This window comes from Gambusia affinis, linkage group LG05 (assembly GCF_019740435.1).
Source record: "Gambusia affinis linkage group LG05, SWU_Gaff_1.0, whole genome shotgun sequence".
Lineage (NCBI taxonomy): Eukaryota > Metazoa > Chordata > Actinopteri > Cyprinodontiformes > Poeciliidae > Gambusia > Gambusia affinis.
The window spans coordinates 2,790,948-2,895,824 of NC_057872.1; the positions used below are offsets into that span (position 1 = coordinate 2,790,948).

Sequence of the window (104,877 nt, forward strand, 5' to 3'; positions counted from 1 at the left end):
TTGAGCGGATGACCCAATCTGACAAACTCCAGCTCCAGTAATCAGGCCTGTGATTCATTAGTGGGTGCTGAAGTCAGACGAATGACTCACAGGTCTGGAGCGGCCCAACCCTGCCATGTAGTTCTTAAGGGTGTCATGTCAGAGGAAGGATGGCATCACTGTCTTCTTGCTGTGTATGTGTGTGTCCTGAGGTGTGCCTAAGGGTAATAGCTAGTTAATGCCACAGATCAGCCATCCAGCAAAGCCTCAGTGGGAGTGGAACATGTTCATGTCTAAACTGTCAACTGAGGGTTCCAGTATCAGAAAAAAATCCCGACTAAAAGTCTCTAAGGCTTCCTAGCATTTAGAAAAGCTTTTTACAGCCTACAGTCATCACTCTGAGTGGGGAAAGATGAGAAATACCTGCTGTATCCATTAACCTGCAAGCAGGAATGAAATAGGAAGATCTAAGCATCAGTGTTTGTGTTAACGTGGATATTTGGGTCCAAATAATGGAGCCTGTCAGATGTTTGTAGAGTTTTGAGACTGTTTCTCTGCTAACGAAACAAAAGCACAGGAGGATGACTGGACATTTATACTAGGACCTCTATATCTGAGCGTCCTCTAGTGGACATGTGGGGAATTAAAAATATCCTGGGCTGAACCCACCCATGAATAATTTATCTGGTACAGGATGGGAAAGTGAAAAGAAAAATGTTGAGAAAAGTTGGGATAAAAATTTTATTACATTTCAAAAATACTTTATGGATCCCAAAGAGAAAATGAATGTTGTTGTAACTCATATTAATTCAAAATTCTTCAAAGAGTTGTTGTAGATGGTAATGGCTGTGGGCAGGTAGATCTCCTAATCATCTGCTACTCTGTTAAAATAAAAACCTTAACTAGACAGCCATGAGAGAATAAAGAGTCTGTCAGTTTTCCATACAGTAAGTATGTAATAAAAACAATTCATCATGTTATCTATTAAATACAGATGGTGGAGTCTCTTTGCTCTTCTCAAAACAAAAATGGAGGACAACCTCAATGCAGAAAGCCTGATGTTACCTGAACAAATGCTTCAAACTGAAAGGATATGTCTTATAAGAACCAGCAGTAAACTTGTGGTTAGAGAGCTAAGAGTTCTGTTAGGAACATCTGAACCAATCAGGTCTCTTATGCATGATGGAGTTGATTATTACAGGCTTTAAATGTGCGAATGAGAATTTTAAATTCTACTCTGGATTTCACAGGGAGCCGATGAAGGAAAGCTAAAATATTCTACAACCGGATAGTAAAGATTTACACTAGTCCAGCCTTAAATGCATGGACTAGTTTTGCAGTCTCACTCTTGGACTGAATATTTCAAATTTTAGCAATATACCAGAAGTAAAAAAAGTAAATAATAGAAACTTGTTTAGTATGGGAATGAAATGACACACCATGGTCAGAAATAATAAGTTTTTTACTTTATTACTGGAGACTAATTTAATGCCATCCAGGTTATGACTCTGACTAAGCAGTTTCTTTTTCAATAACTCTGGTCCAAAAATCTGTTGTTTCTATTTAAAAGACAAAAATTTTGTCATCCAATTTTTTATGTTGTCAAGACATCCTTAAGATTTATCTAACTGATTGTATTTATCAAGATTTAGGAATAAATAATAATAATGTATCTTTCTAATGTGTTTTCAGTTCCTTTTTCGTATGACAAACACCCAGAGATTAACAGAAATAAAGCAGACAAAGCTGAGTCAAGCATTCAATTTATTCATATAAACCGAATAGAGAAAATAAAACAGCACAGTCCTTGCAGTATTGTCTAGAAAAAAATCTGTTTAGACTTATTTTATATTTAAAGTCTAAAGGCAGTATAGTATGTTACCTTCTGAAAGTGTTAAATTCTGGTTTCAAACAATCTTATGAAAAAGGAAAATCCAAGTTTTGAAACAAAAGGCCTAGAATACATATAGCTGGGTCTTTATAAAAACAAAGATTTCTGCCACATCTTTTTAAAAAATAAGTTTCCATTCACATAAACCTGCACTAATACGCCCATAAGCATTGTTTTAAACATGCCAAACCTATAGGGGGCAGTGTAGCGCAAAACTCAAACCTGTGTCAACCAATCACAATCCTTCAAATCGACCACGACTTCCTATTAGGAATTAAATATGCCGCCATTAAGTTAATTTGTGTGGACATAAATGGAGGTTGAACTACTTTTAAATGGCGTATTAGAATATAAAGTTAATAAAACAAAGACATTGTCGATTGAGAATCATGTGAAAGCAAGTGTGTAGACATACTGTCGCAAACCCTACATCTACAGTTATCCATCAACACACTCAAACACAAATATTAAGTTTTCTCAAAACTCTACTTCGGTCGGTGTTTTCATAATTGTTTTTAGTTGCATAAAACAGTTTTTGTGTGGATAAAAGCCAGAACGCATTGAGATATGTTGTTTTCCCAGATTTCTGGCTGTCTGTGTACTAAGCCAAATAAAGAAAATGACAAGATAGATCATTTCCTAATTGTGACGACCTTTATTAGACCTGTGAGAGATAGCTTATCCCAGGTTGTGCTCTGAAAACTGCTTTTTAATGTTAATTAGGCTGCAATAAAACAGCAGGAAGAACACAAGTACATTGCACTTTTTAAAATAGACCATTCCAAACATAAAAATTCAATATTTACAATACTCTCAGAAAAACATAAATGAGATGTGTTTTTAGAAAACACTAATTTCATCAAATATATGTAGTTATTCTACTAACAAAAAATTGTTATTCAACAGTTTTCCACTTTTTTAAATGTTTTATCAGCGTGACTGTTCATTCTGAACAGATTCAGACATTTCAGCTTAACTTGAGAATCTTTGAATTACAGAAAACCTTTGCTCCAGGAATTCCAGCTTCTCTGGACTTCAGCTTAATTCTGGATCAGAGGAGGAAGAAGAGGCCACTGAAAAGGCTCAGCACAGAAACATCAGTCAGAGCTGGAGTAAACATGTGAGTGTGACAGAAACAAACAAAAGCTGAGCACAAAAACAATGTTGTAGTGGAAGTAACTTCTTCACTCAACATCCCAGATGTATGCACATGTAGGATTTATGAATAAATGCTGAGTTAGAACAAAAATAAAAGAAAATGGAGTAATTTTCCCATTCTTATAAGACTTTAGAAGGTTGAGTGTGAAGATGTACGTGGACTTCAGTCAGATGATATGTTTGGAACAGATCCTTCTGCTCTCCAACCCGAAATGTATAGTGACACATTTCCATGTGGCGTTCACACCTAATTCAAATGAACCACCCAGTTCGGGTCTAATGGGATAATTGGGTCATACTGGGAATGCTGCAAAATAGCACCGATCAGATGAATGGCATCAGCTGGACTTTTTAGGGTTCTAAGAATACCACTGAGTCACTGGTCTGATGATTCTAATCATGTCTTTATATCTGAGTCATGCTCCTTTTTTTCCCTCTCTAAGACACTTGTTCCTTTTTTCTTAAGGAGGTCCCACAGCAGATCAAATTGAGATGTTAATGAGTCATGCTCTCCTTTTGCTCGGCAGTTTCACATCTAGAACCTCCCTGTTCTCAGTCCACTTTTTCACACACCTGCAAGACTTTGTTATTGAAGTCATCCGGCTGGTCGGCGAAGACATAGTGTCCAGCTCCACGCATGGTCTGCAGGAACAGAAAGGAAGCAGGCAGATAGAGACTGGTCAAAAAACAACGTGTTGAGGAAGACTGGTAGCCAAATACAGCAACTCGACATGCAGTCACGGAAAAAAAACAACTACGATTCCAGAACTTGGTGTAACAGGAGGGCACATATTGAAGTTTTCTGGCTGATAACCGATTCTGATTTTAGCTGACACAAATTATTTTAATAACGTAATAAGTTCACAACACACCATCAATGTTCTAATATCTAAGGGAGATCATAAAAAAATGCTAAATATAGTGACCAAGTTGCTCAGTTGGGAACAGTGATGTGAATATTGTTAATAGAAGAAACAAAAGATAAAACGAACATATAAAAAAACTAACCTACATACAAGAAATACATTAAATTTAAGTATATAAATAGATAAATTGTCATTCATACTGAAATGGTGCACATTGATCCTGTTCTGTGTTGCAGCAATGCTCCTGTGTTGTGGTACAATGTACACTTTTCACACTCCTTATACCAAGATACTGCCACCAGTGTACTGGAGGACAATGTACATTAACTCACAATAACCTCCACGTGAGAGTTTGTCCTCATCTCTTTGATGGAGGCGGCTGAGCTGCTGTCTATGCTGGAGCGGGAGCCGTAGATGATGGAGATGGGGATGTCAAGATGCAGCTGGTCTAACCTCTGCAGCATGGGCCTCTTAGCCCAACCGTACAAACCCGTCATGCTCTTAAAAGCAGTCTCTCCGCTGTGGGTGTACAAAAGTTTGGATAAGTGATGTGGGTTGGTGTAGGTGGTGTTAGGCAGGAGCAGGGGGAGGCAGACCTGGGAGACTGGACATTCAGGTGGTAGATGTACTCTGACACGGTGTTGTCTGAGAACATGGAGGAGAACTTCTTCTTGAAGTCGGGTCTCAGTGTCTGAACCAGAGTAGGACCTACAGAGACACCATCAGCCTCAGCTATAACATCACTGCTGTAACCTCATCTCTTCATTCCCTTTGCAGTTAATGCCAGAGTTGGAATCCCAGCATAACGTGCATTGGACTCTTACCGAGGGGTCCGACCAGCCTCAGGCCGGCCAGTGGGTTGAAGGGACTGAACATCGCTCCGAGAGCTTTGATCCAAACCGGAATGGGGCGGTCTGCTTCCACCATCTCCTGAACTTCAGGAAAACCCCACGGCTCCACCAGTACCAGGTGTTTCACCCTGTATTGGGCGGAAATGATCAGCTTAACATGGACTCGGGCCGTCAATTCCATTCAAACAAGTAAAGAGGTGGCATTCTGCTAACACATTGATGCTCAACATTATGCTAACAAACAACCTGTCAATGTAATTCTGTGCATGGAGTGAAAACAGGCTTGGTGCATATTTGACACCAACATGTTCACTGAGGTGTGTAGAGAGGTGTGTCGCTACCAGCTTTAAAGGAACAGTATTTTATTTTATTTTTTTCCATTTTTTTCTCCGGAGAGTTTTTGCGGCGCTAGTGACTCGTATTTTTGTGACAGTAGGTAGACAGGAAAGCGGGCGAGGAGAGGGGGGAAGACATGTGGCAAAGGTCGCCGGGAACGGAAGTCGAACCCGTGACGTCCGCGTCGAGGACTAAGGCCTCCAAACGTGGGGGGTGCTAACCCCCTGCACCACCACAGCATGCCCCTAAAGGAAGAGTATCATGCGTTTTCCAGCCAAATAGTTTAATTTAATGACACAATCAAGTGACTATGCTACCTTTAGCTGATGTAAAAATTATATGTATCCAAAAGTTAACTTGTTAAGTTCATGTTTGGACACACTTTCAATTAGAAAGTGTGTCCAAACTTTTGGTCTGTACTGTATATATATATATCAAATACAACTTAAAAAAATTGACATTGTAATATAATGCCTTGATATTGGGCCTTTCTGAAACTCCACCCTCAGGGACATATCACAACATGGCCTCTCTATTAACCCTTTAACAAAGTTTCTGAGAAGTAGCTTCTATAATGAGCTTGGCAGGTGCACAGTTCAACCAAGTGTTTGCTAATTGCTGCCTGCTAGTCTGAAGGATCTGAGTGTGGGAGGGCTGGAAGAGGGGTGCTCTGTGCAAAGATTGGCGCAATGTCTTGAAGGCGGGGCTAGGTCCACCCAAGCGTTTTGCACAGCTGAATGGTTGCCATGGAAAATTAGTTGTAACTTTGTATTTGATGATGAAATAACATAATAGCATAATGTGAAACTCCAAAAAGTCAATTTTATTTCATACTGTCCCTTTAACATCTACTCTGAAATGTTTTCATGTCTCTCCAAAGCATCCAGAACTCAGATAGGATGGAGAATGTCTGTCATTATCAGCTTTCAAGTCTTACTACAAATTCTCAGTTGGATTTATTTGTAAGTTTTTCCTTCCAGTTCAGAATTAGAAAATACTCAGTGTTTGTTTTATACAGTAAAGCACATTATCACTTAGGATTGAATCAGGACAGAACATGGAAGAGTATGAAACCTTTCAGAATGTTAGCTCAGAAACTAAAACACTTCAGGAAGATAACAGAACAGATTTCATCTGAACTCACCTGCCTGGATATTTAATAGCATAGGACACAGCCAGGAATCCTCCCAGATTGTGACCCAGGATTATCATGGACTCCACACCCACTTTGGCCCTCCACTGTTCAACAGACTCTACAAACTGAGCTTCTGCTTCCAGAGGGTCGGTGGAGAAGACAGGCCTTGTGCTCTGGCCAAAGCCCAGCAGGTCCACAGCGTAGACCGGCCGATCCTGTGAGAGAGCTTCCATGTTCTGAGCCCACAGACCCACACCACCTCCAAACCCGTGCAGCAGGACCATGGGGGTTTTATTCTTTACACCGTCACTGCAAAAAGCCAGCGTCCACAACATGTTGCCACAGGAGACGGGGACGAACTGCTTGGTAAATGCAGTTCTGATACCTGACAAGAACAAAAGGAGCCATGCGACAGAGAAGGAAAAATGATTAGAGGATCAAATGTAGAATAATCCCAACAACGATGGACTAGACTTCTTGGTAGAGTGGGTGAGTAATTCGACATGCAAATAGGAGCTCTGATGCTCCTTAGCCTGTTGCAATAAGCAATTAATCACTTCGTTGCATGATAAGTAAAAGAGAGCTTGATCAATTCCATTGTGACTTCATATCTTTTGAAAGGCAATTTTGCTTGTACTTTTATTTTATTCATGTTTCAGGTCTGTAGAGTTTTTTCTCCCTTTTTATTAATTATTTTTGGTTGCCATGTTTTACTTTGGATATTGAAAATGTCTTCCAGTTGTAATGTGGCGTGTTTTGTACAAAATCAAAGTCTATTAGACTTTAAGAGGGTGATCTTGCATTATTATGACTTGAAAATAGTCTCAAAACAACATTGTTATCAGTTATCGCAATAATTCCTGTTACAATTTATCGTCCAGTAAAATTTGTGATCATGGCAGGCCTAGATGCTACAGATAGAGGTCTTATGAGAGGAAGGTATAAAAACACCGTCTGTTTCTATGGTCAGATTCTAACAGGAACAGTCTTTAATCAGCTTTAGGTCCATAAGGATCAACTCTGCACAGATATCTGGCACACAGACATAAAGCTGGAGTTTAGCGAAGAGAAAGAAAACGAAAGTGCCATCCTTGTTATGTGTTCATGTTCCCAGGGCAGTGATTGGCTAAGAAAACAAAGACAGCTCTGATCCTTACAGCTCAGCATCCTGTCCTCTGCAGCCTTCAGCTGGCTCTGAGAGGTGGGACACCATGATGGCAGCCAGCCAGGGATCCAGCACCACCTGCAAACACATAGAGGAAAACTTTACTATATGTGTAATATCCTGTTTTTATGACTCAATATCAGTTTTAGTGAAATGACATTAAGTTGTTCTGCTGGTGCCTGGGTGAAAGGGTTTTCTGATGCAGACCTTTGTTCAGTCTTGAATTCATGCAGCAGGAGAATCAACAATCTGACTGAACTAAACAGATTTCTAAGAGGAACAAGTTTGAAATTCCCTCTGTCACAATATGCAAAGATGTGAAGCAAAAACATCTAACAGAGAAGGGAAATGTAGAAAGTACTGCACTGTTCCTTTTTAAGACAGTTTCACATCCTCATCAGTGTATTGTACTTTGTATGATTGGATGTTTTCATGAAAACGGTTTTAATGACCACTGTGTAACACCTGTTCAATTGTTAAGTCAAGTCAGGTTTATTAGTATAGCTCAAGTCAATTCAAAGTGCTTTCCACAATAAAAACACAAACAAACAAAAAACCTATTGAATTGCATTGGCAAAATAAAGACATGTTATGAAGAGTTGGAATTAAGACTAAAACGAATGATGTTGCAGTTGCTATTAATCAAAGGCAAATATAAACAAATGGGGTCGTGGTCTTGATTTAAAGGAACTCGAGGGAACTTTATCTGGAAGTTTGTTCCAGATTTGTGGTGCATAGAGGCTGAATGCTGCTTCCCCATGTTTGGTTCTGGTTCTGAGGATGCAGAGCAGAGCCAGAACCAGAACCAGAACCAGAAGACCTGAGAGGTCTGAAAGGATGATAAGACACCAGCAGATCTTTAATATATTGTGGTACTAAGCTGTTCAGTGATTTATAAACTAACAACAGTATTTTAAAATCTATTCTCTCAGGGGAAAAACTCTAGAACTGGGTGATGTGCTTTTTCTTCCTGGTTTTAGTCAGAGCGCCAGCAGCAGCATTCTGGATCAGCTGCAGCTGGAGGTTTGATTTCTTTAGGCAGACCTGTGAAGACACTGTTAATGTGGCTAAAGATAAACACATGGATGAGTTTCTGTAGATCTTGCTGAGACATTAGTCCTTTCATCCTGGAAATGTTCTTCAGGTGATAGAAGGCCAACTTTGTAACTGTCTTTATGAGGCTCTGAAGGTTCAGGTCTGACTCCATTACTACACCCAAAAGCATGATTAATATAGACCTGCACCAATTCCAGTGGCTGTGGAAGGAGCCTGTGGCAGCTGCAGAAATTAGGAATTACCTTATGGTGGTATCCACGTAGCTCCAAACGCTGCTGGCCAGACTGGGAAGTCCAGTTACAGATAACGCTCTCTGCACAATCCTGCAGAGAAGAAGAGGTGGAGAAGGGGAGAGATCACTGAGCAGGTACAGGAACACTGGGAACAACATGAGTTAAGATCAGGTTCCTACTATAAATGAGTTCTTAAAGATAAGAAGGGGTGCACCGATAAATCAGCTAGTCCATAAATATGCCCAGATTTTTACAATTTTGGAAGATCTGTGATCACCAAAACTTACATGACTAAGTTATCTACCTCTGCAAAAGTCAGAAAATCAGCCGCTGTCCCCATTTGCTCTGCTGTGAGAGAGAACTGACTGACAGACTCACTCACCAGATCACGTCTGAACAAGAGCAAGTAGCAACAGTCAATACTGTGGACTTTCCAGCAAAATGACTCTCTGTGTCACGAGGCTGGCGTGATAAAGTGGCTAAAAGATCAGAACATTACTCAGAAAATGTGGGACCAACTCCAAGATCTAAAGAAAACAAGAATGGGTCTGTGGCTATCTTACAGGATTGGTTCCACAAGTTCATATCTAGCATGCTGGAGAGAATTCTGAAAATCAGAAAGAGCAAGGAACAATAGTAGAAATATTCACTTTTTATGTAAGTTATATAGGACAGTTATTAATTAGTAATTAAGTTAATTGCATGAAATCAGCAGCTATCACTTTAATTTGCCAACGATAATGGTTTTCTTTGTGCATGTTCTGGAGACTGGATTTGCTCACCAGAAACAACTGATAGAAAAAACACAATAGACTTTTTTTTACTCTAAAACAAAACAAAAGGATTAAAAGCAAAGTACCACCTGTTTTTCAGATGAGTCAAAATGTACAATTTTGGCCGTTGGATTATTATTATTATTATTATTATTATTATTATTATTATTATTATTTTATGTTTAAACTAAAAATAAGAATCACCTGCATGCATGTAGCCTGTTCTCTTCAGAGTAACAGTCAAACCACCTCAGGTTATTTTGAATAGTTTCTCTACATATCTAATATAGCTAAATGAATACCGCTAAAATTATGATTGGCTCTGACAAGAGCTTAAAGTAAAAATGTTATGCCTGTCGATAACACCATTACTATTTACGCTCAGTGACGTCAGGGTTAACCACAAAGGGAGCGCGCAAGTTGTATGTTGATAGAATCTAAGGGAACGAGCCGATTTATTCTGGTTTTAAATACAAAAACTAAATATAATTTTAGTTTGATGGTGTTTGTTTTCCACCGTTAAAAAATCGTCTTTTCAATTTCATGTTTTGTATTTTAACCAAAAAATAACATATTTTTTTGTAGTTATTCTTTACTGGTTTATTATAATATTTATAACAGTAACAAAAACAGGCAAATGCATTGCATGAACCGGACCCGGTGGCCGACAACCTGTGAAGTAAACCTTCAGAGGTGGACTGAGAGTTCTGGTCCATGATAAACAGGTCAATGACCGCCAGAGGGGGGGGGGGGGGCGACTGAGGGCTCCAGCTGGAACTCTTCACCTGAACTCTTCAGGTTTAATTTGTGTGGTTTTTTTTTTGATTTTTTTATCGCAACAAGCAGAACTTTAAAACAGAACCGCACGGAAACTTTCAGAGCGGTTCGGAAAAACATGTTAATCAAATTAGAACATTCTGCACTGACAGCAGGAACTTACCCACTTCTAGCCGTCTCCTCCAGCTCAGCCATACTGTAGTTGCTGTCACGTGACTCTCACCGACACTGACGTACCTTAGTCAGACTGTGGCCGTTAGATTTGTCGGTCGGAATAACTCCGCCGGGCGGCCATACAGCCTCCTCTTCTCTTTGTAATTAGCCCTAGTGGTGGTTTTCATCTGGGCGGATAAAGGAATACATCCTTAACTGACAGCTGAGTTTTGCGGAAGTGGACATTTATGCTTCCAACCCTGCAAACTACCGAGGAGGAATAAGGACTGTGGTGAGTGTTTCAGTGGTATCATCTGATTCAATTAAGAAGAATTCTGGGAATATAAGTGACGCTTTCAATGCCCCATTTAAAAGAGCACTTCTGAAGTGACGGTGAGAAGTCGGTAGCATTAACCCGTCCCCGTCCCTGTCCCTGTCCACGTCTATGTCCTGCCTCCAGCTGCAGTTTCCTCTGTTGTCAGTAAATATAGCTTTTAAAAACTGCACCTAACTAAATTATCTAGACGGGCAAAACATTGTACCACAGAGCTGGAGTTTGTTGTTTTCCTGCTCTTTACCTTCACTTGGTTACTTTTGAAATTAGCGACTTCTTCTATCCTCAGTTCACTTTTATTTGTCAACCCTGGTAAAATACGAAATCACTGCAATCAAAAGACGTGGAAGGAATTGTTTTACTATAAGGCAAATAAATTAATTACTTGTTTTAATAAATATATATATTCATTTAAAAACATCTTTGTTTACAAATACAAAGATAGAAGAAATGGAACACAGAATATGTAACTTTGCACGACTTTACAGAGTAAGTAGAGATGTGAGGTCAAAAGAATTTAACCTTCATATTTAGGGTTCATGACCAGATTTTCTTAAGATCAGCTGTAAATTGTGTGGAAACTTTCAGAAGAAACCCAATCCTTTCCCTCTCTGAGTGGAAACTCATGCTCTTCTCAGACTTTATTTGCCTCAACATTTCATCCTACATTTTATTCATTAATTTTATTTGAGCTCTGCTTCCCAAATATTTGAAAGAAATAATTTTTCAGCATTTAAACATGTACATACTGTACTTTTATATCATTTATGTGATTTTTCTAATCTTACTTTACTCAACCTTCTCCAAGAGATCTGCTTCCATATTTTTCCAGATGAATAATAGTAGTAGTAGTGATGATGATACTACTACTACTACTACTACTACTAATAATAATAATAATAATAATAATAATAATTTACAAATTATCTTGTGACGAAAACAGTAGTAGAAATATAAAAGTAATACATGTATTAATAATAAATTCTTATAACAGTAAAACAATAATAATAAATGATAGTACAAAATATTATACAACTACAGCTGGTTATTATTATAATATTGATCATTGTTGTTATTAAACAAAATATCTTAATAGTAATAAACAATAATATCAATAGTAAATAATAATAATAATATAACAATATTAGTAATGAAAAAATAACAATGACCATAAGAATACCATAATAGTAATAATACCCCCATTCTTCCCTTATATGTATTTTAATCTTAGTTTTATGTTATCAAATGTATTCCAGTTTTAGTTGTTTTTGAAATAGTTTTCCACACAGCCTCTGTCCACAATACAGAGGAAAACATAGGAAAAGTGAGATCATAGATTAATTCTTTAAATTCTGTTATATTAAATCAAGAATAGCAAATGTTATTTGCAATAGAAGGAAATAGACAATATCAATGAGTACTTGAGTGATTTTGCTTTTTTTAAGTGTGAGTGAATGTGAAGCACCATTTCTAAAAAATATATTTTATTTTCCGGTATTAGTTGGCTTCATTAATAGTAATCAGACAGGAAGTGTGCAGAAGGAGACGGAAGAAGGACGTGCATCAGGTCGGTTATCGATCTGCATACTGCTGCACTGATGGCTAGTAGACTCTGGATATAGAGCAGCTGCTCAACAGCTACATCAAAAACACTTTCATGGTCAGCTGATTCCAGCAGGGGGCAGCATAATGACTGGAACCTTCTGTATTTCTTTTTTTTTTTTTTTTTTAACTCGGGGAGCCACCAGCTGATCTAATCTTATAGTCACACACCAGGTTGTGGTGACAGTTGAAATCCACACAGCGTATACACACACCCCTACACACACACATAGCTCCTTGTCTTCCTGACCAGGCTTTTCACAGGTCAGCTGGACTCCGGCTCTGAGATCTACTACACAGTAAGGTTTGTGTGTTTACAGAGAAGCTGAGGTAGGACCGAAACAGCTTGTAGAGCCACAGCTATTAATATCTTGCTGTTAAGAGGCTCCGCCCTCCAACTGTCTGTCTGTATGTCTGTATGTCTGTCTGTCTGCTTCTGTCAGGGTCAGTCTGCTCTGCTGGACTCTTTCTTCTCAGTTTCTGCTGAATGAGGCCTGTTCAGCACTACATATCTGGAATAACATGTAGAAGTTCCTCCAGAGACTAAAAGATCACTATATTCCTGAAAGTTCTCCGTGAACAGTGTCCACCTGACACACCTTAAGTAGGAATGCCAGAGAGATTTTCTGAACATTTTCCTTTGTCTACCCTGGATTAACATCCAGCAGCAACTGGTCTGGACAAGCAAAAGATTTTTTCTTTCTTTTACATTTCTGAATGTTATAGCTTGTCGTGGTCTGCTACAATTGAGAAATGTTTTGGTTCATTCACACCAGTTGTCCGGTCGACTCGACTGGGGACCAAGATTGCAATATTTGTTCCATTTTCAGCTGCTGTGGTTCTGTTTCACAAAAGCTCTTTCAGTACGCTTTAGTCCAACTCTGGTGTGGTTGCTTAGGAAGTCCGGTTTATTTATGGAGGTGTGAATGCGTAATCCAACTCTGACTTGGATCAAAAAGTGAACTCTGGTGCGGTTTGAATGTGAATGTGAATGCCAAGCAAACCGAAAACTGCTCCAAAGGCAGGAAGCACACTACAGCGCAAAGCGTTCTGGGTAAATACAACCAAAACAAACCTGCGAGCCTAGCACTAGCAGAAAAAATGCCTTGTGGTCTTTTACCAAAGACAAAAGAGAAATCTTCCAACTGCTAAAATCTGATGCCATGCCATTTTTGTTTAGAAAGTTGTTCCTAAAGTCTTATTAAGAGGATTTTGTGTAGTTTCCCTCAGTGGTTCTTGGTACAGCGGCCCATGGATGAGGAGGTGAACAGGTTTTTCAAAGGTTTTGTTTTGTTTGACTGGAGCAGCTGAAAATGGAACAAAGGTTGGAGTTTTGGTCCTCAGTTGAACCGAGGCTACCGGACTATCACCTGTGAAAAGATCCTTAATTTCAAACTCTTGATTCATCCCAGTTCAGTGCAATGCTTTGTGAAATAACTAACCTCATTGCTGTTTCTGCTGCAGGAGCTCCAGCTGATGGGACAATGCAGCAGTTAGGTGATAGCAGCTCCCCCTCCTTCAACCCCCTAGTGGTGCTGGAGTTTGTGTCTGGCACCAAGGAGGAGGCCATCGCCTGGCTGCTGAGCAGGATCAGAGCCCCACAGGAGGCTGGAGGTGTGACAGTCGGGTAATAGTTGCTCTCCATTAGATTCCACATTGTCACTAACATTCTGCCTCCTGATCAGGTTCTGGGTTACTGGTGGAGCAGCTGGGACCAGGAGTCGGCGCTGAGCAGAAGGACAACCCCAACCTGTTTCTGGTGGGGGCATCCTGGGAGAGGCTGCTGTCTGGAGCTGAGGATGTGGGCCTCTTCAAGGAGTACAGCGACGGCTCCATGAGAGGCTTCACCTACGTCAACAGGCACAATTTTAAAGACTTTCAAGGTCTTTAAAGTACAAAAAATAAGCAACGTTTCCATTCAAAAACATGTTGTGAATTATTGAATGAATAGAGATATAAGCTTTACAACAAATATACATTTTTTGCTGTCAAAAATGTAACTTTATGGAAAAAACCCTTCTTTAGAAGGGCGGACTGTGGGTGTTGAGATTATTGGGGACATCTGCATTTAGCATTGAGATGCTATTTTAATCGTAAATAGCTTCGCTGATAGGCTAACTGCTTTTAGCACAACTTGAACGCAACTCTAGTGCTTTTCAGCATCCAATCAGATCGTTTTTTGAAGCAGAAGTTAACCCCTACAGGGCCAAGAGAAGCGGCTTCCTCGTCCATCACTGTTGTTTGTGGATGATGCTTGTGTGTCAGATTTACAGATGAACCAGAAACACACAAGTCTGAAACTTTTGTATGTAAAAAAAATAAAATCAGATAATGTGGTTACACTTTGTTAAAAATGTTTAACTCCTTAAAGTCAATCAAATGAATTAATTGAAATGAAAGCGTTAAAGTCTCAACCCTAGTGTCTTGTTTCAAACAAGCAGCTCTCCTGTTGCCACAGTTACAGCAGCGTTATGACAGACGCAGTCAGACAACTGGAAGTTTATCAGATGCTCTGCTTCAGTAGGACGAATTCAGATGACCACAAGATCCCTCCAAAAACATACACCCAATGTGTTTTATTGTAGTTTTAATTGTAGTGCATTATACTGAAGTGGAAAGAAAATGATCTTTAATTGGCTGCAGGACTTTTGGAGTCTATCTCTACCATCTGCATACTGGTACTACTGCCCATGTTTGTGAAACTGCTCAAAAATCAGTTAGAGTAGATAGAAAGCATCTGTACAGTTACTTTCTATCCCTACAGATTCTCAGTACATTTAGGTCTGGACTTTGATTAGGCCATTGTAACTAATGCTTCGGTGTAACAAAATCCGTAGTAGCTCTGGCTTTGTGTTTAGGGTTGTGGAAGATAACCCTTCTCTCCAGTTTCAACCTCTCTGTAGCCTCTACTGAGAAACGCGTCCCCACTCACCCGTCACAAGCTGCTGCAGAACTTCTGGTCCACACAAAGGAAACCATCTATGATATTGTTTTTACCTCCAGGGGACGGAAACGGCTTCCTGAGCATGGCTGAGTGTCAGTACATCATCAAACATGAGCTGGAGACTCTGAGAGCCAAAGATGAGACTCACGTACCCGGATACAGCAACGCCAAGCTTTATCCAGGGAAATCTATCAGTGAGTGTCTGACTGCTTCCTTCAGCTTCTGTTTCACTCAAACACCAGACATTCATATTAATCTATTAATTATTATTAACAAGTTGCTGTCTTGGATTTCCAAGAGTTTTCTCATCTAACTGTAGGACTTGTCTACTTTAGTAGATTTTCAGTCTTTTTAAATGACTTTATACACAAATTAGTCAGTCTCACTGCATGTCAGAAACTAGACTAGCCTTAGTTTATCAGTCAAATTAATGTCACCTGAAGTTGAATATTTAACCTTCCTATTTTGTTTAAATAGTCGCAAAGTTTAAACAAAACATAGCGACTGTCTTTGACAATTTAAACTGTCAATTATGCTCAACGTCTGTTTGAGCATAATTGTGATACTGAAGCAGAAAGGACCATTATTAAAAAATGGCCTGTTTGTTAATCTACTAAACTGAAGCTCAAATTAACCAACATCCAGACCTTTTCAAGTAAGAAACAATCATGATGGCAGATAAACAGTTGTCCTGTTTTGGCGTGATGAAAACAATGAATATGCAAACATGCTGCAACAACCTCAGAGGGAGACACTAAGCAGTCTGTTTGACAAATAGTCCATTAGCAGAATGCCATCATTTTCTATAAATGACTCATTATTTGAGCACAACAGCAATTAGTGGTTTGGGCGATGAATTGAGCTGTTGAGTTTAAGCTCCATTTTGTGTAGTCATGAGGGAAAGAAAAGCAGGACTATTTGTCACTTTTAAAATTATTTTAAATTCTCAGTACGCAGATTGCTGTCCAAAGGAATCCTGATCCAGATGTTTCCACTACACCACAAAGAAGAACTGAAAAGACTCTCCTTTTCTTGGTATAAAAAAATCAAGCTGTCCCTTCAGCCTCTAGGTACGTAAAGCTGATTTCATCATGTCCAGTTCAGTTAAGTTCATTTCTATAGCACATATATTGGCACAACACAGGTCATCTGGAGTCCATCCATACACACACACACACACACACACACGCACACACACGCACACACACGAAGTCAGTCAAGCACACTCACAGTGGGAGAAAATTACAGAAAATTAAAACATTTAAATCCAGTTTGTCATTCAGTTTGACGCAAGAATCAACAAAAAAATACGGACGTTTGGTCACCCTAATCTATATATATATATATATATATATATATATATATATATATATATATATATATATATATATATATATATAGTTAAATACAAAAATTCCAGAAATTATTCTTTTCTTTTCTTTCATCCATGATGGATAACCTGGCCTGGAAACAGAAGTTTGAGACCCTCTCCACAGGCTTTCCGCAGATGTTTAGTGGTTCAATGTCTCTTTTTCTTCTCCTAAAATCCACTACCATTTCCTTGGTGGTGGCTGTGCACCATGCTGTCAGTCGATCCACCTCGTTCCTGTAGGCAGACTTATCGTTTATGAAATGCAGAACCTGCCGTTTGTGAATGTGTTTATAGACTGAATGAAGTTTAAGCTTTCAGTTTAATGCAAATTACGAACAAAAAAAGTGCTGATCACCATCAGAGGAACATTGGTTGATTTCAATCACTATCAGATTGATTGATGCATCAATATATGACTGAGCATTATTGTGAAGCTAGTAGATATCCAGAGACTGTGATGTAATGTGATGGATTCCATTTTCTTCTGCCATGTAATATTAATCAAAAATCAAATCAAATCAAACTTTATTTGTATAGCACATTTCAGCAGCAAGGCATTTGAAAGTGCTTTACATCAAATCAAACTCAGAAACACAATGCAACATAGAATCAACAATAAAAACAGAACATTAAGTCAGATTCCATCAATAAATTTGTAATTGATTACGTTTCAAATACAACTCTAAACAGGTGGGTTTTTAGTTGAGATTTAAAGGAAGTCAGTGTTTCAGCTGTTTGACAGTTTTCTGGAAGTTTGTTCCAGATTTGTGGTGCATAGATGCTAAATGCTGCTTCTCCTCGTTTGGTTCTGGTTCTGGGGATGCAGAACAGACCAGAACCAGAACCAGAAGACCTGAGAGGTCTGGAAGGTTGATACAACAGCAGCAAATCTTTAATGTATTGTGGTGCTAAACCATTCAGTGATTTATAAACTAACAACAGTATTTTAAAGTCTATTCTTTGATATTAATGTTTGAACGTGTCATTTTTCTTACTGAAACACTGTCAGTACTCCTGCTCCGGTCTTTATTTTGCTCTTTCTCTTTCCAGATGAAATCAGACACTACTATGGTGAGGGCCAGGCGCTGTACTTTGGCTTCCTAGAGTACTTCACCTTTGCCCTGGTGCCTATGGCTCTGTTAGGAGTGCCTTACTACATGTTTGACTGGGAGGATTATGATAAATATGTAGCCTTTGCTGTTTTCAACGTGGTCTGGTGCACAATTATTCTGGAGGTATGAAAACTGATTTTACTGACTAAAGAACAAATTCATTCCAGCTCTGTACCGTAGTTAAGGTCTTCAAGAAGATCAAAATACTTGTCGATTAACATAAACACATTAGGTTTTACATAGCAAAAAATTTTTACAGTAGTAAGCAGTTTTGTATGTGTCAACACAACGACAGAGAGGAAAGATTGTAGCAATGATCCATCAGAAGCAACCATTGCTTCCCATCAATCTGGGAGGACTTATCATGTAGTGAACAGATGAAATTCACTGTCTAACACTGAGACGTCATGAGAGGTTATGTCCATAAGGAGGACAAGACAGCTAGGCAACAAATCTACCTCAAATCAGTGTGTGAAATAACAGAAACAGGAGCTCCATGTTAGTTATAGCTAAATGTTCAAGGTCATTAATGTCAGAAGAAAGCCTCTTGTTTCCCAGCCTAGCATACAGAACATGTTAGATTTGAGTTTAGGAAAACTATTATTAGGACAGGGCGGCTGTGGCTCGTAGGCAGTGCAGTCATTTGCAATCAGAGGTTAAATTGTTGTAGGTTAAGTTCTAACTCACATGTCAATGTGCCCCTGGGCAAGGCACTTAATCCCAAATTTCCTACCAGTCTGCGTATTGGTGCACAAATGTGTGTTTGTGAGTGTGGCTATGTGAATGTGGCTCTAACATCTAACATACCCTAGTTAGCTAACTAGTTGGCTAGCTTTTTTGCATCTATCATGGGTAAGTGCAAATTTATTTCCTGTTGGCTGGATGATGTTCATACATTTCTGTGGAGGTATAGATCTTAAATTCCATTTATAGTGGTCTTACGAAGTCTTGATTTTGAGTTGGTGAAGTCTGCAGACAAAACCTGCTTTAGTGTAAAGCTCCTTAAATGTAAAAGCTTCGAACTTGTTAGAAGGTTTTATAAATACTGAACCTTAGGTTTCTGCAAACCTCTGTTAAAGTGTTCCTATTTTGTGGGTGTGAAATATGAAACCATGATAAAGTATTTACAAACTTTCCCCACATTTAATGAAACATTTTATCTTGTACATCTCGGCTAGGAATCAAACATGTATTTGGGGCGGGGTGGTGTGGAATTTGTGTAACTGCTCACACCTTGAAACTAATAACTCTTGTTTCAGCTTTAGCATTCAGTTTTCTTGGGTTCACACTTTTCATCAGTTGCAGTGAACCAGACTAACTTTAGAGTTCAGCAAGTCCTTGCTGGGTATCTCTGACTCTTCCGTATGTGAAGCCTTTTGCTAAAGCCAAAGTTATCAGAGAGATTAGAATGGATCAAAATATTCTGAGAGACATTCTGGGAACTTTGTAAGTTCCTGAGAGCAGCTGATTGTTCATTTAGGAGAGAATAATTTGGCAGCTAGTTTGTGTAAAACTGACAAGTAACACATAGTATTATATGTTCAGAACCATAGAAGCATGTTGATAACAGCTAGCAGGTTTATCAGACCCTCTCTCCTCCTCGTCCTCCAGCTGTGGAAGCGATCCAGTGCCACACTGGCCTACCACTGGGGCACGCTAAGCAGGAAGAAGGCCTTCGAAGAACCTCGCCCTGGGTTCCACGGCGTCCTCGGGTACAACCCCGTGACAGCTCGGGAGGAGCCTCTGTACCCCAACTCCAAGCGCCTGCTGAGAATCTACCTGGTGTCGCTGCCCTTCGTCCTGCTCTGTCTCTACCTCTCTCTGTACGTCATGATGATCTACTTCCAGATGGAAGGCTGGGCGCTGTACGTCCATGACCAGCACCCTTCGTTCTGGACAGGAGTGCTCCTTTACATCCCCAGTATTATCTACGCCGTGGTGATAGAGGCCATGAACCTCGTTTATAGATACGCTGCTGAGTTCCTCACAGAATGGGGTGAGAAGATCTAAACACTCTAAATCTACACAAACACAACTGATCAGTAATTTATTCTGTACGGAAGCATTTCGCTGCCAGAGGTTGGAAATAAATTCAGGAGCCGTATCTTGTCATAATGAGAAAGTTTCAAATTAAACTTAAAATTATTGGCAACACTTTATTTGTCTCCTCTGACAAATTCTGACTTTTTAAAAAGGCATTAAAGCAGTTTGCTTTGACTCTCCTTCTCACCCCGTTTCCTCTAGACCAGGGGTCTCAAACTCCAGTCCTCACGGGCCGCAGTCCTGCAACTTTTAGATGTCCCTCTGCTGCAGGTTCTGCATTTCATAAACGATAAGCCTGTCTACAGGAACGAGATGGAGCGACTGACAGCATGAATAGAATAATTAGGTCATTAAGGCTCTGGAGAACTGATCTACACAAGGAGGAGGTAATTAAGCCAGTTCATTCCAGTGTTTTGTTCCTATGGCACATGTAAAAACTGCAGGACAGCGGCCCTTAAAGACTGGAGTTTGAAACCTGTGTTCTAGACGACATCTAAAAATCCTCCCTAGATGCGACGCTCTTTTACTGTTGCAACCTTTCTTATTTAGACAAGAAGATATTTTGGTGTTAATGTGACATAAATTGTGTTACAAGGTTTTTGAAAATCTCCTTAAAATTGGAAAGTTTTCTTGTTTAAGCCAGATACTGCTCCTGAATTTTTTTTTCCAGTCTATGGCAGTCAAACCCTTCTGAGGTTAAATTACACTTTCTTGATTATACTGGTCAGCACACTTATGAGGGCAGTTGCATTCTCTGGGTTTTATTCATGGGATCGAAATAGAAATTGTTCTGATTTTTATTTGCATGAAGCACTGAGCAATTCTGAACTGTGTTATTTTTTCATATGAAAAGGTTTAATGCTGACACACTGAAAGTTTTTGTTGATATGCGTTTAGAAAATCACCGCCTGGAGTCTTCATATCAGAACCACTTGGTCCTTAAAGTTCTTGTTGTGAGTATGAATGACGGTGTGCTGTCTGACCACTAACAGCAATCAGTCTGCAGGTTTATGGGGTTATTATATTCACACAGGGTCAGGTTGGTGTGGACAGAATTATCACCCTTAATAAATAAAATTATCATTTGAGAAATGTTTTTCTTTCTCTTTATATGAAATTCAAATTAATTTGGGGATCTGGAATCTAAGTGCCACAATAGCAGAAGCAATCAGTTAAGGTATTTATTCAAGTAAAGATTATTTGTGTGGCGTATTTCAGCAGTTCAAAATGCTTTACATAAAAACATCACCCAGTCATCAATTATGAAACAAGCAGTAAACGTTACATTTTGTCAAATGATGCCATCATCAAAATGATCAAGCAAAATTTGCATAAAAAAATATTGATCAATATGCCAGTTGTTATGAATCAAAGGGAGCTGTAAACAAATGGGCCTGAATTTAAAGAACTCAGTGTTTCAGCTGTTGTGACGTTTTCTGGAAGTTTGTTGTAGATTTGTGGTGCATAGATGCTGAATGGTGCTTCTCCGTGACATTTAGTCCTTTAATCTAGGAAATGTTCTTCAAGCTGTCTTTGTAATGTCTTCATGTGTCTCTGAAGGTTCCGTTTCCAGCTGTGATGAGGCTAGAAACTAGTTCTGCTCTGTTCTGCTCCCACATTCAAACTCTTATTGATCTAATCTCCTCATCTTGTCGTTTAGTTTAACTTCTTCAACTGTTTCGCCTCGCTGTTCTACATCGCATTTGCAATGCAGGACATGGTGCTGCTCAGTCAGGTGTGTTCCCTCCTTTCCGGTTTATTTGCTTCTCCCTGTACACCCGTGTTTAGAACCATCTCACATCTTTTCCTCCTCTCCTGCTGTTAGAGTCTGGCCACCTTACTGATCACCAGTCAGATCTTGAATCAGTTCATGGAGGCCTTCTTGCCTTACTGGCTGCAGAGGAGACGCAACAAGAAGATGATTCGCAAAGTTCAGAAGAGAAAAATTCCTGGGGACAAAGAGCTCCCTCTAGCGGAGCAGGTCCGCCTGGAGGCCGATATGAGCGCGTACTTGGTGAGCGCACGTCTTCCAATGAAAGCTACAGCAATCATTCCAGCAGAGTCTGATCTCTGAGGTCTACTTCTCCCAGGGAACATTTGACGACTACCTGGAGCTCTTTCTGCTCTTCGGCTACGTCAGCCTGTTCTCCTGCGTCTACCCGCTGGCTGCCGTCCTGGTGGTGTTGAACAACGTCACAGAGGTTTACTCCGACGCCTTCAAGATGTGTCACGTGTTCAAAAGACCCTTCGCTGACCCGGCTGCAGACATCGGAGTCTGGCAGGTTGGTATCTGTCAGCTTTTTCTGCACAAAGGAACATGGTGTTTATTCATAAACTGAGGGAACAGCAAAGGTTTAGAAGACAGAGGAGAACTGGTCTCATGTTGGCCATCTAACTTCATTTAAAGAGAATGTTTTAGGTTGTTGGTTGGAATCTGAGGTGTACTAGATGGATTTCTGTAGACCCTAGAATTCAGTTTGCTCTTATTTATTAATTCCTGTCAATAATTCTAAATATTAAGATCTAAGAAAACTAAAGTCAAATCACTTAGAGTAAATAAATCTGTTTCACTGTTTAATGTGAGCATGTTCAGGTTCCTCAAAGAGATGTAAACATTATAACATGATGTAACGTTAAAAGAACAGACATTTTCCATAAAGTCTTATTCCCCCTTTAAAACGTTCTGACTTTACTTCAGGTCTGGTTGATGTTGATTCTGAATGACTTCATAAAACCCAGTGCATCATCTTAGCTCCAGCCTCAGACCTGTTGTCCTTAAACGGTCAGCCGGTCTGATCCGATGTGATGAGGCTGATTCAAAGCAGCTGCTGCTGCTCCCTGTGTGTCTCTGACTCTCTGCAGCTCGCCTTTGAGACCATGAGTGTGATTGCTGTTGTGACCAACTGTGCGCTCATTGGCATGTCTCCACAAGTCAAAGCATACTTCCCTGAGTCCGAGACCCAGCTCATCCTCTGGACGGTGGCCATCGAGGTAAATGCACACGACTCATGCCAACCTCAGGTTCTGTGTTCTGGAACATCACTAACATTGCACTCGTTTTACTGTGACTTAGTTCAGAACAAAGAGAAGCTTGTCCTAACAGAGGATGCATGAAGCACAGAATAAGTCACTGACATGCAATGAGAAAAGTTTTGTACACCTTGATGATGAGCTGCTCTTATTTCTTTGTGCAGCTTAAATACTGAAACTACACAGAAAACATGAACTGAACCCGATGGTTTGAGTGAACGGGTAGAAAAACATTCACAATGATTTCAAACTGGCGAACTCAGTTCATTTTTAGGGAGTAACGCAGTGCTGTGTTGTATAATGAGGCCATTCTAGGAATTGAATTGTTCAAAGGAATAATTAAAAGCCCCAAATTATTCTGAAAATCCCACGCCGTACCATCAGAAGCAGAACACGCCTCACTGTGTAGCTGTGGATATCCAGCAGCAATACCTTGAGCTGATGGAGTTTCCCTCACTAGATGGAGCTACAGTCCAAGTTGGCTCAGATGAGAGGAGGTTCTGTGGGAGCGTGTTGGCTGTATGTAATATAATGTTTTAAAATAATAAAAAATGGTATTTAGCTTTGCTTTCTGGGCAAAAAAGCTTTTAAACTAGGCTACAGGTTGTAGAGAGCCTTATGCATTGTGAAAAACCCAGAAATTAAGCAACTTATGTGATACTTGATTGTGTTTTTGTCTTAAATTTAATTCAAGATGACATTTAAAAAGTCTTAGCTTTGACTCACTGTAACATACATATCCTGTTTTCTCTATCTCTGGATATTGATTCTCACTGAGGTTCTCTGGAGTCCCAGTCCTTTAGAAATTACTTTGTAACTCTTTCCAGAGTCCAGACTGACTGGAATCCGAGACTTTCTTCCTTTCATTTTGTCACACAGGTCGTAAATAATTTTATGGTTTTAAAACACACTGGTCTGACGGTAATCAGACCTATGTGTGACTGGTGAAGGTCGCTTTGTGTAACTTAGTCCCCTTAATCTAAAAACTGAACTAGTTTTTACTCCAGTTATCTTTGGTGGATCATAAAATTAGTTTGACGATGTGAAACATCTAAGCGTAAAGCAGAAGAACTCTGTAGGGGGATAAATACGTTTCCCCAGGTCTGAACTGCTCCAGGACCTTGTTAGCTGGACCCTGACAGCGTCCTGCTTCTCCTCCGGCCTGGAGCCATGGGAACATGACTTTTTATGGTTGTGGACTGAATGCTGTCCCGGGGTTCTGGCTGCAGGTGGGATGCTGCTCCGCTGAGCCCAGACAGAACCAGGACAGCTCCCAGCATGCAGCCAACCAGTAATGCACCAATCAGAGCCATCCTGTGTGTTTGTGACAGAGGAAGAGTCGGCTCCTGATTGTGCTTACTGACAATTTGAACATATTTTCACTTCATCGATACCATCATCATGCACATTTATTAGAACAAAGCAAAGGGATGGAGCCTGCACTGATTGAGTGTATGAAGACCAGCTGGGTGTGTGTTTTTGCACACTTAAAATAGTTGGCTTTCCTGGTTGCTGGGCGCCTTGTAGCCTTCTGGCGGCGGTGCTGTGATACCTGGGTAATTACTGTATGGAGCTTCCTCGCATCACTGAGCAGTAACCAGGCAACAGGCTGGCCTATCTCAGAGTCAAACACTTTCTTTCAGAGTCACAGAGCTGTCTCATTTCAGAGCAGCTGGGCTTACAGAGCAAACCCTCTGAGCAGAGTGTGCAGCTTCAGCAACCATCAACCTGCTGTTTTCATCTGGACCAAACAGCATCAAGAGGGGAATAAAAATCACTGGTCTGGGTTGGTTCATTCTGACTTTTTTAGCATTGGTTGACCTGATCTGTAGTTTATAGTGCATGCAGTTTAATCATATCTTTATATTTTTCAGATTTTGCCAAAATCATAAGACCCTAAAAACTGAACCATAGCCTTTTACATCTAACCTCAGTTCGTACCAAAAACTCAACAGATTCCACCGTCTGTAATTATCAAGAAAAGTTGTAGTTTTGGGGGGTAGTTATTTTTCACCTAGGTTAGCTTATATATTGGCGACTGATTTTTTTGTATTTATCTTTGTCTGATATTAACGTCAGTTTGATGATCTTAAACATCTGAAGCTCTACAGAAAGCAACATATTCTATACACGTTAATATTCTGCTACCTCTTTATCAAGTTTCATCTCATTGTTTTTGTTTTACCAAACCACTGTATCATTCTGAACCATCATCATCATCATCATCATGGTGCTCCACATCAGGCCAACACAGACTGGTGGATCTTCATTTTCTTTCATTCAGTGCCCAGAAGGTTCTGGCATTCAAACGCTGTGTGTTGGCGGACCATGTGAAACATGAAAATATTAATTATCCCTCATTATTTTGTTTGTTTACTTAAAGCCTCCAGATAATATCAGTTTCCACTTTGGTAAGCACTCTGCCAGTTTGAGTCCTTGCAGAAACCCTCTTTGAGAATAGAAACATAAATAAGGTTTAAGAAAAACATATTTGATCATTTTTATTCATACTTTTAGTAAGATATTAAAATCTGGAGTTGTAACGTGAGCCAAACTGTCCAGCCTGCAGAAATGCATTCTGTCAGGTTGACAGTAAATGCTACATTGTTTATGCCGTATTAGTTTGAATAAGATTGAAATGTTAATTTTCTCACTAACATGGGTGGGTGCCATGGCAACATACTGTGTTGAGTACTGGGCAGTGGATGTAGCACTGTAACGTCTGCCAGAATCTTCTGAAGTGAAGCTGCTTATAACCGCTCAGGATTGAAAACCACCTGGATTTATCTGTTCAATTATTTTGCACAAATGGTCAATCTCTGGCTTAAGAGCTTTCTAAAATTTCAATTAATATTCACAAGATTTTTCTCTAAGTGATTATTTATTCACATTAAGCTAGGACAGTCTAGGCAATCAGAAAAGTCTGATTTCAGAGGTGATTCTACATGCTAACTCACAAAGGCTAACAGCAGTTAGCTCCCTTTATCCTGGCCAGGTTCTTTGCCATCTCCAGGATAATTTCCATTCAAATATCTCAGTCTGTGTGGTTAAAACAAGAACTCCTGGTAAGGTTGTATTAAAAACCTGAGGATGGATTACTTAACGTATGTTCTGCACATCCATCAAATGTCTGCAGCGTCGTTATGGTACAGCTCCCACCTACAGGAAAACATTCACTCACCTACAAATTGCACCTAAGTTTGATTGTGCTGGTTGCTGGGAGACCAAAGGAAGTAATGAGCTGTTAGGTTCTGTCAGGCTGACAAAACAGGGCTGGCATCACAGCTACAGTTACGGGGAAGAGAAGAAGAAAACACTTCCACACATACTCCACTGTGTGAAGAACTGAATCCTTTCAGTATTGACTCACAAAATATGTGAATAATCTGAAATGGTACACAGATGAAGTCATGGTGTGTTCTTCCTCCCAGATACATCATCTCTCTCTCACACACACACAAAAGTTTGTATTTAAACCCATATTAGGACTTTGAGTTGACTTCCAATTATAACTGCATTTATGCCTAACCTTGACATTTCCCTTAACCTTAGGCCACACACACACCCCCACCCACCCCCACACACACATATACATGTCAGGACTGATGCAAGCTACAGTAGCTGCAGAGGGCAGATTCAGATTTGGTGCCTGGATAAAACCTGAACACATCAGCCGTCTATCACACTGCTATTATTCTTTAATTGATAATTGTGGCTTTAAATACTGAGACAACAACACTGCTAAGGAAAACAACAAGCGTCAAGTAGGATGCTGTTTGATTCAGTCAGCACAGTGCAGCACTTTCCCTAATCAACAAACAGAGATCTCTGGTCTTATCGACTTGTCACATTGATTGAATATGCACAATAAACACTCTGGCTCTTAGCTGATTGCTCATGTTGTTAGAAGCTAATTTATACATCCAATGGTTCAGCGGCTCAAGGTTACTCTGAACCCTGAGGATGTTCAAGCACAAACCATAAAGTGTGTTTTGCCTGACATAATGGAAGTGATCAACTGCAAACACTGTCTGCTCCGTCTCTGCTGCTCTGAGGTGTGCTAACGTCATTCTCTTTCAGATTGGTGATAAAGCCTTCACTTTGTCCACCACTGTTATGAGTCAAAGTTATTGTACACATGGACTGAATCTCATAGTTGGCTAACAATGATTAGTTTTCCATTTTGTAATCAAGCACAACCAGCATTAGAAATAGAAGCCTAATGTCAGCAAAAAGTGGTTTCCTTGGAGACACTCAGTTTATGATGTTTAATGTGAAGCGAATAAGCCGCACAAAGTGAAACATTTACTTTCTGTTGGAGGCCTATTAGACTTTGTGGCACCAGGAAGCTTGTTAAAACAGCACACACTAACTCTGGTGCAGGGTTGTTAGTCTTCCTTCATCTTATCAGCATCTCCTGATTGGCTCTGGCAGCGTTGGAGATACTTCCTGATGATATGCCAGCCTGAATAAAGCAGAAACAGATTCTACCCAGTGGTGCTTTATTTATTACCTTCTCCCAAACTCAGCAGGTTCTTCCTCTTTATGGAAGAACAGATTGGATTGCAGGTGCTGCTCTGTTCTGTTGTAAAGAAAAAAAAGGAAGGTCCTTGATTTGCTGGTCTGTCTCACTTGTGATTATGAGATACAGACCATGACTGGAAGAATGGCATCCTACACACAGACAGCTGAAATGAGCTTCCTCTGTTGGATACCTGGGCTTAGCTTCAGGGATGGGGCGAAACTTTCTGTCACACAGGGGGCAGTTGGAGTGGAACCACTGCTTCTCTGCATCAGAAGGAGTCGGATTGGCTCCTTGGTTCTTCCCTATGGAGGCTTTCATGTCCCACTGATAGGAGACCCAGAATGAGATTCATGTCTGGGTTTCTCACAGAGGCCTGTTACCAATCTGATCTGGGACTGACGGACACATTGGAAACTTTGAAACACCCTCAACTCCAAATCCAGAATCCATTACACACTCTACTTTGTATATCAGCAGAACCCCTCTGTGGTGGTGCTGTTACAATCTGCACAAAATTGGACACACTGAGGAATCCAGCCTCTTAAATGTTTCTCTTTGGTTCTTAAATGTTTCCCTTTTCATCCAAAACACTTTTCTTACTTAAGATTATGGACTCAGAGTCTCTTTAAGGAATAAATTATTTTCACATGTGCTTCACTTCTACAACAAACTATTTCTCTTAGGCTTAACTTCTACTTAGCTTAGCTTAATTTTGCTTAGCTTAGCTATTCTCACCTTAAATTTTTTCATTAGCTTTTCTTTTCTTAGCTTGGCTTACCTTTTTTTTTTAGCTTACCTTATCTCATTTCTTTCAAACTAAGCTTTCATCACTTCATGTTGACAAAAGCAGATTTAAATAAACATTGAAGATGATGTACTCTGATGTGCTTAAACCTGCTCTTTGATTTTGATTCTTTGACTTTTTTTATATATAGCATGGACTGCTGGCTTTCAAGTTCATCCTGACGTTCCTTATCCCAGATGTTCCCAAACACATCCAGATCAAACTGTCCCGGCTTGAGTTCGAGTCACTGGAGGCTCTGAAGAAGAAGGTAAATAGATTGGTTTGGATTCTCTAGGTCATCTGGACTTTTCTTGGTTCTTAAATATTTTTCCCTTTTCATTTGAAACGTTTTTCTTAGTTAAGCTTATGGACTCGGAGTCTCTTTAAAGAATGAATTTTCTTTGTATCAGTGATTCTTCTTTCTACTAGTAGCTCCATATGTTGTCTGATGGATCCAGATGATGACAAACCACAAGTGGCTTTTTGCTAGAATCTGTGTAATTTAAATTCTTCCCATTGTCAGTTTGGAAACTTTGGTCTTTTTCTTTGAAACTGTCAACATTTTTGTAGGTTTGAAGTTGAAAGACATGTTGACAGCTTGAGGCAGATCGTTGAGGCTTCCATCATTTAAAGAAAACACAACTGAGTTCAATGAAAGAGTATCCCGGTGCATTTTAAACCCGACAACATTTTAAACTTGACATCATTGTCGGACGAAGGCTGCATCATCTCAAGGATTAAGTATCCAAAACAGCCTCAGCACTCCTGTGCAGCAAAACATCTTCAGACCAACAAACCCATAACGACACCACAGCATAGAATGATGAGTAAATCCTAGCTACTTGGTGTAGCTTTTCTTATGAGCTTAGCTTAGCTATGCTTATTAAATGGCTCAACAGTTATTTACATCTGATAACCTCCACACACTAATTAGACAGTAAGTCCACACTTTAGACCAGCAATAATGGTAACTTTAGAGAAAAGTGAGAGAAATCCTGTAAGTCAAACATGACAAACCAACACTAAAGAGAAATGGTTTCAAGTTCCATTTTTCTAACACATACAGTGAAGCTTGGGCTCCCCAGAAAAATTCACCTGAGGTCATCTTATCAAAATAAGTCACATAATGGCACTATTAACACATGGATCGTCAAGTGACAGTGACCCAAACTTTAAACCAGATTTTTTTTTTTCTCACAGTGTCTCAGAGAATTAGCATTGCTAAAATGACTCCGGGGTTTCCCCCAGGGTGTGGTAAACCTGGCAGCCCACCAGGCTTTACTTGCCCCCTTGTCCCCACCAGGCTGAGTAAAACCCTGGCTAAGTAAAACACTAAACAGGCTTGGCCTGTTTAGTGTAAACAAGTTTATTTAAATAAGTTGATTTACAGTAAACTTATTTATTGTAAAGAAGTCTTTTTAAAAGCCAAAGACAGCTTAATGACTAGGTTTACAGTTGACTCAAAGAACTGAGGGCACCAGTTGTTCTCTCTCCTCCCTGCTGGTTGATCTCCAGCGCTGTCACTGCGTCTACTCGTGCTTGTGGATCTTGCGTGCTACTTTTTACTCTAACCAAACAATTTGAAAGGTGGCTTTGCAGAGCAGGTCCACCTGCACTGGCATTATGAACCCTGCAGGAGGGCTCATTTTTGGAGAATGACAGTGCCAAGGTACAGATCAAGCCACGCCGCTTCCTCAGCTCTTGACAACGTAGAATACAATACATTCTGGTGTGCTGCTACAGCGTGATTACCTTTTTGTCAGTCTGCGGCTCTGGAGTGTGCAGGTGTGTGCTAAACACTAAGCGAGGAGAGAGAGACATCAGCAATGCCACATTCAGAGTAACACTGACAGCATTTCTCCATCCTTCCTGTGGCTTTGGGTTTAAGGCCCAGCTTCTCATACTAGCTGCTGGTTTTTGCCTCACTGAGTCGTTCTCTGTTGTCTTGCTTCTTCAGAGGCAGATAAATGCAGGGTGAGTAGCTTCAGGTTGGTTTTCACCTTGATTGCCATCATTTCTGACCAATGATTCCCCCTCAACTCCCCTCATAGTAATCACACGTTAATACTCTAAAATGTTGCATACCTTTCTAATATCTAAACCCCTGACTCAGTTTGTAATCTAAGCCTTAAAGCTCCACAGTATAATACTACTGCAGCTGTGATGAACTTATTGATCTGTTTTCTAGCATGGACTGAAATCTAACAATAGAGCTTGTTGTGTTCTTAGGTGTGAAAATGTCTTGTTTTTCTTGACTCAGAGATTTGCTGTCCAGGTCACATTTGAGAGAGGAAATACACACTCTCCTAGATTTTACATTTGAAATTAAATAAATGCTACCATATATTAACAGCTGTGACCTGTAATGAGCCATAATGTCTAAGAGAGAAGTTAGACTGATGAAGTCATGTCTACGTGACTATAAAGTTGGAAATGTTTTTCTGTTTTCTCTACTTACAGTTTGTGTATTTACTTTGTTGTTGAATCAATAATAATGCTATAGTATTCACATTTAATTGTTGATCAGATGTTATTTTGACCTAATTTTGGGGCCAATAAGATCCTTTACGGAGTTAATTTTGGCAGTTTAACTTCTAAATCTGAATGATTAAGAACCAGATGTCCTGACCTAAAGTTAAGACTTTGATTCTCTGTGAATAAATTTGCAAATTAATATTTTACTTGATGTTTCTTTTTGTGTTTAAAGTTAGGCTAAAGAAAAAACCCTTCTCTTGCAGATGCAAGAACCTAACATGACACAGATGTTCCCAGAGGTTTGCTTTATATTAAAAAATTAATATTTGGATCAGAAAAATCACACATGGCCACCATGATCATCAGGGAAAATTGATTTTTGCACTAAAACTGGCACTACTAATCACAAATTCTACATTTTGGTGTCAAATCATACGTAATGATTGGATCCATAGAAATTATATTTGCCAATAATTGTTTGATTTTGAAGATGGCTGCCATCTTTGTCATGGAAATTTTATTTTTGCACTAAAATTGTTATTAGATTGTGTTTGGTGTCAAATTGTTGCCTTCATATCCTGAACTATAGAAATCATATTTTCTTGAACTTGTGTTTCCTTTTTCTCTACATTTTTCAAAATGACCACCATGGCTGTAAAGCAGAATATATGTTTGCACTAAAATTGGCTGCAGCCACTGCTAGCAGTGGGTACAGCTAACCAAATAGTAAATAAATAAATAAATAAATAAACAAGAATCTGAGTTATGCTAAACCACTAAGCATGTTCAAAATTTAGTGGAAGCTAACACCGAACTCCCAAACATGTAAAGAATTTAGCAAAAGCTAACGCTAAACCGCTAAACTCATAAAAAATGAACCACTAAGATGACTTTTGCTCTGTTTTTGTCACACATCTTCATCTCATTCCAGCTGACGACAGACTTCAGACTCACTAACAGCAACGTCCTAATTTAGAGTTTTGGCTTCTGATTTTGCTACATGTCATTACTTTAAAGTCGTATGAATAGGATGACATGTTTGTCTGAAAGGCTCAAAAATGGTGGCCATTTTGAAATTGAAATGGCTAATGAAAAACAAACGGGGTGATCATGCAAATTGTTGCGTCCACACTTGAACATTTTTTACAGTACTATGCAGCATCATTCAAATTAAATTTCCCTCTGGGATCAATGAAGTATTTTTGACTTAGAATGTGAATGCAGCGTGTCATCAGATTGTTGTCCCATAAGCTGCGGCTCCCTTCGTTTCGTGTCTAATAATAACGCAGTGAGATAATTGATGGCTATTGACTCTCAGTTCAGCCTCAGGCGCAGAGAAGCTTTAAGTTTCGCAGAGTTCACATTCCCTCATGAGACACTCGATCAGGCCGATGAAAGGATTCCTTGGCTGCACATGTCCGGCTCCACACCGCCTCGCTGTGCAGCACCATGTGAGCGGATCAGTCAGCTCCACCTCCAACCCGCCATCACACCGGACGTACAGTATTCCCGCTGGACCCAAAGTTTTGTCCAGGTCTGCCTACTGACATTTTCAGGAGCAGAAATGTCCAAACCCTCATGATGTCATTCAGCTCACACACACTGATTGGACTGTTGGTACTCAAGTCTACTTTTAACCTGACAAATCTAAACGTCCAAGCCCAGAGAAGAATTAATTTATGCTTCTTTTTTTTTTTTTGTGCCACCCTAAAACTCTTACTGGCCCGATGAAAATGTGACCATGCATGGGTTCTCCTCACAAACTCCAGCTTCCTCACACTAATTAATTTAACGTGACTACATTTCTGTTTCTGCATCACTGTCTTCATGACGCAGCTGTCATTTTGAACAATATAAAACTGGAAATGCCGGGCGTGGTTAAGTATGAAAACCCAACATGAGTGGAAGAAGTTACCTCTTGAGTAGTTAGAGTCCAGCTTCCTTACAGTGAAACATGGTGGTGGCAGCATCATGATGCCTGGATGCTTTTCTTCAGTAGGAGCAGGGAGGCTGCTCAGAGTTGATGGAAATTTGGATGAAGGTAAATCCAGAACAATCTGGAAGAAAAGAGAATATGGGTCCAACTTGAAAAAAAAAAAAAGTGTGAATTCCAATTTGTGTTAAGTTGGAGCTGCATTGTGTTTTTTCAACGTTGGAGGCTGCAGAGGACCTGAGTCCGTTCAGCCGGTCAAACACCTGACAGTGTGTCAGTCTCCATCCTGCACATGGATTGTTTATCACGTTTCACCGTTTGGAAATGTGTAAAACCGTCTCAATCGAACACCGCGTAACGGATTGAATGAACGTGATGGTGTTTCCTTTTGTGTTCCAGAAAATGCTGGAAGGCGCGGAGTTCAGGAAGAGCGTCCAGTGAGGAGAGGAGGACCAGCAGACTCTGACGACCCACACTCCCTTTTTGTTTGCTTTTCAAAACCCCATCTTTGTTATTATGCACCGTGAAAATATGGTTTACTATTAGTGGAGCAGACGTGTCTGAACACTGAAACGGGTTCTGGGTTTGGGGTGATGGACGACTAGAAACATGTTGGGATGAATGAGCTGCTGTTCAAGTTCTCTGCAGATATGATGGACTGTAAAACATATTTAGTTATTCCAAAGAGTGTTGATGAAAATAACTGCTTTGGTGTTCTCATGTTCAGCCACTGAAGTCACTTTGGGTTCAGTCAGCATTTTGGTTCAGAACAGTACAAAGTAACATGTTCTAATTATAAATGTGTTAAAGACTGCAAGGTGTGTGGTCACCTGATTGGCTGACAACACCACCCCGAAATGTATGGAAGCAAACAAAGGCCAAAAAGATGCAACCACTGAAAGCAATATCAGATTTGAGTTTAAAATCTGAACCGGATCCACCTGGGATTGGATTTATCCGGACTGTTCCATGCAGATACTTCGGTTTTTCTTTGTTCCCGTAAACACGATCACAGCAGAATGCCATATAATGACAGCATGTGTTAAATCATGAGTTCTTCACATCCACGGTAGGAACACACACACACGGCAGCATGTGAGGGCCATTGTTGAGGGCTGACAAAAACAGTTTGAAAATAATCTCAGGAATTTTCTAGGCAAAATACAGAGCTCCAAAAGTTAAAATTTTGGGAGAAAAAACTGACAATTTAAGATTAATCTCAGAAATCTTCTAAAAATAACATGGAAATTTCTGAGTTTGACAAGCCTACAATTTGCTACAAAAAAAACCCCTAAAATTTTGAAATTAATCTTAATTCAAAAGTTGAAAATGGTAAACCTTTGAAACTGAACATTTCTAGGTTGTCAGAAAAAAAAACAAAAAAACACTGTAGCAAATTTTTTACTTTCAAACTCCTTAAACTATTCCAGAGAAACCAATGAAATTTCTGAGTTTTTTGGTTGAAATGTACTCTTTTATTTTTCTTTCTACAGTGGCCCTGATACGCCGTCATACACAAAAGTTGAAGTGCACTCCTGTAGCCTCCTGGTGCCTTAGTTTCCTGCTGTTTATTCTATAAAATGTACCAAAGCTGCAGCAGCAGGTTGCTCTGGATCAGCCTTGGCTTCAATAAACTAATAAACCTGGAACTTAAGCATGGGTCCAGTTTTTTCTTCTCTTCCAACAGAAGAGATTTTACAAACTCTCCTATTATTTGATTTCATCTTCAGAGACATGAGCTGTCAGAAATCCAGTGGATTGTGACGTGTTGAAGGAAACCGGGCCGTTTGTCTTCCTCAGAGTGTGCGTGAGGAGATCACGGGGTGCCAGCTGCTCTGGAAGCTTCTGGGTTATTTGAGACGAGAGGAGATCTGATAGAAAGCGCCCCTCCTCAGCGCCATGCAGCTGAAAGCTTTTCAACACCTTTTGCTGCTCTGAGTGTCATTCAGAGACCCTCACAGCTCCCGTCTGAATCACCAACAAGGTTCACTCAGCATTGGAGCCGAATGGCCAGAGAGGCAGGAGGTCCATGAAGCAGGATAGACAGAAACAATCTAATTTATGAACTATGGGAACGAGAAGTGATGTCAGTCCTGTCGGAATTTAAGACGGATTGTCACATCCCAACCTGATTTTGGAGCAGATCCAGGGGAAACCCAGACTGGAGGGTTGCTTGACCTTTTGGGAGGCAGAGCTGGACTCCTCTGGCTGGATTGGTCCTGCTCACACTTCTCTGTTTTCTCCTGTTTATACTCAGCAGCTCTCCTATCCAGGGCAACACTGACAGGCCTTTAAGGTTAGGCTGAGATTCACAGAAACACACAGAGGAGCAAAGGAATCCTGTTGTTCCACTTCCAAATCCCTTAAAATGGACTGAAGTACAAAAATCCCAAATCCACATCAGGCTGGACTGAAACCTCCAGCTTCAAACACACCATGGAGAAAAGCTTGATGCTCTGATGGGATGAAGACCGAGCTGTCTGAAAGATGGAAGGAGTCAGGGTGAGGCCAAACAACTCTGGACCAAAACCTGCAAGTTGTAGCTTGGATAAAACTGCAGAAAATGATGGACTGGATATAATTTTGGATGGGATGAAACTGCCTTAAAGTGGCAGTATTATGTGTTTTCCAGGCACATAGTGCCATTTTACAGCACAATCAAGTAAATATGTTACCTTCAGTTGCTACGACTTCGTAATTTGAAATTGGGCCTTTCTTAAAAAAATAAATAAATAAATCCTGCTCTTTCTCAAATTCTGCCTTCAAGGAGTCATCACAATATGGCGATGAACTTGATATCACGATAAAGGCCTGATGTACACGTGTTTAAATCTGAAAACAAATATAACAACAAAAAAAAAAACACTCAGATCATAAGTAAGAGACAAAAATCAACTTTTATTTTTTGGGATATTACCAGAGCTATATGTATTGTCTGACAACAGTTATCAACTACAGAATATTACAGTGATGCTTTTTTTTCTTCCCGTTTGTTGCCTTTTGGTCCAGTAGGATTTCTGTGGCTGATTCTGCTCCAACACCGAGACACATGCACATCATTCACCTGAAAACAGCTGAGTAAAGACAACAGTCAGACACCTGACGGTATGAAGAGAACTGTCATTTTGCCCACGCGACTAACACATCCATACAGGATTACTACGGTCATTATAAGGCTAGTTTTACTGTACAACTATGCACCAAAAATGTTCTAGGTAAAGAGAGCACCATATTTACAACTCTATGTACATTTGGTTCGTCGGGAAAATCTCCGACGAAACTAAAAATTGACGGCGGCCGCTGAGAAGCTGCGCATGTTTGGAATCGACAGAAAAAGTGAAGCTAATGAAACGTCTGTACAGATAGCTGCAACACATCCGATAGCTTATTGCCAATGCCCTAAAACATGGCCGCTCCTCCACTTCCTGCTAACTCTTATATGGCCATTTTTTTTTTTTTTTTTAAACACACCAGCAACAAACAAACAAAACAAAAAAAACCCAACAAAAACCAAACAGCAGACATTTCATAAAATGTACATGTTTAAAAAATACATTTTTCATCTTCATAACGCTATGTACACAACACATGACTCAGCAGCCGCATGAACAGTGAGTTTTTGGGAGACGTTCCGGTGTGAGGAGGAGAAAACCAAAATCTATCAGCTTATTTTTCCATAGTTGGTCAGCAAGTGAGATTTTAATGCAACATCATGCAAGAAATAACACAAAACGCCACACCTTTCTTCAAATTAAATGTTTCTGTTAGAAGGTGCTGCTTTGTAAATCAGATCTCTTTATCCAGTCAGTGTATTCATGAACGTACAGAAGGTTAGAGCCACTGAAAATAAAAAAATATCGGACTTTAATCTCAGAATTTTGACTTTTTTACAAAAAAGACGGAATTTTGACTTTAATTTTAATCTTTTAAAGTCAGATTAATGAGGGAAAAAAATATCTAAATCCTGACTCAGGACTTAGAAATCCAAGAAAAAGTCAAAATCCCAAGGAGAAAGTTAGAGGTGACACTTTATTTAACAGAATTTGCATAAGACTGATATGACGCTGTCGTTAACATGATTTAACACCTGTTATGAACACAAGGAATGTTTATGATTGTTGTCATTAAGTGTCATTCGGTAAATAATGACATTTTAAAGCAAAGTTGAATTAAAACTTGTATTAAAAGTCTATTAAAATGGTCACAATGTCTGACTGGTGACAGTCGTAAACATTCATGAAGACTCCTTCATGTCCATGATGGGTGTTATGTCATGTTTATGATAGTGTTACCACGTTGGAATCTCGAGGAAAAAAAAAAAAAAAAAGACTTTAATTTCAAATTTCTGACTTTTTTTCCCCCTCAGAATTCTGTAAATAAGTCAAAAATCCTTCAAAAATTTTTTTTAATAATATCTTTCCACAGTAATGAAGCCGATTTATTTGAGCTGGGGTTTTTTTTGTTGCTCTTTTAATCTAGAGTTGAAAGATTCTACAACTGCAATCATTATCATAAAGGATTTCTGGACACCTTTAAATTTATGGATCAAATATATACATACATTCAGCAGCAGTCACCGCAAACTGTTTCTAATTTAGCCAGAAATTGGCCCCGAACATCCAGCAGGAAGCCTGGTGAGGAGCTCCGGATGCCACATTTAAATAAATATTAATGTCAGTGTATATATGGGTTTTTTTTTTTTTTTTGTTATCTGCCTGCATCAGAGGAAATTAATTTAAAGCAGTTGTTTCAAATCATCCTGCAGCTGTATCATAATCCCACCCTGCAAAATGACCGGTTCTAATTATTAGACATGGTATGATCATCATTCGTGTTCATTATGTGTAGATTCTGATCGGAGCTTTAAAGCTGCAGAGGAAAGTCTGACAGGAAGAGGAGCTGAAGATTGTCTGAGTGCAACAGGAGGGAAAGCAGAGCTGATGAGTGAAGGTGGTGATGTTTGTGTCTGGACACAAACACCAGGAGGAGATTCTGTAAAAATGATTGTTTTAATGGAAGGAATCCACATGTTAGTAAAAATATAAATAAGTTGCTGTCCTAACGCCTGGCAGCCCAGCCAGCCTTGGACTTCCCTCCTCCTGATGACGGAACATGGTGACCTTTGAACTTTACGCTGTTTGCTCATTATTAAAGACCAAAAGGTCGTGTTTATGTCATTTATGGCTTTACATCCGGGCAGGCCTTTCCACGAGAACCAGGTCCAGTGTTAAACCAGTTCCTCCAGTTTTTACCCAGCAAACAGCAGACTGGTGGGTCACTGGTTCCGTTTCAGCATCGACTCTTAACTGGGTCAGGATTTGGAACAGCTTGGTGGAAATGGGATTAAAAGTGGCCAAAACCAGATTATCACACTTCCTGTAATTCTACCTCATTAGAGGTAAAAACAGTAAAATCAGAAGAGGGTTTATAGCGACACAGAGGACACTTTGGTGCTGCTGTGGTTAATGTCTGTTTACTTGGACAAGCTGGAACCTGTCAGTGGGATCTAAGCTGACCTCTGACCTCATCATGACTCTGAACCATGAAACCTGTTCTGGTGCTCTGGTTTCAGACCTGTAGAGCCTAACAGCACCAGATGAATGTTAGACAGGCTGACAGAGCAAGAAGAATCGGGTCCGACTGGAAACTCAAACCAGTCCCAGAACTCTGAACCCGAGTTAAATTCAGCTCTGAACTGGTTTAAGCTCGTATAAAAAGCGATGTCTAGTGGTTTCACTTCTTTATCAAAATGGACTCAATTCTGACATTCAGCTAGAGAACGATAAAGTGCAGGTGGTTAAAAAAAACAAGTGAAAATGGTACAAGCAAGCGGCTAAAAACAGGCATTTAAAACAGAGGAGCTGAGTGGAGCAGGTGGAGTGGGTGGAGCGGGTGAGGGGGCGGGGCCTCAGATGACCTGACAGCAGCTGGCTGGAGCTGAAGTACACAGCAGAGCGTCTCTGGAGCCACGCTGGATGTTAACAGAGATGCTCTTCTCACACAGAGGTAGTTGCAGCACGCCGTTTTTCAGGCCGTTCATGTTGCCGTGAGCGTCCCTGCTGCCGGGCGGCGCCCCCTTCTGGCGCAGGTGCAGCACGGCGTGGGAGCGGGGCAGGCTGGCGGCGGGGAGACCGATGGAGTCCAGGCTGTCGGTGGAGCCGATGCAGATCCTCCACGTCGGTTTCTCCTTGATGCCCCGGGAGTCCAGGATGACCTTGGTCCCGCCTCCTGCTCGGCCCCCCCGCCCGCTGCGCTGCTGGAGCTGTGAGCTGAGGCAGAGGCTCATCAGCTTCAGACTCTCCACCAGCTCGGCGCCGCGGCTCGCTGTGCGGGAGGGCCGGCTCGCCATGCTGAGGGCCGGCTTGGTGGAGCTGCTGCAGCAGCTGGATGGCCGGTCCTGTCCCTGGTGGCCCCCTCCGGCCCCACCGCCACCCCCTCCACCGCTGCCACCTTCCCTCTCCCCGTTACCAGGGGGGCTGCCTCTGTCGGGGCCAGAGGAGCCGCCACCCTCCGAGGGGGGCTTCCCCTGGCCAGAGCTGCTGCCACCCCCAGTGCCCCCTTCGCTGCCGGGGGGCCCCTCGCTGCTGTCCCTCCGGTTCCAGCTGTAGGTGAAACCCGAATCCTTGTCCAGGCGCCTCCTGTGGCTCTCTGAGTCGTCGTCGCTCGTCTCCGAGCTGGAGCAGGACGACCCCCGGCCCTGGCTCTTGCGCCTGTGGTAGCGTTTCTGCGTGGGGGCGGGGGACGCGGCCGAGGTGGCCCCGGAGCCGACACCCCCAACCCCTCCGGCGATGTTCATCTTGAGCCGGCTGAGTTTGGGCGGCAGACCCTCGTCCATCTCAAAGTCGTCATCCGACTCGCCCTCCTCCTCAAAGATCTGGTTGAGCACCGGGGCGCTCTTCCTGGAGGTGAGGCGGTTGGTGATGGAGGGGGGTTTCCGCCGCAGGATCACCTGGGTCGGCAGGGGCGACGGGTCCTGCTCTTCCTCCTCCTCTTCATCTTCCTCCACCCTAAAAGCCACGCAGAATAGACAGGGCCAAATCAGCAGAGGATCAAAGAGAAACAAATACACCAGATCATTGGATCTGGTGAGTTCTGATCTGAGAGGAGGCTGAGGTGAACTCTGACCTGAACAGACAGATCCTCTGCTTGGCTGCTGATGTGGAGGGGCCTGCAGCTCTGAAGATCCCAGCAGCAGCAGCAGAGCCAGAAGCTGCTGCTGCACAGGCTCCCTGAAGCAAACACAACACAGGACAAGTGTTACAGAGCTACACACACGCACACACTCACTGTGACAGGAGCACAGGCAGCATCACACCACACACCTCTATTTACAAAGGCAAAGAAAATCAGTCAATGACAAGAGCAGCCTGAACATGCTCAGTCAATCAGCTCATCTGGATGATAAAGACCCTCTGGGGTTATTTTATCCATTTAAATCTCATATTTAACGGCTGCTGCTGGCTAGTCTGAAGGACCTGAGTGGGGGATTTTCTGGGGAGGGCTACTCTGAGGCAGTAGCTTGGAAACTGCAGCTTTGAGGAGGAGCTTCGACCTTGAAGGCGGGGCTAGGACCACCCAGGCGTTTTGCACAGCCTAATGGTTTCTATGAGAGATTACAGGATTTCTCAAACAAGCATTAAAGAATCAAAGCAACACTTCATATATGTTTTTGATGAGCAAATAACATAGCATGATGTGAAGCTCACAAAGTCACATTTTACATGTTAAATATTACTGCCCCTTTAAAATTAGAAACATTCTGTCAAAATAAAAATGAACACAAAGATAAAACACTCTAGATCAGAGCTTCTGTGTCTATTGTTTGTGTGTCTGATCCATCTTCAGTAATATCTAGAGATACTTCCTGATCTTACTGGAACTAACAACACATGTCCACTCATTAGGAGGCAGCATCATGAGGGAACATCTTCCAGTGCCATTAATACTACATCTGATGGCTTTGTTACAGCTGCACGGTTTTGAAGCTGAAGGACGGGTCTGGTCTGGTCTAGTCAAAGTAAAACCCTTCAATCACTTCTGCACATGCAAGGAGAAACATGATGAAAACCTGAGCTGAGTCGGTGACCGTGGCCTCCTCCCGCCGGCCCAGGTCCATCAAGCCTTTGGAGCGGTGTCCGTTCAGCAGGCTCTCTGTGCTGCGGGCCGGGGACTGGGGGCCCCCGGCGTGAGAGATGGACGAGGAAGCCAGAGAGTCCTCTATGTCCTGATGCATGTCCATTCTGGTCGGCCAGGACTGCCTGCACACACACATCACACACACGTGGTCTGGGTCAAACACGAGAACACCTTATCACATTACATTTGGGTAGAGTGACAAACTACTGACGTCTATCAATAAACCTGTCACACCCGGTACAAGAGCTGGTAGCGGTTCCAGAACTGCTCTGATTAAATAAACCACAAATCAACACCACAGGAGGAAGTGATCCGAACTCAGTGGTGAATCGGATTCCTTAAACCAACGACTAGATCTCTGCATGTGTTTGTGATTTCAGCTCAGTGTCAGTTCCTAAAAGTCCACATTTTTCTTCTTCTTCTGTTGTAAATAATGTTAACTAATGTTCTAGGATGTTGAGCTGACTCAAAAGAGATGCTGGTTGTCCCAGGGAACGGAGAAATGCAGCTCTAACCCTGCACACTGCTGGTCAACTGACTGAAATGAGGCTGTTTTACCATCCTTTAATAAAAAGAGGTAAATGTAGCGGTTAGGGAGGAACAGACAGCTACTCCCTGGACACTAATGCTTCCATCACAATGTTACTGCTGTAGGAAGACATGATGGTGGAGGAAAACAACTCTGGCATTGGTTTACTACACAACTTGAAGAACAGATAGGAAAGACTTATCTGATTTGTGCAGATTTGTCAAAAAATAAAAGATAATTCTGTGTAGTCACATGCATGCTCAACATGCTGGCTGCATGAAACTCAATATTTAGATGAATGGTTGACCTGCTTTCATTTATTGATTCAACCAATGGACCGCTTCAGTCTGATCACTTTGGAGCACAGTGACATTTTATTCCAACATTGATTCAATCATTGATTCAATCATTGACTGAATCAATGATTGATTGAATCAATGAAATGATTCAATCAATGATTCATTTCATTGATTGGCTGAAACCCCAAGAGCAGGGATCAGGAAGACAGTGGATGCTAGCTTCTGCGGTACTGCTCAGATGGTTTATACTCTATTCATGCATATTCAAGTATACATGGTGAGCAAATTATCAAAACAAACAGTTTAAGTATTTTTAGAGGAGCTCTCACAGTTAAGTTATTAACGGGTAGCTCTGATCCTAAATGCCTTGTTCACATGGCAAGATTTTTATGCCAATTTTTCCTTCCGACAATCTTGAGGACAGTCCGATCATCAGGATGGCTTTAAAGATCATTTTAGATGTGTGGTGGTGCTGGTCTGCTGAGAAGGAGGCCAGGACCGCTCCAGTCTAAAATTGTTGATATTGAACATGATGGATTGTCTTGGGCCGATATGGCAGTGTGTGTGGTGTTCCCTCAGGACAAACAAGGATTCAACCTGTTGACTGTGACATGTAGCCAATCAAAAATCGAGCTGATGGAAACAGAGTGAATTTTAAATAAAGAAGAGAAAACAATGGCCATGGTTCACCAGAGTTCAGTGGATGTCATTGCATCATTTTGTCTCTGTTAGACATAATCCACTTGAGACTTTTTGAGAGGTTTCCCATCTGACATCTGACTGTTGGTGACTGAAATCGGTGTGTGTGTGTGTGTGTGTGGTTTATTCCTCCTGTTGGTCGACAACACCCAGTGTATGATCAAACCTGTTATACCTACATTTACATGCAATATTGTGTGTTTTCTCCCAGGTTTTAAAAATCGACTGAGAATTTAAAACTCCTGCAGAGACTGAGGAGTGAACCCTGCGAACACTGAACTACTGTATTAAATTATTTCAGTCTTGTTATTATTGCTTTTGCTTCAAATACAAGAAAATCATGTTTTCAGTTAATTTTGAATATTTTACTTTGATAGAACCTCCATCTTGTCTCAGTGTGTAAATATGAGAAATTTTAACTTGTGACATTAGAGCTTTGTTTCCTGTACGAGAAATAAATACTCCAACTTTGGATACAAGAAGCACAACACACACCTCCAGATGTCAGTGTGATGTTTGGCTCGGTTACTGTTGCTATGTACACAGTACTGGAAAATATGCTGACACACGCTTTCTCCCTGGTGTTTTAAACCAGGTATGGTGTTAATGAGAACCTGGACATCCAGGTCACCATGGCAACAAACAGCTGCTTCCAACTGATTCTTCCAGTTACGTTGAGCAAAATGCGAATGTGTGACCCTGTTATATCTCAGAGTAACAATGCTGGCGAGGAACCATGGAGCAAATAGCTGAGAGATGAACCAAACCAGGACTCATCATCTTAGTTTATAGCAGCATGAGTAATGGCTGAGGTCCAAGCTATCGCTAGCGCTGCTGGGAACTAAGAGGAATGTGAGAATTAACTGACATTAGGAGTAATGATGGGACACAGATTGCTCTGTAGCTCAGAGGATTTCTTTCCTCCAGTTCTCTGATCCAAGCAGGTGGAGGCTTGCTGTGACCACAACAGGGCAGTTCCACACTTCAGACAGCAGCTGCGTTTCCACTGACCGTATAATTATGTAATATGACATAAAAGGAATTTGTTGAACAGAAGCACACCGATTTGGAAAAAACTTGTTTTTCAATAAAAAGGTCTATTTTTTGGTCATATCAAAATTGGTTTACTTTTGCAGAACTGCAGTGGAAACACTAGTTTCAGAATCACACGAGTCACATGACCAACAACTGGATCTTGTAGCTGTAGGGAATAGTTGAAAGATGTTTTTTAATGAAGTATCACGTGGACAAACTTATTCACGTGTGGTTTCAATTGTGTTTCGTTTTTAATGGAGACAAATAAATTGTGAAATCACATTCTTTCAACATTAGCAGAATACTGACAAAGTTTTGCTCACATCTGTAATGGAAGTGAAGCGAGTGACTCAGATCTTTACTTTGACAACGACAGTGATGTTTAGCTACCACAGGTTCCTGACAGGCAGCGGGGGAAGCAGTTACCTGAAGTGTGCCTTGATGTTGCTGGGGCTGGAGGAGCGGGTCTGGACCTCCTTCTCCTGCTTCTCCCTCAGGATCCGCTCTGCTAACAGGTAGTATGTTGCTGTGATGTGGTTGTATTTGTTGGTCTCCAGGGCTCTGGAACAGAACACACATGATGAGGAGAGGAGACAGGGCCCAGCAGGCACACTGTGGATTGATACAAGATATCATCACTGTCCTTAAATAATGACCAGTCATTTTTTGACAGTGATTTTTTTTTTTTCAGCCTAAATCATATTTTGACAATAAAAAGGGAGGAACTTGTTATTTAGATAAAATCACTTTTGGCAAACTATGACATTGGCCATTATTTTAGGAAAATGACAATATGTGAAACTGATGTTAGCAAAGCTAGCTAGCTAACGTTATCGATGTGTCTGTAAAAAAAATTCTTCACTCGGTCCTTACACAAAGAAATTTAGTCAATATTAGCTACACATGCTAAGCTAGTTACATACAGTGTGTTTTTGAACACTTGTTTCTGTTTATTGCCAGCTGTTTGCCACCTAGCTTGGTGCACTGTACAAGCTAATGTCACCTAATATTTGTGTGGGCAGCTGGTCTTGGTCTCAGTCACAATACACTCTAGTGTTGGTCTTGCCTTACAAGACTACTGTGGATTTTACGTAAAACAGAGCAACACGAAGCAGTGCAAAACTACAAAGTGGAAGGAAAATCCTTCATGGCTTTAAACAGTTTCTACAAAGAAAAAAATCTGAAAAGGGAAAAGTGGGAACTTTGGTTTTCCAGCAGCCTCTAATAGGTTTACTCTCAGCATACAAACATGTTACAACCGTGGATTCTAGCCAACAGTATGTTTTATGACAGTGGTATAAAGAGCAACAAATAACAGAGCATTCTAGTTTAGAAGGGAATGAAACCTACTCCACTATAGCCTCCCGGTCAGCAATGTCTCCCAGCACCATGCGCTGGATGATGCTGTTGTGCTCCTCCTCTGACAAGTTCTTGTGGGAGACCAGAGGAGTGCTGTACTTGGTGGCCGGTGAGGGGTCCACCCCCTGCAGCCAGGTGTGGCTCTCAATCTCCTCCAGTGAGGCTCGGCGCTTGGGGTCCCTCTGCAGCATGCGGTCTATCAGACTGGGATGAGATGGAAAACAGGTTGAGAAGAGACATGATGCACTAAAGGTCAGAAGAGGAAAAGATGTCATCTGACTGCTCATATAGTCTCCAAGTCTTATTGTTCTAAGAACACTTTACGTGAAAAAGGTTTAATTTTTCATAATTTATTTATTCTCGTGTTTTGGCTTCTTTTAGAGGTGCTTTCATTGGAGGAAATCATTTTCATTTGCTGCTCAACAAAGTTTAGACCCAACATTCACACATTTAGAGGTTTTTATTGGAGAAACATTTATTTTTAGAATATCCGAGGTTTTTCTCAGCACATGAACTCAACACTGTCTCACTCAAACAAACACATCCTCTAATAATTAAGCTTGATCAGAGCCACAGGTCCACTGGTGTAAAGCCACGCATGGAAGAACTGAACATAGACTGTGTTGTGTTCACTGACAGTGGGAGATGTAGGCTTTGATAGAGCTGAGGATGCTAAACTGCAGCTGGAGAGCATTGTTTTTACATTTCTTCTAAATAGTCTTTTTCAGCAGAGAATGCTATTTTTTTCCACAATATTTTTAGTTAGCCAAACACAAATTTACAATTTTATAAAACTTTTTTTTTGTAACATAAGCACCTATTGACACGCTTAATGTCAATAGTTTGTGATGGTGCAAGATAGTGCACCAAGAAATGCAATACAATGCACTTGCTTTCAGTTGTTTTGTTGTTTTTTTTGTAACAAAGAAAAAATACAATAATAAATTAAAAGTAAAACTGAAAACAAATCCAACCCCCTTCACATCTCAGCTTACCAACAGCAACACAAAAAATCTCATCACATATTTACATAAAAACAAAAGTGGACAGCGACAGGCACATTCAGTGGAGCAAAATCTAAGTTGGATAAATAAGAAATAAAACACTGCAATTTCCAGTAAAACTTTTGTGTGCATCCTCGTAAAATGTATTTCATTTTCTTGAGCTTTAAAAACATCTCGTCTTTAACCCACAGGGATACTGAGGGACATTTATCAGGTTTCCAGGGTAATAATAAACAACATCTATATCTATATAAAAGCAATGACATCCTTTGGAGTGGAACTTAGTAGTAAGGAGGAATCAAATATACAAATATAACAACAAGTGGACAAGGCTGCAGATTCACTTTGATAACAGAAAAAAATAATTAAAGACGGGACCAAAAATCAGAGCATGTCATTTATAATAGTATAATATATTATATATATTATACAATAATATATATATTATAATTTATAATATAATATCGCAATAAGTGATTAATCAATTAATTGCATTTTGTGTTTTTATCGTCTTTGTAGTTATAGTTTTTATGGTATATTTCATTTTATTATTTATAGTTTTTGGTTGTGTTTTACTTTGGATATTTAAAATATCTTCCAGTTTCAGTGTTAAGTGTTCTTTGCAAAATTACAGTTTATTAGTCTTTGAGAGGGCAAACTTATGCCGTTATCGTTATGTTAATTGAAAATGGCGTCAAAACGATACTATCATTTATTGCAATAATTTACGGGACAATTTATCGTCCAGCAAAATTTGTTATTGCGACATGTCTGTATGTTCCATTCACCTTTAACTCTGTCCTAAGATGTGACTTAACAACAAACATCTGTCCTTCCTGCCTTTTCAGAGGGAGAAGTGCAGGACTGCTGACACACACAGAAGGTTGTCTTATCTGATATTATCTGTCACCTCAGGTAACACACTTGCAAGTGTAAAATCACAAGATGCCACATTTTCTGAGGGATGTGTGAACGATGCCACGGAGCCACAAGCAACAAGAGAATACAGGCAGAAATGGTTTTGATGGACAAACGAATCAGGAGACGATCACTGAAGAACGTTCATTCAAGGAACACCAGAGGAAAGGAGGAGAGAAAATAACACTATCTGGTTGGTCGACAGGGAATAGTGGACAGACAGATGCTTCCACTAACATGGAGACAAGCGGAGGACAGAAACATGGAACAGTCCAGAGCAGACACATCTGCATCACCGCTGAACAAGATCAATAAAAATTGCTGAGAATTTGTGAGGCGCCACGGCAAAACCGGGAACAAGTCACCAGAGCAGAAAAAGAGAAAACAGATAAAAACCATCAGGTAGCTCAGGCGTGGGGACAATTCTTCTGGAGGTCTGGTTTCTACTGAACATGTTGGCAGAGCGCCGTCAGAGATGAACAAGAGGCTGAGCATAGAGAGCTGGTGCACCGCTTTCTGTTATGGTGTATGAAGAATCTTCTCAACTTGATGATGATTATGAATGTCAGGAGAAACAGGGTCAGATCAAACCCCATTTCCATCATGGGAGAAGAAGTGAAGCTGGTGGAGAAGAATAAATACCTCGGACTGGAGACGTGTGAACATCGTTCTCTTGCCACATTGGCTGATTAGTGCAAACTATTTCTCGTTTCCCTGTGCTTCTCCACTGGGGCATATTTCTTTCAGCGTGCCAAGTATATGGAAAGGGGCATGGGGTTATTAAAGGTCAACTGTGATTCTGTTCAGGTGTTGCTAATGGGAAGGGGCTAACTGAGGACATACTTTGTTCTAAACCAAAAAGGTCAGGTAAATGGACGTTGTTAAAGAAATAAATGACTTTATGATAGTAAGCCGCAAGGCAGATGTGAGGAGTCAATCGTGATTAAGTGAACATAAAACCAAAGCAATCAGTGACCTAAAATATAGAAAACGGCCACTACAAGTTTTTCAGTTGATTATTTAATGGATAGAAATAACTAAATGATCCTACTCAGTGACACCTTTCCTTAAATCCAAGTAGGCTTTTTAAAATAACTGCAGTTTGTCTCACACTGTAAATTTTATGCTCAGAAATGTTCTAGGAAAAAAGTTGGTTTTTTTTTCTCTCAAAATATTTTTTTATTAGTTTAAAAAATTGTTCTGTGAAAATGTTTTTCTATCTACAATGTCCCTAATACAATGTCATACAGGCTCTTATTGTTTATTGTCTTATTGTTTTTCTATTTTGTGAATCTGAAAGCTTCCATGCACCTTTCATTTTGCATTTTGAATTTCCCCCACTGAGGGACAACAAAGGTGCTTTCTAATGGAGGAAGCTTTTATAGTGGCATAAACAGCAGAAGTAGTTAACATGTGGAAGTCATGTTGCTAAGACTTTATTACCAGAAGTGAAGAATGTATCCAGTTGCAGCTGAAGCAGCTGGGATGTTTTGTTGGTGCAAATCCCAACATTTCTGCTGTGAAGCTGCAGCCAATCAGATGGCTCAAACCTCTTCCTAATGAGCTGCTCAGTGCAGCCTGATCCTCAGTGTGAAAACAAGATGAGCAATTCCAGTCTTCTTGCATTCCCCATTTATGAAAATCTGGCCTTCACAAAGTGGTAACCATGTCTTCACCTGGATCAGTGAAAACCACTTATTTGCTGCCTCAAGTGTAGAATCAGAGCTAAAGCCACATAAATTAAATCTCCTGTTTGTCCCTCTACATCCAGCTGCAGAAATGTGCTGTGCAGTGGGTCTAGTTCATCTTGCAGGGCTGGTCCAATGTTGAATGAGGCCTTGAGTAGAATTTGACTTTAGGGGCCCCTCGTGCAGCTAAGATCATCAGCACTACCAACAACGTTTTCAACATGGATTTAGTGAAACCTGGAGAGGGGCCTAGTTTAATTGACTGAGCAGTCAAATGTAATTGTAGTTTTGTAAGAACCATTAATGAACAGCAACAACTCAAAGATTAAACTGAGAGCATTAGATTGTCGGTATGGTAACAAAATAATCTAAATATGAAGATTGTTCTTTGAGCTTTTACAAAGTAAACCTGCCAGCTCCTTAAAATCTTAAATTTAAATGTTAATAACAATTTATAATCTTTTAATTTATCTATCCTGAAACCATTAAATCAAATTTAACGGCATCAATATTCTCTTAGTGTGTTTATGCTTTGGGTCGATTCTCAATGTGATCAGTATTACATCGTGCTTAAATTCAATGAGTTAATTTGGATTTAACAGAAGTGCAATTAATTGATATTTATTTCAATTGTATTTATTTTATTTGTTGTTTTTAATAATCTGTAGTTGTGGGTTTAAGTATTGTCAGCAATGTCTTCCAGTAATATAATTACCCAGTAATATTTTACGCTTCCTGTCAAATTACCACCCTTTCATACAAACCACCGGGCTTAGCAAGTTTTCTGGGGGAAACCCTGAACTTGTCTGAATGAAAAGTACTAAATAGATTAAGTTTGATTAAATGTCATTTTTCAGAGGTAAGCTCGGCTTAAGATGAAGAAAAAACCCCTCCACCTTAATAAATAATACATAATTAAATAAATGCATACATGGTGGATGCAGAAAGAAGAGGAGAGGACGGCGGATCCATACTTACTCTCTGCAGGCACTGGAGACGTGGGCAGGTACAGTGTATTTACAGTCCATGATCATGGTGAGAGTCTCGCTGTCGTTTGCTTCCTGGAAAGGCGGCTGGCCGCAAACCAACATGAACAGGATCACGCCGAGGCTCCAGATGTCTGAGGCAGGGAGACACACAGAGGGACTACCTGAATCTCCCATCACTCTAACAAAGAGGGATCACTGACAGCAAACGCCTCCCTGCCACAGCTAATACAGAAACCACCGCAGCTAACAGCTGCTAACAGCTGCTAACAGCTGCTAACAGCTGCTAACAGCCCAAACAAACAGGAAACTGCATCTTCTAACAACAATAATGAAGCATCAAGAAATGACTCAATTTAGCAGAGAGGCAGGATGAGCTTTTCAACACGTTCTCCAAAAAAATTAATTATATCTATATATATAAATAAAAATGTACAGATGTCTTTGTCTGTAAATCTGTTCCACCCAGAATTCCTGAAGTGGAGGTTTTAGCTTCACATGGTTCAAATTCCGTAAAAATAAAAATAAAGAACCTCCTAAGAAGTAAGTCAAGCAGAAATAAACATGTGAGTTTTTCACATGCTGATGTTAGAAGGATGCTTTTTAGCTGCAGATGCATCATTTGCAACAAATGATCAAGAGTTCACTAAAGGAATGCCGTCATTGCATTTTAGTCAATAAAAGGTTTATTTTATTATTTTAAAAAGGGATTGTACTATTTGTTTTTGTTTTTTTACATATTTTAATTTACTTTCAATATTGTATAAATAAGCATAAGTGGTTAAAAAAAAATCTACAGCTTGAGCCAATTTTTGTATCCGATTAATTGATTAATCATTTGAATAACCGACTACTAAATTACTTCTAAACTGCAGTTATAATTTATTTACATAAACACAGATCTGAACTGTGTCTGAACAGCACAATGTCAAACAGTTCCATTACTTTACCACTGTAATGCCAGGGTTTGCTGCTTGTATTTTTTTTGTTTTTTTTCATTTCCTCTGTATCATGAAAAACTATTTGCATTGCCTTATTGCTAAAAATGTGCTACCAAAAAAAAACTGCCTTTTCTAGTAACCTAGTAATATAGAAGACATGTTATTAGAAAAAAATGAATATAAGTGCCAGTTTAATACTGCACTTGTTAAGCGTTGATCCGTTGCTGCTTTGTTATGACGCGCTGAGCGGCTAACGTTGTACCTGTTGACAGCGTGTAAAGTCAATCCGATTCTTGTTGTCCAAATTTGTTCCAATCAGATGAACCATTTGTGAACAAATTCCATTTATTCCACAATACACGAGAACAGTGTTAACAAAGACTCCGCCACAGCGGTCAAAAACTTGTATGCCCTTCCGGGTTCAACACCTGTCGACTACCTGTGATCTCTTGGTTCATATACTGGAGCCGACAGCGCCATCTAGTGACCAAATCCAAAAATACACATATTTGGCTCCAACACACCGGCCCCTAATTGGCACAATAAACAAATATGCCAATTCCCAAAACAATAATACAGGAGACAATATGTGACATTAACATTAATTTAAACACCATACACCATGCAAAGTTTGGAAATCGGTCTCTCAATAATATTGGACTTAGTTTTCAACTTCACTGACCTCACAAAACCATGATTATCTGGAAACACTTCCAAAACCTTTCCAAGAGGCCAGGATCCTCGAGGTGCAGAAGGATCTATTATGACCACAATATCTCCTGCAGCGAGATTTTTCTTCTTCTCGTTCCATTTCTGCCTTTCTTGAAGCAAGGGTAAATATTCTCGAACCCATCTCTTCCAAAACAGGTCAGCCAGGTATTGTATCTGTTTCCATCGTCTTCTTCCATACTGATCCTCCGGCTTAAATGTTCCAGGTGGAAGTGAAGGCTTTCCTCTGAGCAAGAGCAGATGATTGGGGGTAAGTGGCTCCAAATCATTCGGATCGTCTGAGAGGGTCGTAATAGGGCGATCATTCAAGATGGCTTCTGCTTCACACATCACTGTACTCAACCCTTCATCATCAAGAATTTGCTGACGCAGCACTGAATTAAGTACTCTTCTCACTAGACGAATCATTCGCTCCCAAACACCACCGAAATGGGAAGCAGCAGGTGGATTAAAAATCCAATTAATTTCCACTTGTGTTAAAAATGACTTTATTGTGTCCTGATCGAGATTAACGAGAGCTTCCTTCAATTCTCTCTCAGCACCAACAAAGTTTGTTCCATTATCAGACCATAACTGATTTACTTGTCCTCTTCTGCTGATAAATCTCCTCAATGCATTGATGCAGGAATCTGTATCAAGTGTAGCAGCAACCTCCAAATGAATGGCTCGACTTGCCAAGCAGGTAAACAAAACGCCATATCTTTTGCAGCGTGTTCTTCCTCTTTTAACTTCAAATGGCCCGAAATAGTCAACCCCAGTATTAAAAAAAGGGGGGTGGTCTGGGAGAATTCTTGCAATGGGTAAGTCAGCCATTTTTTGCATTAAGGGTCGACTATTATACCGCATGCAGATGTTACACTCACCAATAACCTTTCTCACAGCAGAATTTGCCTTTGTAATCCAGAACCTTTTCCTTACAGCCGACAGTGTGTGTGCCCGTCCTGCATGTCCAAGAACTTGATGAAAATGCCTGAGGATTAACTTGGAGATGTGTTGTTCTTTGGCCAGAATTATTGGATGTTTTACTTCCTCTGGCATTGCACTTCTATGAAGCCGGCCTCCAACTCTTAAAATTTTATCTTCCAAAACAGGATCCAGTACATAGATAGAACTCAGACGGCTCACTTTAGAGTTGTGTGACAGAGCTTCAATCTCATGCTGGAATCTTTGCTGCTGACAGTACAAAATGATGAAGAACTCTGCACTTTGGAGCTCTGCCAATGACAAATTTCCACCCTTTGAGTGATTGGTGGTCCTTTGGCGCCCTCTTGTGTTCATCTGATGCACAACTGGGTTCTTGTCCATTAAAGGATCCAGCTGTTTTCTCCTAATACATTTCTCCTTTAAGACACACTTCAGCCTTAGGTACCAGGCCACTGCTCTTTTAAGTCTTCTCCAATCTGAAAAATATGCAATAAGCTGGTCTGTAGGTGCAGGAGTGTCAAGGCCAATGATGTTAACTGCAGCCTCCTTCTTAATCTCTTTGTCACCGACATCCAATGCTACATCAATCACCCCTTTAGGCCACCTTTCTTCATCTTTCCATAAGAATTCTGGTCCATCCAGCCACGTCCTGGTTTTCAGGAAGTCTGAAACTTTCAGTCCACGAGACACATAATCAGCTGGGTTTTCTTTTGTGCTGACATGATTCCACTGAGTAGGTTCCGACAAATTTCTGATGGTTGCAATTCTATTCGCCACAAACGCGTGAAAACGCTCTGTCTTCATTATTGATGTATTTTAACACAGATGTGCTATCAGTCCAGAACACTGATTTTTCCAGATGTATATTCAGCTCTGCTTTGACCATGGCATCCACCTTCACAGCTAAGACAGCAGCTGAAAGTTCAAGCCTGGGAATGGTGATGACTTTCAATGGTGTTACTCTGGCCTTCCCCATAAGGAAAGCAACATGAATGATGTTTTCATAACTTACCATACGAATGTACACAACAGTTCCATATCCAGTTTCACTAGCATCTGAAAAATTGTGTAATTGTGCATGCTTTATGGCTCCAAACCCCACAGGTTTTATGCAGCGGTCAACACTAAATGTAGACAGTAGCGCAAGCTCCTCCAGCCATCTTCTCCATTTGTGTAAAATGTCTTGTGGCAGTGCATCATCCCAGCTACAGCCTCTTTTACACAGTTCTTGCTGCATCAATTTTGCTTGCAATGTCACTGGCGCCAGGAAACCCAAAGGGTCATACACAGAACTGTTCACAGATAACATTCCACGCCTGGTCAGGGCTTGCTGTTTCAACTTCATCTTAAACTGGAAGGCATCGGTCTCCACACACCACTGCAGACCCAAAGCTCTTTCCATTGGAAGTTTATCGATGGCCAGATCCAACATCTTCAAATCTTTAGCTCTCTGCTCCTCTGAGATGGCCTGCAGAACAACACGACTGTTGCTTATCCATTTTTCCAATGTGAAGCCTCCTTTTCCACACAGAGCAACAAGATTCTTTATCAAATGAATAGCTTCCTCCTCTGTAGCTGCACTTTTAAGACAATCATCGACATAAAAGTTTTGTCTTACAGTTTCTATGACCTCTGATGGAAATTCATTCAAATTGTCTTGGGCAGTTCTTTTTAAAGCATAGGCAGCACAGCTGGGGGATGAAACAGCTCCAAATAGATGGACCATCATTCTATAAGGTACTGGTTCGAGTGTCATATCCCCATTTGGCCACCAGAGAAAGCGGAGAAAGTCTCGATCTCCTTCTGGCACCTGCACTTGATGAAACATAGCTTTAATGTCTCCCATTATGGCTATTGACTCTTCTCTAAACTTCATAAGGACCCCCAGTAGAGTGTTGGTGAGGTTGGGGCCTGGCAGCAACTCACTATTCAAAGAAACTCCTTTAAATACTGCAGCACAGTCAAACACCACACGTAAAGCTCTCTTCTTTGGATGGTAAATCCCATGATGGGGAATGTACCAAATTCTTCCATTATCACAATGCAAAAGATGCTCAGGTACACGTTCTGCATATCTGCATGAAATTATGTTATTCATATACTCCACATACTCCTGGTGAAATGTCTGATTAAATCTGAATCTTTTCCTGAGACTTTGTATTCTCTGTTTGGCCACTGCAAAATTGTTTGGTAAACAAACATCCTTTCTTTTAAATGGCAGATTCAAGCAATACTTTCCATCCTGTATTAATGCAGATGTTTCCATAATATTGAGAAACTTTTGATCTTCTCTGGACATTTCTTGTTTGTCAACTGATCCTTCACAGAAATCATAGTTGTACTGGCTCCTGAGCAGTTCCTCCAGCTTACTTACTGAGATTCTGTTCACTGTTACAGATGAGACTTCTTGAACACCACTGCTATCCAAGGGCCCATTGACAACCCAGCCAAGTACAGTTCTGACAGCATATGGACCATTATCTTGACTGTTAATGACTTCCCAAGGTTCTAATAACCTTGGAGCGTTGGTACCAATTAACAGATCAACCTCAGCATTTATGGATGGCATGTGAACTCTTGACAAATATGGCCACTTTATTAAATCTTCAGATGTTATCATGTCATCTTTAGTTACAGGCATTTGTCTTTGTGTAATAACTTCTGGCAAAGGATAAAATGTATTGCTCTCCAGCCCAGACAACTCAAGGTTACACAGAGAAAATGCTGAACTTATTTTAGTTTGGCCCATTGTTCGAAGAAGAACTTGTGTTCGCTTTCCAGTGAGGTTCAATTGATGCATCAGCCTTTCAGAGCAAAATGTTCCAGTACTGCCTGGATCCAAGAAAGCGTAAGTTTGGATGACACATTGTCCTTTCATGGCTTTAACCTTTACAGGGAGCACAGATAGTATTCCACGATCCTTACGGCCCTGTATGGCCACATGTTGCATTCACAATTGATGGGGGTTCTGATATTCCTGTTTCAGACTCAGCAGAAATTGTCTCTCTTCTTATATGTAGCACAGTTGGATGACTTTCATTACAAATTTCACAAGTTAATCGTGCTTCACAATTCCTGCTGATGTGGCCCCACTGTAGACACCCAAAACATAATCCTTTTCTTCTCAACAGAAAGACTTTGTCCTTGTGAAGTTTTCTTTTAAATTGTTTACATTCTTCTAGTGGGTGAGCTTCTGAACAACAAGCACAACATCCATCATTTCTTTTAGCTGCAGCATGTTGCTGATCAACTTCTCCTGAAGCACTCCCAGATGTCACAGTGCTGGCCACTACATTCCCTTTGGTCTTAATCCCAGGTTGCCGTTGACGACTGATGGATGATGTACTGAAGTTAGAATCTTGTAATTCTCCGAAAAAAGGATCTGACAGAATCTTGACATGTCGTTCGATGAATGCAACCATATCACCAAATCCTGCCCGGTATCCAGTTGTCTCCATTATATCAAAAGCTTTACTTCTCCAACACTCTCGTAACTTGTATGGCATCTTAGCAAGTATTGCTCTCATATTTACAGGCATGTCCAACTCCTGCACGTGCTCCAGCTCTTCCATTACATTACAGCAGCCACGCAAAAATAAAGAATAACTCTGTAATGCTCTAATGTCCTCAGTTCTTATTGTTGGCCAAGACAAAGCCTTGTTAATATATGCAGTTGCAACTTTATAAGGGTTTCCGAAATGTTCCTGTAATAAAGACTTTGCTACAGTGTAGCCATAATCTGGATTCAAATGCTGACAACTGCGCACCAGCTCCTGAGGTTGACCTTTAGTAAATTGTTCCAAGTAATACAAACAGTCCGCATTATTTGTTTTGATTTCAACCCCTTGTTCGAAGGCTTTAATAAAGGCTCTGTACTGAAGAGGATCACCATTAAAAACAGGAATGTTACGTGGCGGGAGAGTCATACTCTGTTGCTGCTTTACCAAGGCTGCTGTGATTTCACTTTGTCTGTTCATGATGGTAAGAAGTTCTCCAGGTAATTGAGCACTGTTTGATGATTGGATCATTTTCTCATTATGTTTGAAATGCTCTTCCGATTGTATTTGGGATCCACCAGCTTTATGTTGACCACACACAGGGTGCTGGTTTGTTGCTACCGTTCTCTTTGGTCTCACATCCATAGATTTATTTTCCTTTGATGTCAACTTTAATTCATTTCTTTGTTTAGTATGGTCTATACCATCTTGTTGAGTTGTTGGATTATCAATTTCATTTCTAGGAAGAAACTCCTTCACAAAGGGGTCCAAACTTTGCTTTAATCCCTTTTCTTTTGTTTTCTTTTTATAGTGTGAGCTCACTGAGTTTGACGTTTGTGAGGAACACTGCAGCTTTAAATTATACATTTCCATCTGCAAGTCAGATTCAGCCAATTCAGTTTCCAGAGCAAGCATCTCTTTTCTTTTCCTCAGTTTCTCCTCCTCTTCTTCAATTGCGTGTCTTTCTTTTACAGCCTTCACACGGGCCAAAACTGAGGCCCTGTTTGCTGCTACCTTTAACTTTACAGATGAAGTGATACTGGAACTAACACTCCTTTGTGAATGTCCACTAACATTTGACACACTGTCAGTGGGATTGACACCATCATCATCATTATTGTTGCCAACTGCAGTTTGAGAGAGCCACTTATTCACTCTAGAAATACATTCATTATTAGGAATCATTTTTGCTTTAAACCATACTTCATGATTTTCTTTTTCATCATGTGGCAAAAACCCCAGAAAAGATTCATGCAAACATTTGGCATCATCACACAACTTAGTCAACCTATCAAAAGCACTTAAAACCTTTGTTTTTTCACCTTTTGACATTAAATCATGAATTTCATATCTTATATTACCCGTTTTGTTTAATTTAGATTTTCGTTCCTTTTGTAATGTTTCAAGTTTTTCAGCCAAGGCCTTTTCTGTTAATTTAACAGTACGTTTTTGAGTTTCCCCACCAGTAGCCATTAGTTCAGTCTCAGAGTTTTTGTCCATTTCCATAGTCCAAAGGTTCAATTGGAAGACAAACGCGCACAAAAGAGCTACTAAATGAGCCTCAACGCAAAGAGGTCCAATATTATTTAAAGCGACGCAGTTACCAATGCATTGGTTTTAATGTGTGCACACACAAAAAACAAAAATGAAATAAAATAAAATAATGGCCATCAAAGGTGTAGCGCTACACGTACCTCGTTGGGCGCCTGTTGACATTCCATGATTTAATCCACAACGATCTTCAAAGATCCAGGTAGTTCATCCGGCTGTCCGATCCTCCTCAATCACTGACTGCCACCGCGTCCATCAGATCCATTGCTGCCGCGGTCTAGTCCAATAAGTTACGTCCTTTCAATCACAAATTGTCTGCCACCGCGTTCATCCTTTTCTGCCACGGCCGCAGCCTGATGCTACTTTAGCTCTGTCCATTTAGCAAGCACCAGCACATCGCATCCCAAACGGTCCCAGTCTGCTCCACATGGTCTCCATCGCTTTGTTCAAAGACATCGGAGTTCATCAAAGTCCAAAAAGGGCAAGTTTTTGACAGTATAAGTGCCAGTTTAATACTGCACTTGTTAAGCGTTGATCCGTTGCTGCTTTGTTATGACGCGCTGAGCGGCTAACGTTGTACCTGTTGACAGCGTGTAAAGTCAATCCGATTCTTGTTGTCCAAATTTGTTCCAATCAGATGAACCATTTGTGAACAAATTCCATTTATTCCACAATACACGAGAACAGTGTTAACAAAGACTCCGCCACAGCGGTCAAAAACTTGTATGCCCTTCCGGGTTCAACACCTGTCGACTACCTGTGATCTCTTGGTTCATATACTGGAGCCGACAGCGCCATCTAGTGACCAAATCCAAAAATACACATATTTGGCTCCAACAATGAATAAATATCAATTTAGTCCCCATTGTAAAGGTGATAACGGTCAAAACAATCTAACTTTATTATGACAAGGTTGACACACACATCATTTCTGTATTTTGGTAGTTTGTGTCCTCCACAGTAGAGCACTGAGAGTTTACAGGAAATAAATAGTGTCTTTATTCACATTATCTTTCTGGGACCAAACGCCTCTTGGTGTGTTCCTTCACATGAGAACTGCTTACAAAACCTGGTGCAGCACAGAAACACAACATTTCATGTTTGTTTTCACAGCTGGTGGTTGAGTGATGTTTTTATGACATAAGCCACTAAACTGCTGAAATGTGCTAATCAAATAAACTTGAACTGGTAACCGAGACAACTCCAATGTTCAGCCTCTTTAGGTAAAGGATGGTGAATCAGACTTGTTAACATCTAAAGCATGTTTAGCAGCTTCACATGCTGCTAAACATCTCATGATGTTTCACAAACTCTCGGCTTCTACAAGATATCCACATCAACTGAGGTGCACCAATTTATTGGCACTGATTTCCATAAGCCAAGGAAAATCCAGCTGAGACTTACATATGAAGCAGATCTTATTCTACATTCTTATCTACCTCAGCAAAGGTTTAAAAATCTCCCACTGTCCTCTTCTGCTCTACTTTTAGAGAGGTTTGACTGTTAGCCTGGTCCACCGCGTCATGTCTTCACGTTTGCAGTTAGCAACAGTCACCCCGCTGTTACCAACTCCGTGACTTTCTCGCTATATTTAGCAACATTTCAGAGAAATAAATCGGTATCGGCCAAATTCAGAATCAGCAGGTCAAGCCAGAAAACTGCCATCAGTGAACCTCCTCTGACAGGAAGGAGATCTTTTTGCACATCTGCTTCTACGCACATTCATGCTAACCACATCCGTTGAGCTCAGGTTACCGCTGCATGGGGTCGTGTGGTTACTACAGCCTGGGTCGGCATGTTCTGTCTGCAGACTGCAGCCTGATCCAGATCAAGGCTCTGAGGCCTACAGCTCCTGTTGCTAACAGAATAACTGCTGCAGGGACTCGATTCTAGTTTTTAGTGCACAACGGAGTGATCATGTGCTGGCATCCCGCAGAACAGATCCCACTATGGAAAACAGTCACTGTGGCCTGTAATGCTCGGGTTAACATCATGTTCTGGCTTTTCATCCAGGAAAATTTAAAGAAAACCATTCCACCTTCAGAACAAGTCCTCACATGACTGTTCAAATTTATTTTAATATCACTGTTTGTTGAATGTGTTTTTCTCTGGATGTGAACTCGTCAGTCAGCTCTCTAATTATTATTGTTATAAACTCTTTCCCACTTTGGATCTGGTCTTAAAGGGCCAGTATTATTTATTTTACAGCCATAATTGCACAATCAAGTAACTATGTTACCTTCAGTTGTCATAAAATGCTGTATATATCAAATATGAGTTTAAAAATTTCATCATGACATTTAACACCTTGTAATTGGGCCTTTGTCTCTTTAAGGACTCTAGTTTTTCTGAAACTCCACCTTCAGGAAGTCATCACAACAAGGCGCCTCTGTTAACCCTTTGACCTTTTTACCAGCGTTGCATTGAGAAGTTTGCTAATTGCTGCTGGTGACGTTTAGCCAATCAGAAAGCGAGTTGATGGAAACATGGATGGAAATTCTAAATAAAGTCGACAAAACAACAACCATAGCACACCTTAAGGTCCAGTGGACATCAGAAACATCTATTGTTTTGTTCTCTGTTAAACATACTCCATATATTATCACCATACTTTCTTCTCAGTCGGCCTTGTTTGTTTACTCTGAACTCACATTTAGTCTTTTGCAAGATTTTGATTAATTTATTACATTTGGCTAAATACAGAAAGTATTTTCATAGACAGAATGAACTAAATCCTGATTTTATAGATCAGAATTGGCTAAATTAGGTTATTCTTTTCCAATTAATGATTGTTGTTTTTGTTTTTTTTACAAAAAACACTGCAATTACACATTACTTTCCAGAGGCAAATCTGATTACTTTACTTGTTTAATTAACATATTCAATGCTAAGTTACTGTTGAGAGAATAAGCCAAAAATTGTTTTTGGTCCTTAAGTCCTTTTGAATTTATGATTTTGGTCCATGTGACAAAAGGTTTGGACACCACTGATCTATGGTTACCTGCTAGGAAAAGCGTGAGTTTTGCTGAAAAGCAAAATGTGACCTAATGCTGTGGTGCTGGAGATGTTTCAGACTTTACCAAAGGTTGTCTGCTCATCACCTCCACTTGGCTGCTAAATATTCCAGTATCTCCTTACTGGCATTACACTTCAGAGCAACATGCAGTTCCTGAACAGTGAAATGTCTTCAAGAGAAGTCCATGTCGTTTTGAGATTTTAAGGGAGAATTTCTACGATGTAATCGCAGCTTCCTCAGCCGCACCCTTCAAGTTTCTAATAAATACAATAGAAAAGAGGAAAAACAGAGAACAGGCTAAATTTAAAAGTGCTCCCTTCATTGACACATGATGAGAAATTTTTCAGGATCAGCGGCAATCTCACAGCACACATACTTAAAAAAAAAAACGCTTAACCGGCCAAGTTATCGGACTTTAGTTTTTGCTTTAAATAGAACAGGCTGGTGTGAAAGGTATGATGTCCTGTAATGAAAGGACAACAGTAGTGTCTGCTCTCTGAGGTCTCCATGGGAAATCAATGAGACAGTTAATTCAGTGCAATGGGACTCGGACAGACATGATGAGATTGAACACAGCCGACCTTGCACCGCAGACCCAACAACAAGATGAGCGTCAGGCTCAGCACCCTGCAGCATCCTGCAGCTCCAAAGGCTCTGCTACACAGAACCCATCACAACACACAGTCACACCACCGGGTTAGAAAATAGCCTGTTGAGATATTCCAGCTTTCCAAGACGCATTTTAAAAAAATACTTTAGATACGTTTTGTGAAAAATGTCCACGAAATAGACACATTTTCCACAAACAAGTTGGAGTTTTGTTCCACACAAAAATCTGTGAATAGATAAAAACAACCAAAACAGTCAGGTTCCCTTACATCTACATAAACTGCTAAAAGAGGAACAGAGCTTGTGTTATCTCTGTGGTTTAAATTAAGTACATTGAAAATAAAACTAAGAATGATGGATAAAATATTTTGAGTAGTTTTCCGTCTCCATGAGCTCACTTATTCTTCCTGATGAAAGTGGTTCTCTCCTCTGACTCGCCTCAACCTTATTGTTTAAAAAGGAATGGTTTTACAGAGCCAGAGCTTCTGGAGGTAAGCAACCCAACAAGCCGGTTGCTAAACCAACATGGATCCTTTTAGCGCTGGAGCTGATGGGTGGAAAAAACCCCCAGTGAGAGAAGGTCGATCATCCAAACCACACTGACCTTACGCCTGATGGAAAATATACATCCACTGTAAAGAAACGGCTCACATCCTGTTTGCTCTCGGGCTCCTGCACTTGAATAATTTCCGCTAATTAATAGCGTAACTCACTGCGGACCGTCGCCTCGGGTTGCTACGTACCTACGGCTGGAGCGTCGTACTCGTCGCCAAGGAGGATTTCCGGAGCTGAGTATGCCAGAGAGCCGCAGCTGGTGGTCAGCTTCTTCCCCGGCTGAAACTTGTTGCTGAAGCCAAAGTCGGTGAGCTTCACCAGTCCTTGTTTCTCAAAGAACACCACGTTCTCAGGCTTCAGGTCCCTGTGCACCACGTGCAGTCGGTGGCAGTAAGAGATGGCGTGGACGATCTGGGCAAAGTACTTCTTGGCCAGCTCCTCGTTCAGTCCCTCCTCATGCTTCATGATGTAGTCGAACATATCCCCCCCGTCTCCCAGCTCCAAGATCAGGTACAGCTTCGTCTGAGTGTCAATCACTTCGTACAGGCGCACGATGTTGGGGTGCTGCACCAGCTTCATGCAGCGCACCTCCTGGAAGAGGTGGCCCGTCGCCGCTGTGTCCAGCTTGGTCTTGTCGATGACCTTCACCGCTACCTTCTCCCCGGTGAAAACGTGCCGCGCCAGCTTGACCACGGCGAAGTGGCCCCGTCCCAGCGTCTTGTCCAGGTCGTACAGGCCGGCGATTTTGCCGTCATATCCCCGCTTGAAGCCTGCCATGACTGGAGAGGGTGTCGGGGACAGGGGAGCGCCCCCTGCAGGCCGGGGCAGCTCGCTGGGCTCGTGTGGGTCCAGCTTATTTCGGCTCATCCGAGGCTGAAGAGGAAACCCATGGCTCCAGTTTCCTAAAGGGAAAGAGACACAAAGTAAGTGTATGACTCCATACTGTACACGACTCCTTTAAAATAGAGTTGGAAGTCTTAACTAGACAATACTTTCTCTGCATTATACAGAGGATTTATTTGACAGCCAAAACGAATCAAAACCACTGAAGTCTTCAGAACCTAGTAATGTTTTAAGGATTCCTCCAGCCTCCAAAACTGAACACCTGGGAACTGGGCTTGAACTTATGCCAGATCCCCTTTCACTAAAAACTCCAAGGCAGGATTGAGGCATGAGCGTTTTATGCAGTCAGTCTTTCAACGAATCTGAAGAGGCAAACAGTGCTGTATAACAATCAGAATTACTATAATAACATGTAAACAGCTTGATATCCATGCAGCAGAAGCAATATTTCACAGTAATGTCATGTATGATACCATCAGCTTTCAGCAAGCTCTGCTAATCCACCTCCTTTGCTTTTGCCGTATGGTCAGAAAGGTGGGCAGAGAGACGTTGGAGTTGGGGATATGGTCCTTGTCCGTTATGATGGACATCCTCCTTCTCTCTGCATCAAACTATACCAAATGTGATGTCCACTTAGTCAGACAGAGTTAGTACGCGCAGAGATCAGAAAAACCCGTCCCATAAAGCTCAGGCAACCAAAACAGTCTCTGTGGCGCTCATTTAAAAATTCAACAGACACAAAATGGAAGAGCTACTACAACCACATGAGCAGCATTAAATTAAATCTCACATTTGTAGCACAGTTCTGTGCGCAGTGCAGCAGATTTAACTCATCATGAAGGGTTGGTCCAAGGTTGTCTGAGGCCTTGAGCAGAATTTGACTTAGAGGCCCCTCTTCCTGCTAAGAACATCAGTACCTATAACAGCATTTCAACATAGCTTTAGTAAATTCTGGGAGAAGAAGGTCTGGTTTTATTGGCCAACCTTAAAAGCTATCACTGGTAATTGTAGTTTACTGAGATATATTTGTGATCAAACAGAGCTCAATCTCAAAACTAATCTCAGATCAGATTGTGGCTGTGGTAACAAAACTAACTACAAAGATTTTTCTTTGCACGTTTACAAAGTAAACTTGCCAGCTCCTTAAAATCTTAAATATAAATGTTAAACAATTTTAAATATTTTAAATGATGCATGATGAAACCATTCAGTCAAATTTAGCAGCATTAATAATCTCAATAAACAAATGTTACATTTATATACGTGTGGTCAGAATATTAGCAATTACGGGCCCCTGAAGACTTGGGGCACTTTAAGAAGCTGCTGGATTAATCTGGATTAAAGAGAAGTGGAAATAATTGATTTTCATCTTAATTGTATTTTTTTGCTTTGTTGTTTTTAAGACTCCATAGTTGCGGGTTTAAATAGCATTTCAGAGGCGATGTCTTTCTGTAACATATAATTTACCCAGAAATATTTTTACATTTCATTACATTACCCTGCTCTCTGCATCCATGAAATCTCCTATTCAACTTCACTGGAATTTGGGGTCATAGTTCAAATATTATTAAACCTGTTGAGATGCTGATCAACTCCTCTTACTTGCAAAAACAATACACTGCTGCCATGGCTACACATCATAACAACTGTCCAAGAGTAAACAGAGCAAAAAATATGTACTAGTCCACCTTACAACATGGATGCTATAGTAAATAGGGACCAACTATAAATTTATAAAACTCACCCATAAATCAACAGAGGTGTCTGTTGTCAACAATCACTAACATTCAACTGTTTGTATAATTGGAATTCAGAGTTGATTACTCACTCTCCACAATAAAATGTAACGTCTGCGCCCAATTCTTGTTTATAAAAGCCACTGACGTTTGTCGTATGATTTTTACAGTGTACAAAAAGAACGAACAGCATAAATCATAAACACAAATCTAATCACATTTATGAGCTGATGTCAACGTCTGGCCGCAGCTGAATCCATTCTATTGCACAGCATGTATCTGTTTCCGGTCGCTGTGAGGAGGTTGGGCTTGTTTTGACAGGATGGCAGCTGCATTAGCCTACAAGCTACTCCACATCCGCTGCCTCCTGTTGGAAACCGCAGCTAAATTTTAAGGGACATAAGCGACCAAACAGACACCGTCCAAGCACAGAAGTGTTGGCAGAGCTAGCTCAATAGTCGACTGGCTCAGTTAAATTAACAGTTAGCCTAACATTACTACAGACTTGTCCCGGTATTCATTGATTTAAATCGTTAGCTTTAAGATCAATTGCAGTTAAGTAGAGTTCTTTATTAGGCATAAGCTCACACTAACAACCACAGAAAACCTTTTACAGCTGCGATACACCGCCGCGGCCAAAGGAGCTCTGAGACAGCGCAGCCTCAGATATTACACTATTAGCTCCTGTAATCATGTAGCTGTTAGCATGCTAGAGTTCCTGTGGTTCGGTGCGCTCCGCTCCTCAGTCTCTTCGGCACACATTAGACCCAGGATTTGGCTTTCGCCTGTTACCAGAGCTCGCGACAGATATTTGCTACCATTTATAAAAAAAATCTGAAAAGAAGAAAAGGTCGCGCACCTTGTTTTTGGTGACCGCGGCACCCATGAAGCCACTAAACCCAAGATTCATCCGTAAGACGGGACATCGCATCATTAGCAACGGCTGCGCCGTTCGGAATGGCTGTTTCCTCCCAGCCGGGGCAGGGGGCAGAGAAGCGACGTTCAGGTGCTTAACATAGTGTCGATATTTCTAGACATCCTTATTTACTCGGGTTCACTGCTATTAAACTACTCCCTTGCTGTTCAATCGATTTGGGTTATTTCCACCTCAGCGTAGAAAAAAATATATTTTAAATACATTCACATTTTTAATTAACAGATGCTTCAGATGCTGTTTAACTTTGTTGAATGCTTAAACTTCATAACTGAAGAAATCAACCAAACCACAACATCTTACCAGATGTTATTGAATGCAGCAAAAGAGCATCATCAACCGCATTCAGCTTTGACGTCAAAAGGAATCTTTTGATGGTAAAGGACCGCTGCAGGATAAACAAGCAGCGCAAATTTAATACAATTGTTCAGCTCGTAATGACGTTGTAATTTAGATTTTAAAATGTATTATAGGGATACGTGAAGCACAACACCCCATATTTTTATCGCAATGTCCTCCAATGTGATGATAAGCAGTACACTTTATGTCTCTGAGGTGTTGCATAATTTCCTCCCAGACCTGACACATGTTATCGTGTGTAAAGCGCACAGCGACATCCAGAGACGAAAAGTCAGATATGTTCATGTAATTACACAAGATCAGACCAGCATCCCTCCTGAGCCTCCGTCACACCCTGTCCTCACTTCAATTAGTGGTCATGGTTGTAAACTCAATACCCCCTATACACGTCACAGATTAAATAGATTGCAGCGCATAAAATAGATTTTTCCAACAAGCTTTGTGGCTTTTTGGGCCAGTCCATTGAAGGCATGATCTTTCTGCTGACCCTGGCATTGGAGATGTGTCACCCACACTGTGATGCAGTTGACAAGAACAGATTCCTTGCTAGCACAGTAAAACGAGGTAAAGATTGAGACTGGAGCTTCTGCTATTTTTGGTTTTCACAAAAAGTAGAGTGATTGTTGGGCCTTCTTTGCCAGTAATGTGGCGTGTTTTTTATTTATTTATTTTATTTTTTACCTGGATTGGTCCTCTGTCATGTGCACGCCTAGAAATTTGGCTGGCGTGCTACTGATGACCAATGGGAGGTGTTTGGTTTGTGTTTTCCTGAAATTAATTATTATTTCCTTTGTTTTGATAAATATTTGCAGAATTTACATGCACGCACACGCGCGTAAACACACACACACCCACACACGCATACAAAGGGGCAATTCACCTTTAGAAATTTAACAGACAAATTAACCACCACATTTGCTGCAGGCTACTTTTTACAGGTAAAATTTTTGCTGGTGAATATAAACTAAAACAAAAATCATGCATAATGTTATGAACTCAATTTCTAAAAATAAAACCATATTTTCTTCCACATTAGTTTAAATATTTCATTATCCATACATTATCTAAAAAATCTTTAGTGTTACGGTAATTTGGAATCAAACTTTTTAACGTGTCAAACACATCGGACACGAATGCCCATCAGCATACAATATACTGCTGCTTTCCTTTCTTCATACTCTAGATGGCGGTGTTGCCCTAAGAAAACATCATGTGTTTATTGTCAAATCATTAACTGAAAACAAATGTATATCTTTATACCTAATGTGTCACTAAACCACAGGCAGTTGACACTTCTTTTTATTTGTTTTCCTTCTGAAGACTCTCAAGCAAAACAACGAGGAAAGAGGAAGGTTTATTCCCTAGTAATGTCTCTTCTTCTGTTTCACAGGAGGTTTCTGACAGAAACTGAAAAGAAGGGAATATCAGACTATTAGTCCGATTCCAGAGATGAAGAGGATTAATATGAGTAAATAATCTGTAGTGTTGTTTTATTGCTGTCTACGTGACCAGATGAGTGATGGTCTCCTGCTGTGGCTGAGATTGGTGAACCCACAATGGTGTCACCATCTCCTGGAGGTGTTTCCAGGTGGAGTAATATGTGGGTCACTTTGTCATTTTGAGGCTTCTCCTGCATGCTGTTGTTTGGGAATTAACACATTTGCACATTAAGAGGATTACTATAATGCAGCCTGGAAGGAAAACATGAATGGAGTGGTTGATATCCCAAAGTTTATGCAGGAAATAGAAGGTTCAGTACATGTATATATGCAAATGTGGGCATTGAGAGAATATGTTAGTAATTTCTGACATGAAAAGCATGAACATTATTATTGGGCAAGGCGATTTTATTTCAACAGCACCATTTGTAGATAAGGATATCCAAAGGTGATCAAAACAAAGACAGAAAATCAAAACACCTTTAAGAAGTCACATACTGTACATGCATTGCAAAAAAGAAACAGACTGTGTGGAAAAACAATTAAAAACATACTTTTGATTGATTTTTAAATCTACAAAACTGTTCCACTGCTTGAGAGATAGTCCAGACCTTCGTGTATTTATACGTTTGTTCTTCAATGAGATCAAAACAGGCCACTTCTGCGTTTTTTGGTGTTTTTTTTGCCTTGACCTTTAGGTGGCAGAACTGATAATTTAAGATGGCAGCACCCAAGCAGACGGCAGAGAAAAGAAGTAAAAGCTAAAAGTCAGCTCCTGTTTTCTTTCCATATCAGGTTTTAAAATAAAAATGATTCAGAATAAATAAGACATTTTCCCATTCGATCTCCGTAACATCGACTCTGCCACACTTCATGTCAAAACTCAGAACTCATCCGTTTCAAGTAGCTCATGCTCTTTGATTGTAATTGCATTGTCTTTTTAAATCTTATTTTGTACTGAGTTTTTACGATGCATTTCCATTTTGTGTTTGTTTTTATGTTAAATTATACAAAATAACCTTGAGTGTTAAGAAAGGTGCCTGCAAATAAAATGTATTATTAATATGTCTTGTTCCGCTATGTAAACTTATTCAGTTCAACAAAGGTCCAGCTTTATTAGAGCTCCACCTGAATAAATGATTTTAATCACATTTTAAGATTTATCGCCTCTCGGTGTTAGTTGCATGATGTGTAGGCTGCAGCAATGTCTTGAGAAAATAATTGGTAATGCCTGTAGAAGAAAGTTCTTAATGAAATATTTATATATTTACACACCGAATAACTCATTCAACAGGCAAAGACACATACTGTAACAAAAAACTTTTTATTGATTCACAGTTCTTGGGGGAATAAAATCCATCTATTTCTAGTGTAGAAAACAGACATTCTGGTTTTACTCATCACATCTACAGGAGTGGCAGGAAAACAAAGAAAACTAACCAACAGCACAGAAAACACATATCTAATTCATCACAACCTGCATTTGCGGCAAAGTCTTCAAATAATCTCTTAAGCATGCACTAACCAAATGAACTTATGTTGGTGGCAGTGTTTTGTCCATCTTGTATTTCCATAGAAATATCTTGCTAAATCTCATCTACCAAACACTTTAATTCAATGACATAAAGGAGAAGCACAGCACAGCAATTTATCTGCAAATGATGACATTTAACAGGCAACCATGAAGTTGAAAGGAAATCTTTTTTATTACGATGATAATGGTGCACAGACTGGAGTCGAGGAAGGCATCACTTAATACTGCCAGCTGAAATAATACTGCACAAAAACTGATTGACTATTATTATTGATTAGCACTGAATAAAAATAAAAAAAAGTACTTTAATGTTTGATATTTCAAGTGTACATTGCTGTGAACAGTATTTGCCCCTACTTTTTTTTAAATAATCACTCTGTAGAACAATTGATTGCTGCAACATAATGAGCATTAATACGAACAAAATATATTTAGCAGTTATTGAAGGAGCACTTAAACATGTCTTGAATATGTCTACATATTCAACATGGGGGAAAAAAACGTGAATATATCATTAATTCATCTTATATGTACTGTATTTATATATACAGTACATACAAGTGTACTGTACGTGCATATATAGCATATATATATATATATATATATATATATATATATATATTTATATATATATATATATATATATATATATAAGGACTGACTGTGTACATTTCCAAACCATCTGACTGATGAAACAAAGTTTATTCAAGTTAGAAGTAAACACAGCAGGTATAAACTAAGTATATAGAACAAGTTGGTTTGATTTTGGATGGATTGTGTATATTATGAGTCATTTGTGGAATCATCCGTTTGCACACACACTTTAGACAAGTCAGAAAAATGTTAAAACCTTGCTTATCTATATATAATATCTCTCACCTCCAACACAGAAGCTACATTGCATACTCTAAAAGGTAGAATCCAGTGTATAGACTAATCCTAAAATCTCATAATATTCTTCTCATAAATACGTCAGCTCATTTATGTTCTTGTAATATCAGTAGAGGAGTTTGAAAGTGTAATAAATAAACTTTTTCAGTTTTCATCACCCAGTAGTAGGAGTCCTCCAGTGAAGACGGAGAGAGTCTTCACATCGCCTTTGTCTGTCCTTGAACTGCAAAGATCCAGGACAGACCATTTATTTACCAAGACTATTCAAAATCTAATCAAGCAGCTCCTTCCAGTGAGGTTGTAGAAATTGACAGGGTGGCCCTGTGTTTATTAGGTCCGACATGTCAGAACATCTGCAAACGGACCTAAGAGGTTCTTGTTAAAGATGCACCTCACCCACACCAGGTAGGTAGTGAAGGGCTTTATGTTCTCAGAGAAAGTGTAGTTCTGTTGAGGAAGGATATAAGGCATGTAGGTGTTTTCCCCCTGCTCCTGGATCCATACCTCGTACTTAACCTCTCTCACCTTCAGGTACTTTAGATTCCATGGGATCTGCCAAGAGACTGTGAGTTTGGCCTCATTAGGGGTTTGTACTGATGTCTGACAGTGAGCTTCTCTGACCCGGCCAGGGTGAACTGTGCTGGCAGTTTTTGTTTTCTTCAGGCTAGGCTTACTCTTCATGCCATCTTTGAGGACCTCGAGAAATGACGGAATGTTTACCAAAGTATCCTGGTAGATCCGGAAAAGCCATTCCGGGTTCCGGCAGCACAGGTGCCTTGGGACATCCGTACTTGCCAGGATGCGCTGCTGCTCATCTTTTTCTAAGTGGGCAATGCCGCCTTGCTCCCACGGTCTGTCTGGATGGGTGACAGTGTTTTCCTCCTTAGAATTCCTCCAAAATATGTAGTGAAGGTCCATGCCTGGTAGAGTGGCGAGGGTTTTATATGGAGTATACTGCTCTGGGTTCACAGCAAAGGGGAACAACTCTACCACAGTTGCACCTCTGGGGAGGAACATTGAGGTGATGAGCTGAGCTCCATGCATGCTGACCAACATGGAAGCAGCACTAATCACCTGGATGATACTAGGAAAAGACTGTTCCTCCAGGGATACTGTAACCACTCTCATCTGGAACTCCTGGGCTAAGGCCATTATTAGTTCTGCTTCATTCAGAATTAATCTTGTTGTCGAGCGACTAAACAAAGCGATGTATTCATCTTTCTTGTCTCTCTCCCTCTCTTGCTCTGAGCTTCCTCCATCCTTCTCTGCCTCGTCCTGCCTTGTTATGTTCATTTTCTCCATTAAAGCCTTGGCAAAATGTCTGATCTCATTCCCTGAAACCAAAATGTTAGCTTTGGGCCCCTGTGGCTGAACAAACCCATACTGGTACCAGGTGGTCATTTTGGACAAACCAACATAAGATTTAGTGAAACACATTAGCTTTCCAAAGTTCCTCAACTGCTCTTTAAGAAGTGGCTGCTTGCTGCTGAGAAGTCGATAGAGGTCGAAGTGTGGCCCTTCACCCCAGCCTTCCATGAACACGAGACGTGCCTCATCGTCCAAGTCAGAATACTGTTTCATGGTAAAGAAGGCTGGGAGAAGATCATCGTGGAAAACGTGCATAAGATTATCCGGATTGAATCTGTTGAGGATCAGAGTCACATCTGGTACAAAAACGGGTTTGGGCATGAACTTTAAAGCGGCAGCTGGGAGTTCTAAAAAGTTAAAATATTGGGTGTTGTGATCCTCTACTGAGGACAAATCTAGTAGGGCAGGTTGAAAGCGCCTAGATCCAAGATTAGGCAGCATGACAGAGGAGTTGGAGTGGAAAAACACAAACTCCTCTGCCTCGGAGGAGTAGCACAAATAGTCAAAGCGGCAGATGCGGTCGGTGTGCATCTTGCCAGTACACACCATGCGGGTGCCATGTTCCTGGAGAGATTGCAGGGCAACATGGTAGTCGATGCGGGCCTGAGAGAGCTCCTTGGACTGCTGTGTCATATGCAACTCCTCCTCCAGGGAGGCTGCATGCTCGCTTAGCTTGGTGTACTTCCAAAGCAGGGCTGCAATAACGGAGACGAGTAACCCATTAATTAGCGCACCCAAGCTCATCCTGCAGCCCGCCACAGAAGCTCGCATCACTGCAGCCACTGAGGACCCGGCGCCCAGCTCCAACTGGCCTCCAACCTCAGAGGGAAGTGGCAAAACATTAACTGCCAAGTGATGACCTGAAACGGAGAAGAGAATACGGAGATGAGGGAAAATTCATTGGTATCCCCATTATAGAACAGAAAAAAAAAATTCTGAATCAATTCTCTGAGTAAAAATGGGCAAGACACTAATACAGTGTAGGTATATTAGTGAAGCAAAACCAACAAATCAATACACAGACCATATTCCATCTTTCTATAAGATGGATTCAGATATCCATCATGTAGCTGTCACCTTTAGAAACAATCTCTCGTTACTTATGCAAACCAATTCTCCTCACTTCATGACCACTGTGATATGTCAGGACAAATGAGACCGCGAGCAGGCACAGAAAGGAACATTGCTCTCTGCTCTCCTCATCTGCATACTGAGAGAACAAGTGAGTCATTGAGAGACGTCAAATCAAAGGAACGGCTAATGGCCAGCAGCTGCCTGCACACACAAAGCAACTGGCATGCTAAATATCCCTTTAAGTGCTAGTCTAATTAGCAAAACAGACTCACATCAAGTTTATTTTTGTTTAATTCATCATCACTAATAATGATAAATGGAAGTACACACTAATAATGTTGCAGTGTCTGTCAGAAGCTGGTCTCTCAGCAGGAGCTCAAACTAAACTAAGGTAATAGTCTATGTGAACACTGAAATCTTAATTAATTAATTCACTAAGCTTTGCACAAAATGCCCCTCTTTCACATACACTGAATCATTTTGCCCATGTTGCCATCATGTTGCTGCACTCTCACAGCACTACCAGTCTCTTCCCTACTGTTTCCGTTCAGTCCCTGAGCTATTTCTGACATCCATGCAAGTGCAATGTCACTGGCAATAGGGTCACCTTTTTAGTTCAAACCCAATGAAAACACACAGGCACAATGCAGGCACAGTAAGAATGAAGCATTGAAACACTGGGTTTATGAAAGACAACAGAAAGAGTCACATCTTGATGGTTATCTTGAATATTTAACTGAGAAGTGTAGTTAATGACTGATCACATATTTCCCGTTTGATCGGTCTACTCCCCAATGGGTAGTCAAGGACGGTTCTTCCAGGACCTAGACTGAGACCATATCCTCCAAGACCAAGACTAGATGTTCCAAGACCAAAACAAAGGTCCAACCTTTCAAGGTGAAGACGAAGACCAGAACTTCCAAGACCAAGACCAGGACCAAACCTACCAAGACCAAGATGAAGATTCAACCTCCCAAGAACAAGACAAAATGTTTAGAGTTCAACTAATATTTTAGGACACTGGGGAAATTTTTGTACACCGCAAAATACAAAAATGAGTGGTAAAACAGTAAATTATTCAAACAAAGCTATTTTTGAACTAATAATAAATTAATATTTAAGTTATTAACTGCAGCCATACATTGATAATACACAATCTGGGAGATGCAGCACCAAAAGGACTTCCAGAATCACACTGATCTGCCAATCGATGCTCAGCAGAATCTGATGCAGATAATAAAATGATGAGGATGGCCAACAACTGAGCTAATTTGGAAAGAAGTGAATGGATTCGAAAAGGCTGCATGAGGATCACGACAGAAACTGGGCCTCATGCTTTATGCTTTGCTCAGGTGAATGCTGCAAGTTGTAAATTCTGTTCCAATTGATCGATAAATTACAGAGCATGTCCTGTAAGCACACAGGCTCCTGGATCTAGGGACATCAACTTGTACGAAGAGGAAGAACAAAATGTTCCACAATGGTTGCTTGGTTAGTGTGGAACTATAATTTGTTGTGTAGTTCTCTGTTTGTTGTAGAGATGATAAGTGTTGTGATGATCTGGTAGAGCTGGTGCTTGGTAGCCTGGAGGGTCTGATGCATTTTAATCAGAATCCTGGAAAGCAGCGGCAGACGGTCATGGGAGGGGAGTAGTGCACGGTTACACCCAGATTTCCAGCTCTCCTCCTTTGGAGAAACCCAACTGTTTTTCTCTACACCAAAGAGAAAAACAGTTGAAAAAATGAAAAAGCTTCCATTTTTCAATTAGTTCCATAAGCACTCAAAAGCTTCCCTAAATCAGCGGTCAACTCGGAGCTAAGTGTCTCGTTGAAATCTGGACCAGTGTTTCCCTTCCTTCAGGACACGTGCTGACCGTGACAGTGTGTCGTTATTTTATGTTGTTTTTATTTGAAGACCTCGACATGGCCTGTCAGCTTGGATCAAGTTGCCTGGACCTCAGCGTGGCACCGTGGCACCGTGGAGGATTAATGGCCCAGCAGCCGTTACCGGGTTATACCAAGACAAGTCTCATGCCTGTTCTCTCACTTTGCATCCCTTTCTTCTTCATATCCGGACAGACTGTTAAAGCTTTGCAATCTGCTCCAGAGGAAGAGACAGGAAAGAACACTGGCTGCCTGACAATAACAGCCAGTGAGTGTGAGAAAATCCCCATGGTCTATATTTGACACATCACATGTCTAACAACTTGTCTATTGCAAGCTAAAGCTAAGTACTTGATTTATAGCACACTGCTTTATGTTCTCTTTCCTCTCAGGGCACATGGGCTGGTGTGGAATTTTGCGGAATGTTTAAGTGACAGAGACAAAAAGGAAGAAAATGAAACGTCGGCAAAACCCCCTGCAGAACATGACTCCAGCAGAGAGCAGGAGGAGCATGTGGAGATGTAGCACCAAAACAAGATCTACTCGTTTCCACTACGGTGTCCAGGTCTTCTACATACTAGGACACTGGTGTCTTTCAGTGTGCACAAGTACCGCCCGTTTCTGTCCTGTTTCTCATTATTTAGTGCATCTTCATGCACCTCCGTTTGAGCAGCCGTATCATTCTTTACACCAAGAATGACACGTCAGTTTGGATGTCAAACTAACACAGAAAAACAGGCGAAACCCAGAAATAGATTTCATTCTTGGTGCCATATTTGTAACTTACAAGCAGGGAAAAGGAGCAGCTCAGGAACATGTTGTCCACACTGACATGAACAATTGGCTAAATAAATTTTTTCAGCTGCACCGCTGTCTGAATGCAAACACTTTTTATGAACGATTTGGACTTTTCACACCAATAATGTCAAAACCCTGGGAGCACTTGACAACCTGCCAGAAACTGTGACGTTTTAGCCGGTTTTTTTAGACTGCATCTCACCACTGAACCTGGGTGTTCTGAGAAAACAAAGAAACCTGTTGTTTACAGAGAGAGATGATCAAAATGACTTTGCTGCAGCCTGAGTTTTACACCTCAATGTTGGAAGTGTAAACTTGCAGGAGCACAGAACACACACCTTCCTACAATCGCAGGTACATCTTCAGAAGACGTCTCACAGAGCAAAGAAGTCACAAAATGTTTATGGAGACAACAATTATTCTGATTTTAGATAAGAAAACAATCTATAAACAGAACTAATTGGGACTGCTGGATAGTTTTAGAAGCTAGAGCGGATGCCCAGTATTTGCGGTGGCTAGGGAGCTCATTAGCTGTTCTCTTAACACCTGTTATCCAGTAAATTCATCTACAGTGACATTATTCAGTCTTATTATAAGAAACAACAAGGGAAAAATAATCAATCCTAGTAAATAAGAAGCCATAAGGAACGGCGTTTGGGATCGCTCTGTAAATACCTACACTCTTCTTGAGAGACCCAACCATGCTTTATACACTTATGTTAGTACGATGAACATGATTAATTAATTAATAATGAAGTTTCTAAACATTGCAACTCCAAAAAGGTTATTTCCCATGAATACCAAATTGACTACAAATGAGAATGTATCACCAATCGGATGCTTAGTCAGCTCCAGTTTTGTGGCTCACTGACCCTTTGCACGTCACATCACACCCTTCAGAAAGCGACCCACTGTGCCACGACAAACATCAAAACCTAAACTTCTGTAAGAGTGCATTCAACTCAGCCCTGTTTAAACATGCCAGGAGGAAGGAGGGGGGGGTCGGTTTCTAAGCTAGCTATTTCTAACTTTTGTAAATTCTGCCGTTTATGAGTCCCAGCTAGTTGTGCTACTTTCACAGACAAATTAGCTCAACTAGAACAAACAGAAGCCATAGCTACACTGTCAAAAACAACTTTGGAAAACAATCACAGTCACTTGGTTCAATACTGCTATCCCTCATTTCTGAAGTCCTTCAAGGTGCCTCAGCATGACTGAGATAGTTGCAAAGTGTCAATACACCACCAAACATCAGCATGATCCTCATAATAATCCCCAGTCTATTTCTGATAAAGCACTGCAACTCTCCTCGTTGCTTATACTTCAGCAGAGAGCCATATGTTGCTGTGTGTACAGCTGAGCTCTTCTTCCCACCATGCTGCCCCAGTGGTGACCTCACGTGTCATACATATATTTATTTCACAAACTGTTAAGGGAGCGTCAAAATCCCTTTCATCTCTTGTTCCTAGTGGTGAGATAAAGCCTTTAAAGTTCATGTTGAATATGAATCCAGCCACTAGTCCAAAGCATAACTTTATTTCTAAATAGCTCATTAAAAAAAAAAAAAAAAAAAAAAAGCCGGTTAAAGTCGGTGGAAAATGCTGAGTGGACATCTGGAAAACGTTCATCGTGGTCTCATTTTTCACATTACAAAAAAACTGCCATTTTAACATGGGTGTGAAGACTTTCATAGGTTTTAACCCGAGACATACTTCCTGCTGTGGAGACATTCGGGACAGGGTTAGGGGAGCAGGCCGTTCTGACATGATCACCAACAAACCCGCACATTTATAACCTCCTGTTAACAAACATTTGGATGCATCTTTGCAGAAGAATGCTCTGAAGTTAATGCTAACAGACAGTTTCCTTTATAACAAAGCAGTCAACCAACACACTGGGTCTAAATATACCCAGCACAAAAAAAACCATGCAAATCAATTCATATTTATGCGTTTCCACATCCACAAAGTACTGAACTGAATTATTTCCTCCTAGAAAAAGAACATTCCCAGAAGGCAACTGAACGGTCTCCTTCACAGAGAGGCGCTGCAGTTACAAGAAAATAGGCAAATAAATCCCCCTGAATGGCTCTGAAGACAAGAACAGAAGTACATATCAAAGTGGAGGTGTGCAACGAAAACAGCCCTCCTATGTGAACCCAGGCCAGGGCCCTGCTACGAATTCAAGACTTTTAGATGGACCTAGACTAGGTCGTCCTTCATTACAACATATGCTTGTGATTATTTCTAACCTAGCTAACTTGTAAGAAACACAAAGTATGTCATCATGTGAACCTTTTTGTTAAGTAAACAATAAGCAGTTCCAGACTTGGACTTGCACCCAAGTCACAAAAACAAACACTAGGGACTTGACTTTTACTTTGACTTTGGTAGAGATCAGAATCTCATTTAATCAGGAGTGAAAGGTACAATTCAGTAGGGGCACACTGGTTTGTTTTGGTGCTTATTGTCCTCGTGTGTTCACAGAGACAACAACATTTCAGTGCCACAAAACAGACCTAGAATGAGCAAAAATGTCTTGTGAACATCTGTGCTGTGATACAGAGATGACCTCCAGTTAATGTGTCCAGCTGGCTGCGGGGTTTAAAAGCACACACACAATTGTTTCTGTAGCGAATATTCTAAAACAAGTTCTCCTGATATTTGTTAGAAAGTAAAAATGAAAGGGAGATGTCTGAAACACACTTCATGTGTAGAGCTTCATGACGGCCCTGCAGCACCTTGACCAGAGGTCACTTGGAGGTGAACATTCGGTCGGGTTGAACGGTGATTTCTGAATGGCAGGGGGCAGCAAACATCAGATAGACGTCAAGAGAGGAACCTTTCTGATGCCTCCCATCTGACTGCAGCAGACCTCCACTGTGTCTTAAAGGGGTAGTATTATGGATTTTCCAGCCAATTGATTGTGCTATACTTTTGTAGCACAATCAAGTAACAATCTTAACTTCAGTTTTATAAAAATGCCATATATATGAAATGTGATCTAAAAGAAAATCAGACTTCATATTTCAGTGCCTTGAAATTGGGTCTTTGTCTCTTAAAAAAAAACTCCTGCTCTTTCTAAAACTCTGCCAACAATAAGTCATCACAACATGGCTCCTCTGGAGACCCTTTAATATTTTTACCAGCGATGCGTTGAGAAGTAGCTCCTATAATGAGCTCAGCTAATGCGTCGTTCCACCAGCTGTTGCTAATTGCTGCTGGCTAGTCTGAAGGAGCTGAGTGGAGGAGTCATGAAGGAGGCCAAACATCCACCAGCGAGTTTTCCACAGCAAATGGTTGCCATGGAGATTAAAGGATTTCTCAAACATGCATGAAAGAATCAAAGCAACAATCTAGGTGTGTTTTTGACAAGGGATTAACATCATAACACATTGTAAAACTAAAAAAAAGTAAATTTTACATAATCCTGTCCCTTTAAAATGCTCCTTCAACCCAGAATTTATGCTTATTGAATTCTGCATTTATTCAACCTAGTTTCTAATTATTGACACTAAGAGTATACTGCCAAGTTCAAAAGCACAACAGTTGAAATGTTAATGAAATATACTGTAATATTCTACCAAATATGGTGTCTACACAGTCGTTTGTGATCATTAACTAATACTGGATTGACTTTTGTGATTCAGTACATTGTTCAGTTGTAATATGAATGTAAATAATGTTTGCTATTGATGGTTATTGACTGGAGGTCAGCTGTTTGTACTTTCACTTCTAAAAGCAAACCGCAGGGCTGTGTATAAACGATGCACACAAAAATAGAAAATATTCCTTCTTTCCATCTACATTTATTGGGAGCTCTGGTAAAGATGTGGATAAGCTGTTTTTCTACATAACCAGAAACACCCAGAGAAATTAATTCTCTGGGTGTTTCTGGGGGTAGACGCTCCATATGCCTACGTTTGTGATGGTAGGAAAGAAAAATATTTTTCCCTGGCATCCCACCACAGAAACCAGATGGCTGTAGAGGGAGTCTAATGGTTGTCATGGAGATGTGATGAACCCAAGACGCCTCTTTAAACCGGATTTTCTCTGCCTGACCATGCAGGGATAAACATGGATCCTCTAATGGGACTGTCCCGGTGTGCCAGTAAATAAAAACATTTTATTTTAAAACTTTCTTTCTATACACAATACTATTTTTAAACGTATTTTATACCACATTGTAAAGAGCTAACAATCAAGTGCCTATAACTGTTTATATACATTTAAAGTGTTCAGCTTTTACTTGCATTTTTCATTCATATTTGACACTACGATGACAGCCAGCAGCTGGACCCGCTCCGGTTCTAAACATGCTACACTGAAGCATCCAGCTGTGTGTCTGCTGCAGCTCTTACCTGCAGTCCCACTAACAGTCCCAGTCCCAGTGGCGATGTTGCCTGTGCGGCTCTGTGAGGACAGTCCGGAGGTTAGCTCAATCAGGCATCATCAGCTCGCCAGTCCGGAGCCCCAATCCGGAGACAGGAGCACCCCGGTGGAAACGGAGGACACGGAAGAAACACCGGCTTGTTCCGTTATAGAGAACCCCCCCACACCTCACCTCACCGTGTCTTGTTATGGTCCCGGCTGGGCGGGCTGTCAGATGGACTGAGAGGGGGACAGAGAGAAACACAAGCAGTGGAGCCGCTCGGAGGAGAGAGAGGAGTCTGACGGCAGACTCTAGCGGAGCTCCGCAGGAAGCGGAAGTAGCTCCGCTGGAGAGGGTGGGCCTTAAAAAAACAATTTTCCCCTCTTTTTAATTATCTATCAGTCAGAAACAGCAGCCAGTATTTACAATTATGTGACCTGTTTACTGAATTTACAATTTTGAATAAAAACTACTTATAAATCATTAGATATACAAATATAAGCGACTCATTATTATTGATTTAGCGCCCCCTTCTGCTTGGGCGTGAGAACATGTGACGGGCGATACCGCTGATATCTGAAATGAGACATTTATTACTTAATTCAATTTAGTTTTAATATATAATGACAATGAATTGGCTGCTACTCCTCACTCTTTTTATTGTACTAAATTTTTCACAAGTATCCGTCTGCTAAGGCCATGCACTGTGAAAACTGGTTGGCAATAAAAAAAAATGACTGGGAAAAAATACAGCATTACTTTGAATGTTTTACTTACAACTGCAGCTTAAAGTAAACAAGAAAAGATCTGTTTGTGTGTGCTTTTGTCAGTGTACTAATAAGTTTTTACACGTTCAACTCAGTTTTTCCATGCCACCAATTTAAAACAGATGTTGTTCCAAGCTACTTTCAAGGCCCCATAAGATCAAATTTTTATGCAAAAATAAATCAAATACAGATTTCAAAGTCAACTACATTATTCCAGTTCAATCCTACTCATTACACAAATACATCCAAGCTCACATCAAAATTCAAATAGTTGGAAAGTTACTTAAGGAAACCCAGCAATTCCTCACACTGTGCATGCATGCAGCAAATGTGGAAAGGGGAAACTTCCTTTTAACAGGAAGAAATCTCCAGCAGAACCGGAACCAGGTTGAGTGTAAGCAGCCATCTGCCATGGCTGACTGGGGGTTTGAAAAGACAGAACATACACACACACATTTAAGCCTTCACAACCAGACATGGTGTATGGAGGTCATATAGCTAAAAAGGCGGTTTCACTGTCATTAAGTCGGTCACTACTGAGTGATGATTGGCTCGACATCTTGGAAGCAGAAAAGGAGGATGCCAAAACAAGACACAGCTTCTCACAGAAAGCATCCATGTTGAGGATGGAAGAAGTAGGTTTCCCCTCAAGAACTCTCAGGTTGATACACACCAGCTCTCTGACCATGTCACTCACATTTCACACACAAGTTACTCCAACGGAGCCATAGGGAAGTTCTGCTCTCCCACATTCCACAGCAGGAAAACCAAATGCTACAGGAACAGAAGGCTGGTCTCTCCTTTTGTGGGTTAAATCCTGCTGTTTCAGGGGAGTTGTGTGCAGGGGTGTGTGTGTGTGTGTGTGCGTGTGCGTGCGTGTGTGTGTGTGTGTGTGTGCCTACAATCATGAGGTGACCTTCAGATGCTGCCTGGACAAACGCTAATTTCTCACCTGTGATTGACTTCTTCACATCATCAGTGCAGCAGTATAAAGCAGGTCAGCTCTCTGGTGAACTGCTGAAGAAGGCGTTACTGACGTGACATTAGTGCAGGACGCGTTAGCATTCATGCTGCGCCGCTAACTCCCTCCATCACGGCCCTCCAGAAGTCAGCTTGTAGGTTTTTTTCTCAGAGACAGCTGGGAGCTCCGAGGTTAATCCGTAAAAGTCTGAAGTCAGGGTTTTGTCTCATCGACTCTCTCCTTCTCTCCTCTCATAGCTTTCTCCACCATTCATAACCTCAGTCACACACACCCACACATATCAGTTCTTTGAACTGTGACTAAAGCCTCCTTGTGTCTCTGTTTTTGTCTTTGATCTGTGTTAAAGGTTAGACTAACTTCTGCAGATTGTGCAGGGCAGGAGCACGTAAAGTTCATGCTGGAAGGTTCCAGCTGGTAGCTGTTGTCAGGAATCTCTACGGCATCTTAATCAGAGAACAGATAATAGGTTTTAAAATTCCACTAACTTGATCTGCCCTGTTTTTTATGTCTCTATGACGCTAAAAGAATACAAATAACTAATATACAAATAGCTGTTTTCTCCAACTTTTTTGTTGTGACATATTTCAATTATTTTCTTTTTCATTTGTGCAAGAAAATAATTCTTCACAAATGTCATTTTTGCCCTTAATAATAAACACCTTAATTTGAAAACTGGATCTTGTGCGTCCTTTCATTATCTTTAACTAATATTTAAATTGGTTTGATGTTTTAAAACACTGAAGCGTGACAGACATGCAAAAAAAAAAAAAAAAAAAGGAAGTGAAGAACGGGGCAAACACTTTTTCTGAACGGATTGAATTGCCTTTTTCTGTACAGTCCCTTGTGATGATGTATGTGGTGAACCAAACCGGCACGACAAAAATAAACGGAATTGAATTTAAGTAAAGAAATAAATTGGTGAAGCTGCCTGATTTGTTAAATGTCGGGTGTTCATATGCAATGAAGATGGCTTCATTCACTCCTCTTTCAGACAACATGGAGACTCTACTGTCATGAACTCCTTGTCCTTGAGACGTAGCTGAACTGCTGAGTCCTGAACCGACAGCTGACTGTTCTGACCCAGAGCTGCATACACCACACCATTTACCCTGTGTTGCTCTGTTTAGTCCTTGGGATGAAGTAACTGTGTTGTAATCCTAGAAAGGCACTAAGATTTTGATCCTTAGTGTCTCAAGTACGTCAGTCAGAATCAACCAAATAGTAAAATGACATCAAGTCCCATCAGGCTTTAGTTCTACTTCACATCCTGTTTCTGTTTCTATTTTTCTCTCTGTGCTCACAAGAACCTCACAGCACAAAGGCCGTATGAATGCAGCGATGACATCATCCGGATGGGCTTTAATGAGCCAAATGTAATACGTATTGCCAGCAGCAGCCATTAACTAAGAGTTGTTGCACAATTTCAAAAAGGAGCCAAAATATTAGAGTAAAGTGTATCAACAGGGGATAAAGAAAGGAGGACATGTTTTACTAGATCTCATTCAGAGCATTTATTCAGAGAAGACACAGAAAATATCACTAAGCCATAAACTGGAGAATAAACTTTTAATCTGAGTTAAAAAAATAAAATAAATCTGGACTTTTCACTAGCGCCTAATATTTTTTTAAAAAGCAGTGTGACAGTTCATCTTTAGAAAAGTGTAATTATGACAAAAATGCCTCTGCTTCATTCACTCTCTTACACAACTCCATTTTTAGCCAGTCGCTTATTTATTTATTTGTTTATTATTTTTCAATTATGGCTTTGTGCACTGCTGTGCATTTTGACACAAAGCAGAAAAAAAGAAAATGTAAAAAAATAAAAAATAAAAAATGTTCACATTTGGGTCCATCTTCATCCCAAAGCTGCTGGGATTTGGTCCAGAAGCAATTTTCTGACAGCCATTTTTAATCCTTTGATTAAAAGCTTATCTCATAAAAACAGGCATCCAAGCCAGACGGACTGCCTCTAGCACAACACAATAAATAGATAAATACATGCGGTGATACGGTGATATCTTTAAACAGGATGTAATGGGTCCTTGTTAATTTTTACTGTTATTTCAACTTTATGTTCTCTTTTTGTAGAAGCTACATCTGGTCTGATCTGCTTAGCTGTGCCACATCGGCTGAGCTACTGCCAATAACTTCACCTTCTCCTATAGATGTTGCTCTTGACCCTGCCTTTCAGAGGTTGACCTTGTCTGTCTTCTACAAAAAAAGCTACCAAAGGAGCTACTGCCTAAACAAACTCTGTTATTGTTGTTAAAGCCTGTCTCTCTCGGAGAGAGCTTTTGTCACATGGCCTCTAAAGGCTTTAAGAGCTTATCTGTAAAATGCTTTCCTCTCCTTGATGAAGCCACTAAAGGAGCTACTATTGTCATTGCCTTTTTACTTTTCTTAAACATGAAAAACACACCTGGATCAACTCATCTGTTTCTTTCTTATTGTGTCTGCAGATTCTGTCTGTGTCTGATATAACCCCCTCCCCCCCCGTAATTTTGAAATTGCAATGTTTTTATTGAATAAGTAACGTAAATGAAATCACACGTAAATATGTTTGTTGACACGATACGTCATTAAAAACATGCAGCCAGCGTCTTCCTGTTGTTGTCTCCTTCATGGTTTGCACCAGTGGCAACATCTGGATCTGGCTGTGACATGTGTGATGTGGAAAAACTGTTTCTCATGCAGTTTTGCAAAACACAATAATTTCAATACAAAAGGTTTTTATCAAACATGTTTTTTTTTTCCAAAATTGGCATGTTTCCACCAAGTGAAATTATTTTCCAAATGTTAAATGGAAATATAGCTGTATTTCTATCTACTAACCATAAAATTGTGCAATTTGACAATTTGAAATAAATCTGATAAATAGAAACACACTGATTTTGAAAAAACTCTTGTCTTTTGGAAGTTTTGATGCTAGGATGAGCCGTTTGTTCTTTTTGGTCGTATCAGAATTGGCTTAACTGGCAAAACTGCAATTGAAACACTTTTTTTGCATCACACGAGTCACATGATCAACAACCGGATTTTGCCACTGGCTCAACGAAGAAGACGCTACATGTTTGTTAATGATTTATCACATGAACAAAATTATTCATGTGTGATTTTAACTGAGTTTTTATTTAATGGAAACACAGTAATGGCTAAATTGTGGTTTTTCTGACAATTGGAAGCAAAGTGAGTGACTCGAAGCAATCCACTGGATTTCTTTAGATTGAAAACCTTTTGGACGAATTTGAATAATAAAACTGAATTGGACTGCACTGTTTGATAATTAGGATGAAATGAAACGCATAATTGAATTTAGTCGACTTTTTTTGTGAAATGATGTGTTTATATTGGTGCTAGTTAAATAAACTGACTTAAAGCCAAACTGAATTTGGTCTGTTTTTCTCCACAGTCGTCAACCTTTGGTCACATTGAGAAAATGCTGTCATATTCACAGACATGAGTTCAACTTCCTATTCCAGTTTGCTCGGTCCAGCCGAGTCACAGGTCCCTCCTGAGACGTATCCTCTTGTCTCTGATGTGCTGGAGGATGTAGTGCCCCCTCTCCTCCACCAGCCGGACCAGAGGCCTGAGAGCCGTGTACCCGCCACGACTTTCCCAGAACTCCTTGTCTGAGTAGAGGGAGCGCAGCAGCAGATGTTCCAGGCAGCCAGAGCGGAGCACCGACACGGCTTTCTCTGGAAACCTGGGCAGAGACGACAGACGACATGAGGGCTGCAGCCCTACCTGCTGCAGCCCTCTGGTAGGGCTAATGCAACTTCCTCACACAGAAGAAGTCACATAGAAGAGTTTCTATTTGTGCCCAAATTACTTTTAGGTTTTCACTAAGAACTTCTCATTCATTTTGTTGTATTTATCATTAACCTCTAGAACCACCGGTGGGTCCGTCAGGTTCTAGAGGTTAAGGAATATAAATATATTTGAGACCATTTAATAACTTGTTTATTGAGTTTTTGAGTAGAGGACAATAGAACTACCAAAGCATGACTTATTCTTTAGAACTAGAAACCAACGGACCAATAATTATATCTAAACTATAAACTTATAGAACCTCCCAGTTCTATAACTGGGAGGTTATAGAACTGGACCGTTTAACATCACTAATTATTCTGTCTATTAAACTTATCACTGTTGCTAATTGTATAAAAACCTTTTAGAAAAAAGCTTAACAGGAGGTGATGATACTTCAGGTATTAAAATTACAATACAAAAATAAAATGAATTCAATGTTACATCTGTTAAAAAAAGAAAAGGTTGTGTTTTTTTATTCAGGGATAATTTTTGGTGTTTGGTTCCACCTGGATCCTTTACAAACAAAAATACTCTTTTAAAATTTCCAAAGCAAAATTATGAATCAACATGTATTTTTCTTTTTTTTTTTTTTAGGAATGCCAATGTTAACTTTAATCTTTGGTTTTCCTTAATTTTAACCCCTTAAAAGCCAAGTTTTCCTGAAATAAATGATCTCTGCTTTTTTGGAAAATAACCACCTGCAGGGTTTCCCCCAGAAAACTTGCTAAACCCCGAGGTCATCCAGCTGCTGCAGTGCGCGAGGCAACGAGAGGCGCCAGCGGTGTGATTGGTCCGGCTTTAAATGCATAAACAATAAACCTATCTCCTATAAACAAAACGTTTAGGAATAAACCTGTTATACCAGTGAAACGCTCAGCGCAACAGAGACCTTGCAATCAGGCTTAAAAAAAAGATAGCAATTTTTTTAATTTTAATTTTATTTTCTTAAAAACATAAACAAGAAAGGCTTAGCCTGGCGGTGGGGCCAATAAAGCATGGCCTATAATACACTGGGGGAAACCCTGCACCTGTTCATTAATCAGCTCTTCTGCTTAAATATCTCCATATGCCAGATCTCAGTCATATCCAGTTACTGACACCAGCTGATTTCATTATCAGTCTTTATTTTGCATTTGGCATATTTTGTTTTAATCTGCCTCAACACTTCATGACACCAGCATGCCAGTTTATGTTAAAACTAAAAAAATAGTCTATTTTTGAATAATTTAATAGGTGAGTTTGTAAAAGACTTTAAAATAGCTGAACAACACTTTACAGTGGGACATTTGGTGGTGTTGATATTTGCAGTGGTGACTGGAAAGGTTGTTTTACGTGCTTCCTCCTATTTTGTAACGTAGATGTGGCCACGTGTGTGTGTGTGTGTGTGTGTGTGTGTGTGTTCCATTTGTTCAGCAGTCACACTGTTCACTCACTCATCAATCCCCTCAAGCAGCCTGAAGTTGAGGTTGCTGCTGGATTGCTTTGGTCTACCAGCATTATCTATGAACACGAGTCTGGAAGGATCCGTCTTCCTCACCTGAGCAAACAGACGCACAGGTAAACAGATGACAATGTTCACTGTGTTATTACTATTATTTCACCAGAAAAATCCAACTGAGATTAAAAATGTCTTTTAGAAAAGAATCCTGAAGATATTAAATATCGCTTTGATGGCAATGTACTGGTAGAAGTCTACCAATGAATCTACTGGATCAGCATCTACGACAGATATTTTATTTTCTGATATTTAGTTTGCTGCTAAATATTTTAGTCTGTAAACTAACATTTAATTTGTAGTGGACAGTCTGGATGTGCTTTGTTTCCACTTATTCACCGGGACAAAAACCATGCCATGCGTTAAAGTGGCCTGGATCACAAACGTTGGCATTAAGATTATTGTACGATTATTACATAATGAAAAAAAAAGGTAATTGAACCTATTATCAACTTGTTCAGTAATGATAATAATCATTCTATTACATTAAAACAGCAGAGATGAACACCATGCTGCAGCGAAATCAAAACACCATGTAGGGAAAATGAACGAAGGAAACCGGTTCAATCCATTTCAGCATATTAGATATCAGCATTCCCATTATTAACATAATAACGACATGGCAACAGCATGAAAAAGAAAAATTTTGAGACTTACACAGCTGTTTGAAACAGCAGTTTCCGTAAGACTTAGATTTTAAAACTGTGACGTATAATTGCTTTGCTCACCAGGATGTGAACCAGCTGCAGCTCCTTGCTGTTGCCACACTTGATGTTCAGACGGTTCTCCACACACAGTTCTGCTGGATCGGGTGTAAACCCACAGCAGTTCCTGTCCAGACGGTCGTTTACCTGGAAAAAGAGAAAAAAGGAGCACAAGAAACATGTAAAATAAGAATAAAATAAGACTTAAAAAATACAGGCAATGTGAATCACATATGGTGAGAAAACAGAGATCTGTCTGATCTGCAGCTCATGGTTCACCTCAGCTTGAATTAACAGCAATGATGTTACCACACAAATGACTCTGGGTTTTACTGACACTAAACGTTAAACGTGCTCTTAAAACAGTGTGAAACTTAAGTCCTAATAATTTAAACTAGTGAATTTGTTTTATTCGTTTCTTGGGGGAGGATTGGGAGGGAATTCTGCAGAATGGATTCCAATGAAGATAATTGTAATAATTATGCCACACCAGAAGGTGGCAGTAGTGACATCAAAACAAGAAGATCCTGAACCTGGGGAAAACATTGGCAAGTCAACAAACTTTTCTTTCTTCCTTCATTATTTACTATTTTAAAAGTCCATTTCTGAAATTTCTGAATTTGCCAATATAGACAGAAGAAAACTGTAGGTTCTACATTAATGTAGATTTTAAGTAATAAACAACATATACTTTACATTTTAGGACTTACTACCAAGAGTGAACAGCAGCTCTCTTTCAATCTAATTTGAACTTGATTTCTGGGATGCTGCTGTCCATGGTTCTGAACAACATTCAAATATTCAAAGACGCTGCAGTGGAAGAGTCTCCCAATAATGTAATTTATGGTTTATTTACTAATAATCAGCACTGTTGACATTTTATTTTATGATAATGGGATTTTATAGTTTTCAACATTTTAAGCTTTTTATTGTAATGTTTTATGTTGTTTGGATGCAGTGGTGCATTCAATGACTGAATGTGGACTAGGAATTCTTATTACTTTATTCATTTTTGGTGCTTCTGTTTTACAAAGGAATTAGCAACAGGTTGGGCTGGGGCCCTGTTGGACCCATCAGATCCACAAATCTAGGGTGATTTCTAATGCCAGCCAGCCAATCAATCAATCAATCAATCAATCAATCAATCAATCAATCAATCAATCAATCAATCAATCAATCAATCAATCAATCAATCAATCAATCAATCAATCAATCAATCAATCAATCAATCAATCAATCAAGCTCCCTTCATACTATAAGCAGCTCAAAGTGAAGTACAGATCAATAAAAACAAACCCACATTTCTCACCATGGAGCTACTAGATCAAGTTGAGAGAACATCAGCATGTACAACAAGAAAACAGGAAGTGGTGTATTATACCATAGTCATAGTGCTGATGCAGGTTGGGCACCAGAGAACTCACTTGGCAAGAACCTGATGAGGAAACTGACAGACATCTTATCGGCTGGGGATGTAAAAGAGCCATGAGAACCAGATGGGAACAATCAGCAAAATGCAGAGCAGCTGAGGCATGAACTGAGGGGAAATGACCCATTAACATAGACATTTTACTCAGAAATCTGCAGAAAAGACTACAGAGTAAGGGTGTATTATTTCTCTTTGTCTTTGTCGAATGGCCTTGACCAATTTCCCCTTCTAGTGCTAGACCTACATGTTTGTTTTGGTTGTATTTACCCAGAATGCCATGCGCTAGAGTCCATTTTCTGCTTTTGAAGTGGTCTCCGGTCTGCTTGGAACCATAATTCCCTACAGCTAAACCCAGACCCATCCACACCTCCCCAAACCATCTGGTGTTTGCAGCTCTGCTCCTGGAGCCACAGGACGTGTGGAGGCAGCAGGTAGGAACAAGTGTTCAGCTCAATCTGAGGCTATTAGAGGTTGGCCATGTTACAGGGATCGACTACTGGCAGCAAGAGGGAGAATCTGCCTCATGGGTTATTCATATTCAGTCACACACACATACAGACTCCATCTCAGAACAAAGCAGCTCTAAATTACTGCTGCAGGCTGTGAAATCAGAGGCTCCATCCTGTTTCAGACATGTGAGAGCGAGCAGAGCAATACGTTCAAAACACACCGAGACAGAAAATCATTTACTGTACCTGCAAGGAACCGGGGCAGAAACAAAATAGATTCTCAGTGTGTGATGACGTCCAATAACTACACTGAATCTCTACAATAAAACGTCTTTGTAGATCTTTTTTTTTTTTGTCTTTAGGTTGGAAAACATGTGAACTTTTAATTACAATTTTTTTTTACATAATTTTCACAGAAGAAAATATATTTATTCTTTTTTTTCACAATGTTTATTTTTTTGTCTTTGTTTTATAACCCACAAATAGAAATAAAAAAGCGGTTCTTCAAAAATGATATCAATATTACTTTGTTTGATATGTATGTTTTGTAAAAGGTCGTCCTGCGACAGACTGGCGACCTCTCCGTGGTGTAACCTGTCTCTCGCCTGAAACATTCGCTGGAGACAGGCACCAGCACCCGTCCCTATCCCACTAGAGCCAAGGGTGTAAGAAAATGGATGGATGGATGTAAAAGGTTGTGCCACATTTGTGGCTTTGAATGACTTTCATTTAGCTGGATTGAGGATAAAAAATCCTTTTTGGATTTTGAAAGACCTCAGGTTTCTGTTATAACTGGATAAATTAGCATGTAAATCTTTGCTTTATGATCTTTCTGCATCTATTTCTGCCTTTCATTCTTCATTTGGGACATAGAAATGCACATCACTCTAGAGAGATACAGGCTAAAACAAAACTGTAAAGAAAACATTGTAAAAATGACAATAAATGCCTTAAATGCTATTCAGATGAACCACACACATTTTCTTTTTCACCCCTTAATGTTTATTCTAGTACACAAAGGATTACCACAGCTTCAAGAGTAAGTATTTAGTTTCCTTTTCAGGAATGCCATAGAAACTCCCAATAAAATGCATGAAGGTCAAAAGTTTCAGCAGGATCGAATGTGTACACAGTGAACAGGTTTGAATACTACTTCATAATAAGTCAAAAGAAGAAAACGGAGACATTTTCTCTTACCTGTAATAAGAAGTCAAACAGAGCCAGTCTTCCCCACTCGGCATGCAGAACCCCCACACATGGCTCTGAGCTCAGGCCTGTTTGGTTCCCACACTGGGCTCGCAGCAGCTTCTGGTACTGGACCCAGCTGAGAGGCACTGAGTTCTGGTCGCTGTCCTTATCATCCAGATGCTGAATGTCTGGGTCCCACCAAACCGCCGGCCTCGGCTCACCATCAGTGAATCTGTAGGGCAGAATGTGATCGCGGAAAGTTCTGAGAACTGCCGGCAGACTTCGGTTGAGTCCCAGGACTCTGTCCAGGTGGAAAGCAAACACCTCAAACCAGTCGTCAGGGCGCTTGACCAGGGAGCACAGCCCCCGCTGGCAGCGGCCGCTGTGCCCGGTTCCATGCTGCTGTGAATCCCTCAGCGCTGGGATGTTCTGGGACAGATAATCACATTCAGATTTTACAGTTTCGTTTTTATTGCGATTTAAAGCAAATACAGTCACAGTCTGGACATAAAGACCAGATCTGACCAGATCAACGAAATAATCTGGTCAGAAACACAGAACAGATTCCACATATTAAAGAAAACACAAACAAAACGGGAATCATTGTTTAGCACCAAACACTTCCTGCTTGCATCTATGATAGGAAAGACAATTTTACTACCTGTTGGGTGTTTTTTTGTTATTTGTTTTTTGAAGCATCTGCTGCTTGGTTGTCAATTAGCCAATCACCATTTATCCTTCCTATCATAAATAGCCAATTACAGCCAGTGTTGTTACCAGGCTGAGCCCTCTTCACCTCACTCTGCAGTATTTGCGTCTCATTCAGTAGTTTCTCATTTGTTTATAATGATTAAACGTTTTGGGTCTCCTCCTGTGTCTTCATCTTGACCAAAGCTGGAATGTGAGCAAGTTTTTTTAAAACAGCTGTTTGCTGCTCTGCAGCATGCAGGACTGAGCTTACACAATGCCAAGATGGGAAGACATCAGCATGACCTTACAGAAGCTGCCAATCATTTCAGGACAGCTGAAAATGGCCAAAAACTTCAGATCCATCAGTCAAAAGTGCAAAAATTGCAATGGTCCAGTCAAAGCCCAGGCCCAAACCTTACTGAAATGTAGCAGGATCTTCAGAGAGCTGCACAAAAACTATGACTGAGACTAATGCGTTCATGTAAATGAATTAATTACGTAGATTTTAACAATTCAAAAAACATAACAGAATTAATCGATTTATTAATTTTACATGTAAAAGTCCCGAGCTGGAACTTTTGTATCTGGGTGTTTCTGGTATACCCATAAATCTGATGCACGAGCAACATCCTCAAACGAAAGTAATGGAGGACGAAGCCACTTCTCTTGGTCCACTGTTTGTTAATTCTTCCTTCAAAAAACGATCTGATGGGACACAAACAAAATACTGTTGTGTTCAAGTTGTGCTAAGTGGAGTTAGCCTATCATTGAAGCCAATCAAGCCTAAAATAGAATCTACATGCTAAACATGTAGCAGCAGCACAGATGTTCCTAATGCTAACATCAGCGTAGTGTTGACATTTCTAAAGAAGTTCCATGAATGATCAGGAGTTCCTGAAACACTGGAAACCTAAATGAATAGAATAAAACTTTTCTCCACTCTGATGGTTTAATAGCCTAATATTAATAGATTAAAAACAACAAATGTCTTGTTGTTGAGCTCATATGTTTATTTATTCAACATTTTAGGAGCACAAAGGGATGGAGGAACATACCTGGTGACGTGCAGGCAGTTCTAGTGCCACTTGGAGGACTTGTCCATGAGCTGGCACCCTGGTCTTACTGACAACTTCCCCACCAGCCAGGAGCTCCATCTTCTCTATGTCGTCCCTGCTGAGCCAGTGCACATGCTGCAGGTCTCCACCCACCCTGATCTTCCTTTGGTCAGCGTCTGAAAAGTCCAACTCTGTGAGGCCCTGACACCAGTCCCTGTCACCCTGCTGAGCGGTGGCTTCGATTTCCTCTCTGTCACCCAGTGACAAATGACGATCCTCTCTCAGATCACTAGAGGGCGTTTCCTCCTTACCCACACTGGCAGGTTTCCCAGAGTGCTTTGGAGCTTTTCTGTGTCTTTCCAAAGCTCTGTGACGTTGGTTTTGCTTCTCCCTGGTCTGGCTGTCAGTCGTCTGGCTGACTGCGACTTGATGTGTGTGTCTGTGAGCAGCTTTTTGGACGCTTTTCTTGGTGTCTGCTGTGGAAGATTTGTGGTCTGCTGAGGAAACATTTCCTTTGAGATGAGTGTGTGTGTGCAGAGTGTGCTTCACCACAGCAGTGTGTCTGCTCGGCTTAGTTCTGCGCTGGAGCTCCATGTTGTTGCCTGTAAAGTCGGAACGCTGAGAGTGGGCGAATACATCCGCCATGTCTTGGCTGCTTTGCTTCTTGTTATGAACGTCAGGACGACTCCTAACTTTAACAGCTCCTGCAGAGTTCTCTACAGGCTTTAGTTGTGCTGAGTGTGTGGACATCTCCTTTCTAGAGCTACTTCTCCAGGTCTTGCTGTGGATGTGAGGAGCAGGGTGCTGGAAGCCGCTGAGGGCTGCGTGCTCCACTGCCCTGGGTTTCAACTTCCCCACTGCACTCAGAGCTTTGGATGGCCGCCGGTTGACATCAGCAGACGGCACAGGGAGGGGCAAAGTGACCGCCATCACGAAGATCATGAGGACGAGGAGGAGAAGAGGAGAGAAGAGAACAATCCATCTTGGGCCACAGCAGAGTTTCGACCACACTCTCCAGTTCTGAGAAAATCAAAAATACACAAAACGAAAGAGGACTGCAAGTTAGAGAACAGCAGAAGTATAATTATACTGGACTAGGATCATAAATCCTGTAGTTAGCAATTTTCTCTAAACAGAAAAGAGTGTTTATGCATCTGGAAGGTTCCCTCTGCTCAACTTCTGGTTGCAGGGCCGCAGTGTGTGTGTGCGCTTGTGCTTGTGTGTTCTCCTGCAGCTGCAGCCATGTGTGTGTGTTTGTGTGCTGCAAGCAGCAGAATAGGAAGCCAATGCTTCCGGTATTGACAGGAAAGATGGACTGCCCTTCTGAGACCAGCATGAATGTGCCAGGCCCATAATTCATAGCTGCCTTTCCTTTCTCAAACATTTGGTACTGCAGGTGGTTTCATCCAACACGCTGACACTGTTGGTGAAGGAAGGTGACAAGGCAGCAACGGAGCAAAAACAGGCTGCAGGAGATCAAGGATTTGCATTGAAAGAACTTAAGGCATTTCCACACCGGTAGTCCAGTCTGGTAGACTGGGTTGTATTGAAGACCAGGATTGCAACATTTGTTTCATTTTCAGCTGCTGGGGTTCACTGCACTGCATAAAATGAACCCAACCCTTTGAAAAACCTATTCCCACTATTCACCTGTGGTGGCGCTGCAACAAGAACCACTGAAGGAAATGACATGAATATCTCTGAAGAAGACACTGAGATAAACTTCCTTTTTCATGAGATGTAAAAAGAAAGGTGGAGAGATAAAGATTTTTAACCAATCGACAAAACGTCACAAATCAAGATGACTTTTATTGCCTTAAACTGCAGACATTCCCACAAACCTTCAGCACCTCTGGCTTTAATTCTAGCTGGAAAATAACTTTATTTCATTTAGATTGATATGCAACAGACCAACACAATATGTAGCATACCTATGAAGTGCAAGAGAAAATATATAATCTGTTAGAATGAACGGAGAGTCGATCGACATCCATTGTCAAGACTCAGTCAGATACCCAGTTGGATTAAGATCAGGAATTTAACTTCCACTTTTTATTCATTCACTCCTTTGTGTTGGTTTGTCAAACACAGATGGGAGAGAATTCGGTGGGTATTTCTGCAGGCACCGTAAATCAGCCATCTTCGTTCAGAGGCAGGAATGTTTCAGGGCCTCGGGAAATCTTTCCAACCTTACAGCTGTTAACCACATTCCCAGATTCTCACCAAGCTCTGGGATTTTAGTGAAAGGATCCCATTATTTTTCACCTGGAATGTAAAGAAAAACAGGCTCTATGTGCAGCAGCAGTGTCTCCTATGATACACACACTTATGGCCCCATAGAGCCACAAAGGCATGTGTGTGTCATAGACAAAGGAATCTGTCTTTCCATAGGATAGTATAATGTTTGATCCCATGTGGAATGTTCATTTGTAGCAGACTTTTGCAGCCATTTTTTGTTGCCCTGTATTATTAAGAATGTCTGGCTGCATTCCTTCTCTGTCGGCCTGCTGATGACCTGAGGAGAAAACCGCCAGGGAGTAGTTTTAATCTTAAAATGTTTATTATGACATTATTCATTCCTACAATCTTGACTTAAAAGCAGCGAGGCAGCTCCTCCCATAATATAAAAAACAATCTTATTTGCTTTTATCTTCAATTGGTTAGATTGATGTTATGTTATCCATGCAGGTTTCTGTAAAAACAATAAGTTTTTCCCCCATTTTTTTTTTTTTTTTTTTTTTTTTTGCTGGATCAAATATTATCTCTGTGTTTGTGCCTCTTTGTTGTTCTTGTTCTGACTGCAGCTCAGCACCAGCAGCTTCCACCCACCGGCTGCTCTCACATATCTGGATATTTGGATTAGAACCACACTTCTCATCTTCCTCCAACCACCTCATCTGCTCTGACAAGCTGCAACCTCCCAGCCCTTTTCTTTTCATTTTCTTGTTATCGTTTTCTTCCTTTTTTTTTTTTTTTTTGCTATGAATGACTGCAGGGATGGTATGCAGCAATATGTTGAGACATGCAGCAGGTGCTGCAGCCAGCCATCCAGCCATCCAGCCATCCAGCCAGCCAATCAGCTCGCCTCAGGAGAGGATGGAACAGAGGGAGGACAGGGAACCGGAAGAGATGAAAGAAGGAAAACTCAGTTTGCAGAGAAAAGGTAATGATAACGTTCAGTGAGACAATTCAGAGAGAAGAAGAGAAATTAGGTTGCTGCACTGAGTGATTATGTTGAATAAAAGACGGTGATGATCTTTCCCACATACCTTGACTTTATCACAACCCAGTGATTAAGTCGGCATAAAAATTTTACCCTAAAGTTTTATGCCAATATTTTGTGGTTTTATTGTGATAACCATAAAATGCCGATGAGAACTATTCATGACTTTTTTAGGGTATCTGTATGGCTGAGAGCGCATGAAACACAAACACTGCTCTTGAAGAATGTTCCCTTTTGTAATGAGCTTCTAAAAGACACCAGTCCCTAATCTACAGTAAGTGGATTCAATCATATTTTCAATGTTATTGATATTTATTGATACCATCATTGAAAAAAATGGACAAAAACAGTTTTTGGTCGGTTTAAACAGCATTAATTAGAATTTATCATTACAACAATAGATCATAATTGTTAACATCATAAGAAATTTTTCGCTATAAATGATAAGCAATATAATAAATTCCCACCAAAAAACAGTTTTGACAACAATACTTGAACATGCATTCCTGATGTTTACATTATCATAATCCAACTCACTAAACTTTCCCTCTGTTCTACAAGAACTAATTTAATTCCCTGGGAATTTTTCTGAACCTCAAACAGGAAGGGATCCACTGTATTCATGAACTGCTAAGTTCACCCTATATTTCTGCTGCACCAGGAATAAATCCAGAAAAAATGCAATGTAAATGAATATACCCATACCTTTGAGAGACCTTGTGTAGATTCCATTGTAAGTACAAACACAGAGGTGTTCTTCCTGTGTAATGAAATGTGAGCAGTCCACGGCCTTGTTCTGCTGTCAGCAGCGTTTTGCTGCAGAATCAAATGGCTGCTCACGTCGCCCAGATGGGTTACGCTTTGTGTTTTATTTAGGTACAAGACACACTTAATGTCACTTAATAGTGAAAAGCTCATTTATTTTACAAATATCACACCAATAATCCTCCTACTAAGACTGTCTGAAAATACTAAGCTATATATATTTACCAACATGTTATTATTTGTATATGTATTTTATTTGTTTTTCCTAACTGCATCAGTAACACTTTCATAAGTATAAACTTAGGGAGGTTAGCGTCACTCAGCACTTTGATCATGTTTTTGTCATTGTCCCTGAACGCAACATTAACAACTTTTGGAAATATTCCACAAACAAAGCATATCCTCAAATACGCCTGGTATGGCATTGCTGTTAGCATTGCCATACCAGGTGTACCACATTAGCAATTTGGTTTGTGTACCACACTAGCAATTTGCTAGTGTAAGAAATCCCCAAAGTTGCTTTGCTTGTAACAAGTCCCAGAGATGAACAGGTTCTGGTCTAAAATGTGCAAATTGATCCCAGAACAATGACCAGACACCTTGTGAAAATGCCGTTGAAGCAGGTAAGACAAAGTCACTGTCCTCAGTATGTTTGAGACCACTGGTCTGTAGACATCAGTCTGCAAGTTAAAGTCAACCAGACCCAGTTTTGGTAGGAGGAATGGACCAGAACTCAAGAAAACTACTGAGAAAAGGTCGTAGAAGGAAACCAAAAACATTTGACCCAAGTCTTCAAGGGCCTCTTCAAGGGTTTCTATGTAACTCCAAATTATTAGCAGTCTATTTGCTGATTTCTTTCATCAAGTACATCTAAAATATTCAAAGGAAAACTCAGCTTAGATATGGCAGAATGCTACTTGACTTACTATTGGCTGATGTTTGCCAATCAGCCAATGAAGGAGCGCTCTGATTGGCTGGAACCCAAAGAGTGAAGGTATGAAAGACAGTTAACTTCAGCGGTAACGCCAAGACAGTTTTCACTGTGCACATCAATGCATGTTAAGGTATATCTGGTGTTAATAATCAGCTACAAACATTTTTAGAAGAGGTCTCAAGTATTATTGGGTTTCTGTTACTTACGCTTCATCTGATCTTTAGCTATGGTCTAATACTGCTGTAAATACTGTGACTCCAGAGTAGTAATCTAATTTTAATTAGTAATTAATTTGCCTTGGAGAATTTTTTTCCTAAGACATCAGGTCTTCTTCCTCTATTGAAACACAAGGCAGATGCCTAATACTGTGAAAGTATTCAAGGACACATTCTGAATACATTCAAAAAGGTTACAACAAAATCCAAAAACTGCAAATATGACTCATTGAATCTAGCCATAACACTACAATTAACACTGTACTGTATTTTCTTTCCAATTTGCTTTTTTCTAAATTAGCTTCAGTTAATTACATGCCAATTTAAAATAATTTTGTGTTTTACTCTGCCCACAGGACGTATATTCCTTATACGTCCTAGGCAGCTTCAAAACTCGTCTCCACATTCTCTCAGCACTGCAAACACATTGCTGTCTGACTAACAGATGGGATTATTTTCAGTTTTAAAGAACTCTGAAAAGTGCGCTCTTTGATTGTGTTTTCTGTGTTAAGATGTGAGGCCCAGACAGCAGATCATAGGCCTGAATGTAATTATTCTTTGGCACAAGAATCCTCCTCTCCTTTTGCCTGCGACTGGATTGCATATGTGGTCAAATCTGTTTCCCAGTTCACATTCCATTCTCCTGAGAGGAAGGTGCAGCATGAAAATGAATGTTTGCAGAAGGAAGCAACAGTCAAAAAATAACAAAGGCTGAGATTATAAAGTAAGTGCTGCATTCAAAATAAATGAACACAGCATTGGTTGGTGGGACAAATTATTATTATTATTATTTATTTATTTTATGGGGCAAAGTTGCAGTCACTTTGTGCTGCTGAGCAGAACTGACAGCAGAAGAAGAGTTAACAGGAAGTACTCTGAAAAACTCACGTGACACATTTAAGCATTTGATATTACGAAGGAAAGCCGGTGTAAGTTTGGGGCAACTGGCAAACATTATTATCAACAGACGATCAATTCATTACGGTTTCAGTTTGGTTTATCTACACAGCACCAGTTCACAACTAATGCTGCCTCAAGGCACTTTCAAAATAAAAACAGTGCTTTAAAGAAAAAAGAAAAATAGAATGTCTGTCCCACACTATGGATCAGCTCTGATTGAATCAGAGTTTGTGTTTTAATTCCAACTCTGAATAGAACTCGTGAATGTAAGACATTAAATTACACAAAAGTCCAGTTAAAATGAACAGCTTTGCACATAATTTATATATATATAAGTTACAGATAATGAACTTATTTATTTGTCTCTACTAGTTGTAGTTACTCACATGCATCCTACTATAGATACTTTATAAATAAAACATTCAGTTTTAGGATTAATATTTCAGAGCTCAGCTCTTTCCCCCCTCCCTCTTCTTGAAGACTTCTCCGTTTGGCTGCTCTCTCCAGGGTCAGGAGTTCTTTACTCCATTCTGCTTTAAAGAAATTTTACTTCACAATGTAACGTCTTGAAATCTCTTTCGAGCCTCATTCTCTTTAAAAACTCCTGCTTTTTCTGATACTCCACCTTCAGGAAGTCATGACAATTTAAGAATAGTAAAGGTTTATGGAGAGAAATAGTTGCTACAGGAGATTCAAGGATTTATCAAAGATGCATAAAAAAACAATAATAATAATCAAGGCAGCAGTCCAGATATGTTAATGATGAAGGGATAACATCATAACATAATCTAACGCTCCTGAAAGTCAATTCTCTCTCATTGTAAAAGGCCTGAATGTTTCATCATCCATCTGTTATTGTTCTGATCAAACAACAATGAACGTTTTCTGTTGTTTGAGGACTTTGTCATGCCTTGCTGGATTTTTTCTTAAATTTTTTTTCTGTAAGTAATACCACATCACATCTATTGCCAAACGGTTGCCGTGGTTTCAGACAGCATGGACCTGCAGGGTGGGTTCTTGTGCATGCGATCACGTTGCAACGTGTTTAAATAAGGCGGGAAAGTCGACTCCCACTTGTGCTTTTCAGAGAGTCTCCTCACCATGGACAAACTTCAGGTGAGGAACTGCTGCTGTTTCGGCTCAGAACTGATCTGAGGCAGACATTGAATTTTTCTTCTTTTTTTTTCTTAGTGTAGGATTAGTGTTGCTGTATAATTTCTGTCATCTGGCTTGTCGTGTTTAGACTGGTCATCCAGAGCAGGTTTTAGTCTAAACCATTCATGGCTCCATGTTGTGCCTTGAATGAATGTTTGGGTTTCATGGCTGAAGCTGTGGACACTTCTGGTTTGCTCCTAGGGGTTTCTAGACCTCACATGATGTCTTTGTGCATTTAAGACATCTAGGATGTGGCAATCGAAGCTTGTTTCCAACGTTCAGCTTTTTCTGTCCAACATGTCTGTGTGTGTGTGTGTGTGTGTGTGTGTGTGTGTGTGTGTGTGTGTGTGTGTGTGTGTGTGTGTGTGTGTGTGTGTGTGCGTGCATTGTTGTGTGTTCTGTCTTTCTGTGTTGCCCTGCGATGGACTGGTGACCTGTCCAAGGTGACCCCACCTCTCCCCTGCTTACAGCTGGAGATAGGCATCAGCACCTCTCTTGACCCCAAGGCTGCAGGAAATTGGATGGATGGATGGATGGATGGATGGATGGATGGATGGATGGATGGATGGATGGATGGATGGATGGATGGATGGATGGATGGATGGATGGATGGATGGATGGATGGATGGATGGATGGATGGATGGATGGAACTAAGGTTGTTGAAAATATGATATTTAAAAAACTTTGACTTGGCTTGATAGGTTAATTCTCTGCTAATTCCAGCACAACCACTAGTAAATGAATGACTAACAGGCAGCTTCATGGCTCATTATTAGCAAGCTCCATTGGTTTAACAGCATTTTCTACAACTGTCAAATGTAAACATTTTCCACCCCAAGTTTAATGTTATTTTTTTATTTCTGCTTTATGAGTTTTGCTCTTTTTCCAGAGTGATGAACAAACACGTCTACATTTACACTGTTCTACTCTCTGTTGACTCTGGAGATATGAGACTGAAGGGGTGGAGTAACAGCCAGACACCATAAAGGAAACAGCTATTAGTGCAGAAGTTTCTAACCGCAACCCTATAAAAGACAGACTATAAACACTGCTGCATTTCCAGCTTCTTACTAATCAAACTGTTTATTTTCTTCTAGCAATGCATCTGTAATTTCTGTCTCTGCTGGCCCCTTTTAATCCTGTTTTACCAGCCAGTGTCTGTTGACAAGGCAAAAACTGATCCTTCTGCATAGACACACACTAAACCATGAGTTCTGGATTACATTCATTATAAATGTGTCAGAATAGTATTCTCAAAAATAATCAGTATTTTGATTTAACCCATGCCAACTGAAATATTTGTAAGATTTGCATTCAAACCAAAAAAAATCAGATAAACCATTTTCACACACACACTCGTGCACACGCACGCCCACCTGGACGCACACACACGTTTTCCCTCCCTCCCAACTCCTTTGCAGTGACTCACCTGAACAATCATGGCCGACAATGAAAGCAGTGAACATTGGAAAATTTAGACTCCTATAAAATGGGATTATAACAGAAAAACTGTTGTATGTCGTCATCAGTGGCCATCCTAACTAGCTTTAGCATTCATGGCAGAACTAGCTGTAGCTGTCTCGGGTTATACTGTCATAACATAATGATAATTCTGACAAATACGTAAAAAAATATTTCTGTTTTATAAAAGTCATGTACTGGTGCTTTAACGGAACTAATGCTAAACTAATGACATTTTTTTGTAAATCCCATTAGCTATTATTATCATCGCTTTTCTACTTATGTCATTTCATTCTTTAATTTTCTATTGAACCAAAAGCTGTCTTAGCAGTAGATTTTAAATCATAAACCATACTGTGATTATTATTGAAAGCTTTCAGTACAGAAAAAAATATATTGCTATAATAGTTTTGTTATTCTATTGGCTGTGCTTTCCATTCTCTGTGCTTCTAATAAAACATGTCATAATATTAGCAAGAACATCCAAGTGCATATTGTTTTGTGAAATTATGAATTAAGTAACAAGTAAGGACATTTGTGTTTGGCTAATAATATGTCCTCGTACATCACCTTCTCATGGTGGCCACCGGTTCGCAAGCAAACTCCAGTTTTTTATTATGTGACCAAAGAGAGAACAAACGTAACGACTGGTTGCAGAATCTCCCCTTCAAAAGCTTTACTGTCCCAGTGAGAGAGAGACCACCCCACAGCATCACACTGCCTCTACCGAACAGTACTTGACATTGGCAGGGAGGATGCGGCATGTTTTTCATTGGAGCAATGATATGCTATGCTGCTGTATGATATTTATTGTCATTTCTGTATTTTGGCTAAATCCTTCGTCTATTTGCTGATTTGATTCATTTTTTGAAAATGTTTTAGGGAGTGTGTGAGCACAAAAAAGTTACAGAAACTTTGTGCAGCCTTAACATAATCAGTTCTATTTCTATTTAGATGTTTCCCATATAAAGAAGACCAATTCCCCCCATTTAAATCCTAGTTAATCTCCTGGGCAGCTACATGTGCTCTGACAGCTGAGCGCTAGAACTGACTCTAGCTCAGGGGTGGGCAACTCCAGGCCCCGAGGGCCGGTGTCCTGCAACTTTTAGATGTGTCTCTACTTCAGCACACCTGAGTCAAATAATGAGGTCATTAGCAGGACTCTGGAGAACTTGACTGACTTAGGAGGTGATTCAGCTGTTGGATTCAAGTGTGTTGGACCAGGGAGACATCTAAGAGTTGCAGGACACTGGCCCTTGAAGACCAGGATTGCCCACCCCTGCTCTAGCCTGTGTCTGACTTGAGGCTTGGTCCCATCTGGGAGACGGAGACGGCCGCTGCTATAAACAAACTGCACCTGTTAGTTTCAGGAGTTATAGAGGTGTATGTCGATGTGAGATGAGTGTAGCTGCCCACTAATTTACTGTGTCTTTCACTGACAGACAGCAGTGAACTCCTCTAACAACACGATCCACAGCAGTCCCCGGTGTGTAACACACACAACCAGAGCTCTGACAGGTCACAGAAAAAAAAAAAGATTCCAAACAAGTCGTAAAAAAAAGAAAAAAAAAAAGATATATAAAAAAATTGGAGTCTTCCACTGTGGTCTGAGAGATTTATTTTTTTCTACTTGGTTATGGGGTTTTTGTTACCACAACAACAAAACCAAAATGGGGAAAATAGAGAGGAACAGTCTGAGAGTTTCCCCTCTTGGTTTCCATGTGGCACTTAAAACATTCAGGGCTGGCTCTGCTCTGCATATGGAACCAATTTGAAATGTGAAACTTCAGAGACTCCTTAAAATGTGGATGAAACTTTATTTAGGTGTGCAAACCCAACTCTATTCAAAACTTAACTCTTTGCAAACAACTTTGCAGAATGAAAGTGTCACACAGGGACTGACTAGAGTTCTGGGGGAAAAAACAAGCCGGTCATGGCTCTATTTGTTAGCAATAACCTGTTTTTTTTGGGGGGGTTTTCTAGACGCGATGCTGTTGCCCGGCAACTTCACGCTTAAATTTTTTCATTCAAGGAAGGCGGATGAGCGTGTCTAAGTAATCTTCAAATTCAATTCTCCAAATAGGAAAACAGCTTGTCATACATTGTGTCCTGAAAGTAAGGAGCTCGTTATGAATCAGAGAAATGAAAAATCACTAATACAAAATGACACTTCTCATTTCCTCTTGTCAGTTTTCCGTAACCATAAATTGCCTGTTAAACACTCAATCTCCTTTCAGTGTCCAAAGTTACGTCGCATAATCATGTCTTTCGCAAGAAGAAATATTGCTTTGAAACATAATTGTGAATTAAAATTTCATGATGATGACTTAAATTTATACTTATAACTTTAGATCATCACCTTCCTATAATAATGGGTTAAGTCTTTTTTTTTCTTTTTCTTTTTTTTTCTCCAAGATGATTTAGGCAAAAATAAAAAAATAAAAATCTCTCTTGGTAAAATAAAATGACTGAGGCACTTAGATTAGAAAGGAAATTACATCACATATTGTTATTGCAACTTTTAAAATTATATATTTGTAAATCAAAATGCTCACTTTGAGCTTTTTTGATTTTTACAGTCTGAAATATCACTTGGAAATTCTTAATTATGAATTTCCAAGTCATGAATAGATGAGACAGAGAAGGAGTAACTTTATTCTGAAACTAAACCCAAATCATTAAATCAGTAGGAAAGATTCTGATAGAGGTTGACTCTAAATAAAGAGTCTTACCATGTTTGCTGTCACTGATCGGAAGCATTCCTTTCCAGAAGAGAGCTGACTTATCCCAGACCCATCCCAGGAGCTGAAGGGTATTCCCGGATCTCCGTGAAGCGGCCGGCCGATGATCCTCTGAGGATGAAACAGAGCAGCGGCCCTTCCAGCAGGAAGCGGCGGGATAATCACAGCAGCTGACCTTCTGCTGTCTGCTAGGCGCTCCGGCAGAGAGCGTCATGCAGCCACAGGTCACAGACAGGAGCCGCGGCTCTCTGCTCCCTGGGGATCAATGTGCTGAAAAGCGTCTTCAGAGCCGGATTTGAGAGTAAAAGGCAGAGTGTGTGTGTGAGGAGGAGCGCGGCTTGGAGTGAAATCTGATCACACTCTGCCCCTCTCTCTGCCTCCTGAAGCTTCTCCCAAACCACAGCAGCAGCACTGCAGCCAGCAGGTGAGCAGTAGGAGAAAAACTCAACCAGCTCTCATCAGTCAGAGCCTTTCTGCTTCTGACGGTGATGATTAATGACAGCAGTGAAAAATAACAGAACATCATCTCCTCTGTGTCTGTCTCTGTAGTTATTAGTTTGCTCAGTTGGTAAACTTTCTAAATGTTTCTTAAGTTAAAATTCAGCTGCTAGGTTCTGGTACCAAAAAAAGGGAAGAAAATAAGAAAAAAACCTTATGTTTCTTACTCCAGTTAAAATCTTTCACAACATTCCTGACACTTTAAAATAAGTGACCCCAAATGCAGCAACAACATTTTTTTAAGTGTTGCAGAAGATATATAAGATTTGAAATCACAGTTCTGCTTTTGGCGACATTAAAAGGTCAGTATAGGAGCCAAATATGAGTATTTCATCACTAGATGGGGCTGTGGTGGCCTCCAGTATATCAGCTAAGAGGTGACAGGTAGTTGACAGGCGTTGAACCCGGAAGGGCATTCAAGTTTTTGACTGCTGTGGTAGAGTCATTATTAACTCTGTTGTTGGATTTTGTTCACAATCTGACCGGAATAAGTTCAGAATTTAAATAACAAAGAAGATCTCTGGGATTGACTTTACACGCAATCAACAGGTACAACATTAGCCGCTCAGCGCATCATAACAAAGCAGCAACGGATCAACACTTAACTAGTACTGTATTAAACTGGCTAGTACAGGCAGTGTTATGTAAAGCTGAATTTTTTTTAATTTATGTGCTGTAATAATGTTAATCCATCATCAAAAACACACCTGTAAGTGTTGCTTTGATTCTTTCATCCATGTTTGAGAAATTCTTTAATCTCCCATGGCAACCAGCTGTTCAAAACGCCTGGGTGGACCTAGCTACGCCTTCCAGATGCAGCTCCACCTTGTAGCTGCAGTTTACAATCTTCTGCCTCGCAGAGCAGCTCTCCCCAGTGATTCCCCCACTCAGCTCCTTCAGACTAGTTAGCAGCAATTAGCAAACACCTGGTGGAACTGTGCATCTGCTGAGCTCATCATAGGAGCGACTTCTCAGTGCAAAAGTAGTAAAATAGAGGACCCATGATGTGATGACATCCTGAGTTTCTGAAAGAGCAGGAGGTTGTTTTTTTTTTTTAAAGAAACAGAGACCCAATTTCAAGGTGTTATGTTTCAAAGTCAATTTCCTTTAAAGTTATATTTAATCATTTCATAACACATGAAGGTAATTTAGTTACTTGATAATGCTATAAAATGGAACTATGTGGCTGGAAATCTGATTGGAGGATCACTGATAACCTCTAATTAAATAGACAAAGCAGGAGAGACTTAAATTCTTTTTGAGCTAAAAAGTTAAATGCAGGTCTGTAGGTGTTACCTAAAAACTTACATACTGTCACCTACAGGTGTGTTGGTGATAGTGAAAAGTGGGGAAAAATTAATGTCACTGCAAATTATCAGATATTGACAAGCAGAAATACATCAGTAAGGCCAGTAGATGGCAGCATAGAGTTATAGTTTTTCTTTTTAAATAGTAACCTTAATTAATCTCGTTTATGCACATGTTTAAAGACAATAAATACATTTGTCATTTATAAAGCCTTACAAAAAAATAAATAAATAAAAACAACAAAACAAGCAGCAAGCCCTCAGCCATGACATGTTGTAATTAACTGATAATCAGCTGAGTTTGAAATATATAACAAATGATTTTTATTGATGAGTTGCTTCGTTGCCATGGTGAAGTTGGGGCTGCTGCAGAGTGGAATCAGACATGAACACTTTCAGGCAGATCTGTGTTATCTGTGGTAAAAGTGAGTGTGTGCAGGTGAAAATAACTTTGTATTTGCAATGAGGGTTCGGTATTCAGTTTTGTTTTGGACAGTGATTATTGGTTCTTAGCTATAAAAAAAAAATGGTAGTTAATAAATTATACTAGTGTCCTTTTGTATTATTGAAGCATATAGACTTTTTTAATAGGTTAGAACATTAATAAAAAGTCAACTTAGGAACTTGATCACTAACTGAAACACAACAAATATTTCTAATTATTAATTACACACAGATGGATGTCTTAAAGCCTTAATTTATATTAATTATGATAATGTTTCACTTACAGCTAATAAAAACATGACAATTAAAATGAGAGTATTACATGAGACCAATACAAAAAACTATTCTACTACAAAAATGTTTACTTAATGAAAAATATGAATGTATGTATAATACCTGTATATAGGTTATCATTTTTAAAAGGTACCTTT

At 40.4% G+C, this 104,877-nt stretch overlaps 5 protein-coding genes across 13 annotated transcripts; 1 reads left to right on the top strand and 4 right to left on the bottom strand.

Annotated features, from left to right (window-relative positions):
* Positions 1-1,726: 1,726 nt before the first annotated feature.
* Positions 1,727-10,492, bottom strand: abhd5a (abhydrolase domain containing 5a). The gene is made up of 8 exons (XM_044118262.1): positions 10,384-10,492; positions 8,680-8,760; positions 7,374-7,459; positions 6,226-6,601; positions 4,719-4,873; positions 4,491-4,602; positions 4,227-4,413; positions 1,727-3,670 (listed from the first exon to the last, which is right to left on the bottom strand). Exons 1-8 carry the CDS (start codon positions 10,413-10,415, stop codon positions 3,581-3,583), a joined length of 1,119 nt encoding a protein of 372 aa, XP_043974197.1. The 5' UTR covers positions 10,416-10,492; the 3' UTR covers positions 1,727-3,580.
* A 65-nt stretch (positions 10,493-10,557) lies between these two features.
* ano10a (anoctamin 10a) lies at positions 10,558-34,181 on the top strand. Of its 8 annotated transcripts, XM_044118261.1 has the most exons (16): positions 10,558-10,665; positions 13,774-13,923; positions 13,995-14,192; positions 15,313-15,447; positions 16,204-16,323; positions 17,676-17,860; positions 19,349-19,733; positions 20,678-20,733; positions 21,441-21,515; positions 21,606-21,794; positions 21,871-22,062; positions 22,643-22,771; positions 28,271-28,387; positions 30,077-30,093; positions 30,858-30,893; positions 32,927-33,689. In XM_044118261.1, exons 2-15 carry the CDS (start codon positions 13,794-13,796, stop codon positions 30,874-30,876), a joined length of 1,947 nt encoding a protein of 648 aa, XP_043974196.1. In that variant the 5' UTR covers positions 10,558-10,665; positions 13,774-13,793; the 3' UTR covers positions 30,877-30,893; positions 32,927-33,689. The 8 variants fall into 8 exon arrangements, with proteins under 8 accessions (XP_043974196.1, XP_043974192.1, XP_043974193.1 ...); XM_044118257.1 differs by lacking the exon at positions 30,858-30,893; XM_044118258.1 differs by lacking the exon at positions 30,077-30,093.
* A 1,224-nt stretch (positions 34,182-35,405) lies between these two features.
* Positions 35,406-64,571, bottom strand: snrka (SNF related kinase a). Of its 2 annotated transcripts, none has more exons than XM_044118251.1 (8): positions 64,441-64,571; positions 61,191-61,904; positions 49,173-49,314; positions 44,576-44,788; positions 43,652-43,786; positions 40,596-40,785; positions 39,653-39,756; positions 35,406-39,534 (listed from the first exon to the last, which is right to left on the bottom strand). In XM_044118251.1, exons 2-8 carry the CDS (start codon positions 61,867-61,869, stop codon positions 38,436-38,438), a joined length of 2,562 nt encoding a protein of 853 aa, XP_043974186.1. In that variant the 5' UTR covers positions 61,870-61,904; positions 64,441-64,571; the 3' UTR covers positions 35,406-38,435. The 2 variants fall into 2 exon arrangements, with proteins under 2 accessions (XP_043974186.1, XP_043974187.1); XM_044118252.1 differs by lacking the exon at positions 64,441-64,571 and adding an exon at positions 63,344-63,440.
* A 3,960-nt stretch (positions 64,572-68,531) lies between these two features.
* Positions 68,532-78,553, bottom strand: pomgnt2 (protein O-linked mannose N-acetylglucosaminyltransferase 2 (beta 1,4-)). The gene is made up of 2 exons (XM_044118263.1): positions 78,223-78,553; positions 68,532-70,967 (listed from the first exon to the last, which is right to left on the bottom strand). Exon 2 carries the CDS (start codon positions 70,876-70,878, stop codon positions 69,070-69,072), a length of 1,809 nt encoding a protein of 602 aa, XP_043974198.1. The 5' UTR covers positions 70,879-70,967; positions 78,223-78,553; the 3' UTR covers positions 68,532-69,069.
* Positions 78,554-81,504: 2,951 nt separating this feature from the next.
* gask1a (golgi associated kinase 1A) lies at positions 81,505-102,603 on the bottom strand. Its single transcript, XM_044117401.1, has 6 exons — positions 102,189-102,603; positions 90,803-91,822; positions 89,067-89,486; positions 86,016-86,138; positions 85,226-85,329; positions 81,505-83,685 (listed from the first exon to the last, which is right to left on the bottom strand). The coding sequence occupies exons 1-6, from the start codon at positions 102,189-102,191 to the stop codon at positions 83,481-83,483; spliced, it is 1,875 nt and encodes a 624-aa protein (XP_043973336.1). The 5' UTR covers positions 102,192-102,603; the 3' UTR covers positions 81,505-83,480.
* Positions 102,604-104,877: the final 2,274 nt, after the last annotated feature.

Bases quoted from the DNA above. Each gene is read 5' to 3' on its own strand.
- abhd5a (XM_044118262.1), bottom strand. From the start codon at position 10,415: ATGGCTGAGCTGGAGGAGACGGCTAGAAGTGG. The intron at 8,761-10,383 runs GTAAGTTCCTGC...TCTTCTCTGCAG, and splicing joins GAGGAGACGGCTAGAAGTGG to GATTGTGCAGAGAGCGTTAT. The intron at 4,414-4,490 runs GTCTGCCTCCCC...GTACACCCACAG, and splicing joins CTGAATGTCCAGTCTCCCAG to CGGAGAGACTGCTTTTAAGA.
- ano10a (XM_044118253.1), top strand. From the start codon at position 13,794: ATGCAGCAGTTAGGTGATAGCAGCTCCCCCTCCTTCAACCCCCTAGTG. The intron at 13,924-13,994 runs GTGTGACAGTCG...CCTCCTGATCAG, and splicing joins AGCCCCACAGGAGGCTGGAG to GTTCTGGGTTACTGGTGGAG. The intron at 19,734-20,677 runs GTGAGAAGATCT...ATATGCGTTTAG, and splicing joins TGAGTTCCTCACAGAATGGG to AAAATCACCGCCTGGAGTCT.
- snrka (XM_044118251.1), bottom strand. From the start codon at position 61,869: ATGAGCCGAAATAAGCTGGACCCACACGAGCCCAGCGAGCTGCCCCGG. The intron at 40,786-43,651 runs GTAACTGCTTCC...GTGTGTGTGCAG, and splicing joins AACATCAAGGCACACTTCAG to GCAGTCCTGGCCGACCAGAA. The intron at 39,535-39,652 runs GTCAGAGTTCAC...CGTGGCTTTTAG, and splicing joins CAGAGGATCTGTCTGTTCAG to GGTGGAGGAAGATGAAGAGG.
- pomgnt2 (XM_044118263.1), bottom strand. From the start codon at position 70,878: ATGCGAGCTTCTGTGGCGGGCTGCAGGATGAGCTTGGGTGCGCTAATT.
- gask1a (XM_044117401.1), bottom strand. The intron at 85,330-86,015 runs GTGAGCAAAGCA...CTGTTTGCTCAG, and splicing joins TGCAGCTGGTTCACATCCTG to GTGAGGAAGACGGATCCTTC. The intron at 83,686-85,225 runs GTGAGTGAACAG...GTCTCTGCCCAG, and splicing joins CTGCTTGAGGGGATTGATGA to GTTTCCAGAGAAAGCCGTGT.